The 142,099-nt window shown below is 46.3% G+C and overlaps 6 protein-coding genes across 7 annotated transcripts in view; 5 read left to right on the top strand and 1 right to left on the bottom strand.

Moving 5' to 3' along the window:
* Positions 1–44,849: 44,849 nt before the first annotated feature.
* LOC130119239 (microtubule-associated serine/threonine-protein kinase 1-like) lies at positions 44,850–71,080 on the top strand. Its single transcript, XM_056287685.1, has 26 exons — positions 44,850–44,895; positions 45,136–45,303; positions 46,458–46,533; positions 48,594–48,666; positions 50,272–50,432; positions 50,876–50,951; positions 52,214–52,423; positions 53,591–53,692; positions 55,526–55,658; positions 55,926–55,993; positions 56,634–56,710; positions 58,289–58,497; positions 59,111–59,249; positions 60,186–60,318; positions 61,291–61,456; positions 61,717–61,818; positions 62,186–62,308; positions 62,804–62,913; positions 64,366–64,526; positions 65,693–65,931; positions 66,076–66,300; positions 66,471–66,700; positions 67,356–67,478; positions 68,053–68,186; positions 68,875–69,062; positions 69,435–71,080. Exons 1-26 carry the CDS (start codon positions 44,850–44,852, stop codon positions 71,078–71,080), a joined length of 5,118 nt encoding a protein of 1,705 aa, XP_056143660.1.
* A 2,441-nt stretch (positions 71,081–73,521) lies between these two features.
* Positions 73,522–78,891, top strand: LOC130119481 (cysteine protease atg4da-like). Its single transcript, XM_056287997.1, has 11 exons — positions 73,522–73,614; positions 74,326–74,582; positions 74,676–74,759; positions 74,949–75,122; positions 75,591–75,894; positions 75,995–76,059; positions 76,404–76,552; positions 76,713–76,791; positions 76,900–76,976; positions 77,194–77,313; positions 77,590–78,891. Exons 2-11 carry the CDS (start codon positions 74,384–74,386, stop codon positions 77,761–77,763), a joined length of 1,425 nt encoding a protein of 474 aa, XP_056143972.1. The 5' UTR covers positions 73,522–73,614; positions 74,326–74,383; the 3' UTR covers positions 77,764–78,891.
* A 4-nt stretch (positions 78,892–78,895) lies between these two features.
* Positions 78,896–82,398, bottom strand: LOC130119238 (galactosylceramide sulfotransferase). The gene is made up of 3 exons (XM_056287684.1): positions 82,280–82,398; positions 81,076–81,405; positions 78,896–79,883 (listed from the first exon to the last, which is right to left on the bottom strand). The coding sequence occupies exons 1-3, from the start codon at positions 82,396–82,398 to the stop codon at positions 78,965–78,967; spliced, it is 1,368 nt and encodes a 455-aa protein (XP_056143659.1). The 3' UTR covers positions 78,896–78,964.
* Positions 82,399–86,398: 4,000 nt separating this feature from the next.
* smarca4a (SWI/SNF related, matrix associated, actin dependent regulator of chromatin, subfamily a, member 4a) lies at positions 86,399–111,105 on the top strand. Of its 2 annotated transcripts, none has more exons than XM_056287980.1 (34): positions 86,399–86,535; positions 87,762–88,027; positions 89,096–89,228; positions 90,926–91,384; positions 91,624–91,722; positions 91,821–92,076; positions 92,584–92,710; positions 93,865–94,038; positions 94,395–94,568; positions 94,938–95,108; positions 95,199–95,246; positions 95,387–95,517; positions 95,838–95,898; positions 95,987–96,096; positions 97,070–97,217; positions 97,416–97,579; positions 99,945–100,011; positions 100,203–100,313; positions 100,766–101,008; positions 101,387–101,500; positions 101,652–101,759; positions 104,222–104,308; positions 104,458–104,504; positions 104,626–104,792; positions 105,114–105,277; positions 105,972–106,199; positions 106,800–106,877; positions 107,015–107,233; positions 107,854–108,116; positions 108,391–108,496; positions 108,848–108,949; positions 109,604–109,736; positions 109,875–110,014; positions 110,405–111,105. In XM_056287980.1, exons 2-34 carry the CDS (start codon positions 87,806–87,808, stop codon positions 110,435–110,437), a joined length of 4,887 nt encoding a protein of 1,628 aa, XP_056143955.1. In that variant the 5' UTR covers positions 86,399–86,535; positions 87,762–87,805; the 3' UTR covers positions 110,438–111,105. The 2 variants fall into 2 exon arrangements, with proteins under 2 accessions (XP_056143955.1, XP_056143954.1); XM_056287979.1 differs by having other exon boundaries at positions 95,196–95,246.
* Positions 111,106–117,709: 6,604 nt separating this feature from the next.
* ldlra (low density lipoprotein receptor a) lies at positions 117,710–133,030 on the top strand. The gene is made up of 20 exons (XM_056287681.1): positions 117,710–117,754; positions 119,494–119,601; positions 119,964–119,988; positions 120,340–120,465; positions 120,734–120,856; positions 121,250–121,630; positions 122,559–122,681; positions 123,272–123,394; positions 123,547–123,666; positions 124,260–124,385; positions 125,046–125,217; positions 127,425–127,652; positions 127,824–127,942; positions 128,109–128,248; positions 128,523–128,664; positions 129,339–129,482; positions 129,644–129,904; positions 131,102–131,200; positions 131,348–131,511; positions 132,655–133,030. The coding sequence occupies exons 1-20, from the start codon at positions 117,710–117,712 to the stop codon at positions 132,709–132,711; spliced, it is 2,826 nt and encodes a 941-aa protein (XP_056143656.1). The 3' UTR covers positions 132,712–133,030.
* A 7,894-nt stretch (positions 133,031–140,924) lies between these two features.
* kri1 (KRI1 homolog) overlaps positions 140,925–142,099 on the top strand; it is a 10,718-nt gene continuing 9,543 nt past the window's right edge. Inside the window, exons 1-6 of the mRNA XM_056287986.1 lie at positions 140,925–141,073; positions 141,341–141,417; positions 141,577–141,682; positions 141,765–141,864; positions 141,945–142,002; positions 142,085–142,099. The exon at positions 142,085–142,099 is cut by the window's right edge and continues 35 nt beyond it. Coding sequence (XP_056143961.1) covers positions 140,989–141,073; positions 141,341–141,417; positions 141,577–141,682; positions 141,765–141,864; positions 141,945–142,002; positions 142,085–142,099 — 441 coding nt within the window. The 5' untranslated portion in view covers positions 140,925–140,988. The remainder of the gene's footprint in view (positions 141,074–141,340; positions 141,418–141,576; positions 141,683–141,764; positions 141,865–141,944; positions 142,003–142,084) is intronic.

Genomic DNA, 142,099 nt, shown 5'->3' with positions numbered 1-142,099 from the left:
GCTGTCTAATTTATCCCACCCCTTGGCAGGTGCCATTGTAACGAGATCATTAATGTTATTCACCGACCTGTCAGTGGTTTTAATGTTTTGGCTGATGGGTGTAATGCCCATTTGGACTAAGTTGTAATTTAGAGCTATACAAATAAATTTGACTCGACCGTACTTGGCTTGACTTTATATCAAAATGTAATTTCTCACTTTTTTTTTTTTGCATTTTGTCATCCAAATACTCAACATGGCTTTCATAATAGTTATAACATCTTATTTTGCACAATCAATCAACTCTGACTGTATTCAAACAGTGGTTGTGTCATTTTGGCCCGTCTTTTAAATGGATAGCTTATCGCTAATCTAAGATGAAGGCTAATGTTCTACATTTTCACAGCTTTCTCGCTTCTGTGCCTTTCGAATTGTACCGGACAGCTTTGAAAGACAGGGATTAATTGGATTTCAGCACATGGACGCCGCCTTTGCACAAGCTTTCTGATCAGCACCCCTATGAATTCCAGTCTATTATTTTAAGGTGAAAATCCATTTCTGGGGTGGGGGGACTTCACAGCAGTTTCCGCCATGCGAGTTGTTCTCTTCATTATCTTTCTCATATTCCCATCATTGCTCTCCAGGGATGCAACTGCTGTTTATGTGTGCCTTTTTTCATCTTTTTGTGAAGGAACGGTTTCAGAGGCAAGAAGACAGAATGATGAGCACAATGGAGGAGTTAGGATGAGATCTATTGTGATTTAGTAGGGTACACACACAACCTGCACATATATGTGTGTGCGTGCATATATGTGTGTGTGTGTTTGTATGTGTATATATATATATATATGTGTGTGTGTGTGTGTGTTTGTATGTGTATATATATATGTATGTATATATATATGTGTGTGTGTGTTTGTATGTATATATATATATATATGTGTGTGTGTGTGTGTGTGTGTGTGTGTGTGTGTGTGTGTGTGTGTGTGTGCACACGCTCTTGAGATATATACTCCATGGCATGAGAGGCCTGGAAAGATTCATGTTCATATTACAACCACAGCAGCTCCCATGGTAAATGGATGGCGGGGGAACATTTGCTCGTAACGTCGTGCTGGTCCCATAACTCCACCTTCACAATGACATTCTCGGCAGGGGCAGATCAATAGACACCGCTGACCTCCCTGGTCCCATCCTCTCTGCTGCAGCGCAGTGTACTCAGAGCAGCCCTCTGTGCAGCATCCGCCTCGGGTTTTGCCCGAACAAGCGTCACTGTTTCCTGAAAGTAGCAGATCGCCACAGTGTACAGCCAGCTCGGAGGCCTAGTGGTTAGGTGAATTGGAGCAACGTCGGTAGGTCAGAAGGGTAGGTGAGTATGTGAGCTCTGTGACAGACTGTGGACCTGTGCAGGGTGTCAATCTGTCTTCAGCACAATATGTGCTCGGCTTTGGCACAACCTGTCTGTGACCCCACATTGGATTAAGTGGGAGAGGAGGAGAATGAATGAATGAATGAATGGGTATTGCTATGTGTGGCAGGGAACTGTATCGGCTACACCTACACCCAATACACACTTGTTTGGCTAGCGGGGTTTCAGTAGATTTGAAAAACTAGAATGTGGTGCCGCAAGCTTAGTTTTTGCTTCATATCTAAAAGGTCAGTGTGGGTTTATCAGTGCAAGCACAAAGCCACAGCTGTGTGCTAGTTTGCAGATGCTGTCGCATTCCCTCATGGGACCAGTACACTGACCTTTGCCTCTATAATAAGCTAAGCTGCTTAGGAATTCTTGCTCTTGTTTGTGTGTGTGTGTGTGTGTGTGTGTGTGTGTGTGTGTGTGTGTGTGTGTGTGTGTGTGTGTGTGTGTGTGTGTGTGTGTGTGTGTGTGTGTGTGTGTGTGTGTGTGTGTGTGTGTGTGTTTACTGCCCAAAATTATAAAAGCCCTGCTGCCTCTGTTGTCCTTTCATCAGCAAAGGAGCTAAAGGCCTTGATTGAGGGTAGCCACTAATGCACACACACACACACACACACACACACACACACACACACACACACACACACACACACACACACACACACACACACACACACACACACACACACACACACACACACACACCCACACACACACACATACAAAAGCTTTAGCATTTCTGTCATCCAGTCGTTAAACTTCCCCCTGATAATGACATCTTCTTCTACTGACTGTTATTGCTTCCCCTGTGCTGATTACCTTGTTGTGGCAGGGAAGCTTGTGTGTCTCCGAGACCCTTGAGAGCTATACCGATGGGTTTCAAGGTAGAGACCTGACAAAAATCAACGCTTGGTCCTCCAGGTTGGGTGTTGGGCATGGTGCCAACAACTCCACCCTGTAAAAAATCCATCATGTTACGGAAACGATGATGAATACTGCTACCACAGACCTTGCATTGGACTTGAGCCAACCTAATGGCAGTATGGCCCCTCCTGATGAAAGCCTCCAGCAGGAAGTCAGGAGAGCGAGAGATAGTCTACTTGGGCCCAATGCTAAGATCTGCCAAGGAGCATGGAATGTCCACACCATGTTCGAGACATCAAAAACAGTGCAGGTCACCGGTGAAATGGGAAGATACAGGCTGGACATTCTGGGCATTAGTGAATGCCAATGAACCGGCTCTGGACCCATTGATGAGCAATGGTGTGGTTATCCTGCACTCTGGGTACAACGATCAGCACACATTCGGCCTGGCCCTCATAATCTCAAAGGAGAAGGTCAACACTTTGTTAGAGTGGGAACCGCTCAGTGACAGGCTGATCAGAGCCTGCTTCAACTCCAAGCACTGCAAGCTCACCATCATTCAATGTTATGCACCAACAAATAAACTGAAGGAGAAGGAAAAAGATGACTGGTATGATGAATTACAGCAGGCAGTCTCTAAAGTTCCCCAGCACGATATGCTTCTGATCATGGGTGACGTCAATGCCAAGGTTGGAGCTGATAACACTGACTGCGAGAGAGCTATGGGAAGGCATGGATGCTGTGTGATGAATGAGAATGGTGAACGTCTTGTTGATGTTTCTTGGACAACAACTGTGTCATTGGTGGTGCTATTTTCCCACACAGAATAATCCACAAGCTCACATGGAAGTCACCTGATGGTTCCATTATCAATCAGAATGACCACATCTTGATCAATGGAAAGTGGCGCAGGTCTGTTCAAGATGTTCAAGTTTGCTGTGGAGCCGATGTCAACAGTGACCACTACCTTCTAACAGCCATCATCATGCTGAAAGTGGCAACGCTGAGTCATCACAGAAAACACCTCGATGTGGCCAAGGCAAAATGCCTAAAGACAAAGAGCTTGGCTTGGAGCTAAGGAACTGCTTCAGTGCTTTGGCTGACCCTATGGATGAAGACTCAGATATTAACTGCAAGTGTGAGACCATCAAAACATTTTATGTAGAGCTAGACACTAAATTCTTGGGCTAAAGAAAGAGGAAGAACAAGGAATGGCTAACATCAGGCACTTGGCATACATTAGAAGAACAGAAAGAACTTAGGCCAAGCTGTTGAGCACCAAATCACCCAGGCTCTAAGAGAGGGCTCAAGAAGCACGAACAGACTGTGGGATGGGTACAGCATTTTTGTGAAGTAGTCAACTGCTGAGAGTCAGATGATCCTGATAACCCTCCACCAGCAGAGAATGTCCTTGACATTGAAACTAGTCCCCATACTCAGGAAGAGGTCAAGCATGCTATCAAAGCTATGAAGGGTAGGAAAGCTGTTGGCATAGACTCTATCCATGCTGAGATGTTGAAAGCTGACCTTAATACCCCAACCAAGGTGCTCACAGACCTCTTTACGAACACCTGGGAGAAGAAAACAATACCCTCCAAACTGTGACAACTGGCGGGGGGGGGGGGGGGGGTCACACTGCTGCCGATACCATCCGAAGTCTTCTGCAGGATTGTACTTGGCAGAATTGATTCTTCTGTTGACCAGGAGCTGAGACAGCAACAGGCGGGATTCAGGAGGGCTGCATAGTTCAGCTCTTTGCTCTGAAAAACATCATCAAACAGTGTATAACCTAGAACACCCCACTGTACATCAATTTCATCGACTTTCGGAACGCCTTTGACAGCCTGCTTCGTGACACCTTATGGAAGATCGTGAGAGCGTGTGCAATCTCTCCACAAACGGTCACACTGATGGGGTTATTATATCGTCACTTTGAATGCAGTGTCATTGTTAATTGAGAACCATCTGAACGGTTCACCATAGAGTATGGTGTGCAGCAGGGGTGTACCATGTCTCCCATCTGCTTTCTGATTGCCATCGACAGGATTATGAGGAAGACAACCGACAGACCCAAGGGGCATCCAGTGGACTCTGTACTCCCAACTTGAAGATCCAGACTTTGCTGATGACTTTGCTGTTCTCTCCTCAACGCATATCCATCTGTAGGAGAAAACTGACAGACTAAACAAGTTCGCCGAACAGACGGGCCTCAACATCAATGCCTCCAAAACCCAAGTGATGTGAATTAATGCCACTCTAGGTGCCCCAGTCACAGTGAATGGGGACAATCTTGACAATGTTCAGGAGTTTACCTACCTTGAAAGTCTTGTCAGTAAAGACAATGCAGCACAAATATACGGCTCAGAGTGCTGGCGAGTGACAACACAAAAAAGATCGATGCCTTCCATAATGGATGCCTCAGGAAAATCTGGCATATCTTTTTGGCCTGAAAAGATCTCAAATGAACAGCTGACTAAGTGCAACAGCTTGGTTCTGGAGATCAAATGCCGCCGAATTCGATCGCTAGGGCATATTTTCAGAATGGCCCAGGATCGAATCCCTAAGGCTGCTCTAAAATGGACTCCATCAGGGAAAAGGAAGCAAGGCCGGCCCAAAACATCTTGGCAGTGAACTGTGACAGCTGAGTTAAAGGAATGGGCCTAACATGGGGCGAGGCACGGCATGCAGCATGAGACAGGTCTTGATGGAGGCAGATCGTCGAAGCCTTATGCGATGTCCCACCATGGACGAAGAGTATTAAGTAAGTAAGCATTGACTGTTATTCTCGCTGATTTAACTGAGTAATAATAGATTTTATTATAAAGGGGTCTTCACTCTACCTTTGACGATTGCTCCATCCCTCTTTTTTCTCTTTTATATATGAAATAATAAAAGAATGACAGTAAGAGCTTTCTTAGCATCAGTGTTATTCATTGTTGTTGACCAAGATCTCAGTCGGAGATATCCAACAAGGAAGACCCGAGATGACTCCGTTACAAAACACTCATACTATATTTACACGAATGAGATTATAGAAGAATATTGCACAACCAGTTTTTGTTCTGCAGTCATTCTAGAATAAAGGAACAGACATGTTTTAACCATAACATAGTTATCTGTCATAGACCAGGACCTTTTGGAGCTGAATGTAATCCCTGGAAAAAAAAATCAACTGGCACGGATCTACAAATTTATTTTACCGACTTCTTTCTAAATGGTCAAATGGTCAATAATATTATTCAATCCATTTGACTGTTCTGACCCCGTGTCCCTGGATTTGTCATTGGTGTGTGTGTTTGTGTGTGTGTGTGTGTGCTAGTACTTCTGTGTATTCTGGACAGAGTGAATGGACCAATCCTCTTATGGTGTCCATCAACCCACAGTATCAGTTGGCGAGGCAGTGCTGATGAAAGCTTAACGATGTCCTGCTGGGCCAATCCATTGGCCTTCTGACTCGGGCTCAGACGTGGTTACCACCAGGATTACCCACAATGCCTTCTGTCACAGACTAGCATTGCCAGTGATGATGCCACCTTTGAGTGTGTGTGTGTGTGTGTGTGTGTGTGTGTGTGTGTGTGTGTGTGTGTGTGTGTGTGTGTGTGTGTGTTAGGGAGGCAGCATGGAGAAAAACAATTTTGCTTATATTCTGTGATATTTTATTCATATTCTAGTCTATTCAGGTATGATCTAGTCTAGGCCGGTGGAGTAGTTTAAACTAGTATAAGATAGCCCGTTCTATCGAGAAAGAATAGAAAATGTAGACACCTCGGTCTGAGATGACAAAAGCCATGACACACGATGACATCAAATCTGTCATTAGTGGCTCTGTGCTTATCAAATCAAGGACCTGGGATGACTCCGTGATCATGTCACTGGTCACAATGAGCTCACCGCGCTCCCTCTAATTTGTTCAGTAAGGGCAGCCAGGGTTAAAGTGGGCCTGAACACAGCTTCAGCATCATCTCAGTGCTGAGAGCATCTCCGCCCTATTGACAAACAGTGCTTACCGTAAGGATGACTGCAGCGTCTAGCTGGAAGCTATGACTGGCATCGAACTCACGCCCCCATGGGGATATACAGGTGACCAAAGATATAATACCGGAAGACAGTGTAATCTTTTCCCTGACAACTAAATCAATGTTATATTCTATTCCTATGAAATGGGTGTAGAAACTTGAATTTTAGCAGTATTTTAGCAGTGAACGGGGGATTTAGCATCCTTCTGAATCTACACACACACACACACACACACACACACACACACACACACACACACACACACACACACATATATATGACGATGATGATGACCACAGCTCTTTGTCTATGAGAAGTAGATTTAAAATTTGACTGTATGACAGGTCAGTACAGTGTCGTCGTCTCGTGGCAGGTGAAAACCAGATGGACTCTGGGTATGTGGTGCGCCATTTCAACATGAAGTGAGTCCAAGTCCAAGAGAGAACGGCACAACACTCTGCAGTGACTGGTCTCTTTTGCTATGTCAGCTGTCACCACACGGTGGCACACTTGTTATTGCGGCCACACCACACATAAAATTAAGGGAAGCAAAACGTAAGAGGAGGGGTGGGTTGGCATTATGATGAGTAACCCCCCCCCCTCTCTTTAATTGAAGGATTTGGGTTGAAGCCTGTGTGTTGGCAAACCCTGCCGAAGTGCTCTTGAGCAAGAGCAATTAACTTCCTATCAGCTCCAGCACCGCTGCTCTATTGCTGACCCCCCCCCCCCCATGTGGCGGTAAGATGTGCAAAAGAACATTTTCTCTCCAGGGATTGGTAAAGTATGGCATAGTCACTATTCGATATGCGATTGAACACTGGTACGCCGTGAGATCGATGCCATGATGTCTGTATATAAGGCAGAGGACGTGTATTTGCCGTGGCACCAACACACAGCACGAGAGAGAGAGGGGGGTGTAGGGGGGGGTGGAGAGAAATAACTGCCAACATCTGTTACATTTGCTCTCTTCTGCTCCATCCTCCTCCTGCTCATTTAGGTCTTTACACTTGCGAGGCCTCGGGAAGACAACAAGGCCTCTGCTCGCTCGCTAAAGCCCAGAGCTGCATCTGTTTCCTAGCGATGCCAGTCCTCTGGGGCTCGCTCCCCACACAGCCATTCTGCATGCGTGTGTGTGTGTGTGTGTGTGTGTGTGTGTGTGTGTGTGTGTGTGTGTGTGTGTGTGTGTGTGTGTGTGTGTGTGTGTGTGTGTGTTGGGAATGGGATGCATGTGTACATGCACAAGAGTATTTTATATGACCCAGTTTTTGATGAGAGAGGTTGTTGTTGTTAAAATTCGAAAGTATTCTAAACATTCACTGACAATTCTTTCTTTCTTTCTTTCTTTCTTTCTTTCTTTCTTTCTTTCTTTCTTTCTTTCTTTCTTTCTTTCTTTCTTTCTTTCTTTCTTTCCCTCGCTCCCACCAACTATCCTCAAATCACCCTCCATTAACTGAGAACGGCTGTGTTTTAACTTCCAGCGCCCACGATTTGAGATCTATATTTTCACTGAATGGTTTACAGCAGCCTCCTTCTATTCTATTCTATTCTATTCTATGCTATGCTATTCTATTCTATTCTACTCTATTCTATGCTATGCTATTCTATTCTATTCTATTCTATTCTACTCTATTCTATTCTATGCTATTCTATTCTATGCTATTCTATTCTATGCTATTCTATTCTATTCCAGAGGGTTAAAACGTATTATACGTGTCGTGTTGCTTTCCACCATCAGTAGAGCATGCCTTCGCTTGTTATAGTCCTGATTTGTATGGCTACTGATGTTGGTTTGCAGGGAACAGATGGATGCAAGTGCCAAATTCAAGGATTGTTGTGTTTTCTGACACGGGGAGAAAGTTTTGTTGAAGAATAGAACACTAATTCGTTATTGGTAAAATCGGTAATTAGTTAAAAGAGTGATAAAGTCCATGCCTCCCATATCCCCCACTGGGCTTTGCATGGGTTAAGTGCGTTGTTCTAGTCGTTTGGATATTATATCCATTACTAGAACACCACAAGAGCACTACGCAATGCTGCGTCCTCGGGGTTTTCCATCTGTTAGACAGGCGTTGGCTGTTTTGTTTCTTCTTCTGATGGTCGGCAGGGAACTTAATACACTCTGATCTGCCAGCTGCACAGTTTGTTTTTTAGTAATGCTGTGGTTGGATGAGAGGAGAAGCCGTGAACCGGAAAGAGGCGTCTCTCTGCTCCCATCTGCGCTTCCTTCCTCAGCTCCGATTATGTGTACAGCATTTGTGTGTGTGTGTGTGTGTGTGTGTGTGTGTGTGTGTGTGTGTGTGTGTGTGTGTGTGTGTGTGTGTGTGTGTGTGTAAAGGTATGATGGGATTGCACGGTGTATCTGATATTGCCGTGTTGATGTTGTTCCTGTGACGTCATGGTAAATGTTTCCCCAGGACCGTCATTGCAACTGACCAATCACGTTGTTGCGATGTCGTGCATTTGCGACCCGGGGGGGTGACGGTGGTGGGTTTACGTTGTGGGTCAAGTTAAGGTTAGCTATCGGTTAAGGTTAGGGTATAAGGTAAGTGTTAGGGTCGGACCCTTTAGGCGACTGGTTAGAGCAGTCGCCCGTGGTGCGGGAGACCTGGGTTCGCGTCCCGGCTGCGGCGGATTCCCGGCTACTCCCCCTGAATTCGCTACATTGGTGTCAAGTGGGATGGTGGCGCCCAGAGGCGTGAGGGAGCTGGTATGCTTCCCGAAGGAGGGTGGTAGTCAAGGCTGGATTACAGACCGGGCATGCCGGCGAATGCCCTGGGGCCCCGGACCACGAGGGGCCCCAAAAGGTCAGGGGTATTGTGTTCGCGTGTAGTAGGAATCCCCAATCATACCCTACAAGGGACGTTTGTTCCAACCCTGTGTCGCGATGCAGAGCCCAAACTAGTCTCTACTCATGCAGGACCCCAAGCTACAGTCTGTACTGATGCAGGGCCCCAAGCTACAAAGTCTCTATTGATGCAGGGCCCCAAGCTACAGTCTCTATTGATGCAGGGCCCCAAGTTACAAAGTCTCTATTGATGCTGTGAGCCGCTATTCTCATCGGTTTGTTTTGTGATTCAAAATTGTGTTGTACTTTGTAGTCGTCATCCAAATCCCAAGAAGGTTGGCATAGCGTCGACTACCATGTTGGGTATTTGCATTAGTTTTACATTTGACAATGTTTAGTATTGTTTGTGTAGCTTATCTGACGGGGCGGGGGGGGGGGGGGGCAATGGACGTGCGTGTGCCCTGGGGCCCCCTGGTGGGTTAATCCGGCCATGGTGGTAGTGTAACGATCACGGATGAATAGACTCGCCAGCCCTATCGGGTCGGACCCTTTAGTCGACCGGTTAGCGCAGTCGCCCGTTGGTGGTTGAGGTTGCGTTTATGTTAAATTAACTTCGGTAGTTTTCTGGTCTGTCCCGTGTCGCAAAGGCATGACATCACCACATCGTGACTGGTTCCGTTGCAATGATGGTCCTGCAGCAACATTTACTTTGGCGTCACAGGAACAACATCAACACGGCGATATCAGATCCTGCACGCTCGCGCGCATACACCCACGCCCTAATTAGTAGCACTTCCTTGAGACATGAAAATAAATACTCATGGCCTCACATGACCCCACATACTAACTCACATACCCGACACAGTTCACCCTGCATTACAGTAATGTGCTTTTACCGACCCGGGCTGTTTTCTGTCCAGTCTTTTTGTCCTCACTGACACATGTGGCACACTTCAGGATGCCCCCCCCCCGGTTGTTGTAATTATTTCATCAATGGAGTTTATTTTCATGCTCTGCACGACTAATCCTTACTTTTTGTGAGGGATCGCCTTTATTTAAAACCAGCATTTTACACCCTACCTTGATAGTATTCTGACCACTTTCGCAGAGGTTCAGTTCAAATGGGCGGACCTGAAACTCAGAGAGGAGCCTTTGTTTTTGTGTCTGACGGCAGTGACATAATCAGGGGTAATCAGGATGTTTGCTACTTGAGTCTTTTTTTTTTTTTACCAAGACAAACAAGACGGGCCCACTCTCGTGTGACAAAAAGAAAAAAACGAACAGCTGTTCTCCTCTAAACACAAAGGGATTACGGAACCATTACGTAATGGGATGAAGAAAACAGCGGTTCATATCTTCACAAACAGCAGGGCGTTTTGGAGCCTCCGCAGCAATAGGCGCTTTCAGACCGGAGGACCTTTTTCTTAAACCTCAGAACTGTTGGTCCTCTTTTTATTGGGTCCGCACTGTAGGAGCGGTGGAGGCTAGTTCCCGTCGATGCAGAGAACGGTCAACTGAGCATGCGCAAGTACTCATCGCCTCCGTTGTTTGGGTAGGTTAAGGTTAGGGGTTAGACGCAGCGTAGGGGCGGGTCTTCCTAGAACCCTTGCGCCTGGATGCTACGCGGGGCGTGTGGAGGCGTGGTAGAGGCATTTCGCGCATGCTCAGTTGACCGTTCTCTACTCCATTTCCGTTCTCTGCATCGATGGGAACTAGCCTCTACCCTGTAGGAACTGGGGGGGGGGGTGAGGTACCTCTTTAGCTCCTACTTCAGGGTAGGTACTCTCCCAGCGTTGTTTAACAACCCCACGGTGATTGGTCCATACGAAAGTGTACGTTGATTGATCCAACACGTGAGCCAATCAGGCACCGGCAACCGCCATTTTGAAAAACCCGTGTAAAACGTTAGCCGTGTAGCAACAGCTCTTAACGTTAGCCGCTAAAAAAAAACGGAGCAAAACACGGATCTGCAACCGTCTTTATGCCTGCTCAGTAATCCAGGTAGGAAAAACCAGATAACGTTGAAATCAGTTCACCTGGACTCAACGTTTATTGACAGATACGCTTCATCACTCACCTAAGTGACCTCGTCAACCCCGGCTGACTGCAGGTGTCCCCACCCTTATAAACAACACAGTTGCATAACGACCGAAACCAACGACCAGTAACTAGAGTTTCGATGGCCATGTGTACTATTCACAGTCGATGTATTTTCTAAGCACGCTGTCTCTGTTGCTTTCACCCCAAAACATGCTGCACCACACGTTGGTCCACCCCAAGGATCGGGTCCCCCGGCACGACCAGAGCGATATAGTGTACGCAGTTAAGTGCCAGGAGGATTGTCGTGACTTGTACATCGGGGAAACTAAACAGACGCTGGCCAAGAGGATGGCACAACACGAGAGCTAACACGCCAGGCCAGGACTCCACAGTCTACACCCATCTACAAGCCAGGACTCCACAGTCTACAGCCATCTACAAGCCAGGACTCCACAGTCTACACCATCTACAGGCCAGGACTCCACAGTCTACACCCATCTACAGGCCAGGACTCCACAGTCTACACCCATCTACAGGCCAGCACTCCACACCATCTACAGGCCAGGACTCCACAGTCTACACCCATCTACAGGCCAGGACTCCACAGTCTACAGCCATCTACAAGCCAGGACTCCACAGTCTACACCATCTACAGGCCAGGACTCCACAGTCTACACCCATCTACAGGCCAGGACTCCACAGTCTACACCCATCTACAGGCCAGCACTCCACACCATCTACAGGCCAGGACTCCACAGTCTACACCCATCTACAGGCCAGGACTCCACAGTCTACAACCATCTACAAGCCAGGACTCCACAGTCTACACCCATCTACAGGCCAGGACTCCACAGTCTACAACCATCTACAAGCCAGGACTCCACAGTCTACTCCCATCTACAGGCCAGGACTCCACAGTCTACACCATCTACAGGCCAGCACTCCACAGTCTACACCCATCTACAAGCCAGGACTCCACAGTCTACAACCATCTACAAGCCAGGACTCCACAGTCTACACCATCTACAGGCCAGGACTATGCAGTCTACACCCATCTACAGACCAGGACTCCACAGTCTACACCCATTTACAGGCCAGGAGTCTGCAGTCTACATGCATCTACAGGCCAGGACTCTGCACTCTACAGCCATCTACAGGCCAGTGGCCACTCTTTCAAGGATGAGGATGTGCACATCATTGATAGGCAGGAACGATGGTTTGAACGGGGAGTCAAAGAGGCCATCTATATGAAGAGGTAACGACCATCCCTGAACCGGGGGGAGCTAAGAGTACACCTGTCGCCATCTTACAGTGCTGTAATTGCAACCCTTCCCAAATCCTCTGAATAATACACATGGCCATTGTAACTCCAGTTAATGGTCACACCCATATTTGCATATGAAACTGGTCGTTGGTTTTGGTCGTTATGCCACTGTATTGTTTATAAGGGTGGGGACACCTGCAGTCAGTTTAGATGGACGAGGTCACTTAGATGAGTGTTTATCTGTCAATAAATGTTGTATCCAGATGAACTGATTCAACTTCCTTTGGGTCCTCACAACTGTTTGGTCCGAAAGCACCTAATAAATTAGTGAAAGGCCCAAGAAGCTCGGCGTACGTACTAGCCCCATGTCAGACTTCCACCTGTGCCCGGCAGTTCGCTCAGTTCAGACTGTGACAACGTAGAAATCTATACGTCGCTCTGCTGCCTGCAGAACCTGTCATCCAACTCCACTGCAGCACAAGCAGTGCTCGGGGGCTCTCGCTGCGAGTGAGGAAGACGGGGGTTTAAAAGAAATGGCAGCGGGGCTATGCAAGTGTCTGAAAGGGAGGTGAGAGCGTTTTGTTTGCGTGTCGAGGCGCTCGCAGCGATGAAACGTGGGGGACAGAGAGTCTTACCATCAGCGGTGAGACTTGCTGACCAGACAGCCGTGACAGCTTTATTTAATCAACCAAATCACAGACTGCTTACTGGGGCTTTTTCCACACTAGATTTATACATCTGGGACTGCAGGGGGTCATGGTAGTTGAAAGTGTTCAGAGTGCAGTGTTGACATGGCCGAACTGTGTGTGTGTGTGTGTGTGTGTGTGTGTGTGTGTGTGTGTGTGTGTGTGTGTTGACAGCATGCATTGGTGCAGTAATTGCTGAACTGAATGCGTGACTGCTGAAGGCGCCTCTCTCTTGTTTTGTGAGATACACATCCTGATGCCGGGGCTAGTTCCCTGCATAAGCCCCAAGTCTCTTTCCTACCAGTAAACCGCCATAGTCTGTTCACATTAAGCATATTTATATTCATCATTTCTATTTATGGTCACAATTTTAGGTGGGTCTCTCAACCTCCGCTCAACCAAAATGTATATCGCCCTACTCTCCAATTGTACTCCTCTGCCAAGACTTCTACCTTGCAAGCTGAATCTGAGCATGCATTTACCCGTGTAACTTTATTTTTTTTAATCTGTTTTGATGGTGCATTCTTGGCTTGATGCAGAGTCCGTTATTTAAAATGAATAAAAAAGACTGTTACCTCTGCAGAAACACAAACCGTGTTGCTGCACATTTCTTCACGGTGGGATTGTGTGGGCCATGCTCGGAGGCTGTGCTGCTGATCCCTCGCTGTGTCCCAACACTGATGAGGTCATGGCTGTGTGGGTAGCCTGGGCCATATGTTACATAAAAACAGTGTGAAAGTCCTAATCCTCAACGAGGCATTATGCAACCACTTTGCCAAAAGGGCCACTCTGCCAATCAAAAGGGGGAGAAAAATAAAGTGGAGCTGTAAAAACCTGTCCTGTACAGCATGACCCAGCAAAAGCATGCTCTGGAAAAGTCATGTCGTGTTTCTGGCTTTCCTTCCTGCCGCGGGTGGCGTTTTGTCTGACAGTCTTGTCTGCCTCCGTTGTAATAGTTGTTAAGGGGCAAACAAAGCGAGAAAATTGAAACCCCAATATCTATCTATCTATCTATCTATCTATCTATCTATCTATCTATCTATCTATCTATCTATCTATCTATCTATCTATCTATCTATCTATCTATCTATCTATCTATCTGTCTGTCTGTCTGTCTGTCTGTCTGTCTATTGATCTATCTATCTATCTATCTATCTATCTATCTATCTATCTATCTATCTATCTATCTATCTATCTATCTATCTATCTATCTATCTATCTATCTATCTATCTATATCTATCTATCTATCTATCTATCTATCTATCTATCTATCTATCTATCTATCTATCTATCTATCTATCTATCTATCTATCTATCTATCTATCTATCTATCTATCTATCTATCTATCTATCTATCTATCTATCTATCTATCTATCTATCTATCTATCTATCTATCTATCTATCTGTCTGTCTGTCTGTCTGTCTGTCTGTCTGTCTGTCTATTGATCTATCTATCTATCTATCTATCTATCTATCTATCTATCTATCTATCTATCTATCTATCTATCTATCTATCTATCTATCTATCTATCTATCTATCTATCTATCTATCTATCTATCTATCTATCTATCTATCTAGTAAATTTCATATTAATGTACGTTTATATAAAGTATATCTATATCTCTATATAAATGTCTATCTATATATGTGCACATATATGTATGGCCCATATAGATTGATATAGGCATGCATATTGAGTATACACAGCTATGTGTGTCTTCACCTCGTGACAAAGTCCTGGTGCAGAAGCTTATGAGAGAAACCTGCGTATGAGCTCCTTAGCACCAGATGTCCCAATGCCACGGGCTGCAGAGTCTGGCAGGGTATTGGCTGCAGCATGCCACCAGCGGCCTGGCGCCGAATAAACCAGCAGGTGTTGAGACCGACAGGAGTACCTGAGTCTGGCTGGCTGCTCACGTGCTCACGTGCAGTGCAGTTGCAGTCGTTGGGACAGCACGAAAGAATACGACAAGAGCAAGGATGCACGCTGATATCCGTGCGTCTGAATATGTGTGTGTGTGTGTGTGTGTGAGAGAGAGAGACAGACATTATCATTTGGCAGTAAGCTTTGCCTTTAAAGGACTTAGTTTTTGTACCCTGGGTTTCTTCCCAACCACGGCAGCAAAACCCTGTTTTCGGCCATGGTGCATATGTACTAGGCTAAGATACAAGTTCACTCGCCGGCTTCGTGGCTGAGACTTTGGGTAGGGGACCTCCGTAGACACAGACTTACAGTGGCCTTGGGACATGAGCTTCTGGCACGTTTTCAACAAGTCCAATTCAGCCCAGTCATCCAAGCCACATACATTTGGAAGTGAGAACGAACAGTTGCTACCCGGAACCCCAGTCATTGCTCGATTGCACGAGTTACCCCCTGGTCAGCTAGTAGTGCTCATCACCAACTGAGATGTCAGATGATGAGAAGTCACGAGGCACTGGGTGTTTGTTGTTGTTGTTGCTGTAAGGGCAGGTTTAAGGCTTGTGTTTAGTTGCCCCGTAAGACACCGTTGTCAACCTGTGTCCACTGTAACTGGGGTCCCATGTCCACGGTCTGAAAACGGAAGCCAGCGAGTGAGACGATGCCAGAGCCGCTACGCGCCGATGACGCCAACCGCGACCGCCAGACCCGCCGCGTCGCTGTCCGCGGTGCTGAACGGGTCTAACGTCACTCGCCACTTGATCCCGGTACTTGCGGTGCTTTCGACCCTCCGCTCTTATAAACCGAACATCTTCAACGCCGGTTGGCTGCAGGAGGAGGGGCGAGAGGGAATCCCCGGCGCGGGAGGGGTTAACAAGTATCGCGTTGCGAAGGCGCGGGGGGAGGAGGAGGAGGAGGAGGGGGGGGGCATGAATGAAATGACGGACTCCGCTCCGTAGGAGCAGAAAAGCAACCCCTGTTTGCCTGGCGAAAGAAGGACGACGTGCCCTTCCGCGTGTTCGCGGACAGGGTGATGTTAGCTACATGACCGGACGGTCTCCTCCTCCTCCTCCTCCTCCTCCGCAGCGGCACCGCTCACCGAGTAGCTCCACTACGACAGGATCGTGTTTGCATTTTTTTCCCTTCTTCTTTTCATTGCTGATACTTTACAGCCAACCCGTTTGCGTCCAGTGGTGAGAAGAAGAAGAAGAAGAAGAAGCAGAAGAAGAAGAAGCAGAAGCAGAAGAAGCAGAAGCAGAAGAAGAAGAAGAAGAAGCAGAAGAAGAATCAACGTTTCCCCGGAGATCCTCGTTACACATCGCAGGAACTTCCCGTCCGGCAGTTGACGCTAAGCGCCCTGCATGGGCCGGATCGGCTCCCGGTGCAACATTGCCCGATAGTAAAAAGCCCGTATAGCGGCGTATCCAGCTCCCACCGGTTCCGGGCCGGCAGAAGAGGTCGCCGAACTGCGAACCGACTTGACGCGAGCCGACTTGTCAACCAGTTGTCAGGGATGCTTCAAAACGAGCGGAGGAGGACAACAAACCAGTTTGAGTGAGCCTTCGGAGGCACACGCACGTGCGCGAGAGCCCGGACTTCGGAGTTTGTGCAAAGCAGACAGACAGAATGAGGCAGCCCACCTATCGCATGTTTTCAGGCGGCTCTTCAACTTGACGTCTATAACGACCCGTGACCGCGGACACACGCCGGGTCCGGACCGGACCGGACCGTAGCCGGACCGGACCGGACCGCCGGTAGATGCGCAACGCTTTACATTACTGAAGGGGTTGCTAGTTGATCCTCGAGGGAGGGGGGGATCTGCGTCCGGAGCTCCCCTGCGCTCCATTTTTTGCCATGGATGACTCCGGGATAATACGACGCCGGAGGCTGCAGGTGAGGTGGCTTGGGTTTATTGTACCATTGATGTGTAGCCAGCGTACTGTGATGCGTACCGATGTGTCATGTGGGGGGGGGGGGACTCCTTGCTCAGAAGTTGCTTCCCACTGTCCAGTGATAAAACCACATCATCACCATCATCGTCATCACCACCCATGTCATGTCACCAAACTCCTGCACAACTCTTGCTCATTAACCAACCATGAGACAAACAATATTAAACTATTCTCAGCAAAAGAGGCCATGGCCCGTATTAAGATTAGGATGACTTCATCTTACGGGTTAAACATCACAGGGCAGACTTTGCAGGCCTCCCTGTGCTGTGTTAGGCAGACGAATGATGGTGCCGAATGGTCGGTCATGCATCTTGATATGACGTGCACACAGCACCGTGGGCGTGTTAGGCCATAGGTGTTCATGCATTATGAAACAGCCTGCCTAACCAGGGGTCACACCTTGCCCCCCCTCCCTCTGCATGTGTGCTTTAGCCAAGTGAGCAGAGAGGAGCTGAGCAGCACACAGGCCAGGCGCACTACCTCCAAGGCCTATATATATATTTTATAAGGACAAGGCTGGATGGTAAGGAGGAGAGAGTGTGCGTGTGGTATAGGTGGATATGTGGTAGGGTTGTTAAAGAGAACCTCTTATACCTGGGGAGGGTTTACAACCACCCTTTCCTGTGCTTCTGCAAGGTATATATATATATATATATATATATATATATATATATATATATAAACTGACCTTGCACTGGGAAGAGCGAGACAGGAGAAGAAAGAAAGAGAGTGGTTGATGACTAAAGGGGGTATAAGAATAGAGATGTGCAGATGGTAACAGGTCTCATCATTTCCAGTGCTTACCTCACTGTCACTATGATGTATGAAGGAGAGTCTAAAGAGGATTAACCATGTCAGAGTCACACTCACAAAGTCACCCATGTTTTATGGGCTGGCCAGCAAATGGTTTGTGTGTGTGTGTGTGTGTGTGTGTGTGTGTGTGTATGTGTGTGTGTGTGTGTGTCTCTCATTGGCACCAATCCTAACTGACTCCTCTCTCTCAAGGGTCTTTTCATCCCAACCGCCCCCCCCCCCTCTCTCCCTCTCTCGCTCTCTCTCTCACACACACCACAACCATTAGGGTTTTTAAAACTCCCTCCTTCTCCCATCTTTCTCACTGCACCATATGGTGACACACCCCGCTCCCCTGCAGTTAAGGTCAGGGGTCACATCTATGATGCATTGCTTCAACATGACTAACATGAAATGAACATCTTTGTGTCTGCTGCTCTCTGCTCGACCACAGACGTACAACATGCCCAGTGACGCAGACGCTGTATATTTACCATCATAAGCAATGGATTTTAATAGGGCAGTAAAATCAAACGGTGACACCTTCAAACCGCCATGTGCAACTGTGTGAGTCACATATATGCATGCATACATACATACATATAAAAGGTTGTGCTTCCTCTCCAGCCTCTGAGCCCTCGGCCCTCTGCATCTGTCAAAATCAGAGTAGTAAGTCCATCACTGCAGTGGCTGATGGGTGACCTGGCCTCTGTCTTTTGGCAGCATGACACCCCTTGATTAATTTTCACTGTCTGCCCCCAGACCCACTGTTCTCGCTATTGTGCGGTGGTGTCCAGGACAGGATGTGGCTGGCCGGCCAGGCAGCTGGGTGGGTGCAGCGGTGTCGTGCTTTAGGCAGGCAGCCCAGCCAGTGCTGTTCTGCTGCAAGGGGCGCAGTACTTCCTCCGGCCCGGACGAGAGGGCTTGAAGGACGCGGTGTCAAGTGGCCATTTATGGCGAAAACTGTTTCTCCTGTCATGAAGAAGACGTGTGGCCGGAGATGTCAGCAGTCCATCTGAGGCACAGCCGCTGTTTCACGCCTCCCCTTGTCTGTTTGGGTCCCCCCGGCTGTCCGGATGGGATGGTAGAACGGACAGATGGAGGAAGGGAGGAATGAACGGCTAGGTGGACGGGTGGAAAAAATGGAAAAGCGGTTGATTGACTGACCGTCTGGCTTGCTGGTAGAATTAATGGATGACTTGCTGGCCGGCTGGAGATGCCGGGCAGAGTTCCAGTCAGTTATTATCTGAGGCTTAGTTACAGGAAGTGCAGCAGTCTGCAGAGAGACGACTCGACTAGCATTGGCCCACAGCTCACCTATATTAACCTTTTTGAAGAAACGCTTTCCCCGACAGGGCTTTTATACGCTGAGGCTGGGGCTTTTGTGTATTTGCCAGGGGAAGCAAGAGCACAACAGCGTCCTCTGCAAAACCACCGAGCACCCGAAGGTTTTAAAAGAACACGGGTTCTGTTTCCTCCCAATAGGCGAAGGCCCAACAAACCCATACACGGACGCTAAACTGCGTTCAAATACTTTTCTTCTCTGCACGTTTGCCTGATTGCGCCGATGATTCATTAAGGATGATGGTGAGTCATAATAGGAAGCAAGCTCAAACACATCCCGGGGGGGGGGTCCATGTGCAGCCCCTCCCCAACCAACACACACACAGAGTTCAAATGTGAACTAGGTTTGTGGTGACATCGTCACGGTGAACATGCTTTGACAGAATTAGGTCATCTGTTTGACGCAACCAAAATCATCATTCATCCCTCATTACAAGGAGCAAATCACTGCAGGTAATCACAGAGAGAGAGAGAGAGAGAGAGAGAGAGAGAGAGAGAGAGAGAGAGAGAGAGAGAGAGAGAGAGAGAGAGAGAGAGAGAGAGAGAGAGAGAGAGAGAGAGAGAGAGAGAGAGAGAGAGAGAGAGAGAGAGAGAGAGCGCCTCCAAACGACACCCGGGCAATTACAATAAAGAGGCACAAACACCCTCTGGGGGTGAGGAGCTGAGTATGCACAGGCGTGTTGTGTTTGTACAGGAGTCTAAGCACCCCTCATCTTTCTCACACATGCACCCGAATGCAAACATGCACGCAAACACACCTCCTCTCACACCTCCCTCAGCGCTGCTGCAAAGGGAGCGAAGGGGATCGGACGCGCGCGTAAGCTCGTTCTTCGGCCCGCTCCCTGGCAGCACGCAGCCAGGCCCCCCGCTGGGAGGAGAGTGGCCCTTACTGTCAGCGGAGAGAGTTAATATGCCATGTAATTGTGTTGCTTTGTGGTCGTCGACGGGTGGGCACGCCGCGTCTGAGACGAGGGTCTCCTCCCAGCTGTTGTCAGTCAACCGTCACCGCCGTCAGACCTCATTAGAGCACGCGTAGCTCTGCAGTCAGCCACGCGTCAGCCTCACGCCGTCTTCTCTTTGTTCTTCAGATTTACGTTTCTCTCCCCCTTCTCGCCTTTTGGGGCAGCGTCCGAGTGACGTCACGGCATCGCCGTCGCTATGGACGCGTCGCGGGAAGTCAGACATGCGGAGCACGTTAGACAGTGCAGCTGTGTTTACAGCACCAGCCCACTTATATGCTGCCATATATCCGATAATATTAAATTAAGAAAAAAAAAGAAGAAAATTACAACAAACTGCTTACTTCTGATGTAGTCAAGTGCATCCGATGTCTGACTTGCGTTTGCTGCGAAGCTTCCGCTTCCGCTCGGGAAGGGCTAAAAATAGCTCATGGATGCTGCCGGAGTTAACAGGAATTACAAACAAACTAACAAAGTTAGCTTGCTGGCGAGTTAATATTAACTTGGGCAACAGCTCAGAGCTAATTTAGGTAAATGGCTAAAATGGCTATGGATTAAAATGGCTGCAAAGGCCTGAAAGGCAAGTCTCTGAGGGCGGACTGTGCTTGTCGTTAGCTAGCAAGCTAGCAGTCCTTATCTGTATTTTTGCTTTGTTTATAGATCAACGTTGTTGTAAACTGTTACAATATATATTTTTAATATGTATGATTGAAGTTAGTCGGAATGTGTAAATACTTCACACAATTTTAGCTCGGTAGCTAGCATGGTCAAAATTAGCATTATAAAAACAATTTTTAGCTATCCTTAGCTAACGTAAAATTGCCCCGAAGTGTGAATGTGTGCGCATGTGTGTGTGTGTGTGTGTGTGTGTGTGTGTGTGTGTGTGATGGCCTTGTGGCTCGTCCAGGGTGTCTCCCCACCTGACGCCCACTGACTGCTGGGATAGGCTCCAGCATCCCCGCGCGACCCTGAGAGCAGGATAAGCAGTTCAGATAATGGATGGATGGAAGGAATTACAAACCCGACCATCTCTTAGCATTACAGACAACCTGGTCTGTAGAGGGAGCTGGCCATTCTTCTCGCTCATCTGATGCATCCATCTGTGGCTGATTCGATTCACATATGATGATTGGAAGCAACATCCATCCATCCATTATCCAAGCCGCATCCTTACTCAGGGTCGCGGGGATGCTGGAGCCTATCAAGGGGGAATTTCTGCCCTGCCGCACCTCGGGAATCACAAAGACGGATGTAGAAATAGACGGATATATTAGGTATGTAACCGGTTATTTCCTTGCCCGGTGCGGGATTCGATACGAGGTGTACTGCACCACAAGGCGACATCACTAACCGCTTGACTAAAGGGTCAGACCCGTTAGCTAGGGGCTAACGTGTCTTATTAGTAGTTTACAGTCGTCATCCTCTCCCGGAAGCGCGCCCTCGCGCTTTGTTATTCCCGCGCTCCGAAGAGACTTCTGAGGATCTGCACACTTCCGGATCCCACCGCTGCCACCAATGTAACCGGTTATTTTCTTGCCCGGTGCGGGATTCGATACGGGGTGTACTGCACCACAAGGCGACATCACTAACCGCTCGGCTAAAGGGTCAGACCCGTTAGCTAGGGGCTAACGTGTCTTATTAGTAGTTTACAGGTACATCTTGTGCTCCACTGCGACGGCCACCGACGAAGCTCTGGTCAGATTGGGAAATGAGGGGTTGTTTTTTTTTTGGTCGTCACTTCATTTTACAAAGGCCTTGCAAACAGCCACGAAACCGGGAGTAGCATATGAAATGTAGGCCGGTGGCAGGGAAGCGTGTTGGTTAAGGGACAATGACAGAGAAGACTTTTTCCTCTTGATGAATCCCCATCCTGCATGTAGGTTAATAAATGCCACGCCACTCGAGAGTCTAATAATAGTGTAGAACAGGGAAGTAATCTAGGGCATATAGCGTTAACGGTCGCTGTCCCGCAATCGCGGCTGCGCAGTTGGCCTAGCGAAACGCTACTTCCGGCTTCCGTTGAATCGAGATCGTTGCTTTTTGCTTGTCCCCCGTCCGGGTTGCCGTGCAGGGGAACGACGGTTAGGAGGGGAAAGCACAGACAGCAGCGTCGTCCGTTATCTGTCGGTAGTACATCCTCCATGATTTGCGGTGCTTATTTCTCTCCCGTGCACAAACAAGCGGCTGGGCTTCATTTGATGTGCCTGCTGGCTGCATTTCCTGTCTAGACCTGCCCGGACATAAAAGAGCCCCGGAGAGGGACGTCACACACAGACAGTGAACAGATGTTCACAGGCCCCGATTCAAACGTAGCCGAGGTGTGTTCTGCTTTGTTTCCGGGATTAGACGAACCCACACACACACACACACACACACACACACACAAACGCTTCATGCTATGCACACACTCTTTTTGGCTCTTTTGAACAAATGGATGATGCTAAAATAAATAAATAAAAATAAAGTGGCATCGTACTTATATTTCTGTAACATAAAGCATTGCTTTATGTTACAGAAATAAACAAATAAATAATTAATAAAAAAATAAAAAAACAGCAGGAAAACACACAATACAAAAGCTGCAACATGCATGCTCACTGTTAAACGCTGTGCAGTTTGCCATTGAGTTTATTACGTCACAGGTTTTGGCTATGGTTAGGTGAGGGATGAGTGTGGCTCAGTGGTATTTCTGCCCTTAATGGACTAGGTGGAGATTTCAATTTGAGTCAGGGTTTTGTTTTAAAATAGCAAAATCGTTTTTTTTGTTAAAGATCAACTCGTTTTGTAGTCAGCATTTCCAGTACATGTGCTGAGTTTCAGGAGCAGATTTCTTGCACAGTCCCCCGACCGACCAGAGGAGGCGCTGGTGCAGCGATCAGGACACATACCCACATCCGGCTTCCCACCCGCAGACACGGCCAATTGTGTCTGTAGGGACTCCCGACCAAGCCGGAGGTAACATGGGGATTCGAACCGGCGATCCCCGTGTTGGTAGGCAACGAAATAGACCGCTACGCTACCCGGACGCCTGTCATTTGGGAAGTTGACCCTCCTCGTTATCATGCCTTCCCTTGAAGGCCTCCTTGACAACCGCTGGAGCTGTAAGTCATCTTCTCCTGGGCTCTGTCAGCTCGGGGTCAATTAGCCTGATCGATGAAGGACAAAGTGAAGAGGGATCAGTGGGTTGAATATTCAGTTGTCCTTGTAAAGAGGGATTTGTCTCAAAATCTATAAACCCATGTGTGAGGGCACAGGTTAGTCAGATAACTGTTTAATCTGCGGTTAGCCAGTAATCCTCGCCAAGATTACGCGAGGCAGAGGCAACAAAATGACGACAATAATAACCATAATGTTGTTATTATTGTCATCATTTTGTTGCTACATTGAACTCTTTTTGAACCACCTCTAGCAGACTCACTCACATCAACCCAGGTTTGCTGCATTTCTACTCGGCTCTCTTCTCGGGAGATAATTTCCACCCTGGTCTCACACCTGACCTTGTCCAGCCAGAGAGGCTAACAATACCGTATGTGTGCGGCTTTGCCTTGCAACACAAAACAGTCAAAGCAGCTACAGCACAATACATATTCAGGTCCTTAATGGGGCAATGTGTTAGAGAGCAGCTTAGTAGCAGCAGGAACCCACACACAGACACACACACACATGCAAGTGCATACATTCCTTATCTGAAGGTCAACATGATTATTATATTAAAGGTTGCCAGGATGTCGATGCTAACAGCGTTATAACTTGGTCGTGCTTGACAGGAGTGGGTGTGAAGCAGCTAATGCATTAATTGCATTTGCTATGCTACAGCACACACCTCGACCTAGCATGATTTACTGCCCGTCCGTGTAAACCCCCCCCCCCCCCACTGTGCCGAGCCTTTGCACTGTGTCTCTGCAGCCGCTAACCTCCGACTTGACTGTGCTAGTGAAAGCACACAGTCACTGTTCTCTCTCTTCTCTCTCTCTCTCTTCCTCCCCTTCTCCCTGATCCACACGCGTTTCTCTGAGAATTCAACACTTGCATTTGACAACTCGTTGCTGCAGAGAGAATTTCAGGATATACACGTATGACTTTCTCCATGCTTTCCAAGAACGTCATATTTACAAACTTTACACTCTCAGTGTTGTTTCTGAAAGGGAACACACACTCACGCACGCACGCACGCACGCACGCACTCTCGCTCTCTCTCACACACACACACACTTGCTTGCTGGTTGTCCGTCATATCCGATGATGACCATCTTCTCCTATTTGTGAGTCCTTTGCACAGTTGTGGTTGCAGACTCGGCATGTAAAAGTGGTGCTGGGGGGGGCAGGGGTAGCTTTGCGAGCATGGCCTCTTCGCACGCACGCACGCACGCACACACACACACACAATTGACCCTTTTCCTCATGGGGACCCATAAAATGTCCCCACGAGGAAGGTGGCTTCTGGGTTTTTTGTTTTTTTTTATCCTAATGGGGACATTTGGTCCCCATTGGGATAGAAAATCAAGGGCATACACACACACACACACACACACACACGCATGCATGCATGCACGCACGCACACAAGCTACTCTCTCTCGCTCGCTCGCTCTCTCTCTCTCTCTCTCTCTCTCTCTCTCTCTCTCTCTCTCTCTCTGTCCTCTTCGCTTGTCCTCTGTGCCCCCTCTATCTCTATCTCAGTGTGCAGGTTTTTCTAAAGAGCCAGGCTCTGTGTGAGTTCTGGCCCTGCCAACACCGCTTTCATTCAGTGCAGCGAGTGTTTGCCGCTGTTCCAGCTAAGTGTTCCCTACCCATCTGGTCCCGGGAGATAGATGGATGGAAGGATGTACAGAGCATGTTGCTCAGCTGGGAAGAGAGAGAGAGGAAGAGAGAGGAGAGATGCCATGTTCCAAACATTGCCAGAAACCACACCAATAGGCAAAACAAATACATAACGTACACGTGATGCTCGAACACGTGCTACGGCTGAAGCGGAAGTCCGCCAGGAAAACCTCTGTCCCCTCTCCCGCCACCTAGCAGCTCATCCGCTTATCTTAGGGTCATTTCGTGCGATGCGGTCAGATGTCTTCCATTTACTGCTGAATGTGAGTCTCTCGGTGCCTGATCTCTTTCCTTTCTCTTCTCTTTGTGTTTCTTCCAGAAGGACTTGCCACTGCCCCGCAAGAGCAGCAGGTGAGTCTTGTCTCCCTTCCCTGCACTCTCGCCCACTGCCCTCCGCTCTTCTCCCCCCTCCCTCCCTCCCTCCCCTCTTTCTTTCTTTCTCTCTCTCGCTCTTCCCCTTTCCCCTCCCTCCCCTCCCCCCGGATACGACTGTAACCGCCCGTGCAGGGAAAACGGATCACGGACGGAGGAGCCGTGTGCCTGTTTATCTATGGGCGAGGCGTCCGTCGCGGAGGTCATATCAGATCAGAGCCCTGTCTGTGCCGAGCCGGATTCGCCTCTCGACGCCCTGTTGAGGCACTCGAGGCTCCTCCAGTGGTACTTGTGGTGCAAAGTGGCATCTGTGTTCGACTGAGGAGGAAACACGAGAGGAAGCTGCAGCGGTCTCGTCTCGGCGTCTGGTTAAAGGGAAACGGTCACCATTTTCCGTCAGTGACGTCACCAGCGGGAAGTCGGCCAATCGCCGTTTTGATATGGCGTTTGGGTGGTGTTCGCTACCACAGCTGGGTGGAGCGTTGTTGTTTGTAGCCTATTTGGATGTAACCCACCGAAGGTAATGGTGACCCAGGTAGTAGAGATTTTAGTTTTCCCACTCAGTGACGTCACTGTCGGACACACTGTTCCCCTCAATGTCGCCGGAGACTGCTCGGTATTATGGCCAAGGAGAATTATCCTTATCTCGCCACACGCGCGCACACACACACACACGTGTGGAGCGAGATAATGTATAGAATTGAGATCGTTTCCCTTTAAGGCTGACTGGGACTCTGTCCATGGTGCTGAAAGGCATGTCCTCTTTTGCACTTGCACCTTTTCACGCTTCCTTCCCTCTTCCCCTCTCTCTCCCCCCCCCCCCTCTCTCTGGTGCTTTGCTCTTAAGCTGTCACCCCCCCCCCCCAAAAAAACCTTCACCCCCCTCTTTTTCTATATCGGTCTTTTCTCGATCCTCCTCTCAACATTTCTCTTTTTCTCGTTCCCCCTTTCTTGGAGTGCCTCAGAGACAACAAAAGATGAAGCATGAGCGTGAGGACAGTGTTAATTAAAACGGAAAATATGTAAATAAGGTGCTTAAGGCGCTTGATCGTGACCCCCGTGCCCTCCTGAGTAATAGTGGATCAAGATTGGGTTTGCACGTGTGACGGTGTGCGATTTAGTGTGTGTGTGCACGCGCGTGTGTGTGTGTACGTGTGTGGTTACAGCTCACTACCTCATCCAATACACCCACCCCCACCCATTTCCTACTCATGCGATTCTACTCTCCCTATCCAATCCATCTTCTTTATCTCCTTATCCCCAGTCATCACGGATAATCGAACACGAAATGAAGCCTTTTGCCACCCTGCGAGGGTCGTACGGTCTGTGTTTTGCTATCCATCTCGGTGTTGTTTTTCATTTTCCACCCCCTATTCCCCGTTTTGCCATCATCCCAGTATTCCTCTCCTGAGACAACGCGCTACCATCTGGATTCGCTCTGTCTCACTGTCCTTCGTATTGCATCCCATCATTCTCCATAGGACGCAATCAGCCCCGCCATCCATTATAGATGAGCACACTGGAATTGGCTTCACATTTAATCTACTGACTTTGCCCATTCATCTGAATGAGGCGCGCGCGCGCGCGTGTGTGTGTGTGTGTGTGTCACGTATTTAACGTGGAGTGCCGACATCTTTATTTGTGTAATTCAACTCCTTTCACTATCTGCTTTAGTATAATCTAATACACATCCAGTCCCTCATAAATCCACATGACCCGATCATAACCTGCTCTGTGTTTTAATGAATCCGTTGTCGTTTCACCCTCCGCTTCGTCCTGGCCGGCAGTACAGAGCTTTTCCACTTATCAGCGCACGCACCCATACATGGCATAATAGCTATAAACAGCAAGACTTTTCTAAACTTTGCACCACGGCGCCTTATCCTTTGGCTATACGACCGGTACATTTCTTATCACCATTTTTGTTCCTTTTTACCCAACCCACTCCTCCTCAACCCCCGCCCCCCCCACCCCCACCCCATCCCTCTGTCCTTTGCTGCTGGCTCAGACACGCAGACACCAGTGGCGGAAGCCTCGTGTTGCTTTGCGACAGCCAATCTGCTGCTGCTCCTATTCCCTGGGAGTTTTGCCCAGCACGCCCTGACGTAATAAAATAAACAACGGAGAGAGGAGAGCGGAGCACTGTTTAGTTAGCCTGCGAGGATTGGGTGTGGCCGAGCTGTTGCTTCCCTTCCTACGCATGCCTCCGTCGTCTTTCTCCCTTCCTTCCTTCCTTCCTTCCTTCCCTCCCTCCTCTTGGGCTCTGTCTGACGCCCTGTCTGTTCCCCCGTCTGTCTGTGTAAATGCTACGGAGATGTGTACGTTAAGAGGAGGGGCTGGACAATGGCGGTGACACTGGTTTGCAAAGTGTTGACTTGACGTAATGTTTAGCCAAAGTTTATCCAATACAGCAAATCCCTAGCATTCATAGCGACAGATGGGCAACCTGTTTGAAGGTCAGTTTCTGAAGATCTGACCATAGATGTAATAAGTAAATTTGCCATTTATTTATTGCATTGACTTGCAAGACCTGGCAAATTTAAGGCAGGACTTTTACATATAGATGAATGTCTGTGGCATCCAAGCCCTCTCCAAAAGAGTTCATACAATGGTTATTAAGCCTACCGCCGCCAGGTAAACCTCTCTGTATTTCGCAGGATACCGGAGTTTTTAGTCTGGGACAATATTCCTGCGCGCGAATATTTTTTTCCTAGGATGAATCCGGGGAATGTCCCGTCCTCAAGCGCTAGGATTGGCCAGGTCAGCCTGTCAGTCAGCCTGCCAGTAGCCCCGCCCTCAAGCGCAAGGATTGGCCAGGTTGCCAGTCGAACGCGCGAAAAGGAAGCGAGATGAAGACGAAGAAAATGTGTGATGTTGTCCACTCCGGGAAAACATCGCTGACTAGCCACTGTTGAAGGTCAGATTCACTCGCAATAAACATTACTGATAAATAGATTAAGTAAGGGATAATGCCCGACGAGGTTCCATTATCAGGAATTAATTCCTGATTTTGGACACCTCGAAGGGCATTATTCCGCTTATACGATGGTCACTTGCCAAAGTAATAAAGATTAAGACAATTCATATTTTCATGTGTTTTGGAATTAAAACCTTCAAAATTTTCACAAGCCATTACACTGTTTCCCTGGGAACACCCGAGGGTTTGACTAATACCTGGAACAATCATTACAATTCCATTAAATTCTAATGCAACGGAAACCATATCCACTACTCCGGTAAATAGTAAGAACCTTAGATATAACTTGGCAACGGGAGATATGAAATAGTCCGCTCAGTTCACTCAGCTATGAGCCAGAAAGCTAACGTTATGCTAGCGAGATTCAATGTCACTAACGTTGCGTGCGGTTGACGCAGAAATACAAGTAAATATAATTTGACAATATGTTTAACAACAAGACCAGCAAGCTATCCAGCAATGTCATTGTCCCCAAATCAATATCAAGATTTTCACGAAGTAACGATAGGCCACGTGTACTGTCGGCCGCAGCCTGAAGTAGCGCTAGCGAGTTGAATAATAAATGGGACGTGAAATTGAGGCTGACTTGACAGGCTGACCTGACCAATCCTAGCGCTTGGGGGCGGGGACTTCACCCAGATTCATCCTAGGAAAAAAAATATTTTGATTCTGATTTTTGATTTTGATTATCAGCCATAATCTCGTAACCATCCAAGGTAGATTTACCATGAGCTATATTGTGAAACGATGTTGTGTGCTCTTGTAAAAGCCACAAATCCGTATGATATTGTAAACTACTAATAAGACACGTTAGCCCCTAGCTAACGGGTCTGACCCTTTAGCCGAGCGGTTAGTGATGTCGCCTTGTGGTGCAGTACACCACGTATCGAATCCCGCACCGGGCAAGCAAATAACCGGTTACATTGGTGGCAGCGGTGGGATCCGGAAGTGTGCAGATTCTCAGAAGTCTCTTCGGAGCGCGGGAATAACAAAGCGCGGGGGCGCACTTCCGGGAGAGGGTGACGACTGTAAACTACTAACAAGACACGTTAGCCCCTAGCTAACTGGTTTGACCCTTTAGTCGAGCGGTTAGTGATGTCGCCTTGTGGTGCAGTACACCCCGTATCGAATCCCGCACCGGGCAAGAAAATAACCGGTTGCAATACCAACCTTGTTTTTAGGAAAAACAAATTTTATTCATTATGTAATAGAGAAGTACTACTCTACCCACAATCCTCAAGTGTAACAGCGGCGTCTGATTGGTGGAGCTCGCTGTTACCATGGAAATGTTTACCGTACCCGCTAACGTCATGTCGGCTAGTGAGTTGAGTAACGTACCTAGCTAGCTGTTTATCCTAAGCAGCCACGACTAACTCGCGTAGTATTAGCATAACTTTAGACAAGTGGTTATTACCTTTATATATCCGATCCATCGGTTTTTTTGCCGATATATTGGATGGACGCCCCAGCGGTGATTGCAGTCAGGAACGAAGCGCTACCATGTCGGTGACAGCACTGTACACTATATTATACTACACTAGATATACACACACAAAAGAAACTACGATATATTATAACACTATTAGTGTAACCGGTTGTTATCTCGCCCGGTGCGGGATTCGATACGGGGTATATTGCGCCACAAGGCGACATCACTAACCGCTCGGCTAAAGGGTCAGACCCATTAGCTAGCGACTAACGTGCTTTATTAGTATATTAAAGACAAAGGTTAAATTCAAAAAGAAGCGCGGAAGTCGTTGGAAAGGTATTCGCAATGGTTTATGGGGTTAGTAGTTCCTCCACTCTTAAAATAATTTGTACACGGTCTTGTACCTTTACCCATTTTTCCATTTTAACTTTTTTTGTTGTTGCTCAGAATCAAATGTTTTATGGTCACGACTCATCTCGTAGTTCGTAGGCGTAATTCCAGGCTTGAAACTATATATAAGGATTATCTGAGTTGAGATCTCAAAGTGACTGTGCATCCATTTCATATTGAATAACCTTACACCACACCATGGGCGCATTTGTTTAAAAAGTGATTAATGTCCTCTTTTAAAGGGTTATGGGGCAAAGTACGCATATCTTGGACTAATGAATCAGTAAATCAAGGCAGTGTTAGAAATTTGGTTCGGGTCAACCACTTTGACATTTTCTAAATCAAGCATAGTATCCGTATTTCATAAGCGTGTTTGCCCATCCTTTTCATTCAATTGTGAAAGTGACTTTTCTTTAATGCAAAGTAAGAATTTTCAAAACTCAATTCAAAAAGGGCTCTTTAGGCTTGACGGGGCAAAGCAGCAGGGGCTGGAGCCCTGCTGGGAATGTGTGCATGTGTATAGTGAATGAGGTATGACCAGTATAACTGAACTGAAGCAATAACCAATACTCACTGTTTATTGCACTTATTTTTGTTTTTGCTTGTCTCACAACCAAGCATAGACCTATGTGATGAAATTCCTTTAATGGTATCATCACTCCTCAATATCAGCTGTGCTGCTCCCCTCTCCACTTTGAAAAATGTTCACTTAGGAGAATCTGCACTACTGGCACAGACAACAACAACAACAATAATAATTATAATAATAATAATGATGGTGATGATGATAGGTGGCACAGTGGTTAATGCAGTTGCCTCACAGTAAGAAGGTCCTAGGTTCGAACCCCAGGGTTGTCCAACCATGGGGGTCATCCTGGGTCGTCCTCTGTGTGGAGTTTGCATGTTCTCCCCGTGTCTGCGTGGGTTTCCTCCGGGGGCTCCGGTTTCCTCCCACAGTCCAAAGACATGTAGATCAGGTGAATTGGCTGTACTAAATAGTCCCTGTGTGTGTGTGTGTGTGTGTGTGTGTGTGTGTGTGTGTGTGTGTGTGTGTGTGTGTGTGCGTGCCCTGTGATGGACTGGCAGCCTGTCCAGGGTGTCTCCACGCCTGCCACCCAATGACTATTGGGATAGGCTCCAGCATCCTCCGACCCCAATTGGGATAAGCGGCTTGGATAATGGATGGGTGAAACGTCAATGGAGTGAATGAATGGGAAATTCATTTCCGGAAGTGGGTGGTCACTATTGAGCAATATTGTTCTTACTGCCAGAGGCGGGAGGGGAAAAAAACCCTCCGCACTGCAGGTTTAAATCACATGACGAAGAAAATATACATAAACGCTGTTCTGAATATTACATATTTTTAGGGCGTGTCTGTTGGCATAATGTTTGCTTTATGGGGCTCACTGACCACAGGGCTCTCATTCAAGTCTGGCAAGATATGGAAAACAAATTTGATTATGTTATGTCACGAAAATTTCAGAAATTACACAATACTCAGGAAATGTATTAAAAACATTGTTTTGTCCACACACATCTAATCCCTATTCATGTTACATGTTAAGGAAAAATTTACCTAGTATTTGACCTAGTAATTTATACTTCGATCCATTACTGACATGTATATTAAATCGAACACAGATTAATTTGTTCTAATCCCAGTGATTATAATCTGGAATCAGTATGAAATTACAATTTGAAAGATGTGCAGAAAATCCTGATGGGGCTCGCCATCGTAATATCCATAGTATTTCACAGTAGCGCGGTCCAGGTCTCTATAAAACCACAGAGATGCGTTTCGCCCAAAGAGAGAACAAATTAGGTCACGGCTGAGAGATTTCCCTCGTCTGTACCATTTTCTCACCATTTGCAGGACTTGAGAAAACTATTTCCTGCTCATTCGTTCTGTTCTTTACTTGGCAGCATCTTAGAGCGATAAGAGGAAGTAAACGTCCCCTTTTTTTCTCCTTTCATAGAAAATTCAATTTTAATCAGGAACCGTCACACCTTTGCTGAGAGTTTTCACGCCATCACCACCATCTCCTTTCTGCATTCGTAAGGAGCTGTGTTTTTATCAGCAGGAATGCCCCATGGGACTCCATGCTTGTTATTTACCACAACCCCATTACCGGCCTTGACTATAATGGTGTTGTCGACCCTGATCCTGAATCTGAAAACCAACATGTCGATAAATAACGAGGGTTGGTTTTTTTTCTCCCCCTTCCAGGGATTTATACCTAGCGGATGGTGACTTGGTAATGTTGTTCTAAGACCTGCTGGTAGTCTGATTCACTTGTCAGAAGTGGAGGTCATCGATGAATGAAATCACGCTGACCACGTCAATGTGAGTCAGACAGACAGACAGAAGCCGAGCTCCTTGGGCACTAGCAGGATTTGCCGATGCTTTCGAAGGAGAGAAACGGGGCAGCAGGCCTGCCGTTCGAAGTAGATGGGGCTCGCTTTGTCCTCCGTAAGCGTCCTGTCGATCGCTGCCCTTATTGTCTGTCTGCCCTCTGAAAGGACATAACCTATAAAATGAATTTCCCTACTGGGATCAATACATTTCCCATATTATCACATTTCATTTATCAACTATCCCATTTAGTATAGTTATAGCGTTGTAATCTGGATGTGTTGGACTAATCTTATAATTCATGCCGTATTTAAATCCACCTACTCGGTCCATATTCCTGTTAATATGTTAATATTATGTTAATTTGATTGTCAGTGGTACAACACTCAGTACATGTAAATGGTGCATAGTAGATACCCACTATCTGCAGATTGTTTAGTTGTTCTGTTCATTTTTTCCCCCAAAATTCCAATACTCCCTTGCATGTTCAACTTATATCTCTTAAATATGCATCCTTACATATGCAATATCCCTTATGCAAACTGACTTGGTTAAAAAGAAAAAAAAATTCTAGATTAAAACATTTTTTCAACTAAACTCTATCATGCTCTCGTGTATAACCACTGATATGTTGAGCCGGTTTGATGTCAGCAGTCTGAATATTCAAACTGACTTTCAAACAACAGGGGTTCCCTCTCCATCAGCGGCGGCAGGATGTCATGATGAGCTTATCTGTGGGACTTAATTCTCCCCTGCCGGCCTGGAATAAAAACCGGTGACACAAGGCCCCTATTAAAGCAGCATGTCTCGCTACAACACACCTGAGCCCTTAACACCCAGCTCTGCCCCCCAAGGGGAATCGTGCTGAAAGTGCTGCCGTGTTAACGTAACGCAGAAAAGCTTCTTCTTGCACTGGAAGAGGACTGCATGCGTGCAGTGCTTCAACATGACGTCATCACCTGTCTCATTCCTCCGTCTCTGGCTTAAGGGAAAATATTTTCCATGATGCATGGTGCATTCTTGGATAGTTTGTTTTTCTTTCTTCTCTTTTTTTGAGCAGTCGCCGCCTCTCCTCCGTAACCAGTCGCTGCAGCCTGAACAAACCGGTTTCACCGGCGAGAGCTTATCTGTCAATCACATGCTCAGGCTTAAGTAGCTTTACCGTGGGGAACAGGACGGGGCGGGGCCGGGGGGGAAGGGAAAAGAGACAGACGAAGAGTTGGACGGGGTGGCCGTTAAAGGAGGAGAGGAAAACGAGAACGTGGGAGTAAAGGAAGAAGGGAAACGGAGGGAGGTGGTGGAATAGACTGAGTGAGAGTGCAGCGCCCCGGGGTAATATTTCTGTCTTGCTCGTCCATTAGGAACCCGCGCGCAAGGGTTACGTGAGCAGGCAAGACAAGCACACCAGCACTGATTGTCCCCCCACCCTCCCCCCCTCTCTCTCTCTTTCCTTTTTTCTTCCTCTCTATGGTTTGCCTCTGTCCAGTCTCCCTCTCTATGTTTTTACTTCCTGTTCTTTACAGTTTGATCCAGGGGGGGGGGGGGAAGCATTCAGGGATGGCTGTCTATTCATTTAATCATCAGGCACAACCACACACATACACACATCAACGTGTGTGTGTGTGTGTGTGTTTCCCTCAGGTGCTTAGGTGCTGCAGCTCAGGTGCACGGTACCACTGGGTAAACAGCAGATAAGAGGATAAACAACATCTAAGCATAAGCACACACACAAACACACACACACATGCGCACATGCACACACACACACATTTATCCAACCTCTATACACATCAACCCTCCTCCCATGCAGCTAAAAAGGGGAATCAGACCACCATAACACTTCACCTAGCCAATTAAGTGCCCAGCGAAGGAGGTTAGTGGGAGGCCAAAGCACCTGGGGCTGGACTGCGGAGCGTGTCCCTCGCAGTAATTCAGCAGTTCCCAGGGGGACCTGCAGTTCAATGTGTACTGCAGAAGAAGCTTAGGTACTCTAACTGCCATTAGCTCCACACAACAGTCAGGCCCTCCATCTCCCCCACCTAGGGCGGGGGTCGGCAACCTGCGGCTCTTAAGCCCCTCTCCGGTGGCTCCCTGTGGCTATGACTAAAAATTCCGTGGAAATAAATAACGGTTATTTTTTAAACGTTTTCATTTTCATCTATCATTGCTGTAGGCCTACATTCTCCAGCTGTAGAAATGTGTAGCCTATACACAGAATGATAAAAAAAAAAGTTTTAGCATTTTGTCAACTAAAATGTGCGCCATAGCCTACGTCTACGGCCCGGCACCTTTTTCCTCTAAATTTTGCCAAACCTCAATAGTGGTGGCCTGTCTTTGAGTCTGCCTCAAGCATGATGCAAATAAATATGGCTGCCGCCTCACAGATGAGAGGCTGCAGTGCAGCCCTGACACGGAGAAGCTCTGCAGTGGCGTTCAGAAACACAAATCCCATTAAATGGGTGAGAACGCTGTCCTGTAATAATCTATTAGTTTTGCTACAAAGTATCTCTTTTAGCAAGTTGTGATTTTGTCAATGGATTGAATAGCTGTTGTGTTTTCTGCTCAGGCCCGAGGGTTGGTTGCTGTATGTGGCTGAGGAAGAAAGAGGATTAACCTCGCGCTGAACTGGACTTCTGTTCAGTTTTGTGTTTGTTGCTAGTAGCATCCCCCAATAAAATTAACAACACATGTAAACGGTTTTCTTTATTGTAGTTCTACAATTTCATAAATGCAACAAAACATGGTATTATTGTAAAGGAACTGCAAAGTACCAAATGATCATAAGCAGCCCAGTGAAGAGTAGCCACATGTGGTAAAACATATTAACGAATGCTCATTCAGTCCTATTAGTAATGTTGATAGGCTAATTTGGATTTAATAGGCTGTGTTACCTTCATTATCCAAACCGCTTATCCTACTCAGGGTCACGGGGATGCTGGAACCTATCCCAGCAGTCACTGGGCAGCAGGCGGGGAGACACCCTGGACAGGCCGCCAGTCCATCACAGGGCCTACCTTCATTATGAAGCTTAAATATCTTTTGTGACTCTGGGCAGAATTCTTTTTGATCCCCCCCCCTTTTCTCCCCAATTGTACTTTGCCAATTACCCCACTCTTCCGAGCCGTCCCGGTCGCTGCTCCACCCCGTCTGCCAATCCGGGGAGGGCTGCAGACTACCACATGTCTCCTCCGATTACATGTGGAGTCGCCAGCCGCTTCTTTTCACCTGACAGTGAGGCGTTTCGCCAGGGGGACGTAGTGTGTTGGAGGATCACGCTATTCCCCCCAGTTCCCCTCCTTGAACAGGCGCCCCGACCGACCAGAGGAGGCGCTAGTGCAGCGACCAGGATGCATACCCACATCTGGCTTCCCCCCCGCAGACACGGCCAATTGTTCATACGGACGCCCGACCAAGCCGGAGGCAACACAAGGATTTGAACCAGCGATCCCTGTGTTGGTAGGCAACACAATAGACCACTACGCTACCTGGACACCTGTTTTTAGTTTTTTGACCGAAAATGGCTCTTTTGATAGTAAATGTTGCTGACCCCCGACTTACAGTAATGGGTCTCTTATTCTCTTTGATCCTGTCTTTGCCCCCCCCCCCCTTCTTCTTCAGGGCTTCACTTACAGGAAAATGCTTTTGAGGATCTGGGCTCTCAGATTCGCTGAATTAACTGATGCTTGAGTGATATTGCTGCTGTCAGCTGCTGTGTGTGTGCATCTCCAGACTAAGACTTTGTTGATCTCACAGAATACAAGAAAACCGTGCTTTTCATCACAGCGGAAGAGCTTTGAAATCCTTGTGTAGGAAAATATCACGTGAGAGACACCCAGGAGATGAGGGGGGGAAAAAGTCACAAAAGGGGTCACTGTGTCGATTTGACTTTTCCTCTGGCCATTGTGGTATTAGGGGAAGGGATGATTTTGACATTTAACACAATGCTTTGCACGGCCAAGTGGCGATCTGATGCCAAGTCAGGGCAAGGCTTTGCCTCGGGCCTTGGCCATGACCATTTTAGCATCTGTCTGTGCCATTTACAGTTGGTTTGCATGGGGCCCACTGAACAATACCCTTGGTATTCATTTTGCACAAGTACAATACAGCAGAATTATTCACCCTCACGGTCACATTAATGCCACATCGATGCATCGGTCCTTGTTGCACGGCAGCCTTTGCCATGTTCCCGTTTTATTATATCATAATATCGCTCAATGTTTTGTTACCCTTTGTCTGTATTGACTGACAAATTTTAGTTCAACTTCAGTTGAACTAGAATGGTAAAAAAAGAAAAGAAAGAAGCATCGCTTGAAATGGCTGTACCTATACAGCTAGTGTTTGTCCTCGCATCGTTATTCAGCAGGAGTCTTTCTGCATGTGGGTCAGTTCCTCAGAGCTTTGGCCTCGGGTATTTGTCAAGATTGGGTCGCTTTAATGTGCTGGCGCCGCCGCTTCTTCCATATACCGGTTCTGTCTGAAAGGGCCGGAGGAAAGAATGGAGAGAAAAATAAGTTTAGGGGAAGTCAAGATAATTTAGGGGAAGGTTGGTGTGACTTTGAAAGGGGAGATGGATTTTTGCATTTAATTTTTTTTTGGCATTTGTTGAAGCCCTCATCCAGAGGGACTTGTAAAGAGTTGGCAGGGCAATGCTGCAGCATCTTGTTAAAGGACACTTTGGAGGAAACTTGGCTATCTGGTGGCCTTATTCACCATGGGAGATATAGTCTGGAAAGCATCCATTGAGAATCGATTGAGCTCGGCAGCTGGAAGCCAGACCGATCAGTGAGCTATGGGGGATGGTTTAGATGATGAAGACTACGAGCAGCGGCAGTGATAGGAGAGGTTAGTGTTGATGCTGCAACAGAATTAGTTTCATCAAAGATGTTTAAAAGGAGCTCAGCAGTCATCTACGAACATAATGACTACTTACCTGCTAGCGGTAGCAGCGCTTACCACTAGCATACCAACATGTGTGGAGGTGTGATACCCCGGTTCTGCATCGTGGGGTTTGTGGCTCTGGTTGATTAAAGGCTGATTCAAGAAATTTTGGTCTACATAAACTGATGATGCCCCTAACACAAGGAAATCCCTATTGATCGCTGCCAGGCCACAACGTGCAAAGAGACATTTGTGGGCTAGCTTTACTCAGGCTAGCTGTTTTCAGTCACAGGGATCAAACCTGTGACATCTGGGTTATGTGACTATCTCCATAACCATGCCGCCAGCACATCCACTGGTTATTCGGTTGGTTTCGAGGCGAACACAACCGACAATGGAGATGTTCGATGCCGTGACATTTCGTGTCACTTCATCGATTGAAACAGTGAACCGGCGCAGCTTATTCATTGAATCAGCCACTCAGCTCAGTTCGATTCTGGGACGAACCGAATCGTATGTCTTCTCTCTCTCTCTCTCTCTCTCTCTCTCTCTCTCCCTCTCTGATGGAGTCGGATTTGCCTCTCTAAGTGAAGGGAGCCACTAAGCTTACTAGCACACATACAACACAGAAAGAGGAGGCGAGCTACAGTCTACAGAAGACAGGACGTGAAGGGAACTCAAAGAGATTTTTCTTAATGCTTTGTGTAACATTAATTCCATCTGATGACTTTATGAGGATAGACTGTGAAAGATCATTATGGGAATTTCCTTAGAATTCTTCAACATGCAACATGGAAGTTAACATTCGATGATACGTGGATACTGAAAAGTTCGATTTGGTTGGACAGGTGAATTGGTTCATCCAGTTCAATTGGGAAAGAGCTGGCTCAAAACGATTTGGTTCATTCAAGAGTCAGACAAGCCTAGCTCGATGCCGGATGCAGCAACGGTGACTTTAAAGACGTGTCGTCAATATTCTTGTGGTCCGCCATCAGTTCCCTATATATCTAAAATGTTCACACAACGTATCACTCCTGCTGTGTTGTTACCCTTGAAACAACTTGTGTAGTGAGTAGTAGTCCTCTCTCTCTCCCCCTCTCTCCGGTCCCTAGTCTTTTCAGTCAGAGCATCCCTGCCGCACACTGCGTAGCAACAAGACGTCATGTGACCACAGCACAGACTCCCTCTCGCCTTGCCAGTTCTCTCCGTCCTATTCCCGACTCACCCCCCCCCTCCCTCCCCTTCTTTCAGGACTGTAGCTCAGTGTGGAAGAATTTTTCCTACAAACAAATAAATTCTCAAAAGTTGACACTAGTAGTGTGAAAAGTTCAGTTCACTTTAATCTTGCAGTTATGGACGAGGGAGACCAGTGGCGTAGCTACGGTGGGTTCTGATGAACCCCCCCCCCCGAATGTAAAGAAGTGATTCTTTTAGCAATATACACAGGGTGTAGTTTAAATTCACAGGATTGTATCAGTTCCATTCACAATAGCATGATAGACTCCCTGGCTCCAACAGCAAGGTGAAAACAATGAAAGTGAATTAGCATTGGATACCATTGGGTTTGGCCTGGCACGTGGACCAGTGTTCTTTGTATAAACAGGAGTAGCTAGCATACCAACCCGGTATCACGAGATTTCGTAGCATGATCATGAAATTTAATCTACGAAATCGTGCTGGGGGACACGATGTCACAGAAACCACGAAATTGTATCCAATGCATTCCTATGGGCCAAGTTTTTCTTGCCCGAGTCATGTTATCAAGATGCTGGCTCTGGCTGGTCTGGCCTAACCTGAACCCGAACCCGAACCCGAACCCGAACCCTAACCCTAACTAGGGTTAGGGTTAGGATTAGGGTTAGAAAAAGAAAAACTTGGCCCATAGGAATGCATTGGCTACAACTTCGTGGTGCCGGACAAGAAAATGTCGGTGACATCATGTCCCCCAGGCACGATTTCGTAGATTCAATTTCGTGACTATGAAATCTCGTGATACCGGGTCGAGCTTACAGAAAGGGTGATGTGTCTCGCAGGGTGAGAGAGGAAGAATCCTGCGGGGAGTAATTATCAAGTGACGGATAACTCAGTAAGCCTCAAATTAAGTAAGAGGCTATGTAAAGTGGACCTTCAGAAACTCGGTGCCTTCTTGTCCGGAGCAAAGCCCTTGATTTCAATGGAAAAGGGGGGAAAAATACGCTTCCACATCAGTTTCCTCGGGTCTGTATGTCTGATATAAAGCGTACCCGTCTTTTTTATGCCGTGATAGGTACACCGCGGCAGCTGGTGGTAGTCAAACCCCCTTTATATCACTGTGCACCGTCCTCACCCTCCTCGGCCTCCCTCCGTTTATAGCCATGCCTTTTTTTCCTACCCTGTCTTCAAATCATGCCTCTCACCTTTACCGCCGACGTATCACTTTGCATTTCCCGCGCGTCCTTTTATGCGGCTCAGCCCTCTTCATCTTCTCCGTTCGGTTCTCCGAGTTGCGTCCGTCCGTCCGTCTTCCAGGTGTGTCCTCTCATGATTATGCAACGTCGTGTCATGGTTGTGTTTGTACGGTCGCCATCGTAGCGCGGGTGGTACTGTTTGATCGAAATTAATAGGCCTTGATCTCTGTGGTTAAGTGAGTGTGTGTGTGTATGGGGTGGGGGGGGGTGATGAAGGGGGGGAGAGAGACAGAAAGAACGACAGAAAGAGAGAGAGAGAGAGATGAAAAGATAGTTAGGTCGATGGGCACAAATAAACAGAGGATAGTCTGTGGTTTTGAGACAGGGCATCTCCCCCATTTCACTGTATAACATCTACTCATGCGTTTAGGCACTCAGCGGAAAGCATTAGTGTGTAAGCTCTGTTTATGTGTACTCTGTGTGTGCACACGGTGTGTGTGTGTGTGTGTGTGTGTGTGTATTTGTATTTGTGACAGTAAAAAAACAAAAAAAAAACTAGGTCATGTTTACGTTTTCAGCCGTGTGGACGAGTGGGTGATGAGCCCTGCTGGGAGAGCTGTCAATGGTCAGGCCCACTTTTGTTTTTGTTTTTTTTTTTGCTCATTTTCTCCTGTTCTCACCCCGCCCCCCATCTCTCACCCCCCTCCCCCCGGTCTCTCATTTCACACAGTGCAATTTCTCTTGTTTTTTTCCCCAGGTTGTGCTCTCTTTCCGCAATCCTGCTCTCCAATCACGTCTACTGCGACTACCGTTCTTTACTCTACCCCTCTTTCACCTCATCTTCCACCACCCCCCACCCCCACCCAGTATCGACCCAACTCCACCCCACACCCTCCAGGGCAGCAGGCAGCGTGTGAGAGGGCGGGTTGTGCGGAGTCAGCCAGTTCAGTCCCAGGATTTACGGAGAGTGGATAACATCTCTGCCTCATCCCCCTCTCGAACCCTCTCACTTCCCCCCGTGTTTGTCAGCCTCTCGCCCCCGACCTCGGATGACCATTAAATGAGCGCTCGGCCTTGAGGCGCTGGTCCTCAAACGTAGCCTCTCTCTCCCTGCATGGGCAAAAAGAGTGGCTATGTGCTCCGCAGATTTGCTGGCTGTGTAAAGTAAATACACACAGTGTCTTGTACTGTCTGTGTGTACACCTAATACCAGTAACTGACACTGTGTCGTCCCACAGGATGTGGGAAAATCCAAGGCCAAGAACTTATGTTGAGTGTGTGTGTGTGTGTGTGTGTGTGTGTGTGTGTGTGTGTGTGTGTGTGTGTGTGTGTGTGTGTGTGTGTTTATTCATGGATCTGGGTGTGTATTTTTCCACTGTTTTTCCTGCGGCATTGAAAATGCATTAACCAAGGTCTGCATGAGCCTCAGATAATATCAGCATCATAAGATGTTTGTGCTCTTTCTTTCTTTCTTCCTTTCTTTCTTTCTCTCTGTCACCGATTCCCTCTCATCTTTGTTTCTCTCTCTCTCTCTCACTTGCTTTCTTGCTCGCTCTCTCTCTTTCTCTGTCTCGCTCTGTCTCGCTGTCTCTCTTTCCCTCTCACTCCCCCTCTCTTTCTCTGGCTCCCTTGTTCTCTCTCTCCATCTCTCTATCTCTGTTTTGCTGATATCCCAGATTGTTTAGTTCTCCTCCGGATCTCCGCCTGCCACTCTGAGTAATGCTTTTACAAATTAAAAGTATGACGAAAGTCCGTGAAACACTGTTGGGACACACAAACACGGACGAAAGCAAGTGTACGAAGCCTCCTCCTCCCCTGCCAGGTTTCTGCGGTGTAGCAAACTCGCGCACATCTCGTCCGCTAGGCCTCTCTCTCATGTTGAATTAAGGATGATTCAGACGACAGGTAGCACAGGGTAATTTCTACAGGGCCCGGGACATGAATTAACGCTGCCGCAGCACTAGCACCGGTAACTCAAGGACAAACAGAAGAGTTTACTGCTCTTTACACCCGACAGCGTCTCAACGGAATTGATCCTGGCTCGAGGGTGGGGGGTGACATGGCACAATAGCAAGTATTGAACTTGTGAATTAAGTCCAGTCCGTTGGCATATGTGATCAATATGCATGAAGCCAGCTATAGATCTGATTGATTGGCACATCTTGTGCAATTTAAATACTGAAAACAAACTGGAAGATCACACAGAGTTCACTCTGTTGTTGGCTTATTGCACTATTCCTTGGTGGCTGATAGTTGATAATCAAGAATGGTGTACAATTATGAATGATATAACTAAATCCCCTCCCCGCTTTTTCTCCCCAATTGTACCCGGCCAATTATCCCGCTCTTCCGAGCCGTCCCGGTCGCTGCTCCACCCCCTCTGCCAGTCCGGGGGAGGGCTGCAGACTACCACATGCCTCCTCCGATACATGTGGAGGCGGTAGGGCAGCGAACCAAGACACATACCCACACCCGGCTCCCCACCCACAGACACGGCCAGGTGTGTCTGTAGGGACCAAGCCGGAGGCAACACGGGGATTCGAACAGGCGATCCCCGTGTTGGTAGGCAATGGAATAGACCGCTACGCTACCTGGACGCCCCTCATAACTAAATTCAATATGTCGGCTGACCGTGGCTTGTAACATTATTGGAAAGCTTAAAAGCAAAGTTGTGATTTCAGCTGGTGGTATTGGTTGTGGATGGGATGAAGTGGAGCTTGCTGACAAGGCTATGTGGGATGGCAATGTCCCGTCACTGGTGCTCCATCCCTCAACTCCCAATAGGATATAGGGAACTCTCTGTCCTGGTGCTGTTGGTTTTTTTGTGTGTGTGTGGCCATCTGTAGAGTGGACGTCCTGTCGTAAAAATGTAAGCCTGGCAGCCATAAAGCTTGGATTTACTGTGGTGTTTTTTATTCTGTTGGTTTAGTCCACACGTTACTTAGATCCCTGTTTCAACACCTTCCCTGCCTGCCGAGGCACAGTTGGAGGTATCGTCCTGTGATTAAGATGTCACAGGATTGATCGCTGCAGCAGTCCATGTGTTGTCCACAGCCAGCCATGTGTATAGGCTGCTGTCCAAGTGTCCTTGCGCAAGAGACCTAAATCCTGTCTGCATCACTGTGAGCCATCCAGGGAAAGAGCCGCAGCTAAATGACCACACAGAAAATGGAAACGTATACCAGACGCTGCTCAGCAAAGCCTTGCATGCATTGCTTAAGTTGAGCTATGGCAATCAAAACAGATTTTTGTATGCTATGTTATGATAGAGTATTATATGTATATATGTGTGTGCATGTGTGTGTGCATGTGTGTGCATGTGTGTGTATAATAGAGGTGGCACAGTGGTTAGCGCGGTCGCCTCACAGGAAGAAGGTCTGGGGTTCGAGCCCCGGGGTTGTCCAACCTTGGGGGTCGTCCCGGGTCGTCCTCTGTGTGGAGTTTGCATGTTCTCCCCGTGTCTGCGCAGGTTTCCTCCGGGTACTCCGGTTTCCTCCTCTCAAGACATGTAGGTCAGGTGAATCGGCCGTACTAAATTGTCCCCAGGTGTGAATGTGTGTGTGTGGGCCCTGTGATGGTCTGGCAGTCTGTCCAGGTGTCTCCCAGCCTGCCCCCCAGTGACTGGTGAGATAGGATAAGCGGTTTGGATAGTGAATGAATGAATGAATGAATGAATGTTCTCATAGAGAAAACAGACCATTGCTGAGTTCCGTCTCTGCTTGCCTCCTCACGACACTGTGTGAACTGACTGCTTCTGTCAAATTTCATTTGTGGAAGCTTAAATTCAACACGGGCGTTATGACGGCCAAAAGGGCAGTTGTTAATGTTGACCCTTTTTTATTCGCACATAAATATGTATGCACTTGCTTTTAAATGGTTTCCTAGCCTAAACTGTGATTTTTCATACATCTTGGCGTTCGTGTTGCACGGCTGTAAAGAGCTGGTCGTGGTTGAGGGTTGCATATGTTTGCAATAGAAGTTGTAAACTTTCCCACATGCCCTCAGCGCAGCACGGGTGTTTCGTAATGTTCAAGATAGGCCCATATCACGACAATAAAACACTACCGTACATCTAACCCGGTTCTGCATGGGTGCAGTGATACCTACTGGGACATCTCCTGTCACGGTCGACTCGTCGGATCGCCACCCTCTTGTCGTTGCCTCGTGATTTACAAATGGTGCACTGCTTACATGCCCCATGTAAAGGTGCCCGCTGCCTAGTCCTTTAAGCTGGCATCTCTCCCCCTTTTCTCCACCTCTCCCCCTTTCTCCACATCATTGATTTTTATCCCTGACTCTGTTTTCGCCGCCGCCGCCGTCTCCAGCTCTGCCCGTATCTGTTTCTCTCCCTCTCACTGCAACAGTACCGTCTCAGTCGACTCACGTCCCCGGTCTGCAAGCATCAATGAAGGTTTGTGTGCGCGTGCGTGCACGCACGTGGCTTTGTGTGGTAGTGGTAAGTCGTGCTCACGTGCTTAACCCATGTGACAGCGGTGGGTGGGGGGGGTGGATGGGGGGGGGGCATTCTTTGCCCCCGACAATGAAGGGAAGCTGTTGCTGTGCTGCACAGCGTGTTGGAGTGATGGGTGCCGGCTGTCATTTTTGATGCAGTTGTGGCTTTTTTGTTTGGCCCGGCCGGTCTGGGTTTGTGTTCATTTGTGTTTCCTGCTGCTCTGTAGTGCAAACACTGTTAAGAGGGCTTGAACCGCGGTACAGAAACAAGCAGATCTCCACAAAAGCACAACAAGACTCGCCATTAGGGTAATGGCATGTGACTCAGACGCAGTCGTACTGTGTAATAAGGGTTGTGTGTGGAGTCTATGGGCGGATTTGAAGTGACTTGTGTGTGGTAATGACTGCTCGGGCAAGGCTCCTATTGAGATAATTGAGGTCATGGAACTGTAGAGGGTGTTTTAGGGGGAGAAAATAGATGATGATGATGATGATAATGATGATTGTGGTGGTGGGTTTTTCACTGGAAATACTTTCCCTTTTTTGGAACATTTCGCTCTCTCTCTCTCTCTCTCTCTCTCTCTCTCTCTCTCTCTCTCTCTCTCTCTCTCTCTCTCTCTCTCTCTCTCTCTCTCTCTAGTTTAGTTCCCTTTTTTTGTTCCTCTCTCTCTACCTTGGACCTCCTCACGCTCTGACACTCTCATTTTCTCCCACCCTCACTCCCCCCCCTCAGCCTTATCTTGGCTGAGGGGGGGGGGGGAGAGACGGACGGGGATGGATGGCTGAGGAAATTGAGTTCTCTTTTATCGCCGTGGTCCTCCGCAGTGAACCCTGCATTTGCATGTCTTCAATCTCCTCTCCGCATTCACTGTCCTGTATAGGTGCTGTATACACACACTGCAAGCTTGTACATGTAGAGGCCGGCGCCCCCCCCCCCACACACACACACTTGCACACCCACGGAAAATACACACAAAGACGCACTCACACTCCTATATGGGTTCATTTACAGATGTTAAATAAAAGACGTAATAGATGAAGTATCCCTGCAATAAGGACTGCAGTTCAACTTCACATTGATTTCTCTCCCTCTCTCTCTCTCTCTCTCTCTCTCCCCCTCCCTTGTCTGCTCTCCAGCTGCCGCACCAGCAACAGGAAGAGTCTGATCCTGACCACCACCTCGCCAACTCTGCCTCGCCCACACTCCCCTCTGCCCCTCCCTGGACACCTTGGTATGTACACCGCACCACACCACCACCCTGCCCCTGCAGTATGATCTATGCACATCCACGTTTAATGAAAGGATTTGGGAGGCGGTTTAACTCTTATCCCCCCTTATATACTCTCCAAATGATGGGCTCAAACAGGGCTCTTGTGCTTAATGGTCTGTGTAAGGTGCCATCTACTGTCTTAAACCTATAAAGATGTAGGTGCAGTGCCTGTGATGTGCACCACGCCTTCAGAGATGGAAGGAAAGAATCATAGGGCTGAACGATATTGAAAATAATCAGCATTGTGATTGTGGGGTTTTTTTTTGGCGATGTGAATTGCAATTGATAAAAAGGGGCTACGTTACTTCACCAGATGTATGCATGTACTTTCAACTGTCAGAGCTCCATTTACAAAGAATTTATCCTTCTAGCACTGATCAGGGTGATTTTAGTAGAGGAAATAAGGAAGTTGGGTGGCACGGTGGTGCAGTGGTTAGTGCCTTTGCCTCACAGCAAGAAGGTCCTGGGTTCGAGCCCCGGGGTTGTCCAACCTTGGGGGTCGTCCTGGGTCGTCCTCTGTGTGGAGTTTGCATATTCTCGTGGGTTTCCTCCGGGGGCTCCACTTTCCTCCCACAGTCCAAAGACATGTAGGTCAGGTGAATCGGCCATACTAAATTGACCCTAGGTGTGTGTGTGTTGGCCCTATGATGGACTGGCAGCCTGTCCAGGGTGTCTCCCCACGTGCCGCCCAATGACTGCTGGGATAGGCTCCCACAACCCCAATTGGGATAAGCGGCTTGGATAATGGATGGCTAGATGGATGGAAATAAGGAAGTTGATCCGGAAGTCATTTTTACTTCAGGAAGTGCTTTTACTTTAAGCGTAGTCATAACAAAGACCTTGTTAGACTTCTGTCTCTATTAAGAAATGAGAGTTTTAGCCTAATGTGAATGATGGGGCCCAATTTGCATTGCATTGCATCCTTTAGGATGTGGACTACTGCATATGTTTACGTGGCGATGTCTCTTCTGAAACTATGTTGGCCGGCGCTAGCGGACGGGGGTTACTCTGTCCCTTGTGTAACGCCGGCTGTAGAAATAACCTCTTTCACACTCTTTCTCGGTCTCTCGTCTCTCAATTTCTCCTTCTCTGTGCCTGTTGTGTCACGCTCGCAGGGAGCAGCCCTCTGGACAGCCCACGAAACTTCTCGCCGAGCAACCCAGCACACTTCTCATTCGCCTCCTCCAGAAGGTAACAGCTTCCGGGCGCCGCGAATATTCAAGTGCGAGGCACTCGCGTGTGTCTGAGCGCGAGCCGTGTGTCGCCGGCGTGCTCCCGTACTCCTCCTTCAGAACACATGTGAGAGAGAGGTTCAGACAGCGAGGTGGAGAGTAAAGGGATGGGGGAAATTCGCAAGTCGGTGTGAGGAAGAGAGAAAGAACATGTGAAAATTAGACCCAGCTGTGAATCTTGTTTTGCAGAAGGGTCTGGCACCTCCTGCATCTCACGGGAGTCACAGGTTCATGTCTTTTTCAGCGGCTAAGTCATCAGTGAAGGGGTCAGGCCATTCACTGCCCTTGTGTTTAGTCATGCCTCCCTTGTCTTGAGTCGAGAAGTGTGTATGTGAGGACGAATGTGAGTGTTAGCCTTCAGAATGAGGACATTTTTGCAAGGTGAGGACATTTTGGCCGGTCCTCGCTTCTTTCAGGGTCTGTTTTAGGGTTAGGACTTGGGTTTAAGGTTAGGGTTCGAATTAGGATTAGGTTAAATTTAGGGTTAAGGGCTAGGGAATGAATGTAGTCAATGAGGGGTCCTCACAAAAATAGAAGAGAGTAGAATAAATAGAAGTACAATGGTGTGTGTGTGTGTGTGTGAGTGTGTGTGTGTGTGTGTTTGGGTTTATTCTAGGTTATGTGCTGCACTGTGTACCAATTCATGAACATCTTGATGTGATGGCACAGTGACAGAATCCTAGCTATGCATGCGGCACTTTACACTGTAAAAAGTGTGTAGTCACCTGAGGTCCTGACCATTAACATCAACAACATTCTAGATGGGAACTATTTCCTTGTATTTTGGTGGTATTGTTTCCCAGGAGCATTTGTGAGTCAATTTCCATAGCAGACATGGGGACATCCGGGCAGCGTAGCAGTGTATTCCATTGCCTACCAACACGGGGATCGCTGGTTCGAACTCCAAATCCTTCGCAGAAAGACATTTTAACTGAGGCGTTATAACACTCATGCATCCTACGTTTATGGGCTAGAATAAATTCAGCACAATGGTTTGATCCCAGTATGGCTGTATTTACATGGCCGAGACCTTTCCTCACTCCTCGTCCAACACGTGCCATAGGCAGGGGCTGTGCGAGGAGTCCCAATTAGGCGGCTGTCCAGCCCACACTTGCATCACCTCTCCTCAGTGAGACACGGTGTGGCGGATGGAGGCATCGGTGGCATTGCATCCCTGTAAACTCCCTGTCCTCATTTATCAGATCCGTCTGGCTGTCCGTCACTGTGCCGGGCATGCACGGGCACGGTTCATGAACTCTTATATGCCCTGGCTGAGCTATAGGGGCGTTAGCTATCTCAAAATTATGCTGCAAAACACTGGAATGTCGTTTCAGGTGGATTCGGGGAAGTCCCTGTGTAGAGGTGGTTTTGTGTTAGTTTGCAGGTTTTTAAATATTCTTTATGGTTTTAACACAAAATAAACGTTGGGGGGATAAAACATGCATCACTTCATGAATACTTCCTTTAGTCTCAGTAGATGATGGACAGGAAGGTCTCTAAATACTTTGTAGCACGTGTCTAAATTGTGCTTTGAGGGCGTCCGGGTAGCCTGGCGGTCTATTTTGTTGCTTACCGACACGGGGATCGCCAGTTTGAATCCCTGTATTACTCCCGGCTTGGTCGGGCATCCCTACAGACACAAATGACCATGTCTGCGGGTGGGAAGCCGGATGTGGGTATGTGTCCTGGTCGCTGCACTAGCGCCTCCTCTGGTTGGTTGGGGCGCCTGTTCAGGGAGGGGGGGGGGGACTGGGTGGGAATATCGTGATCCTCCCAAGCACTAACGTCTCACTGTCAGAAAAGAAGCAGCTGGCGACTCCACATGTGTCTGAGGAGGCATGTGGTAGTGTGCAGGCAGAGGGGGTGGGCGCAGAGACTGGAACAGCTCAGAAGAGTGGGGTAATTGGCCGGGTACAACTGGAGAGAGAAATGGGGAAAAATCCAAAAAAATTTTTAAAAAAATGAAAAAGAAATTGTGCCTCGAAGCAATGTAAGTTTTTTTGTTTTGTTTTGTTTCAGAGCCGATGGTCGTCGATGGTCATTAGCCTCTCTGCCCTCGTCTGGATATGGCACTAACACCCCCAGCTCCACGGTACATACATACTGCCCCCCCCCCACCCATCCACCTGAAATTAGCACCTCCTCTTCCAGTCTTGGCCTTTCTCAGTTTCAGTCTTTTGCAACTGGTGTGCACAGTACACCCAAGCTCCAGGGTTCAGCCATAAACCCCTCTGAATTACTCACGGAGAGATGTGCACACACACACACACACACACATATACACACACTGTACTCTTATTACAAACGCACTCATAATTGTAGCATATACATACAAAGGCACACTGCAGACTTGCAACGCACACTCATACAGCTCCTTGCACACACACACACACACACACACACAAATACACAAATTTTGTCCATCCTGAGTACTCTTGTGATCTTTTCCCTTAGGTCTTTTTGTGTCTGTCTCAGTGTGTGTGTGTGTGTGTGTGTGTGTGTGTGTGTGTGTGTGTGTGTGTGTCTTGTTGCCTAGCAACACATCACAGGCCTGTTTATCTCTCCCCATCTGGTAATGGATGGAGGGATGAAGAGGGAGGAGAGGGGAGTTTTTGCTAAGTGCCAAGCTGCAGGGATAAGAGAGAAAGGAGAAAAGTTGGATGGGGGGGTGGGGTGAAAAGGCACGAGAAAGAGTACACACTGTCCCACCATGTTTCACCAAAGGCTATATTATACAAAATACAAAATTGAAATAGCTCAGACGGAGAAAGATGTGGCCCGCTCCTTACTCCAGGGTCCCCCGTACCGTGAAAAGGAAAATGTCAGCTCTTGAACTCTGGCTAATGGAGGAAGGACCATTTAAAGTGGTTTCAGAAATAAAGCGTTGACACGCGGTGCGTCAGTACAACAAACAGATAGTAACTCGGGAATATAATCGTCGACGCAATCTGCACACGAGTTCCACAAACACAAAGCAGTCAAAGGGGAAATGGAGAGGCGGCAAGGCATCCGCCCCACGAGTCTGACTTTTTCCCAATTTGTCTGTCACCTGTGATTGATCAGATATTGATCTTGCGGTCAGGGAAATGAATGGAGGCGGCTGCTGCTTTGACTCAGGCAAACAAGGCTGTGAGATGGGGTGTGTCTATAAGATGAATTCACTGGGTCCGACCCCAGGCCTCTCTAGACCACGGTGTTACCCTCTCTGTCTGTATTTGGCCTGATAGAGTAGTGTCAACTGTTTTGTACTCGATGCCCATGTCCTCTACACAACTTCCAAAAGGAGAAAAATGAGGTGGATGATGCTGGAAAGAAATCACCGCATCATTAGTGTTGTTCTATAATAACACTCTATGTCTCTGTTGGAGAGAGAGATGGATGGATGGATGAAGCGGATGGTGGTGTTAAAAAGCAGGTGGACATGATTTCATTGGCTGTGTAGGAGAGAGAGGGAGCCAGTCTGCTCTACTGAAATTTCTATCCTTCCCCCCTTGTGTTGTTTCTAACTTTAACACCACCCGCTCCGCCCTCTCCATCAACCATTTATTTTTTCCTCCTCGTCCGTTCCCTCCAACCCCTCCAATCACCACATGCTCCTAATCTTCTCTATCCACCTGCACACCCTCCTCTGCTTCCTCGTTCTCACTCCCCTCCACCCTTTCCCGTCGCTCCTCCTCCTCCTCCTTCCTCCCACCAGTCCTCCAGCTCTTCTCAGGAGCGTTTGCACCAGCTGCCCTTCCAGCCCACCATGGACGAACTACACTTCTTGTCCAAGCACTTCGGCAGCACCGAGAGCATCACGGATGACGACGGCGGCCGAAGCTCCCCCCAAATGCGCCCACGCTCCCGCAGCCTCAGGTCAGAAGCAGCGCCCCGCCCGAGGTTAAAAAAACAAATACCCGCCTTCACACTCCCAAAACAGGCTTTAATGGGGGCGTCATTTTGGCAGCATCTTGCTGCCAAAATGACAAAATGGTGCCGTTATTAGTGTGATTCGGATAATCTCGTGTGTGTTGTGTTATCTTAAAGGTAAAGTTAAAGGTTATTATACTTAATGATTATGTTTCCGGAAGTGCTAAAACAACTTAAAAGCCTGTCACTGACTCACATGACATGTTTACACGTGCAATATGTGTACCTAATAATTTCAGATTTTATGTTTTGTTGAACTGGGGAAAATGTCACGAGAGGTTCGCAGCATCTTTAACCACAACGTGCAAGAAAACAACACCGTATTTTGAATAGAAAATGCCACATGTGCTCAATTTTTCTCTCTTTTTTTTTCCCAATTCTCATTCTAGCCCGGGTCGTTCCCCCTCCTGCTACGACAATGAGATAGTCATGATGAACCATGTCTACAAGGAGCGTTTCCCCAAGGTCAGACACGCACCCTCCTATAGGTTCGCACACACATTAATATTCTGATCACTGAGTCCGTCAAAGCTGTCTCAGGGTCTTCTCCTTCTTCTTCTTCTTCTTCTTCTTGTTTCAGGATAAAAACATTAATTTCCGTAGAAGCACATATAAATATCTAGCATATTGCGTGTCTTTCTAGTCGAAAGACACATAATCCGTTTATGTTGGATTTCAGTTTTCAGTGGGCTGAAATGAAATTGGATTGATTTAAGGGGTTCAGGGATTTTTGTGTGCGTGATGGTTTGACAGGAGACAAAAAGGTCGTCGAGATCTACTAAAGCTGCGGCAAACTAGATTATGTGTTTGTGCCAAGTCTGAGAGCTTTACCCTGTCACGGGGAGACTCAAGTTTGCTCACCACCTCGGTAAAATGTGTAAGAGCAAGGCGGTGTCAAGTTAAAGAGATTTCTTACTCTGCCTCCCTTTGCTTTGCTCCCCCGTAACTCTCCTCCAAGAGCAAAACAGAGACAAACGTGGTCTGGCCTGGGCTGCCGTCAAAAGGAAATGAGTGAAAGTTTCCTCCGTGATAAAAATCTGCCTTTAGGAAATCGGGCGTTGTAGTCGATTAGAGTTCATTTGAGGTAAAGGCCTGCCTCTTTGAGCTTGCTCTGGCACAAAATAAAGAGAAATATGGAAAAAAAATATAATAGAAGTCAATGTTAAGTTGCAGATTAATGATGTCTGGGCCATGAATGAAAGCACAGCCTCAACTCTCTCCCACATGGCATCTGTACGGAGCCGTGTTAGGGACATGGTGAGGGAAGAAAATGAGGGGGTAGTTTTGTGTTCCCTCGCAAAACTATTGCGTTCCCTCGCAAAAGATAAATAAATAAACCGTTAAAATGAACACCGCCTACCTAACACTGAATGATCTAATGATGATGATAATGATGATGATGATGAATGCAGAAACCAGCCGGAAGTTAGCTTCTTCTTCTTCACTGGTGAAAAAGGTATTGCAAGGGAATGCAAAGTTTTGTGCGGGAACACAAAACTGACCCCTAATTTTTTTTTTCTCACCATGCCCCTGATACGGCTCCGTACATCTGGTCTGCAGGAGAAATATCTTTTTTCTTTTTAAACCGTCTGTCTTGTGGTGTCTCCTAATCTCCTCTTAACACCCCCACACCACTATATCACACTTTGTTTTCCACTCGCCGACTTGGTTCATCACTCCTGTCTGTTTCTACCCGACCCCTTTCCATGGCCCTGCTCTTTTACCAGGCCACCACGCAGATGGAGGGGCGGTTGGCAGAGTTCATCCAGACCTACTCTCCAGAAAACGTCCTGCCCCTGGCTGACGGGGTCCTCAGCTTCATCCACCACCAGATAGTCGAGCTGGCCCGAGACTGCCTGGCCAAGGCGCGTGAAGGCCTCATCACCACCATCTACTTCTTCGAGTTGCAGGAGAACCTGGAGAAGCTGCTCAACGATGTGCGTTAATGAGACACCGTCCATCACGTGCAGATTTTAACAATAAGAGTGATGAGAGATGAACTGATGTCAACACAATGAGTAATTATGGAAGGAACAGTGTGTCTTAATAGTGCCGGACCAGTGTTATAGAGTTAAGACCTTATTTAGTGCCAGTTATAAGTTTAGTTTGGAGTAATTTTTTTTTGTGATAATTTCTTTTTATTTGGGATTGACCTTTATGGCTTCAATACTTCCTTCACACAGTATGTGCAGTACTTCTCTATTATCCAACTTATTTTCCAAATAATCTCATTAGTAAATTCAGTCTGAGCTTCCACTTCCTAAAGAATAAAGGAAAGAGAAAACACAAAAGGAAATTGCAAAAAGGTAAAACAAATAGTGAAAACATCTTTCGTAGTAGTTGGTAGCTGTTAATTTAGGGGTATCGGTATCCAATAGGAGTAAAATGCATGTTCTTGTATCACACAAAGTCCAGTCTGAATGGTGTTACGTACTCAATTTAGTCCCTCCAAACTGTTTTGAATTAGTCTTGTTGGAGTCTCATGGGAAAAGTCATCGTTTCCATCATGCCCTACATTAATCCAATCTACAACTTGAAGGTACTCCATTTTTCAGCTACCGCCAAGTTAGAGCTTTCTTATGAGCAACCAATATTCCATCCAAATATTTCCCTGTAGACCCCCTACTATCAAAGGATAGCTTACCTTAAAGGGTAATACCGCATAATTAAACCCAGTTTATATGTTCAATGCTGTTCCAGGCAAACCCTATCATAGGTAACAGTTCGCCTTATCTTTTCCCACATATTCTCCAGCAGTCTATATTTGTCCCTGGGTAGTTTTTCAGAGCTCGGCGTAAATTCAAAAAGCAAACAGCTTTCATGAGGCGAGAACGTGACAGCAGCAGCAAATTGAGACCGGTTGATTATGTGGTCAATCATGTGTCTGATCACGTGACTCGGCAGAGCGGATAGCGGGAATATCGTCAGCATCCTCAATTCGACAGCCTGATTCACTCACTCTGCTTATTTCAAATAGCCGGGATTCACTTTGTGTGGCTTTGTTTTGTTGCTGTGCTGCGATCCAGTTGCAGTGTGGTTACTACTGTGTGTCATACGGACTGGTTTTTGTGGCTTTTGGCTCTGACCGTGTCCTTTTCTCTCAGGCGTACGAGCGGTCAGAGAGCTCTGAGGTTGCCTTCGTCACGGAGCTGGTGAAAAAGCTCCTCATCATAATATCGCGGCCTGCCAGGCTTCTGGAGTGTCTGGTGAGATGTCACACCCTCACTTCATTCTTCACCCACATGCCCACGTGCTATCACAAGTATAACAAACCAAGAGAGACAACACGCAGAAAACAGAATGACCTTCTTCAAAAATCACCTCATTGTCGAACATCCTGATTAAGTTGCACAAGTACGAGTTATACCCCACATGCCCACTAAAATGGCCCACTCTTGAAATCCCAAACATTAAGACAGATTTAAGAAAGGAAGCCTTTAGCACTGAAGCTCCGAGAGGTCTCTGTCAGCGGTCCTGTACGTGCATGGTTGTCATTTTCACCGTCCCAGTCCATCCCTGTTCTTCGCTGCAGTGAAGTTTTCCCAGTCCATTTTCCTGGCTGATCCCCGTGACATGAAACATATTCAGCTTTTTAAATAAACATGAGCATGGATCCTCATTTGCCAGCCAATTATAAAAATTTAAACACACTGATTTATTACACAGCGGGGTAATAAATAAATAAATGGGCGAGCACATAAAGCTTCCGAAGAAGGCTCGGTCTGTCTGGCTAGTGAATACATTTGCATTTAGATTAGTAAAAAATCCATTTGCTTCGCCAAAGTATTGCTAATACCACAGAGCACGCCCCACCCCACCACCACCACCACTGTCGGGCGGCCTTGAGGCCTGACTCACACGGACCGTGACCATGCTGTCATTTAAAGTTGGAGTGTGCGTGCGTGCATGTGTGTGTGTGTGTATGTGTGTGTGTTTGCATGTGTGTATATGAGCTTGTCTAACCCGCAGTGACTCTGCATCCTCAGTCGCGTCCCCGCTGATGAGTCATCGTACACTGACTCGGTGAATGATAGTGACTGACAGCTGAAATATTGATGAGGAGAACCGATTCCCTCATGTATTTCCACCCTCACCTTACCTGTGTGTTATGGTTAAATCCATTTTTGGCCGCTGTCAGCACCGGCGCCAGAGAAGCCAAGCAATGATGATGCTATAATAATGCAAGCTATGGCAAATATAACAATGCAAGCTGTAACAATAACAACAACAACAACAACAACAATAATAATAACAGTAATATTAAAAGGAAAGGAAGAAGAAGACCAGGAAGATAAACAAGTGCAAGAAGGAGAAAACGAAGAAACGGAGGAAGGATGGCTGTTAAGCACTTTTCTCCAACAAGTGTTTACAGAGCACTTCATGATCAAGACAGACCGAAGCCGAGACAAGATTGCCAGGGAAAGATAGCTAAAAAAAGACAGAAAAAGGCAACCTGAAAGGTAAAGTTGAGAATACAGACCCCGTTTTGGACGAAGGGGAAGTGCTCATCTCTCTTGAAGGAGCAGGTATGAGTCACGGTTTACCCCATCTTTGATAGAAAACCCTGGTTTAGGTACAGGTTGAAAGAAACTTTGTGCTTGCAAAGGGATATTTACACTAGGTTTGCTAGGTTATGATATAACCCCCCCCCCCCCGCTGCCAGCCTAAGTGTGGGGTGATTCTGAAGAGTAGATGCCCTGAAGGTTGAAGTCCTCTCTGTCTGCTTTTAGTCTGAGCCTATATCTGGATTAAGGAGTGACCAGGAGGGCCCTGCCCAGTAAGCTAAGGTTAAGCTCAGGGTCATAATAAGGTATTATGTCATCGTCCTTCAGATGAGAAGTTAAACCAAGGTCCTGACTCACTGTGGTCATTAAAGATCCTATGGCACTTAACACAAAGAGTAGGTGGTGGGGGGGTGTCCTGGGACCCTCTTGCTAGGAGACGACAGCACTAACCACTAAACCACTGTACTACCCCGTAATTAGATGTCAGCATTGCAAATGCGTCACCTTGGATGTTGTCCCCGATCTCATTTACAGGAGTTCAATCCGGAGGAATTTTACCATCTGCTGGAGGCAGCAGAGGATCACGCCAAGGAGGGACACCTGATGAAGACGGACATCCCCCGTTACATCATCAGCCAGCTGGGACTGACCAGGGACCCTATTGAGGGTGAGGCAGAAATTAAGAGAGAAATGAGAAAGTGAAAATTCACCAATTTTAAACCTCATCTATAACACTTTTACGTATTTCTCTATCAGTATAGTACACAGTGAGGACTTTATTGCTTCAGTCCACTACATTACTCATCAGTACTGATTGCACATACACAAAGCCATCGGGGAAATTTCCCATTCGTACCACCACACAGTCAGAATCAACTTAATGGACTCAACATAGCCTGATCACTGACTCCAGTTGATGTGTGTGCGCCTTCAGAAATGGTGAACCTGGATAGTTACGACAGCGAAGGACCGCTCACTCCCGAAACTGATGACTCAACAGAGGTGAGATCCAACCCTACCCCCAACCTCTCTCATCCTTCCTCTGGCCACCACTTCCATATCACAGCCGTCCACCCTTTCCCTCTATTTCCCAAGATAAAGTGTAATGGTCGAGACTGCCAACGGCGCTATTACTGAAAATGAGTGCTTCATCTGCTAATGAGTTGGCACACACGCATCCATCCAAACGATTGAGCTGATTTGCTTTGCTTAGCATCTGCGGGGGAAGATGCAAAAGGATATCCCCATCTTTGAAAACGCTTAGGTTTTTCTAAAGGCCTCAAAATGGGCATTCTGTTAGGCCTGTCTCCAGCTGCCTAAATTTAGCTAACTAGACAAGAGAGGCGAGAGCAGAACTGAAGATTATGTACCCTCATCTGTCGGGATCGTTTAAATCTTAATAGAGATGAAATAGAAGTCTCAAACCAGCAGAGCGGGAGGGGTGATGCCAGCCCTTTTAAAGGGAGATTAGAAATAGCTGAATGGTAGCAATTTGCGGAACAGACTGAACTGTTGTGCTAAACGGTTTTGCTGTCAGTTGTGTTGTGATGGAAGCATCACATTGTATCACGTTGAAAGCATGTGTTGTATCACGTTGAAAGCATATGTTTCTCACCAAAGCACTCTGATCTTTGTCCTTCAGGGGAAGATCAGGACCATGAAGCCGCCAGGCGAGGCTGACTTCCAGACTATCAAGCTGATCAGTAATGGGGCTTATGGGTGAGTGGAGGGCATAGAGACCGTTTATCAGCCTTGTGTTCAAGACCGCCCAAGGGGAGACAAAGTCCAGACCAAGTCTTTAGGGAGGCGAGTCCGAGCGAAGTCTAAGACTTTAAGGTGGCAAGTCCAATTCAACACCAATATGCAGCCAAAACCATGTAAAGACTGATACCAGAGCCCTGCAAGTCCAGTTAAACACCGTGACTGTAACTGTAGCAGTTTGCTACTGTTGTAAAAGTCAAAATTTCACGACACTGTAAAATTTATCTCAGCTTTTTCCCCCCTGTACTAAGAAAGGAATGCTTGAGCTTCCAGGTAGCATAGCGGTCTATTCCATTGCCTACCAACACAGGGATCTCCAATTCGAATCCCCGTGTTACCTCCAGCTGGGTCGGGCGTCCCTACAGACACAATTGGTCGTGTCTGTGGGAGGGAAGCCGGATGTGGGTATGTATCCTCGTCACTGCACTAGTGCCTCCTCTGGTCAGTCGGGGCACCTGTTCGGGGGGGGGGACTGGGGGGAATAGCGTGATCCTCCCATGTGCTATGTCCCCCTGGTGAAACTCCTCACTGTCAGGTGAAAAGAAGTGGCTGGCGACTCCACATGTATCGGAGGAGGCATGTGATAGACTGCAGCCCTCCCCAGATCAGCAGAGGGGGTGGGGCAGTGACTGGGATGGCTTGGCAGAGTGGGGTAATTGACCGAGTATAATTGGGGAGAAAAAAAAAAGGACTGCTTCAAATTCCAATTTTCCAATGATTCAGAGATATAGATTAATAATAGTTAAAATAATAAATGTTGATCTCATCAAGAAAAATTTGGCATTCATTTCAAAAATAACAAAGAAGAGTGAATTAAAGTTTAGTTCTCGAGGTGTCTGGGTAGCATGGCAGTCTAATCCATTGCCTACCAGCACGGGAGTCGCCGGATCGAATCCCCGTGTAACCTCCGGCTTGGTCGGGCGTCCCTACAGACACAATTGGCCGTGTCTGTGGGTGGGAAGCCGGATGTGAGTATGTGTCCTGGTTGCTGCACTAGCGCCTCCTCTGGTCTGTTCAGGGGGAGGGGGATCTTCCCATGCGCTATGTCCCCCCTGGAGAAACTCCTCACCGTCATTTGAAAAGAAGCGGGTGGCGACTCCACATGTATCGGAGGAAGCATGTGGTAGTGTGCAGCCTTCCCCGGCTCGGCAGAGAGGGTGGAGCAGCAACCGTGACGGCTCGGAAGAGTGGGTTAATTGGCCAGATACAAATGGGGAGAAAAAGGGGGGGAAATCCCCCCCCCCCAAAAAAAAGTTTTGTTCTCAAGTGGAGTTGAAAATTGCATTTGACCAAGTGAAATCCAAACCATTATGCTGTTAAGTCTGAGATAAGTCTGAGACTTTCAGAAGGTGGACTAGAGACCAAGTAGGATGTTGATCATGACAGTCAAACAGGCCGTGCTCACCTCCGTCAGTCAGGCATGGTCATGGGTATGGGGTGCTTCTCACCAACACTACTGCATTTGCTGTTGTGTTAAACTGGAGGATCATTGTGTGTGTGTCTGTGTGTGTGTCTGTGTGTCTGCCTGTGTCCCAGCGCTGTGTACCTGGTGCGTCACCTGGAGACTCGCCAGCGTTTTGCCATGAAGAAGATCAACAAGCAGAACCTGATTCTGAGGAACCAGATCCAGCAGGCCTTTGTGGAGCGAGACATCCTCACGTTTGCGGAGAATCCGTTCGTCGTCTCCATGTTCTGCTCCTTTGAAACCCGTCGGCACCTTTGCATGGTTATGGAGTACGTAGAAGGTGAGACCATCTTCTGTGTCGGCCTGTGCTTGGTTTTAATTCTGTATGTGGTGATATTTTATTGTTAGTGTGCCTGGAGTAAACCCCGCTAGGCATTCATCTGTGTGTGGACATTGCTCTTGTGGAGTACACACTCCTCCCATGCTTCTCCACCTCCATTCACACTCACATTATCATTGGTCAACTAGATCTAGATGCCATTTTGTGTTTATAAGTTAATATATCGGGTGATTAACTATGTCATTTTTAGATGTATTGTTCAGTATTTGTGCGTGTTTTCATTCTGACTCCACCATCCTTTATATTTTAACAGTCATTTAGCTGGTAGGTGTGTGTGTACCTATACTAAAATTAATAAAAAAATGGGCAATCTGTGTACAGATTTCCTACATATAGCCTCATTTACATAAACTCACCGAAAGAATAAAATTGTCACCATCCACATGATTGAATAAACACTGCATCCGAGCACACCGTCCTGTTGTATATGTTCTCGTCAAACTAAATGGGAAATGAAATGGCCTGGGGCTGAATGCACCATGGGTTTTATTTTATCGATGGTAATTCCCAACGTCAGGGGCAAGACCAAGCAAATAATTGATCTTCTTGACAGGAGGAGACTGTGCCACGTTGCTGAAGAATATTGGGGCCCTTCCTGTAGAAATGGCCCGCATGTACTTTGCTGAGACGGTCCTGGCACTGGAGTACATACACAACTATGGCATCGTCCACCGCGACCTCAAACCGGACAAGTAAGGCCCAGTTTGCGTTCAGATTTCCAATGTTGCAAGGTGCATACTTGTAAGGTATATGAACGAAGGCGCCTGGGTAGCGTATGAGTCTATTCCGTTGCCTACCCACATGGGCGTCGCCGGTTCGAATCCCAGTGTTACCTCTGGTTTGGTGGGCGTCTCTACAGACACAATTGGCCGTGTCTGCGGGTGGAAAGCCAGATGTGAAGAGTAGAGTAATTGGCCAAGTACAATTTGGGAGGGGAGGGGGTGAATGAATGAATGAATGGCTTTATTTGTCTTATTATTGTTTTGTCATTTTAGTTTTATTTCTTTTATTATTTGTTGTATTTACTATTATTATTATTATTATATTTGTTTTATTCATTTTATAAAATGAGCCATTAGTTATTCATTATTATTTTATTATTATTATATTTTTTATTTATTTTATAAGATGAGCCATTAGTTATTTATTATTATTTTATTATCTTCGTTTATTTTATTATTATTATTATTGTTATTATTATTATTAGTTTTGTTTATTTTATAAGATGAGCCATTAGTTATTTATTATTATTTTATTATTGTAGTTTATTTTATTATTATTGTTATTGTTATTATTAGTTTTATTTATTTTATAAGATGAGCCATTAGTTATTTTTCAACAAAGTGTAATGGAATCAAGCACACGTGCAACTCTGCAGAGTGAAGTACTTTAAACATACAGCGAGCCCTGAGTACGCTAATGACCGACAATAACTGACTTCAGATTTTATTGCACCTCATTACAGACACTGCCGTTGCTGTTTGTTGATTACAGTGATTATCTATTTGTTGTTTTGTTTTGTTCTGTTTCATATATCCTGAAGCCAAAGGAGAAAAAAAATTCAATTTAAATTGCAAAAGCAGACAACAAAGATTGTGGAAGCTGACCGTTGCCGTCTCTGTCCCCAGTCTCCTGATTACCTCCATGGGCCACATCAAGCTGACAGATTTTGGCCTGTCTAAAATAGGACTGATGAGTCTGACCACCAATTTATATGAGGGACACATAGAGAAGGACACCCGGGAGTTCTTGGATAAACAGGTATGATTGAAATAACGCACACACGTGACAGAACAACCGTTACACATTTGCGCTCCACAGTGCACAATTCATTGGAGGCAGTTCTACCAAATAACTGCAGCCAACCTTTTGGTTTTGCTGTCATGGATAATTCAGAGCAGCGGTTCGAGTCTGATCTGTGTTTTCTTATGAAATAGAACAGACTGTCGTCCCTGGAAGACTTGATCAAAGGAGCATGGTGTAATTAAAATAATCAAATATGCAAACAGCCACATTCTTTATTAATATGTCTTTCGGCAGTATTACAGTACTTTTTCTACGGTCATGCAGAGAAGATGCAGATGTGAAAATCCTCTGATGCCTTTTATTCTCATGCAAACAAATTCTCTGTCGTTTTGTGCCAGGCGTGTTCAAAGCTCAACCACATGAAACAACCGTCACCTGACGGAACAATAAGCCAGAGTTTCCTTTGATGTTTTAATCGTTGTTTTTTTTTAAATTTTGGGTAAGGTTTGTTTTCTCAAGCCTTTTAGCAGCGATGTTTTAAATTGAACCCCTGTTATTTCCTGGCTGTCCGTGACCACGGGCAAAAACCGTTTGCGCCGGCTTCATTACCCATCTGCACTAAAAACAAACAAAAACAGGGCCTTGAGCATGTCTCGGCATCCGTGGCGTGATCTCAGCTGGTTAAAACACACATGTGCATTCTGATCATGTGCCCCCCCCGCTTAGGAAATCAAACCCAGTTAGCAGCTAAACCGAGTTTATTTCCCCCGAAGCGATCTAGACTTACATCAGTGTGACCCGGTGTGTGATGATGCAATTCTTCCTGAGATGGAACCGCTTCAGAGGTGTTGTTTTAGCGTCGCTTGAAAACAGGTCTAGTTAAGAAACACTTGGGAGTCAGGCTAGCAGAAATGCCCAAAGCTAGAATCGTTTGTGTGCAGTGTGGGAAAAAAAAATTGCACAACTGATGCACTGCCACATTTACAGGTTTGCGGTACTCCGGAGTACATTGCCCCAGAGGTGATCCTGCGTCAGGGCTATGGGAAACCTGTGGACTGGTGGGCCATGGGCATCATCCTCTACGAGTTTCTGGTGGGTTGTGTACCTTTCTTTGGAGACACACCGGAGGAACTGTTTGGACAGGTCATCACAGGTGAGGGAGTTCGGGGCCAGGGCTGAGTCGGTCTTTTTAGGCTAATAAATGATATACACACCACTAACGTGCAAGCAAACTTACATGTTTCACATCCTATCTCTGTGTAGCGTCCCCTCCTTTCTATCATTAGGTCTTCCGACCTTCTCTTTGCAGACCTGATCACTATCCCTCCACTCCCCACTTTCTCACATCTCAGTTTAACCCTTCGTTTGTTATGTTTCCTAATGCCCTGTTTCTCCTTCTGCTGTGCTTTGTAGACGACATAGTGTGGCCAGAAGGGGATGAAGCGCTCCCTGCAGACGCCCAGAACCTGATCTCAACACTACTGCAGACCAACCCGCTGGTCCGGCTGGGCACCGGTCAGTGAGCTGGGCACTTACTCAGTATGGGGCAGCGGGTGGTCATGGTGTTTAAACCCTGATAGGTTTAAATGCCTATTGTGTCTATGGGGGTCAACGTCTAAAGGTCAAAGTGCACTTGGAACTGAAACTATTTGCACAAGAAATTGTTTGATACTGATACTGACTGACCCCTTAGTGGCATAGCATAAGCTTGTGAGAGTTGCATGTGTGTGTGTGTGCGCTCCAAGGCAAGACCATGCTTCCATGGTATAATACTACAGTAAAAGGTAAACGTAATTGTTGTTCTCAACTTGATGTTTTCTCTCTTCCACCCATCCTTCTCTCTCCCTCCTCTTCTCTCTTCTTTTCTGCCGTTGGCCTCCAGGTGGTCCTTTTGAAGTGAAGCAGCACTCATTCTTCTCAGAGGTGGACTGGAACAGCCTCTTGCGACAGAAGGCAGAGTTCATCCCTCACCTAGAGTCAGAGGAGGACACCAGTTATTTTGACAGTAAGTCAGCAAAAAAACCAAGAAGAATTCTGGGGCCTCTTATGGGATTCTGGACATTCAGTACTATATGAGTATGGTAAAAGTCCTACTGATAAAGACTTTTGGACGCTTCGACAATCCCTCAACCACCCACTCCCATTAGGTCTGTTGTTGCCATGATGCCCTCTAATGTTGCATTTTTAGACCTAAATATACATCATCAGCATGTACAGGGCTTGCCTGAAAAGAAGCTTTGAAAGAACACCAGCCTTTCAGTGCAAATTAGCTGCTCTTTTGTCAGTAAATCTGGGCTAATGTTGGTCATAACATGTCTGTGTGTGTTATTGTATGTGTGTGTGTGAGAGAGAGAGAATAGAGAAAAACAGAATAGAATAGACAAAAAGAGATAGGAGGGAGCTAGTGCCACTGATTTTGGTCTGAGTCTTTCAGCTCCTATTGCCGCCCTCCCCACTTTAAATCTCTGTCATCTTTTCGTCGCCTTTTCTCTGTCAACAGCTCGATCTGAGCGCTACCATCACGTCCATTCCTATGACGAGGATGACACCAATGATGATGAACCTGTGGAGATCCGCCGCTTTTCATCCTGCTCTCCTCGCTTCAGCAAGGTCAGTCCCCGCGGCAAGACGTGTTGCTGGTCGACCCTACTCGATTCGTACAGTTCACTCTGTTTTTTGCTTGAGTAATGTGGGAAAGATCTTATGGCAAGATTGACTGTCCCAATGCCTTTGAAAAGCAGAAGAAAACCCATCCAAACACAGACTTGGGACCGTGTTGTTGCAAGACAACAACACTGCGAACCACTAAGAAGAAGATATAATATATTTGAACTAGAAGAGTGCATTCAGTAGAGCCAGGCATATCTCCCCTTCTCTGGTGGTCACACTTGGACGAAAAACCAGCTGAGAAATTAGCACTCAGCTGTGGTATAAAACAGGTTTTTCAAAGGTTTTGAATCACCGCAACGTGAGGTCCTTGATCATACAGTCATAACTGTGCACAAAAATTATTAGGCTGACAGGCCCAGTAGTAGTATGTGAGATTAGCAGCAGACATGGACAGAAAAACCAGTGTTTTTCCTGCCATTATGATAAATTTGTGCAGCGCCCAAGTTGATTGAACGGGAAATACGGGAAAAAAAGTTTTAATATGCAACGCTCAAGCTAAAAAAAAATTACCTAATAAAAACGTTTTGCCTGTCGGTCTGTGGATGTGCAGCCTCCTAGGCGGACCCTCGCATGAATGTGACCAAGTCTAATATGAACTTGCTCTTTCCAAAAAGGAAAGGCTTGCTATGCGACCATTTTGGTTTGACCCTAACCCTGTCTTTATTTTCATAATATAATAAATCTGGGTAAACCGTTTACACTCGCACACATGCAACTCACATCTATGGTTGACTCAGATCGGTAGCAACAAGAATATGCAACACTTCCTGTTTTGACTGCAACCTATAGGAAGTTGTTCCTTTATAACTTTTGCATTTTTTTGGATTATCAAAATTCTTTTAATAAATTTTGATCATGTCAGTGCCTGATCCGAGTCAACTGTACATGTGAGTCACGCATGCGCATGGTTGACTCACATCGGGCTGCGACAGAGCAACGTTGGTCGAGCGAGCTAGAGAGTGAATGAAGAGAGGGAGCAGTGGTAGCGAGAACAAACATTTTTCAAAGGTTCTGAGTCACCACAACCATGAGAGGATCTTCATCATACAGTCATAACTGCACAAAACATTATAGGCTGATAGGCCCAGTAGTTTGCAAGATTAGCTGCAGACAGACAGACAGACACACACACACATGCACGTGCACATGACCAAATACATAATCCCCTCCAGGCTATCCGCCTGACGGGGATAATTAACAAGGACACACTGTGATTGATGTGAAGCACCACTCTTACATAGCACCCCTGGTGCTGTGCATGTGGTCAGCTCCCCCTTATGGGGAATCTTCAGTCTACTTAAATGAGTGAGTGTGTGAGTGAGTTAAAAGCTGGGTGCATGAGGTGCTTTGCAACTAAAAAGTGAATGCCATCCTCTTATGTGAAACCTGCAGGTGTACAGCAGTATGGAGCATCTGTCCCAGCTGGAGTACAAACCTCCCTCCGTCACCCGACGAGAGCACAAAGTTCCCAGGGAGGAGCGGATGGCCAAAAGAGAGAGCCTGGGCAGCCTCACCCTCCGGGACAAGAGCTGGAGAACCGGGTCTCCTGAGATGTGAGGGTGGCCTTTGTTTGTTAAACTGGCACTCTTAAGGAAACATGACTTTTATGAATTCATCAGTCAAATATAAGTTCAACAGTGGAATTTATTAAGTGATTTTGGAGCAAGCCTATGTAGTATAGTGTAAGTCTAAAGTATAAGTAAGATTTAAATCAAAGCATCCAAATTAGTTGCGGCTGGGCACAGTTTTTCAATGGAGTTATAGGGGGAAACTGAACAGGAGCATCAGACATGTTTAAACAAGTATAACTGAACCCACTTATCTAAACCATGTGTTTGGAGCTAAAAGGTGCAAGTTAAAAATTATTACCAAAAATGTCCATTACAATGGTCCATCATTTGAGCTACTTCCTGGTTCAACCTGCATGAATAACTCTCCTACTTAACATAGGTACCCATGCATCCATGCAGTTTTGTTTAGAATATATGTGGCTCACTTTTATATAAACTATCATCCTGGCGTCCGGGTAGCATAGCGGTCTATTCCGTTGCCTACCAACACAGGGATCGTCGGTTCGAATCCCCGTGTTACCTCCGGCTTGGTCAGGCGTCCCTACAGACACAATTGGCCGTGTCTGCGGGTGGGAAGCCGGATGTGGGTATGTGTCCTGGTCGCTGCACTAGCGCCTCCTCTGGTCGGTCGGGGCGCCTTTTCAGGGGGGAGGGGGAACTGGGGGAATAGCGTGATCCTCCCACGTACTACGTCCCCCTGGCGAAACTCCTCATTGTCAGCTGAAAAGAAGCGGCTGGCGACTCCACATGTATCGGAGGAGGCATGTGGTAGTCTGCAGCCCTCCCCGGATCGGCAGAGGGGGTGGACCAGCGACTGGGGCGGCTCAGAAGAGTGGGGTAATTGGCCAAGTACAATCGAGGAGAAAAAGGGGGGTTGGACTATCATCGAATATCCACATCTTAGTAAAGCTGCAGTAACAGCTGCATTATCTCTATTATGAAGATAATTGGGTTAAAGTGGACTTGTTGAAACATGTCTGACACTCATGTTCAGTTGCCCCATAAGATGCAGTTGTAGAGCTGTGTCCAGTGGCGATTCCTGTGGTAGAGTGGGATGGGGTCGCACCTGCAAAAACTATGACAACAAGACCCAGGTTGAAAAAAATGGATGGGTGTAAATGTTATCGCACTTCTGTCTTGCTATCCAGGAAGCGTCTGTCCTGCTCAGAGTCCTCCTTCACCGAGAGTGACTCCAGTCCTCCCACTGGAGTCCGCCGACGCTTCTCTGCCCTCATGGACACGCATCGTTTCACCTCTCCTTTGGAGGTCGACTCAGAGCTGTCCATCCCCACCAGGCAGCCACAGGTTAAGGCCAGGGGTGCATCACTGGAAGGAGCTATGGGCACCACCTCCAGTCAGGGGGATTTGAGGCCCATTCCTAAGGAGGGCAGTGGGCTCACAGTTGGAGGTAAGAGGGGATTGTGGCAGAACTAAAGGCTAAGCGATCATGTCTTGATGTGGCTATGGTGTGAAAAAAGGGCAAGACATATCTAATGTATGCATGCTGTTCACTGTCTCCTCCATACCACAGACAAGCTTTTGAGGCCTGCTGATACTCTAATGCCTCTACCAGGCACTACTGCTGTATTAGGGGCCCCAGATCCTCTGGGGCCACGGGGGGCCACCACTGACCTTGTCCTGCGGCGGGTCCGCCATCAGCAGCTGTCAGCAGAAGGCGAGAAATGCAGCCCACGACCAGGAACAAAAGTCATTAAATCTGCCTCAGCCACCGCCCTCTCCGTCATCATTCCTGCAGGTGAAGACACGCTCTTGGACAACTTACAAATGCAACTAGCTGTTTGCTATTTCTTTTGTCGCGGGTTGTCACATTGTAGCAGTTACAAACAATGGTCATACTTGGTCAGACTCAATTGCTTTAATGTATCCTCATTTAATGCCTCCTCATTTTCACCCTTCACTTCACAGTGGAGCAGCATGGCACCTCCCCTCTGGCCAGCCCTATGTCTCCTCGCTCCATCTCCTCCAATCCTTCTTCCCGTGACTCCTCTCCCAGCAGGGATTACTCCCCCTCGGTCAGCGTGCTGCGCTCCCCCATCACCATCCACCGCTCTGGGAAGAAGTACGGCTTCACCCTCCGAGCCATCAGGGTCTACATGGGGGACAGTGATGTCTACAGCGTGCACCACATGGTTTGGGTGAGAGAGCAGTGCTAATGCCATGGTTGTTGTTGTTTGCAAAGACTCTATAAAAGGTAAACAATCATGATTTTTCAACATTATCTCTATCGGTATGTTGTAAGGATAACACTCCATTAGGAGCCATAATCTGAAACACCACTGAAATGATGTCATTGGCGAACTATCCGTGAACGGGAAATCTTTCTTCCTGGTTTTCCGATTGGTTGCATTGTATAAGAAAATGCAAATAACAACGCTACATTATACAGTGGTATGAAGCATTGTAATTTGCATTTTCTTATACAATGAAGCCTATCGGCAAGTTCAGAAGTAAGGTTCCACATTCACGGATTGTCCACCCGTGACGACACCTGTGGACAAAATTTCAGCAGCGTTTCAGACACACACAGAAGACTGCTCAGTATTATGGCCACCAGTGGAGTGTTATCTGTATCCTATGAAGATGATGTTGGAAAGCATGATTGTTTCCTTTTAAGAAAGGTAAAGAGGGGGATGATGAAGTGTATGATGCGGTTTTCTAGCTATTATGTTATTTTAATTGAGAAGGGTTTAATTGATGGTTTGTGATACTTAATTGAATCAGAAAGATGAACACAGCTGTTACCTGAATGGCCTAAGCTGTTTGTTTGACAGCAATTTGTTCTAATCACAGCATGTGGAAGATGGCGGCCCTGCCCAGGACGCTGGACTTAATGCCGGTGACCTGATTACTCATGTGAATGGAGAGTCGGTCCATGGTCTGGTTCACACAGAGGTGGTGGAGCTCATCCTCAAGGTAAGAGAGGAAGGAGGGAAAAAAAGGAAGAAAAGATTGACAAAGTGGGCGTCTGGGTAGCGTAGTAGTCTAATCCGTTGCCTACCAACACTGGTTCGAATCCCTGTGTTACCTCCGGCTTGGTCGGGCACCCCTACAGACACAATTGGCCGTGTCTGCGGGTTTGAAGCTGGATGTGGGTATATGCCCTGGTCGCTGCACTAGCGCCTCCTCTGGTCAGTCGGGGCACTTGTTCAGGGGGGAGGGGGAACCGGGGGGAATAGCGTGATCCTCCTACGCGCTACGTCCCCCTGGTGAAACTTCTCACTGTCAGGTGAAAAGAAGCAGCTGGTGACTCCACATGTATCGGAGGAGGCATGTGGTAGTCTGCAGCTCTCCCCGGATCGGCAGAGGGGGTGGAGCAGTGACCGGGATGGCTCAGAAGAGTGGGGTAATTGGCCGAATACATTTGGGGAGAAAAAGGAGGATTGACAAAGTTGTTTGTCTGTTTGTTTGTTGAATAAAGGAATGAGATAACATGTACTAATATGAAAACATAGCCTAGAGGATTTATCGTTCCTATTTTACTCTGTAGAGTGGAAACAAGGTGACGGTTACTACAACTCCCTTTGAGAATACCTCCATAAAAGTGGGTCCTGCCCGAAAGTCGAGCTACAAATCAAAAATGGCACGACGCAACAAAAGGACGGCAGCCAAGGAGGGACAAGAGTAAGAGACAGAAAACTATTTATGCCTTAAAGCTACACTATGCGACTCTGGCACAGTAGAGGAGCCCTTTGTGAGAGTTGCCTCCTAGGTGGCTTTCAACATGTATGCCGTAGGCTGCAGTGGCGTACAGTAACAAAGACTTGACACCGAAATGACTGTTTAATTTGCCCCCCTCCATATATTAACCGATTCAAAACTGCTACTGAAGATTCGTTAGAGCTTGTCTGTCCTGGGTGTGCAAGACCCCTTTGTGTTGTTGCTGGCAATGTCACAAGAGCAGACATAGTATATATGATATGCAAGAAGACTGGTCACACCAGACCACGAGATTCTAGCAGTGAAAACTACTTGCTGTAATGCAACCCCAGTAGGTGCAATTTGTTCTGCATAAACTCAGGTATTACCTCAAGTCAATACATGGCGGTAGACAAAGAATAAATGTTTCGGAGTCAGGCCTTTATTGCTGTCTGCCTCTGCAGAAGTACTGCTCTCAGCCAATGCATGCAGCTACTACACCAAATCTGCAAAGTGTAGCTTTAAAACATGAGACTACATATGTACTTCATTCAACGTGTTTTTGTTGGAGGCCCTCCTCTCTTACTGTTCCTACACCTCGTCATTGTAATTATCATTAAATTTCTCTGTGTATTTATTTATTTATTTATTTATTTATTTAAATTTCTTTCAGAAAGAAACGTGGTTCGTTGTTCAGGAAGATCACCAAGCAGTCCAACCTGCTCCACACCAGCCGGAGCCTCTCCTCTCTGAACCGGTCCCTGTCGTCTGGAGACAGTCTGCCTGGCTCTCCCACCCACAGCCTCTCCGCCCGCTCCCCCACTCAAAGTTACCGCTCCACTCCTGACTCCCCTTACCTGGGTGAGTGTGGACTGACATTTAAAACAAACTCTTTACCAAACACGTCATTATTTTTTCGTGATTTATGAGAACCAAGACGATTGATGATTGACGGCACACAGACGGGATGCATAGCCACAGTTAGAGATAGATTACCTCATTGCTGTATAGCTTGCAAACAGCTGTTTTTCCAAAACGCCACTATGTCTCTCACCTTTTTCTTCAAAACAAATGCACAAGCCACCTGAGGATGAATGTAGAAAAACTACCGCTTTTGTCCACAGGCGCACGCACACAAATTCAGCACAAAAAAAAAACCAAACTCCTTGTAGCAGCTTTAATAAATGGTTTGAATAATGAATAGCTTAATGTTTATTTCCTCTTTTTTCTCAGGTACCTCCTCACAGAGCAGCTCTCCAGCCTCCAGCACCCCCAACTCCCCCGCTGCCTCCCAGCACATGAGACCCAGCTCCCTGCATGGCCTCTCTCCTAAACTCCACCGACAGTACCGCTCTGCCCGCTGCAAGTCCGCTGGCAACATCCCCCTGTCCCCACTGGCCCATACCCCTTCCCCCACCACTTCCTCTCCCCCGCCTCTCATTGGCCACACGGTGGGCAGCTCCAACACGACCCAGACATTCCCCGCCAAGCTACACTCCTCACCCCCTGTGGCTCGCCCACGCCCCAAGAGTGCCGAGCCACCCAGGTCTCCTCTGCTTCAGCGAGTACAGTCGGCAGAGAAACTGGGAACTCCACTCATGACTTCCTCGTCTTCATCATCGTCATCACCCTCTCCCTTGACAGGAGGGGTATCCATGCGTAAGCATAGCCTGGAGGTGACACATGGGGACTACCGGAGAGAGTCCTTCCACTGTGAGCACAGTCTGCAAAGCCTGTTGGAGATGGAGGGAGAGAACGGACCGGCTCCCCCCTCTCCCTCGTCCTCGTCCTCCCCCTCGCCCCCTACGGGAGGAGAGATTGGAAGTTTGAAGCCTGTGAGGAGGCTGGGAAGGCAAGAATCACCTCTTAGCCGTGACACACTGCTGACAGAGAGAGAGAAAGACACCCACGCCACAAAGTCTGAGACCCAAACTCCAAGCATTGCAGCTAAAGTTGAGTCCAAGACCAGTGCTGTCAGCACAGCTGAGACATTATCATCTGCCGAGGCTCCCAAGATTAAAACAGGTCCAGCTTCAGTGGAGACGTACTCTAGTCCAGCGTTGACTCCTGCTACAACACAGGTCAAGCCGAGCCCGGGGGACAAATTTCCATGTGCAAGCACGCCGAGCTCTGAGATAACAGTGACCAAAAGTAAGCCCAGTGACAAAACCCCAACCACAGCAAAGAGCTTGCAGTCACAGGACAGTAAGCAAAAGAGCGCACAGACAGACAGTAGCCCAGCAGCTACTGGCAAAGGGGCCTTGCAGAAGATAGCAGTCGTAGAAAAGTCCAAGCAAACGAAAGCGACAGAGGCTGAAGATAGCCTTGTGAAAGGAGGGGTAAGTGGCAGTGGTAAAGCAACGGAGACCACCAGGGTGAAAGGTCCTGCACCTTCGGTTCCAACTGAAGCTCAAGTCCAGGCTGCATCCCCACCCACATCCACAGTCCCAGCTGTCACCCGACCCAGAGCAGAGAAGCTATCAGGCCCGTCAAGTAGCTACCGAGGCGCCAAAGAGGAGAGGTCCCACCTGGAAGTCCTGGAGGAGAACCCTATGTCTCCCACCTCCACCGCAGCCTCCCCATGCTCCAGCAAGTCACGTCCTGTGTCCCCGGGTGAGAAGGCCAGCTTTGTTACCCAGCTCACGAGTGTGGCCAAAACTGTCCTCGGGCCTATGAAGGTGGGGTCTCAGGATAGTACCAAGGGAAAGGACACCCCCAAGGCAAATGAAGAGAAGCGGTCAAGCACAACGGGAAAATCGGAGGCTTCTTGTGGGGGTGGTCCTCATATGAAACGGGGGGCCCAGGCAGCATCTGCGGTGATTGCTAGCACAGCCCAATCTGACAAGGCAAACACTCGGAGCTCAAAGCATCATTCATGATCCGAAGGCATAGGAGAGGGATGGGCTCTCCTACACAATGCCTTTTATGTTTGAGAGAAGTCTGTAGCATTGGAATGCCACATATCAGCAATTTAAAAGACTGCCAACCCTTGAACAAAGGGAAAACATTCACGCCTAAAAAAAAAACAACTACCAAATAGATTAACATATCGATGAGACACGTTTTGAAGAAAGGTGCATCAACTGCTGTTCACAGATGTGTGTGAATGATGTTATATGTGTGTACTCTTCACCACAATGTGTTGTATATAGTGAAAAAAGCATACTGTATGTCTTAATGCATGTTGGACATTGTACATGAAAAAAGGAAGAGACTATATAGAGAAGATAGAAGTGAATATAAAACAGACCTTATGGTAGTTAACACTGTGAACATCATTTCAGCAGTCCACAAAATAACATGCTGTTACTGCACGTGATAAGGGCATTAGTCAATCAGTTCACTCACTACTAATACCAAGTCTAGTGCCATCTTTTAGCTACACTGAAATAGTGAAAGTGCACCATGTTTCTGCTCTGCATTTAGTAACTAAAAGGGTTCAGACACAGAAAGAGTTGTCATATTATGTATAAATGACGACCTGAAAGGATTTAGTTACATACTGCAAGTCACAGTTTGCAAACCTGTCTAAATATAGTCCTATGGAAACCAAACTACTTGCAGTAGACAAAGGATAGATAATTGGTTTGTTTGGGTTTTTTTTTGTTGATCTGTTTAAGGGCTGAATTCAAGTTGTTTTGGGGTGGACTAATGGAACTTGCACAGGGACACAATGCAATGTGCTTTTGATGCCATTTTTGATGTGTCCCCATTTAATAAGTTTACATTGTGCTGAAGAAAAGTTACTAAGAGTGAAAGGGTTGCAATAAGCCAAGCAAGCAGACGTTGTTTTACAAGTTCTTTTTTTTATCTTTGTGAATTGTGCAATTGTAGTCTAGACTGAATTAAATTAGTGTGTTGAGATTTAGTGCAGGCTCTGTACGCTAAGCCTGATCAGGTGATTAAGTGCGCAAACAACCATACTGAGGCAAGCACTATGGAAAAGTAGGCAAGAAACTCTCTTTTTCCTGCTCATTTCTATGTATGCAAAAGTAGCATTGTGTCATGTGATGTGTGAAGAAAGTGCCAGTGTTTTCATCTTGGGGTACGGTGTTGTTTACAGTGATGTTATATAATATGCAATCCTCAGTGCCCAGTTAGAGTAGATCTGAATGTTCTTGTCAGTGATACAGTAGTTGGCTATCCGTATAACCAGGACTAGGTTTTATGAGCACTTGAGCGGTGAGATCAGCTTGATCATGTGGACCAAAGCGGTCGCGATGCTGTCAAACGAGGGTCAGACTTGTGTTAGACTGCCATCTTGTGGACAGTAGCACGTTGCGCCAGAAGAGAAGCGTTCTGGTCCACTCAAATAACAGTTACCATACATCTTAAGACCGGATATATATTACTCCAGATCTTTCAGATCGTAAAAGGAAATGATAATGCGGCACTCTTTATCAAGAATATATCTACATTAATTTTATATTGGTTAGATTTAGGATACTTTTTTTTTTGGAGTCTTAGCTGAAATGACTAAGCTCCATGCTCATTCTATCCATGTTACTAGGTGCATTTTAACGGAGACGATACCCATGCTTAGATGTTAAATGGCTGTGTTTTATATGTGGAACGACATGAGAAAATCGCACTTTGTGAAAAATATTATTTATTCTATTTTATTTATCTATTTATTACACTTTTTATTTATTCAACTGTTTTTTTTTGTATGTCACCACAGTCAATTTCTGCTTTGCGGCTGATTTTTTTTTTTTTATTCTCAAGTTTTTGTGGTTGTCCAATTTTGTGCAGTTTTGCTTCCACAAGACTGAGAGTTGCAATATTCCTGTTAAGTCCATCTGTGTAACTTTCAGATCATAATCTTACCCGCTCATTGTTAAGTTCGCTGCTCCATGACAATGTTACATGTCCCCTACCCGCTGTTGTGAAAAGAAATGAATGCAAAAAATAAAAAAAAAATCCCATAGCGCTGAAAATATAATAAAATGGAGGGAGAATCCTTTGGCTTTTTGACCGTTTTTCAAAAGGTGGAAAATATGGATGATTACTGTTGGCTTTTCTCGATGTCCTGATCACAAGTGTAACCGGTTAATTTCTTGCCGGGTGCGGGATTCGATATGAGGTGTAGTATTGCACCACAAGGCGACGTCACTAACCGCTCGGCTAAAGGGTCAAATTCGTTAACTAGAAGCTAACGTGTCTTATTACTAGTTTACACAAGTTACATTCCACCCTTGAAACTGGTTGAGCAGAAAATAAACGCGGAAAAAAACCCCTAAAACTCTAATTGGTCTGCTGTTAACCAATCACATTGCGGATAGAGCGTTGTCAGGGGGATAAACCGGAAGTGAAGTTACTCAAGCGAGTTGTGTACAAAAGGGTTAAGTAACGCTGGAAACGTGACATAGGTGTCACGGTGAAAGGACCCGGGATGGCGAATGAGTGAGCGAAGGTAAGAGAAGTACGTGAAGCGGCGACTTAGTCGAGCCCCCGGGCTAGCCGGAGAGGCGACAGGATGGGCGCAATAAGCGCCAACGTTCAGAGAATTTGCTCATAGGTTGAAACGCAGTAAATCTGATAACGAGCGAGGGCAGGTTCGGTGTTAGCTAGCTGAAAGCGCCGGGGCCCGCGGCAGACGTGTCTGTCCTCTTTTTGTGTTTACGTAGCTTCGGAGTAGACCTAAAGTCGTGCGCGATTCTTCTTGATAGACAACTTGGCCATGGAATCGACAAACATCATACTTCCGAAAATACAGCGAACAGCTGACGGTTTCGTTACTGTAAACTCGTTTTTTTTTCTCACAACTTCAATAAGACCGCAACTTGTCACTGCCATTGCGGTAAGGTGTCGTTTCGTTGGAGGCAGGCCAAGCGAATAGGACGTCACCGCTATGGTTTCTCCTCTACCGCTTATTTGTACCAGTATCTGAAATCCTTGGGTTACAGGTTGCTAGTCACGTGGTTTTCAGTCGACTTTGCCATAGTTTGTATTAAATACACATTTTCAGGAACAAACTTGGTATATATATATATATATATATAACATTTTCAGCAACAAAAGAATACACTTGGTTTGACCACACTATCCATCAGATAACTAGCGCCTTATATAAATGATAAGACACGGTAGAGTTGCATTATGTTTTTTGTGTGCTTCTAAACAGGTTGTGATGGGGAAAAAAAAAACTTCTCCACTTCTAATGTTGGTCAGCCCCAGTTGCTATGAATCCTAGCTCTTCTTGCCCCTCACACTGCGAGGATCAGTCATCCTCCGAGGATGACCATATGGATGACTGGCTCCACCTGTCCTCTGACTCTTTACGGCTCCAGGGTTTGGAAGAGAGCAGGGCACACCAAGAGACAGAGGACAAAGGCAAACTCAAATCCAAGCTGGTCTCAGCATGGAATAGTGTTAAATATGGTCTGTATATGGTTCATACAGCAGGTTTGTCTTCTTCTGTTTGTTGGATTGTTCTTTTTGTCTTCTGAGATTTCTTTCTTTTTCCCATGTTAGGTTGGTCCTTAAAGCAAAAATCCCACTTTAGCAAGAGTTCTCCTGTTATCATGCTTGGACATTCCTACCTACTCAGTCAACAAGGTGCGAGCTGCTCTTATTGTTGCATGCTTGATTTCTTAATAATTTGAGTTACTCCTGAATGCTTTGCTTTAACAACCAGGCCTTTAATTTTGACAGCTGATACTTCTGAAAAATTAGACACCAGAAACTTATTGGTAAAATGAGAAATTCTAACTCAGGGTTTGTGTCTTATTTGTGCATTTTTGTCAGTGGAGAGAGAGCGTTTCCGTCGCTCCTTTGTATCTCTCTTCTGGCTGACGTACAGACGGGGTTTCCCACAGCTGGGGGGCTGCAGTTTGACCACAGACAGTGGCTGGGGATGTGTTCTTCGCACAGGGCAAATGTTGCTGGCTCAAGGCTTGGTGCGACACTTGCTGCCACCAGGTGAGAACAGCCCACAATATTATTATATGTCTAATTTGAGGTCACAAGTCTCTTCTACATCTAGCTGAAGGCCACTTTGACCAGTAAGTATTTGTGAGATGAACAACTTTTCCCCCAAAGTAGGCTTCATAAGAACCAAGTCAATAATCCATCCCTAGTTTTGGACTTTACTCTCTAGGGAGCTGTAGGTTAGTGGAGTATTACACATTCTGGGATGTGACAAGCTTGTCTCTCATTTCAGGCAGTAATGGACAACGGGGATCAAATGTTCACTCAAGCAGATTATTAGTGGCATAAACCTATTTGAAAGTAGAAAACTGAGCACTCTTCTCAGTTAAAATCGACTCCCTTTTCTGTCCCAGGTCTCTGTCAAAGTGATCACAACTTACATTATGGAACAAATACTTATTTGTCATGGAGTGTGAGCTTCAACTGTTAAAAATTAATTTATTACTTCATCATTACCAGGCTGGACTTGGTCCTTTAGTCACCATGGAGTCAAAGATGACATGGATCTCCTAAAATCACGCCTAGCAGGCCGTTCGAGCGGTGGATGGAATGTTGTGGAGGGACTTAAACGGAGGAGTCGAAAAATGAGCCTTGGTTCCCTCCTGGATAGACCAATGGATGCTACACACAGACGAGTAGTGTCTTGGTTTGGGGACCATCCCACAGCTCCCTTTGGGGTACACCAGCTTGTGGAGCTTGGTAAAAGCTCAGGGAAGAAAGCTGGGGACTGGTATGGCCCCTCCATTGTAGCACACATTCTCCGGTGAGGCTTGTGATGATCTAACACCTGCCCTCTGATCCCAACTACTTAGCTTCAAGGTATGGCATCCCTCTACATGATATGGAATGCTTTTTTGTTTCAGCAAAGCTATGGTAGCGTCAATGGACGTCCCCAATCTGGCAGTGTATGTTGCACAGGATTGCACCAGTGAGTACCTCGCTTACTCATTACATTTCTCTCTGTCCTGGAAGTGATATTAAATGCTGTCGTCTTCAAACAAAATCAAGACATTTCCCCTTTCCCACATGATTTGCTTCAATGTTTTATAAATATTTTGTATTATTTTTATGGAGGGTAACACCTTCTATTTACCTTTTTTAGCACGATAATTGTTTTTTAGACAGTAGGGGAGACACAACAATTAAATTATTGGTAGGACTCGACCCTTGGCCAATGAGAACACCCATAAGCAGGGGAGCAACCAGGGTGTTTGGTCACTTTTTTCCATTGCTGCAAGTCTCTCTGTGTCCCCTTATTTCCTACGTACGTAGTCTACAAAGAGGATGTAAGGAGTTTGTGTGGGTGTCCTGTTTCTGGGGACTCCACTGGATCAAATCAGTCCTGGAAGTCTGTTATCATCCTGGTCCCTGTAAGACTAGGAGGACAAGTCCTGAATCCCAACTATATCACATGTGTCAAGGTATCTCCATCTCATGCATACAGGCAGATACAGTATTACTTTAAGTAACCTGTATAACATGCAACTTCTGTATGTACCGGTAGATTATGGAACAAAGACACAGTGAACGCACTGAGTACACAAAAAAATAATTCTAATATGTCCTCAATCCTCTCAATAGAAACTTCTGACATTGGAGTACTGCATAGGAATCATTGGGGGCAAACCGAAGCACTCTTTGTTTTTCGTTGGGTACCAAGGTATGCATGGTTTACTGTTAAGGCGGTCCCGTTACTCATCTTCATTCTGCTCAACTGTTTGTTGTCCTTTCTTTTAATTTGGTCCCGTTCTGTCCTCTTTTGCTTTAGATGACCACCTGTTGTACTTGGACCCTCACTACTGTCAGCCCACAGTTGACATCACGCATGAGAACTTTCCTCTGGAGGTATGAGGAAGTAATATTTTATTCCTCTTTCGACCGTTTCTGTTGTTTCCTCTTTCATGATATGTATTACATCTGTGATGAATTATGTTAACTGTACACTGAGGCAGCTAGATTGATTGAATGATGAATTATTGCTTGAGTAGGCTATTTTCTCAGGAATTAATGTTTTTTTTTTTGTTTTTTTTTTTTTACATTGTTCTAACCCCACCCCTTCTAGTCATTTCACTGTAAATATCCAAGAAAAATGGCTTTCACTCGCATGGACCCCAGCTGCACGATAGGCTTCTATGCCAAAGGCCTGAAAGACTTTGAATCACTGTGCTCTGCTGTCACCGTGGTATGTGCATCAGTTATGTTGGTTTCCGTTCCCCAGTTTTGACTGGTTATGAATAGATTCTGTACTTTCAAGCATATTACTGAGTAGGTTTTCGAGACGATGTGGAACAAAGTAAGATTCACATCTCTATGTGCAGTTTTAATTCTATGGTTTTATAATTATGTTATCCAACGCATGAAAAATAAATGACCGAATACTTGGGGGGGGGGGGGGCAGGAAGTATTTGGAAGGATTTTTCCCTGAAGGTTTTGATTTATTGGTCATGTTTCTCCTTAGGCTCTCTCCACATCTGCAGAACATTATCCCATGTTCACGTTTGTTGAAGGACAGAGCCAGGAGGAAGAGGAGAGAAGCAGCGCACCCATGAACAACGTCACCTACGTCATGAGGAAGGACAGGCGGAGAGGGGCTGATAGGAGCAATAGCATTGATGAATTTGTTCTTTTGTGATTATGGGGGGGCGGGCAGGATCTGCCCCAAATAGCACAAAGTGACCATGAGGCACAAAGGAAATTTGAGGCAACTACTGAACAGGACAAGTACAGACAATACTCTCCCCCACCAATAAAAAGGTCCCAGCTACCAAATGAAGTTGATAGATTATCACAAGGCCAGCGATGCTACTTGTATATTACTGTTTCGAGATCACTGTTTAGTATTTATTTATTTCCAAGTATTTTGGGGGAACATAATTCAATGAATGTAAATGAAAAGATGAAGGGTTTAAAATTAGGCCTGTTTACTTTTGTTTCTTCGTCACTTCTATCTGGTTCATTGTTTGTTATACCACAACTTGTCTAAGCTAGTTAATTAGAGCATCACGTCACGTGGGTTTTTCACCCCGGTGTATACATTATTATACGTACGTTTTCCGTAGAGACAGCCGGTCAGACACGTGTTGTGCTGCGAGGTGACCAGGCTGCTGGAACATCATGTGACAGTATTTTGAGTTTTTAATGGGGCTAGAAAATTGGATTCCTTTGGCCATGTGATGTGAACAAGGAACAATATTCAGTGAAAGTGGCCGGGCTTGAAGGACTAAGTTTGTAAATACGGTGAAATGGTGGGCGCATGTCATTTCTGGAAAATTCCGTTTCGGGGAAGTTTAGTCAGAAAGCCCTCTCTGTTGTGAGCTTTTTAATTTTTTTGTACGTTCGTCTGAGTAAATATTTTATTAGAGTATTTTATCACTGCAAAAGGAATGACTTGTTTTCTATTCTTTCAACACTCTCTACCGATGCTAATGTCTTGTCCTTTAGTAATTGGAAAGTGTTATGAATATCGACAACACAATGTCGGACGTGAACCACATACCCGCAATGGTGCTAACTTGACAGGGAGTGACATTAAAATCATGACTTTTTCACCGTGTTGTGGCCAAACATTACATTTTCACAAGCTTTATAAAAACACTGGCATTCACAAGCCTTAAAGAGGTAAATATACATTTGGGTTATGTAGTAAAAAAAAAAATTTTTTTTTAAATCACCAAATCTGCTCATAACTGGTTTCTGTCCAACAGCGATAACATTTCTATCTACATTTCTTTCTGCACACACACACACACACACACACACACACACACACACACACACACACACACACATACACACACAGGATGGAAAAGCTGCATACCGACTTCACTCGTAAATCAGTTTGCAGGCATTGCCCTCACATCTTGACCATACTGCAGGAAATACAGATGAGCATGGTACTGAGGTTCGGGCAGCATCATTCGCACACAGAATCCCTGCTCGTGCTGCGTCAGGTTTCCCCGTACCTGGTAACCCAAGATAGAAACCGTATCGCTCTGCCAGGGCCTTAGCAAGTCCTCCAGGTCGCCAGGAGGCACCCCTGCCCTAGCCACGCAGCGCTGTCTGATCCTCTCAGTGGAGGCTCTCAGCAAGGCCACCTCCACGTTGAGCCTCTCCAGGCCATACTGCTCTGCCTTCTCCCAGAACAACTGCAGGAAGAAGTCGTAGAGCAGAACGTCCAGACTGTTCCAGGCCCGCATCCTGGCCTTGGCGACGTCGTCCAGTGGAGTGACATCTTGGGCGGCGCGTACATTGAGGCGCACGTAGGCCAGTTCCTCCGGCTCCAGCTTCAGGAGAGCCCCCAGGAGTACCAAGGACTCGTCAAAATGCTCTGCGATCATAATGAGCTGGAAGGTTTCCTCCAGCAGAGACAAGTCAGCCGGCCAGGAGGCGTTCCACTGTTGGCTGTTCAGGCCCAGGTCAAAGCTCAAGGGGTTCTTTCCCAGGCCGTCGCCCGGCTCCTTGGGGTCCCAAAACGACTCTGGGGACTCCAGGAAAAGAGAGAGGGCTGACTTACGCTCTCCCGCCTCAGTAGCCTCACTCGCCTTTTTGGCAAAGGTAAAAGCGGGAACCGAGGAAGTGTAATAAGAGAAGATGGATTCAAAGGTCCGTAGAGGCTCACGGAGGATTGTGATGTAGATGGTGTTCGGCGGCATCACCTTTCTCAGCTCTCCCAAGTCCAGGCGCATGTGACTACACAGTATGTCGAACTGAGACGAGCCAGGGGGTAGATCATCCACAAACTCGGCCCTGAATCTGGAAAGAAGACCTCTTTATTTAAGCACTGACGATATTTTTCAGAGTACAATTTTTTTCTTCCATATCCAACATACTGAAAGACCAAGATGACACGCAGCAATGACACAAGCTTACTGTTTGTAATACCGCTGCATACATAGTGCTATGTCGCCTTATTATGGCAGACCTTCTCTACTGTAGAACAAAGTGCATCCAAAGTCTGCGCTGACTGTTTTTGCGCACGCACCTTGTTCTTGCACTTTGATTTCTCAGAGTGCTTCTCTACTTTTATCCCCCACTTGTGTGTTGAGCCAGCAAAACCAGCGTTTCGTTACGAGAATCGGTGTAAACCTGCGTTCCTATACGACAAACCGGAGCCTTGAAACTAAGACGTGTGAATCTCAAGCTTGAGACTCGGATTTGTTTCAATCGGTTAATAGTTTGTTGATTGATAAGGCTTGATCCATTTATTTATTTATTTATTTATCTTGTGGTGACCCACATCTATATAACTAGAGACATTCACCTAAGAGGACAGTGTACCTTTAAGGGAAAAGGTGAGGGGTCAGATAATGCACTTCCGCTTCCGGTACACAGTTCAGTGTCGTTGTCGAACGTATGACATGCAAAGTTGGAGCTAGTAAACTACCTCGACTACGTCTACTCTCACGTCTCCTGTCTCGTTGTTTTCTAACTCCACGATCTACTTATTTTTGGGACCCCCCCCCCTTTCCTCCCCAGTTGTACTTGGTCAATCACCCCGCTCTCCGAGCCGCTGCTCCACCCCCTCTGCCGAGCCGGGGAGGGCTGCAGACTACCACGTGTCTCCTCCGATACATGTGGAGTCGCCAGCCGCTTCTTTTCACCTGACAGTGAGGAGTTTCGCCAGGGGTACGTAGCGCTTGGGATGATCACGCTACCCCCCCCCCCTCCCCCGAACAGGAGCCCCGGCTTCCCACCAGCAGACACGGCCAGTTGCGTCTGTAGGGACACCCGACCAAGCTGAAGGTAACAGCACGGGGGATTCGAACCGACGATCCCCGTGCTGGTAGGCAACAGAATAGACCGCCATGCTACCAGGACGCCGGATCCATCTTTATCGTTACTCTTGAGAATGCATATCACCACATCGGTTAATCATACTGGGAAAAACGCATTTCTATGTTTCCAGGTCCTCTTATGGGTCGAGAGCTCAGTAAAGCCGGCATACTTATCTGGGTAGCTGAACTGGTAGGCTTGACGGGGGAACGCAAACGTGGCCGTCTCCCTCTCGCCCATGCGGAACAACAGATTCTGGACCGTGCTGCTTCCGGTCTTGTGGGTTTTGAGAAAAACAACAGGCGGAGTACTGATCCCTCTCCCCTGTGCGGTGTAGCTCCCCTTTGAGTCATTCTCGGCAGTTGCGCGAAAGGGCTGGTTTTCGCGTCTTCCTCCCTGCCCTTGGGATGAACTGTTATTTCGTCTCTCCTTGGCGTGATCATGCTGTTCTTTCCTTTCCCCTCCTGTGGTTTCGCTCCACCCTTTGTACCAAACATAACGACTTTGAAAAGAGAGAACATAGCTTTCAATGCAAAGCGACGTGACACGTTGTTATCAGCGGTGGAATGTAACGAAGCGCATTTACTCAAGTACTGTACTTGAGTACAATTTTGAGTTACATGTACTTTACTTGAGTATTTCTATTTTATGCTTCTTTACACTTCTACTCCACTACATTTCGGAGGGAAATATGCACTTTTTACTCCACTACATTTATTTAACAGCTTTTGTCAGTAGTTACTTTGCAGATTTAGATTATTACTACAAATTGTAAATCAGCTAATAAATTAGGATACATTTTATAGGCTAAGCTACCCAGCAGTATATAAAGTACTTAAAATTAGCTCCACGTTTACCAGCTGCAACATTAAAGTGCTGAACACATTAATGCATCAATTATTATCGTCCAATAATATGATATATATGATTCTGAAATGGGCCATTCTGCATAATGAGTACTTTTACTTTTGCTACTTTAAGTATATTCTGATGCTAATACTTTTGTACTTTTACTTAAGTAAGATTTTGAATGCAGGACTTTTGTAAAAAAAGTATTTTTAAACTGCTGTATTGCTTCTTTTACTTAAGTAAAAGATCTGAATACCTCTTCCACCACTGGTGGTTATCTGTGTGAGATTTTGCATCACTTGGTGCTGCAAAGATCAAATGTACTAGTCGGTCTGTTAACTCGGAGAATAAACAAACATGTGATTTAGCTTTTCTCTGAATGATAATACATGTGCTTGGTAGTCATCAGATAGCTGTTGTACATTATTTCATATCAGTGTTGACTGAATCTGTAGTAATAGATGGCAGATTGAAAGGGACAGACTTGCGGACACGTCACACAAGAGAGCTCACACTCTGTTCCTCACCTTGAATGCTGGAGAGAATTAGTACCAAGGAGTATGAGCAGAAGAGTAATCCCAAAGGTCAGGAGGAGGACCGTACCACGGTATCTCCAAAGCTGGGTGGCCAACCAGTGGAGGGGCATCTTCAAACAGAAGTCCAAGTCATGCCCTCCGGAGAGTTTTTATCTGCTCGTATAGAGAGGAGCTCAGCCAAGGACTTTCAAGGTGAGACTGCTTCGCTAAGGTTTAAAGACTCTGACACAGACCAGACTTCACTCAACTTAAGCTGGATCAGTCAGATGTCAAGTGGCCACCCACCAATAGTGAAGAACTGATTAAAGTGAAGCAAACAGAGTGGGAATTAAGATGGGGTAAGCGATACAGTACTTGTGTTGTGTCAGGTTGTATTCTGTAAAAGAGAGGGAGCACGACGGGGGGGGGGCAGTCAATGGAGCTGGGTGCTCAGCCATGAATGATACTTAAGAAAAAGGTACCACAAAAAGTGGCAAAGGCTGCACACCAGAGTGAAATAAAGTAAAGTTTCAAAGAGACATCACCTCCAGTTCACCGTAGTTCATTTTGGGCCAGAGGAGGACAGTGTCCATGTGATTGTGTCTGTTGTGTGTGTGTGTGTGTGTGTGTGTGTGTGTGTGTGTGTGTGTGTGTGTGTGTATGTGTGTGTGTGATGGTCTGGCAGCCTGTCCAGGGTGTCTCCCTGCCTGCCGGCCAATGACTGCTGGGATGGGCTCCAGCATCCCGGCGACCCTGAGAGCAGGATAACCACTACTACTACTTTCGGCTGCTCCTGTTAGGGGTCGCCACAGCGGATCATCCGTTTCCATCTCTTCCTGTCCTCTGCATCTTCCTTTGTCACACCAGCCACCTGCGTGTCCTCCCTCACCACATCCATAAACCTCCTCTTTGGCCTTCCTCTTTTCCTCTTCCCTGGCAGCTCCATATTCAGCATCCTTCTCCCAATATACCCAGCATCTCTCCTCCACACATGTCCAAACCATCTCAATCTTGCCTCTCTTGCTTTGTCTCCAAACCGTCCAACCTGAGCGGCCCCTCTCATATACTCGTTCCTAATCCTGTCCTTCTTCGTCACTCCCAATGAAAATCTTAGCATCTTCAGCTCTGCCACCTCCAGCTCCGCCTCCTGTCTTTTCGTCAGTGCCACTGTCTCCAAACCATATAGCATAGCTGGTCTCACAACCATCTTGTAAACCTTCCCTTTAACTCTTGCTGGTACCCGTCTGTCTTCTCCACCCACTCCACCCTGCCTGGACTCTCTTCTTCACCTCTCTTCTGCACTCCCCGTTACTTTGGACAGTTGACCCCAAGTATTTAAACTCGTACGCCTTTGTCACCTCCACTCCTTGCATCCTGACCATTCCACTGTCCTCCCTCTCATTCACACATAGGGATTCCATCTTGCGCCTACTGGCTTTCATTCCTCTTCTCTCCAGTGCATACCTCCACCTCTCCAGGCTCTCCTCAACCTGCCCCGTACTCTTGCTACAGATCACAATGTCATCCGCAAACATCATCGTCCACGGAGTCTCCTGCCGGATCTCATTCGTCAACGTGTGCATCACCATTGCAAACAAAAAAAGGACTGAGAGCCGATCCTTGATGTAATCCCACCTCCACCTTGAACCCATCTGTCATTCCAACCGCACACCTCACCATTGTCACACTTCCCTCATACATATCCTGTATATATAGCACCACTGTATATACAGTTAAGGTCAATATTATTAGTCCCCAAGGAACTATGGAACATCTCCCTAAAATTCTGCCCAATGTTTGCATCATTCATAAAACTTTACATAGGAAAACATTCATCAATGTTAAGTCCCCTATTTGGTACATTTTGGAATTAAAATAAATCTTCAGGTTTGCTTTATACGAAATATAGTGAAAATTGAGGTGGTCTAAATTATTCGCCCCCATGTGACTTTTTGCTTTCAAAACACACCTGAGCAATCAATCAGCATTGAACTTTACTTAAGGGACTCCAATGATCAGGGCTAGTAGCACTTGAACACTTGACTGAGAGGGACTACTCTTAAATTCTTGGTAAGAAGTAATTCCATCATGCCAAAAAGTAAAGAAATCAGTCTGGAACTCAGAAAGATAGTGGATGCTCATCTTAAGGGGGAAGGCTATACTGCCATTTCCAAGCGTTTCACAGTGTCTAGAACAGCTGTACGTTACATCATTGCAAAGCAGCACAAATTGTGTTAGAAACAAACCTGGGTGTGGTTGAAAGTGCAAGATTTCAAAAACTTTGGCGAGGAAAATAGTCAGAGATGTCAACAACAATCCCCGGATCTCCGTCAAGATGATTGTTGCTGAACTGGCCTCTTCTGGACTTGATGTTCCAAGGAAGACTGTTGTGAGGGCTCTTCATCGTGGTGGGCTTCGAGGTCATTGTCCAAGAAAAACTCCATTGCTCACACAGCGGCACATCAGAGCCAGACTGAAGTTTGCCCGTGAACATTTGAAATGTGGGCATGAGTTTTGGAAGTCTGTCCTTTGGTCTGATGAGACTAAAGTTGAGCTGTTTGGGCACATGGATGTTGCTTTTGTTTGGCGAAGGAAGAGAGAGGCCTTCAACCCTAAAAACACAGTTGCCACAGTTAAACATGGTGTTGGGAGCATGATGCTGTGGGGCTATTTTGCTGCTTCAGGCACAGGGAACCTTGCTCGGGTGCATGGGATCATGAAGAAAGAGGATTAAGTTGACATTTTGAAGGATAATGTAAAGAAATCTGCTGCCAGTCTAGCTTTAGGTCGCTGCTGGGTCTTCCAGCAAGACAATGACCCAAAGCATACATCCAAGTTGGTCCAAAACTTTTTGAAAGACACCAAAATCAAGGTCCTGAAGTGGCCCTCTCAGAGCCCAGATCTCAACACTATTGAGAATCTGTGGCGGGAGCTCAAGGTTAATGTCCATGCTCGAAAACCATGCAGTTTGGATGAGCTGGAACAATTTGCCATGTAAGAATGGGCTAAGCTCCCTCAAGAGACATGTGCCAACCTAGTTAGGAGCTACCATAAGAGGTTGTTGTCAGTTGCGAGTCAGAACAGTTGCGCTATTGACTATTAATTGCCAGAGGGCTAATCATTTTGGCCTTGTCATTTTTGTTTTTTCTTGTTTCAGTTCAGCACATCAGTAAAATATCTTAATCAAGCTTAGTGGAGAGTTTGTCTTTGTTCTTTTGGAAGCAATTAAACTATAAACACTTTTGGTTATGGTCATTTCCATGGAAAAGTTAAGTGGTTTGTTTGATTTTATAAAGGGGGCTAATAATTTTGACCTTAGCTCTGTGTGTGTGTGTGTGTGTGTGTGTGTGTGTGTGTGTGTATATATATATATATATAAATATAAACTTTGTTAAAAGAAACACTCAACGGTAGGGAAAGTGCTCAACAAATGAGCAAAATAATCCAGTGATTCAAGTAAATTCTTTATGAGACAGTACAAGCCTGTTTCATGCCATAAGCAATCATCGTGCTTATGGCATGAAACAGGCTTGTACTGTCTCATAAAGAATTTACTTACACACACACACACATGATAGAGAGAGTGCTCAAGAAATAAGGAGCAAAATAATCCAGTGATTCAAGTAAATTCTTTATGAGACAGTACAAGCCTGTTTTATGTCATAAGCAATCATATATATATATATATATATATATATATATATTTCCCCCTCCCTCTCACCCTTTTTTTTTTCGGGTGGTGCGAGTCTCCCTCAAACTCAGGTCTTCTACTAGAGGCGTGGGAGTTTGAGGGTCCTGCGCAGTATCTTAGCTGCTCCCTGGGACAGAGCCCTCAAGACGTTGTTCCTCGAGGGCTGAGATGATATTCCCCTCTCCAAAACATCAATATTTTCAACGCAAAGCAAGGCAAAGTGAGACGCACGTAAAAAAAACAAAAAAGAAAAGGATACGAACACAAACGATAATGTATTCCCGTACGCCATACCGTGTGCTTTTCCCCCCACTTTGTGTACACCCATCCCCCCACGCCGGTCACAGCGCCCTGCACAGCATTCCTCCCTGCAACGCAGCCGCCAACGGCGCATGCGTGAAGCGCAGCGAGCCTGCGGAGGGGAGGGGAGGGGAGGGGGGGGGGGGGCGGCTGTGATAGAGTCAACCCGGGAGGGGGAACTGGGGCAGGTCGCTCTTTGTTTCTGGCTAGAAGGGGGAAAAAAAACCGAGAGACGTTGCTGCCGGTGGGGTTTAATACCTGGGAATACACCGCTTCTGTAAGTCACGCCGTTGCCGGACGGTCGAACTCGTCGAGCGTTTCTCGTGAATACCGCGGCTCGCGTTGTCGGGCGTCTCGGGGGCTTTAACGCCGGCGAGAGAGGCGAACGCCCGACATCGCGCGCGGCAGGCGGCGCAATGAATGAAACGTGTTTTTTGGAAATGTTTTTGGAGCGGAGGACTGAGCCAGGGGTACGGGAGGCGCGTTGGATCAATCGGGCGTCCCGGCGAAGGATGCTGTAAAAAACAAAAAAAACCCTTTCCCTTTTATCGCCGCTCCGAAACCAAAAAAAAAAAACCCCGTCGCAGAAGAAGAAGCCGTTTTTCTTCTTCTTCTTTCCCCCCCCCCCCCCCGCTCCCGGTCGGCCCTGAAAGAGCATGGCCGGCTAGGCTAACCGAACTAGCTTGCTAGCGGTAGGCTAGCCAACCGTATTCGCTGGCTAACCGTACCCCCCCCCGGGGGGAGGGGGGTTGCGCTCTCTAAATTCACTTGTCTTTTCGTAGATATTTACTCTGCTCGGTTAACTCAATTAGGATACGTTCGCGTGAGAACGAGGCGATATGTAACGTTCGGGGAGGAAGTGACCCGCTTTAGTTCAATGCCGCCTGGGCCTGACTAACGTTAATAGGGCTCGTGGCTTGTAAATATAAACACTGCGCGAGCCGAGCCGGAAGTCCATAAAGCGTTAACCCCTTTTTCGACCCGTTAGACTGCTTAACAAAATAGCCGGTTTGAAGCGCATCGTGATAGTTTGACGAGCCATGTCTTCAAACGTTGTGATCCCCCGCCGCCGCCGCCGCCGTGCATGGAAGGGGTTTGTTGATCTCTTGGTGACCTGTGTTGTTCAAAAGAACGTTACTTGTGTCGAAATGTAGCAACAGGTGCCCTGGGGACACAAAGGTTCTAATTCAGTCTACCTGTTATGTAATTAATTGGCTGCACTTAAACCTTTAAATGGGGGGTCAGTTGACATTGTAGCGACGAGATGGATGGTTTTGTTTCTTTATTATCTATATCTATCAATCTATCTTTGTGCAGTTATATTGAAATAATCCTGCTTTTCTTTCATTTTAGAAGTAGATTGAATGAAATGGAAGTCTTACCTTCACCCATATTTGAATTATTAGCGAATGATTAACTGACTGGATACATCGTGATGTTGCCTGGTCAAGTTGTAGCTTAAATTTATGCCAGTGTCTGAACCATCTAACTTTCTATCTACAGTGGGGTACTTACTGCTGTTGCACACTTCGGGTCCCCATTGAGAGATGTCCACCCCGGACCCCCCAATGGGAGGGACACCTCGACCAGGTCCCTCCCCAGGTCCTGGACCCTCGCCAGGATCCATGATGGGGCCAAGCCCCGGTCCCTCTCCAGGTTCTGCCCATAGCATGATGGGCCCCAGCCCAGGACCTCCTGGATCTGGACACCCCCACCCCCCACAAGGACCCTCAGGATATCCCCAGGATAACATGCATCAAATGCACAAAGTAAAAAAAACTTTTTACAGTATCATCAAGACAGATACTCATTTGTGTCAGCAAACCTCCGATAAGATTTTTCTAAACTGTTACTTTTCATTGCTTTGCTCTGCCTCTTTCCTCCGAACCAGCCAGCACCACAAACAGATCATTGTGATTGTGTAAAAATACTAGGGTAGTTATGTAAACTTGACTGGCTGACTGTAGTTTATAATATTTTGATGCCATAAAAATGAGTTTAAAGCAGCAAAAAACAAAAACAAAACTTGTCTTTATGCATGCTCAATAATCCAAGAAAGGAAATCATGGACTGCGGAGTCCTGGCCTGACGTGTTAGTTAGCTCTTCTGTGTTCTGCTAACCTTGTCCTTGTGAAGAGGATGGCACGACACAGAAGAGCTAATGCGTCAGGCCAAGATTCCATGGTTTACAGCCACTTACAGGCCAATGGCCGCTCTTTCAAGGATGGGGATGATTACATCCTTAATAGGGAGGAATGCTGGTTTGAACGGGGAGTCAGAGGCCATCTATGTGAAGAGGGAACGATCATCCCTGAACTGAAGGGGGGGGGGGTTAAGTGTACATCTATCGCCATCTTACAATGCTGTGATTGCAATTATTCCCCAGTCCTCTATGACTAGTACCCGTGGCCATTGTAACTCCAGTTAATGGTCACACCAATTTGCAAATGAAACCTATCGTTGGTTTCGGTCGTTATACAACGGTATTGTTTATAAGGGTGGGGATACCTGCAGTCAGTTGAGACTAAAGAAGTCACTTAGATAAATGATGAAACATTTCTCCCAATAAACATTGTGTCCAGATGAACTGATTTAACTATGGCGGGGAAAAAAACATTATTTTCCAGTATTCCTGTCATTGTCAATGTTTGACTGCTAACAACATGTTTTACTAGTTCTAATATTAACATTATCTTTTGATATAATACTTGGGAAAAATAAACTTAGAATTTATATTTTATGATATATAAAATATCTTGATGCAAACTTTAACAACTTCTCTCACCTGTAGAGCTAAAATAATTGTTTATTATGAATATTGTGTTTTTGTTCTGCAGCCCATGGAAGGCATGCATGAGAAGGGAATGCCTGATGACCCACGCTATGGCCAGATGAAGGGAATGGGCATGAGACCGGGAGGACATAGTGGAATGGGACCCCCTCCTAGCCCTATGGACCAACATTCCCAAGGTAACACTTCACAGATTATTCTTCTGCTATAAATAACTTACAAGATGTAACATTAATGCTGTGTCCATCAAGCTGCTTTTATGCAACAATTGTAAAGTGAAAATAAGAAAAGCTGAATACAAGGAAACGCCTAGATGTTGCTAATGCGCGTCATGCAAGCTTGAAGTGGAAAGTTGACATCATTAGTTAAAAAAATTAATGGAAAATCAAAGATACAAATGGGTTTTAGGAATTTCACCAGTCGCAGATAATGTTTGTCTACCCATCTGCGTTTTATCATCAGTGTTTTTGGTTGAGTATTGCAAACAGGGAAAATGTTTAATTGCATAGAAACAGCTCAGAGCCATGCAAATAATTCATGTTACCCTTTAATTTACAGACCATTAATTACATAGTAATGGAAAAACTTGCTAAGAAATTACATAGTAATATGAAGAAATTGCTAAGAAATAACTAAAGTAAAATCAATGTAATGACAAGTTGTAGTAATAGAATTACCGAGAATTATTGGGTAATTATAGAGTAAAATAAAAGCAGAATAAAGAGATTTGGTCAGTAATATATGGGAATAAATTGTTACAGTGAGTGGCATACTACATAATTTCTTCACAATTACTACGTAATTAATGGCATGTAAATTATAGGGTTACCAATAATTTTTGTTTTGTTTTGTTTTTTTGCTGATTAAAAAATTTGTCTTAAAAATAACATCCATCTGAATATTAGCTTCAGTATTTGAATGGAAACATGACTTATGAGACACCAGGTGTTGTATGTTCATCTACTTGGAGTTACTGTGTCCTGCGTCAGACATGATGTTTGCTGGGTTTAATGCCTAGGCCTGCAGCAAAATTCAGGATGTGGAATTTGAACACGCTTAGTGAAGCTAGGCAGTGGCTGTGCTAATTAAAAGATGGGACATACTAGGTATCCTACTGGTGAGTATATTTATTTGAGTACAAAGCAGGGAGTTGCTGAAACAAAGCAGGTGTTGGCAGTACAAGTAGGTATTGGATGGAAAAGGTCTAGAAAAGAGGTGGATTTGTATGAGCTTACATTTTTTAACTAAATCCCTTCTTGCTTTCTGAAATAGTCCAAGCAGGAAGAACAGATAATGCAATCATTGCAGATGTATGAACAGATTGTGCATGTAAACCCATCTAGCCAGTTTCTCCTCTTTCATGACTGTCAGTTTGCTCGCTTGGCAGCTTGAGCAGACAGCAAGGGGAGGGGCGAGAGATGAAGGGGGGGGGTTCTCCTTTCAGACAATAACAGAAGCAGCTGCAACTACAAAACCACACAGCCACCAAGGGAGAAGGAATGGGAAGAGGGGGAGATCTATATAGAAAGAGCACTGAGATAACATTTTCTGTTGACTCTTCTTCCATGTAATTACAGGGGGCTGACAGTATGCAATTGTGTTGTTGTTTGGTGTTTGTGTGTAACAGAAATTGTATTAAGGCAGCTAAAGCTAAAGCTATAACTAAAATTTAGTTTTGATCCACCCTCGTTATGGTGCCAGTATTTGGAGACTTGAACTAAATTTATTTTCCCCAAGCAAATTAAGAGCCAAGCTACTACTTTAGCCAAACTACTCTTTTTTGTTGTTGTTTTTTGTTTTTTTATGAATCACTGTATTGCTATAGTACAGTTCCTATGTTAATCTTTCTCGCCTCACCCTGTCTGTTCTCCCCCAGGTTACCCTTCACCATTAGGAGGCTCAGAGCATGCCCCAAGCCCTGTCCCAGCCAATGGCCCTCCCTCTGGACCTATGATGTCTGGGGGTCCCTCTGGACCTGGGGCTGGGCCCATGGAGGGCAGTGGAGACCCTAGTCAGGGAATGGGCCAGCAAAATCGTGGCGGTCCTCAGGGTCCCAGTGGGCCTGGTGGTGCGGGAGGAGGGCCAGGTGGGTCAGGTGGACCAACTCCTTTCAACCAGAACCAGCTACACCAGCTCAGGGCGCAAATCATGGCATACAAAATGCTGGCGCGGAGTCAGCCCCTACCAGAACACCTGCAGATGGCTGTGCAAGGCAAGAGGCCCATGCCAGGGATGCAGCAACAACCAATGTCAAGCATGCCAGCTTCTAGTGGGCCTGGAGCCGTCCCTGGGGCTGGTCCAGGACCAGCACAAGCCAACTACAATAGACCTCATGGTGAGATACGATCCAGACAGAAGACACTCTGAGGCATATATTTACATTTGATATTTCGAATGCTCCTTGTCACAGAATTATAGCCAACAGTTTGAAACAAAGAAACTACAACATTTGAATGTTGAACAGAGACCCCTGGTGGTTGGATGATAATCTATTATTTGGCTGGGTCACCATTTTGAAATGATGCGAGACATGGTTTTGTTCTTATTTCTTTTGTTTTATGTTTATATTTTCAGGCATGGTAGGTCCAAATATGCCTCCTCCTGGACCTTCTGGTGTTCCTCCAGGCATGCAAGGCCAGCCTACTAACGGGCCCCCAAAGTCCTGGCCTGAAGGTAAGCAAAGGAAAAAGGGCTAAATTAGCATGTGGTGTGTTTTGCACTCAGACGGCAAGCAAGTAATACATATATCTCCTCTGAATCATCTGCTTTAGGACCAATGGTGAATGCTGCTGCCCCATCCAGTGCTCCCCAGAAGCTGATACCACCTCAACCAACAGGTAGACCCTCACCGGCTCCCCCCTCTGTGCCCCCTGCTGCCTCCCCAGTCATGCCCCCTCAGACTCAGTCCCCGGGACAACCTGCCCAGCCTCCTCCCATGATGCTACACCAGAAACAGAATCGATTAACCCCCATCCAAAAGCCGCGCGGGCTGGACCCAGTGGAAATCCTGCAGGAGAGAGAGTATAGGTGAGAAAGGATAGACAGAATGGGATAACCTGCCAGAATAATGTTGAACTGTGGACCATTTATGACTACTTGAATGCTAAAGCTCATCGATGTGGTTGTGACAGCTGACTGAACCATGTTCAAAGCCATTTTAAAATATCTGGCTCTTGTGTCCACATAACTGCTAGCTGAAAATCACAACTCATACTGATGCTAAAACTATGCTGCATGACAAGTGAATAATGATTACTATTGTAGCTAAAATGAAAAGATTTATTGAACATATTTGCCAAGTGGCTCATGCACGAACCCCCCCCCCCCCAAACCAAACTCATTTGATGTAAAATCAGCAGAAAAAGCACAACTGACCTCAACTCATCACAAAAATATTGGATTTACTGTCAGCTAATGTACACGTTACCTTTTTTTCTGGTTGAGTTGATGCGCCATATCCTAAGATGAAATACATAAAGGGGAAAATTATGTTCATATGTATTGTCAGTCATTTTACTATTTTATCTTCTTCAGGCTACAGGCTCGCATTGCCCATCGTATCCAAGAGCTGGAAAACCTGCCGGGCTCTCTAGCTGGAGACCTGCGCACAAAGGCCAACATTGAGCTCAAAGCCCTTAGGCTGCTGAACTTCCAGAGACAGGTAAGAATGCATTTACATGACCTACAGGAAAGGTGGAACAGAACATTTTAGAATCTTCATGTTATCTACCGGGCGGCACGGTGGTGCAGTGGTCAGTGTGGTCACCTCACATCAAGAAGGTCCTGGGTTCGAGCCCCGGGGTAGTCCAACCTTGGGGGTCGTCCTGTGTGGAGTTTGCATGTTCTCCCCGTGTCTGCGTGGGTTTCCTCCGGGGGCTCCGGTTTCCTCCCACAGTCCAAAGACATGTAGGTCAGGTGAATCGGCCGTACTACATTGTCCCTAGGTATGAATGAATGTGTGTGGGGGTGTGTGTATGTATGAATGAATGAATGAGTGTGTGTGTGTGTGTGTGTGTGTGTGTGTGTGTGTGTGTGTGTGTGTGTGTGTGTGTGTGTGTGTGTGTGTGGGGTATACTTTTATATATAAGGCAATCCTTGGTCTACTGCTTTCCTACATCTGTGACTTAACTGAACTGAGAAGTGCTGGCCCTTACTCCTTTCGTTGTCTTGACTATGTGTTGCTTTCTGTTCCATATGCCCGCACTGAATAGGGTAAAAAGGCTTTTGTTCATTCTGCACCTTTAACCTGGAATTTGTTGCAGAATGACTGGAAACTTACGGAGTTAATCTCACTGAGCCGTTTTAAATCCAAATTGAGAGTACGTGAAGCTGATTTCATAACATGTACTTGTTTTTTATAATCTGCTTGTATCTTACTTTTTTTTCAAAAAAAAATTTTTTTTTTTGTCTTTTGTTTGTGTTTTCAAATGTGTAATTTTGCAGCTGTGTGATTTTGTAACTGTGCTGCCTATCTTGGCCAGGTCTCCCTTGAAAAAGAGGTTTGCAATCTCAATGGGATCCTCCTGGTTAAATAAAGGTTGAATAAATAAATAAAAAATGTCGGCCCCATGTGATAGTCTGGCGGCCTGTCCAGGGTGTCTCCCCACCTGCCACCCAATGATTGCTGGGATAGGCTCCAGCATCCCCGCGACCGTGAGAGCAGGATAAGCGGTTCGGAAAATGGATGGAGTGGATGTTATCTACCAAGTCTGAAACTTTAAACCATCACCATTCCAGTATTGTGTCTTTCTGAATTATGCAGATAATATCCTCAATGGAAAAACAACTTTGAGCTATTGTCCCTGTTTCTTGCAGCTGCGTCAGGAGGTGGTGGTGTGTATGCGTCGTGACACTGCTCTGGAAACAGCCCTTAATGCCAAAGCCTACAAGCGCAGCAAGCGCCAGTCACTACGTGAGGCCCGCATCACTGAGAAACTGGAGAAGCAGCAGAAGATTGAACAGGAGCGCAAACGTCGTCAGAAGCACCAGGTACCCATTGGGACAAAAGTATTGGTAGTTAGGTGGATAGCGGGAGTTCCTGATTCTGTATAATTGTTGATCGTACTTAATCAAAGCCATGACTGGCCAAATCCTTCATGACAATTACGCGCCTTTATTTATTTTAAGTTACTATTTGTCCTGTTGAGATCAAGGGTCTGTCTTATTGGATAAACCTGATCAAGAGAGCTGCTGCATGTTACATCATAGACAAAGCAATAATAAAGATAGTAACAGGTCTATAGAAAACAGTAGCATGGTCCTGAAATAATATATTTAAATATCAATCCAATTTGTTTAATAAAAGCTCCTGACATTGATGGATTTGTATGGTCTTGTATTGGTAGGAATATCTCAACAGCATCTTGCAACATGCCAAGGACTTCAAGGAGTATCACCGCTCCATCACAGGCAAGATCCAGAAGGCCACCAAAGCTGTCGCCACCTACCATGCCAACACAGAGAGAGAGCAGAAGAAAGAGAATGAGCGCATTGAGAAGGAGAGAATGCGGAGGCTGATGGTAAGAGTTGTCCAGACATAGACATACATCAAACATTATCAGATTTAACCAGCAGCTGTTTTTTTATCCACCATATGGTAATTTTCTTTCTTGCTAGTGATGCTACCAGTCCCCATTGCATGTTGGCATTAAAAAGTAAAGAATTCCCTCCAGTTAGGAGTCTGCTGATGAGCAGCAGCAGCAGACATGTGTAAAAGTCAACATTTTCCACCATATCAAGACAGGCTTGTAAAAAATAAAACGGATGATTGTTTGGTTTACTAAGGATCTTCAAATATAGGGTATAATGGGAATATGGGCTCTAGTACAGCATCATTTTTTGCATATTGTCCAGCACACAGCATTGTAAAATTGTGCGTCTTCTCTAAGGCCGAAGATGAGGAAGGTTACCGTAAACTGATTGATCAGAAGAAAGACAAGCGGCTGGCCTACTTGCTACAGCAGACAGATGAGTATGTGGCTAACCTCACTGAGTTGGTGCGGGCCCACAAAGCTGCACAAGCCCTCAAGGAGAAGAAGAAGAAGAAGAAAAAGAAGAAGGTGAATGATGTTTATGACAGGAAATTTATAATGTCTGTGTTCTATGAGTCACTGTGCATTTTTTGAACTTTTGAATGTTCTGCCCAGAAGCCAGAGTCTACAGAGGCCGGTGCTCCTGCCCTGGGACCAGATGGAGAGGTAAGCATGGAGGGGGTATATTAGAGACTTTTATGGCTTTCTATGCCTTTTTATTTCCCTCATTTTTTTCTTCCCATTTCGTTTCATGTTTCTTTGCTCCATTTTCTCAATGCCCATGTCTCTTCCCTCACTTCTCACAGCCATTGGATGAAACTAGTCAGATGAGTGACCTGCCAGTGAAGGTCATCCATGTGGATAGTGGGAAGATCTTGACAGGGGTTGACGCACCCAAAGCCGGCCAGCTGGACGCCTGGCTCGAAATGAACCCTGGGTTAGTCAAATGTCTACTTTTTAACTTCTGAAAATGAGATAATTTGGCTGTTTTCTGGTATGAAATGACAGCTACAGTTATCCTGTCTTGGATGGTAATATTGTAGTTGGTGTCTGTGAATGTTCTCATTCATCCAGGTCATAATTAACTAATAATAATAATATAATAATAATATTGTAGTTGTATCTAAGGAGTATATTATTGTTAAGTAGTAAAAAAAGGAGTTAGAAAGCTCCTTTGTACATCATGTAAGGACAACATTTTACTGACATAGGTGGCCTTTCGTCATAGACGCTGATTAACATGTTACTTTTCTGCAGGTATGAAGTGGCTCCACGCTCTGACAGTGAAGATAGTGATTCAGAAGAAGAGGAAGAGGAGGTATATTACTCTTAAATCCCAAAGCTAAACTTTGAGGAGTATCTTCAAGTTTTTTTTTTTTTAAACCTCCCATTTGTTTTCCTCTCAGGAGGAAGATGATGAACAGCCCCATCCCTCTGCCCTGGCAGAGGAGAAGAAGAAGATTCCTGACCCTGACAGTGAAGATGTATCTGAAGTGGATGTCCAGCACATCATTGAGTAAGGCAACACCTTGGAGATCTTATTGTTTTTTCTCCACAGTTTAACTGTATCCGTATCGTTGAAACTAGCCATGCCAACCCGGAATGTGACCAAGTCAAACACATTTCAAAACCTGGCCTGACCTTGCCAGGATAGTGGTGGTGAAAGCATGGATTGGCTTTAAGATACAGTTGACGAGGACACAATGAACCCTGTCTATGATAGAACTATGGAAATTAAGGGTAGCATGATAGCTCGGTGAGGAGACTGGCCTTCGGTTGAAGGACTTTGGTTCAGTCCACCATGGCCAAATTCTCTGTCTCATTTAAGTGTCCTTGAGCAAGAGGTGAAGTAGTACTAGCACCAGAAGTGTTACTCTGGATCTGACCCTTAGTTCTAACTGCTTTTTAGATGGAGATAATAAACAATGACAACAATAAGTAAAAAACTTATAGTGTAACGACCATGAATGACTAGACTCGCTGGCCGGTTGGCTAACGGGTCGGACCCTTTAGTTGACTGGTTAACGCAGTCGCCTGTGGTGCGGGCGACCCGGGTTCACATCCCGGCTGTGATGGTTCCCGGCTGCCCCCTGAATTCGCTACTTTGGTGTCAGAAGTGGGATGGTGAAACCGTGAGGCCATCGGAAGCGCGTGCGCCCAGAGGCGTGAGGGAGCTGGTATGCTGAAGCACGGAGATGCGCTTCCCAAAGGAGGGGGGTAGTGTAACAACCACGAATGACTAGACTCGCTGCCGGTTGGCTAACAGGTCGGACCCTTTAGTCAACTGGTTAATGTAGTCGACAGTGGTGCGGGAGACCCAAGTTCGCTTCTCGACTGCGGCGGATTCCCGGATAGTTAGAGGAATATTGAATATTACATCTCTCATTGGATGTCAGATGACTTCACATTTCCTGTTGGATGATTACTTCAGTTGTTCATTGTTGTTTTCTCTCCTTGCCTCACTTTATTTCCCCCACCTCTCCCACTAGACATGCAAAGCAGGATGTAGATGATGAGTACGGTAATGCAGCCTTTGCCAGAGGCCTGCAGTCCTACTACGCTGTGGCCCATGCAGTTACTGAGAAAGTGGACAAGCAGTCCTCACTTCTAGTAAATGGCCAGCTTAAACAATACCAGGTACACTTTTTGTCAACCATACAACAGAATGACTGTTGTTGTTTTTTTTCCTGAAAAAATTAATGTTCATATGGTGTTATCGGAAGTGATATTTCTTGAATTATCACAAAAAAAGTTGCTTAAATTTTCACCTTGTCACTTGAATTTTTACCATGTGAGCAGAGCAGGCTCTTGCTAACCCCCCTCCCGCCTGTTCAGATCAAAGGTCTGGAGTGGCTGGTGTCACTATACAACAACAACCTGAATGGCATCCTGGCTGATGAGATGGGCCTGGGAAAAACAATCCAGACCATTGCCCTCATCACCTACCTCATGGAGTACAAACGCATCAATGGGCCCTTCCTTATCATTGTGCCGCTCTCGTAAGTACAGACAACACCTCTTCATTCATGTCTGACTTAGATTCAGAAAACGTGGTTGTCTATGACAGTGGTTCCCAACCTTTTTTCCTTGGAACCCCCCCCGGCCCGCACACAAACGCCAAGAGAAAGGTGATTCATTCCAAATATTTATTTGCAAAAATTAACATCGATTCTAATGTTTTCCAACTTTATCTTCAATAAATGTCTCATTTCCATCCTCAGAACACATGTTCAAATGTCTCTTGTCTTGTATAAGCTTAACTTTTTTTAAATTTTCTTTTAACAACCCAACAGAGTAGGCCTGTTATCTGACTTGGGCTCACTGAAAAGCAACATAGTACTAGTTATCATCTTGACCCAGGCTCATTGAAACAACAACATATTAGTACTGTTATAATCTGACATCTCACATCCACATGCACATCATGTAAAGTTGTGAACACTGTTTTTTGACAGACGTTAGGCCTATGTGTTATCTTGGCTCTAACAGTAACATTTTTACTGAGTCTGAGTCATTCATAAACCAATAACGCTGTTTGTTTGTTTGTTTGTTTGTTTGTTTGTTTGTTTGACAGGCAGTGTGTGTTATTTTGGCACACACAGTAACAACTTCTTCCTGATATTTTTTTACTGAGTCTGTGCCATCCTGTTCATTCAGAAACTAATGGCCACCTTGGGCTCGCATGCCTTTGACCAGGGATGGATTGTCAGGTGCGATGCTTGTGACAGCCAGCCTAAACTCCTGGTGTACATCAAGTCTGGTGCGGGCTTTTACAAGGGCACTGAAGGCTGTCTCAGACACATATGTAGTGCTGAATGGCAGAATAACCCTTGTAACTGCATGTTTGGCCAGTCTGGGTGCCACAGCGTGTCCTTTGACTATCTAAAACTTTGTATCCGTTCTCTTGGAAATATTTCTTTGACCCCGAGTCAGCTTGAAGGTCAGCAAGCTCATCATAGCTGCAGCCCCACCCGTGCTGCATGCAACAAGGTTCTCGTAGGGCAGATTGTTGGATGAGAGACAGGAGTCCACAGCCATAAAAATATCCTGGCCTGCTATTGTTGCGGTTCGATCGGTAGACATAAGAATGTCTTGTTTCAAGTCATCACCATCAAGGTATTGGACATAAATGATGAGCACGGACTCGTCTGACACTGCTGTCGTCTCATCCAGCTGAATGGCAAAGGGACCGTTCCTAAGCTTCTCGTGCAGCTGGTTCTGATCCATTTATCAATTCTGTCTTTGACGGTGTTGGCAGAGAGTGGGACGGTTTTCACTTTATCAACCGCATGTGGGCCACACAGCCACTCTACAGTGTTCAAACAGGTGGGTTTGATAAGCTGCTCTCCAACAGTGTGTGGCTTTTTAGCCTTGGCAATTAATAGCCAACACTCACATGATGCCTCCGTGGCTCTGCAAATCACTGCCTGCTGGTTCAAATGCTTTTCTGATGTCGGCGGAGCTTCTTGATAGCGCCACCTGCTTTTTCCTCTCAAACAATTCCTGACTTTCCCCAATAGTCTCTTGGTGTTTTGTCTCTTGGTGTGGTTTAATTTTGCTTGGCTTCATGCTGTCATGAGCTGGTTTCTCTGAACACATGACACATTCTGGCCCAGACTTGTCCTGTCCTTCTATAAAACCAAAGTTAGGGTAGCTCTCGAAATAAAGCCTTACTTTCTTTCTTGACGCCGAGTCAGCTGCATTTTTATGTTTCTCAGCCATGTTGTTTCATTCATAAAGTGCTGCTGCTGCCTGCAGCAACAAACCAAGACGACTGACATTAGCTGCTAGCTGAGGAGCTACCTGACAACACTACCCGCTCACAGTTTGATAGCGCAGATTGACGGGTCACAGAGGTGTGGTTACTAGGTGTAGCCCAACTACATTTTAGAAGGGGAGGTTGACCAGAAATGTATCTTTTTAAATGCTTTTATGTACAGACTTTTGTATAAAATAGATTATCCAGTAAGTGAGTTATTATGCTTTTATTTAACGTGTGCACTTTGACAATCTCAGAGCAGAAATGCCCCGTGCACCCCCTGTAATCCCCCCCCCCCAAAGCAGACAAAGCCTCACGCACCCCCTGGGCTCTCACCCCCCCCCCCCCAAGGAGTGCGCGGACCCCAGGTTGGGAACCGCTGGTCTATAAGATTGTTGGGGAAAACACAAACTTGAAAAATAACTAATATACATAAATAGTGGACTGTGACATTAGTCCTTTGATATGAGTTTGAACTGACAGGTTCAACCGGATGCAAATATTCCTTAGTATTAATTCTACTCTACAAGGTGTTTTTGATTTATGCCCACAGATGGCAGCAGAAAGCATATTCTAAATCAATTTTCTGTCCCGACTGTTTTTAGAACACTATCTAACTGGGTCTATGAGTTTGATAAGTGGGCACCGTCTGTTGTGAAGGTCTCCTACAAGGTCAGTGACTTTTTGATCTCCTTTTTGAAATGTAGTCTGTTTGCTCAAGCATGAGTCACACCGTGTTCTATTCATTATCTCATGGTGCCCTTTTTAAAGTTGGTCAACTTTAAATTTGCATCGTTAGATGAAATAACATGTTTGTGTTCATGAATTGACAGTGGCGTTCAATGGAATTTGGTTATTTTTAGGGTTCCCCAGCTGCACGTCGTGCTTTTATTCCCATTCTGCGAAGTGGCAAATTCAACGTGCTCCTCACCACGTATGAATACATCATCAAGGACAAGCAAGTGTTGGCTAAGGTATGGCGCCATCTTCATCCTCCATCAAATGCATCATAGCAGCTCACACCCAGTTGTGGATAAATTCATGAAGGGCAGCAACACCATTTACAGAACAAGGTTTCAGGATTCCCATGCATCCTGGAAAACCTGGAAATTTATAGACCTGTATTTTTAAGCACATTAGTGCTTGAAATTTGGGCAGTGGTATGATCATTGTCCAGCCGAAAAGCCCACTGAGGTCTCCACTTATATATATCACTGAATAATATTTTAATATTCTTCAGTTCATGCTGAATAACATGACCTTCTATGAGCAACTACTGGAGAATGTCCTTGAAAAGTCCTGGAAAATGAATTCCTGAAAGGAGTGTGAACCCTGAATTTGTGGTATCTCTTTGCCCTCACTCATAAATGAACTTTTATGGAAAAACCTACCTTCTTACCCTGCTGCACTGTGTTTCTTATTGAAGCTTCGCTGGAAATATATGATTGTTGATGAGGGCCATCGTATGAAGAACCACCACTGTAAGCTGACTCAGGTTTTGAACACACACTACTTGGCACCTCGTCGTGTTCTGCTGACAGGCACTCCGCTGCAGAACAAGCTGCCTGAGCTGTGGGCGCTGCTAAACTTCCTCCTTCCCACCATCTTCAAGAGCTGCAGCACTTTTGAACAATGGTTCAATGCCCCCTTCGCCATGACTGGTGAGAAGGTGCGTTTCAGTCTCCAGATTTTTCTCAGGTGGATGATGCGCCATGTCTTCACTTGTTCTTGGCCAGAGAAATTAATAAGTTCCAAAATGAGATGGTCGCTGTTTGTTTGAAAAATTACACTTTCTCTCATAAAATGATGAGAAAATAATCAGCAAAAATGATAACTAATTTTAAAGGAAAGCAGATATTTGACATCCTATGAGATCAATTGATTAGATGTTTAGGTTTTGATTTATTTAGAGAAGTTGATGAATGAAACTGAAGCCATGATTCCAATTTCCCCACAATAAATGTTTGTGTTGGGGTTTGTGTTCTTCAATTATTAATTGTTAGAGCACTGAACGTGTCAATTATCTTGCTTTCTCTTTTCCTTCTAGGTGGACCTGAATGAAGAAGAGACCATTCTGATCATCCGCCGTCTTCACAAGGTGCTTCGACCCTTCCTGCTTCGCCGACTCAAGAAGGAAGTGGAGGCTCAGCTGCCTGAGAAGGTTCTTTTACAACTATTTAATGTTCACTTTCATAGTTATTGAATGTCATGTATGTTGAAATAATGTTTTGTGTTGCAGACATAGTTCTCATATTTTATCAACTGATATTACATGGTTTGTTTTCCTTAATTTCTCCTTTGTTGTCTTTCAGGTGGAGTATGTGATTAAGTGCGACATGTCGGCTTTGCAGAGGGTTCTCTACAGACACATGCAAGCCAAAGGCGTCCTGCTCACCGATGGATCAGAAAAAGACAAGAAGGTAAGAGGAGGAAGCGTCTCTCCAAGTCTCTCGTTAAATGCAGTGTCAAATCTGCGCCCGAACCAGGGCGCAGGACTCAGATGGTCTGTGAGGACACATCCATTTATCAAAACTTAAAAACACCAGAGGAGGGCTTTGTGATATGACCGAAATCTCATATTCCGAATATAAGTCATTTCATATCCCGATAACGATACCACGATATATCACATTTTCTGTAAATGCAATGAATAAATAGTTTCTGGTCCGTGCCCCCAGGCCCTCCACACAAACTGTAGTAAGTAGGCCTCCACACGCCGTCGCTGAACCACAGAGGGCAGAGGAGAGTAGTGCGACCATGACAGCAAAACGCAGTAGAAACTCTCACACTTAGCAGAAATGAAACGAGTGCACATAAGTTCGGTAAAAACATAAATAAACAGACTCTACTGCTTTTTGCCATTTATGGTCACGTTAGTTTCTTGTCTCCTTGCCTCCGCTTTCTGTTTTACTGCGAGCAGGGCTCAGCCCTTCCACGCAGAGCTCAGTGAAGCGGAGGAGAGACGGACAGCGGTGGAGAGTTGACGACAACTACACTAGTTATGTTCATACATAAGTGCAATAAACACTTTGTGAATAAAAAGCCAATAAGAATAATTAATTAATGTAATCCTTGCAAAAGGATGAAAAATATTGCCATAAAAAAAGTGTGACTTGTGACACAATGAAATAAATGATAGAGCAGAATATGAAATGATGGATGTTTTTCCATCGTCACATGATATACACCGATGAGCCAAAAAATTATGACCACCTGCCTAATAAGCTGTGGATTCTCCGTGTGCCACCAAAACAGCACCGACCTGCCGAGGCATGGACTCTACAAGACCCCTGAAGGTGTCCTGCTGTATCTGGCACCAAAACATTAACATTAGTTGCAAGGTGGAGCTGCTGTGGATCGGACTCATTGGTCCAGCACATCTCACAGATGCTCAATCAGATTGAGCTGTGGAGAATTTGTTGGCTGGGGCAAAACCCTGAACACTTCGTGTTCCTCAAACCATTCCTGAGCAATGTGTGCAGTGTGGCGGTGTGCATTATCCTGCAGAAAGAGGACACTGCCATCAAGGGAATACCATTCCTATGAAGGGATGTATCTGGTCTGTAACTATGTTTAGGTAGGTGGCATGTGTCATATTGACGGCCAGACCAAGGGTTTCCCAGCAGAACATTGCCCAGCGCATCACACTCCCTCCACCTGCTTGTCGTCTTCCCACAGTGCGTTCTGGTGCCATCCCTTCCCCAGGTAAACGGCGCACACGTACATGGCCATCCATGTGATCTGGAAGAAATCAGGATTCATTGGACCAGATGACCTTCCACTGCTCCAATTTCTAATGCTCATGTGCCCATTGTAGGCACTTTTCGACAGTGGATGGGTCATCATGGGCACTCTGATGGGTCTGTGGCTATGCAGCCCCATACGCAGTAGGGTGCGATGCACTTTGTGTTGTGACCCATCCCTCCTATAATTAAAATGTTCTGTGACTTATGCCACAGTAGATCTTCTGTTGGTTCGGAGCAGACGGGATAGCCTTCATTGCTCTCAAGCATGAATGAGCCTGGGGTACCCGACACCCTGTCGCCGGTTTGTGGTTTGTCCCTCCTTGGATCACTGTTTGTAGGTATTCACAACTGCTGACCGGGAGCACCCCACAAGCCTTGACGTTTCAAGAGATGCTCTGACCCAGTCGTCTGACCATAACAATTTGGCCCTTGTCAAAATCGCTCAGGTCTTTACTCCTGCCAATTTCTCCTGCATCCAACACATTGACTACAGGAACTGATTGTTCGCTTACCATCGAATCTACCCAGACCTTGACAAGTGCCCTTGTTTGGAGATGATCAATGTTATTCGGTTCACCTATGAGTGGTCATAAATGTTTTGGCTCATCAGTGTATATTGTCATATCGCACAGCCCAACACCAGAGTTTGAAAAACATGTTAAAAGACTAAATATACACATCTATTCAAAAGTGTGTCCGTGGGGAGAGAGCTATGCAGGTCCATGTCCTGTAGTCTTCAGCTCTCTCCTGGCTGTGCCTTTGTCGGGGTAAAGCTATGTTATAACCTGTCTTGAGCCAATTAGGCTAACCCGAGACATGTTCAAGCACACCCCACTCCCCACTTACAGCAAGACCTTATTTTGTTGGTATGTAAAATATTGATTAGGATACAGGAATCTCATTTGATAAATAGTGATCTTAATCAGCATTCCCTCAAAAATAATCATTAGCCAAAGTAAGTCCTAAATTTGTATTCTATAACTTACATTTACTCTGATGGACTGGTGGCCTGTCCAGGGTGTCTCCTAGCCTGTAATTGCTGGGATAAGCTCCAGCATCCTGCAACCCTACCTAGGATAAGCAGCTTGGATAATGGATGGATAGAACTTACATTTACAATTACTTTCCTCTTCCAGGGTAAAGGTGGTACAAAGACCCTAATGAACACTATCATGCAGCTCAGGAAGATCTGCAACCACCCCTACATGTTCCAGCACATTGAGGTACAGATTCATTCAAACTATTAATGAACTATGAATAAGGCTGCAATGTTGCAAAGGATTACACAGGGATGTGCAGTGCAGGAATCAAATTCTGGTGAGAATGTGGCTGAAAATGAGTGAGTTTTAATAGTTGACTTATCATCTGACAGGAATCTTTCTCTGAACACCTTGGTTATTCTGGTGGAATAGTAAGTGGGTAAGTGAACCTTGGTTTCAATTTTTTGTATTGTATTTTCTGTGTGTATGCGTGTTTTTTGTTTGTGTTTTGGCCTCCTCATTCATCCTACCCACCCATCTCTCTCCCCCTGCCCTTCCAGCCCCGACCTATACCGTTCCTCTGGGAAGTTCGAGCTGCTGGATCGTATCCTGCCCAAGCTTAGGGCCACCAACCACAAAGTGCTGCTTTTCTGTCAGATGACGTCACTCATGACCATCATGGAGGACTACTTTGCCTACCGCAACTTCAAGTACCTGCGTCTGGATGGTAAGAAAAGGGGAGGTGGAGAATTAATGGCACAAATGTCTAACTAAAGCTTTTTTTCTCTGAGCCAAATCATAAAATTGACTCTTTCTGTACTGTTTATACAGAGCTGTGTTGGTGGCCATGTTTTGTATATTATGCTAATAGCTTTCTTTTTGGGTTTAAATAAGCTGTTACGGCTTGAATATAAGTGTCAGGGGCCATTCCTCTACATACCACACCATCTCCTTCACAGTTGAAGTCTGTGTAAGGCTTTTCTAGTCACCTGACCACCACTATCTTTTGGGGATTTAATTTTTAACGCATTGGTCTGTTCATACAAAGGAACCACCAAGGCAGAGGACCGTGGCATGCTGTTGAAAACGTTCAATGACCCCGCCTCAGAGTACTTTGTGTTCCTGCTCAGCACCAGGGCTGGAGGCCTGGGCCTCAACCTGCAGTCTGCTGACACTGTCATCATCTTTGACAGTGACTGGAACCCACATCAGGTACTGCTTTGGAAAAAGTCATTCATTCCAGTATAGGAAGTTTAGTATCTACTTGTTTCTGGTTATTCCTCACTGTGCACGTCTCCAATATTGTGTTACAATACCATGATGTGCCATTTCACTAAAATTTCACTTAAATTTTTAAATCTTGGGTGTCCGGGTCGCGTAGTGGTCTATTCCGTTGCCTACTAACACAGGGATCGCGGTTCGAATCCCTGTGTTACCTCCGGCTTTGTCAGGCATCCCTACAGACACAATTGGCCGTGTCTGCAGGTGGGAAGCCGGATGTGGGTATGTGTCCTGGTCGCTGCACTAGCGCCTCCTCTGGTCTGTTGGGGTGCCTGTTCAGGGGGGAGGGGGAACTGGGGGGAATAGCGTGATCCTCCCACGCATTACGTCCCCCTGGCAAAACTCCTCACTGTCAGGTGAAAAGAAGTGGTTGGCGACTTCACATGTATCGGAGGAGGCATGTGGTAGTCTGCAGCCCTCCCCGGCTCGGAAGAGGCGGTGGGAGAGTGGTAATTGGCCAGGTATAATTGGGGAGAAAATTTAAATCTTGACAAGATAATAAAGACAGGACTCGGTCTGGTAGTTTGGTATATCTCATGTTGAAATTTCTTCGTATCTCTTCAACAAAGATAGCAAACACCACACCTGAATTGATAATTCAGATGCATTCTGTATGTTCTGATAGGACTTACAAGCCCAGGACAGAGCCCATCGTATTGGCCAGCAGAATGAGGTCCGCGTGCTGCGCCTCTGCACTGTCAACAGTGTGGAGGAGAAGATCCTGGCAGCGGCCAAGTACAAACTGAACGTGGACCAGAAGGTCATCCAAGCCGGCATGTTCGACCAGAAGTCTTCAGGCTTTGAACGTCGGGCCTTCTTGCAGGCCATTCTGGAACACGAGGAGCAGGATGAGGTCGGGTCTCGGGTGGGGCTGCTGCCGCTCTGGGGAGGCGTGGGTGGGTGTTATCTGAACCCGCTTCCACATCGCCCACCCATGCGCCAGCCCACCTGTTCATTCTTTTTTTTAATTCCTCCTCCTCTTCCCTTTTTACTCTCTCTTCCCTGTTTCCTGCCTCTTTCCTGCTTTTCCCAGGATTTAGGTGCCTTGGTCAGTTGCTTCCCTCCGTTTGCTTCCCTCCGTTTTCCTTAGTTTATTTTCCTCCTCCATAATTATCTTTTAACATTCAAAGTGATGCTCTATCCTCTCCACTAATATCAAAAGTACTACTGAAATTTTTACTGACTGTAGATGTTTCTTGTGACAACTTTTGTTGTAGTTGCTGTAATAACTTAAATCAATTTAATATGTAAAGCCTTAGTTGAGGCATACAAGCATAAAAACGTTATCTAAAAACTACATTAGCCAAATGTCGAAGAGCCCTTGATGATTTAATGTGTATTATTTTTATGTAGATTATACTGGTACTTATATTAGTTCAGAGACTTGGCTCTGAGGCACCAGATAAATCTGCTATTGGCTTCTTCTCACCCTCAACTTCTCGTTTTACCACAGGAGGAAGATGAAGTGCCTGATGATGAGACAGTCAACCAGATGATTGCCAGAAGTGAAGAGGAGTTTGAGCAGTTCATGGTCAGTCCCATTTCCCTTTACGCTTCACCAAAAAAAGTAGAACATTTCCTCAACCTGAGTCTTCACTCATCCAACACGATACCCCCCCCCCCCCACACACACACACACACACACACACACACACAATTTCTCTCCAGCGCATGGACCTGGACAGGCGTCGTGAGGAGGCCCGCAACCCCAAGAGAAAACCTCGTCTCATGGAGGAGGATGACATGCCTGCCTGGATCCTGAAGGATGACGCTGAGGTAGAGAGGCTAACTTGTGAAGAGGAGGAGGAGAAGATGTTTGGCAGGGGCTCCCGCCAGCGTAAAGAGGTGGACTACAGCGATTCACTGACTGAGAAACAATGGCTCAAGGTGAGATGAAAGCGCTAAACTGTAAAGCACTGGGAGGAATTGCCTTGGAAAAAATATATAGTATATGACTTGTTTTTGGAAGAAACAGTTTTTAGACTTGGACTTGGACTGCTTTTATCTGTCATTGTCTTATACATACAAGGGAACGAAGTTACGTTTCACAAGGACCTCAGTGCCACATAAAAACAAATAACACAATAAATGTTAAAAGCAAAAAGTGCATTAAAAACACGAATTACTTCACAGACCTAAACATCACAAGCACACCTGACACGAACAGTGAGTAGGAAGGTCAAAAAGCCATTTTATGGAGGTCTAAGTGTTCAGCTGTTGAGAAACCTCACAGCGGAGGCAGCACGGATGCTCCGGTACCTCCTGCCAGAGGGTAGGAGGGTGAAGTGGATGTGGGAAGGATGGGTGGGGTCTTTCACGATGCTAAGAGCCTTCCGGGTGCACCGTGTGTCAGAGATGGCCTGGATGGATGGGAGAGCTGTCTTCACTGGCTATATTGAACTGTTAAACTAACATCAGCTCAACTGACATTTAGCCTTATTTACTTAATAAAATTGTTTTTAGACTTATTGACATTGTTGTATTTGGCATCAATGACCTTCCACTAGGCCATAGAAGAGGGCAATCTGGAAGACATCGAGGAGGAAGTGCGTCACAAGAAGACAACGAGGAAGCGCAAGAGAGACCGCGACCATGATGCCGGTCCAGCTACGCCCAGCTCCAGTGGCGGTCGAGGACGGGAGAAGGATGAGGAAGTGAAGAAGGCAAAGAAACGTGGCCGTCCACCTGCCGAGAAGCTTTCCCCCAACCCTCCTTCCCTCACCAAGAAGATGAAGAAGATTGTTGATGCTGTCATTAAATACAAGGATGGGTGAGAAGGCTGCGTTTTATCTGAAAGAAACCCCTTTATCAAAGCAGAATCAAGATTTTCACAACATGCTGATTTAACTAATTGACAAGTCGGTGTTGTGTTTATGCAGTAAGACTGAAATTGAAATCTAGAGTCATCGATGAAAACTATTTTGCATGTCAGTTGAAGGGAAAACTATATCCTGTAGTGCAGGATGTGTCACTGAAACTATCACTGATCACTGTAATGTTATGTACTAAGAACCCAGCTTACCTGTGCTCCTGTTTCACAGCAGCAATGGACGGCAATTGAGCGAGGTCTTTATCCAGCTTCCCTCTCGTAAGGAGCTGCCAGAGTACTACGAGCTCATCCGCAAACCTGTGGATTTTAGGAAGATCAAGGTAAATGCCAATCCAAAAATATTGTTTAAAGTCATGCACGCAAATAATAAGTATAGAACATTATTTTATCGGGGGGAAGGTTTTTGCCAGTCAAATGTTTTATGTTTCAGTACTTCCCCCGTCTCACTTAAATACAGTCACACACATTCACGCTGAGGATCTACAGAGCCAAATAAGTGCTTTGCTTAAGAGTACTTTAATTGGAGTTAAGGGAATATGCTACTCATTAATCTACGCTTCTTACCTGGTGCTGGGATTTGAACCATGACCCATCTGGTCACTTGGCCCTCTCCCTTTATTCTAATTGTACTTTATTAAAACCCTGTAATGCTGTTTTCCTTACACCCACAGGAGAGGATCCGCAGCCATAAGTACCGAAGCCTGAACGACCTGGAGAAGGACGTGATGCTGCTGTGTCAGAACGCCCAGACCTTCAACCTGGAGGGGTCTCTGGTGAGCTGCTGCCTCTGGCCCAACTTGTAGGGGCTTAGACCTGAGGTCGCATGGTTTTCTCACTTTGGCTAGGTGGAAAAATAAATCATAAAAGAAATATCCCAGGCACTTAACAGGTGTTCCTACTAGTAGCGCTACATGAGCTGAAAACACCTGAGACATTTCTGAGGAAGGTCTTGACAGTCTTATAAGTATAACAAGACAGTAATGGAGTTTAAGTGCAAATTGTCCTCAGTGTCAACCAAATAAAAATATCAAAATTAGAATATAAAGATAGATCAAGTTTAATAGAAGCTTTTTTTTCCTCTGGGATATCCATATCTACTGATGATAGGGCCAAGTTAGCGTGATAAAGTATGAGAAGATGGCTTTTTAAAGACGGGCCATGAAACCCTTGAAGGTCCTTCCATTTTATGAGATTTAGAATTGCAAACTTTATTTTTAAAGAAAATAAATGTTGAAGGAATTGTATGACTGTTCTCAATATGGTGGAGAAACTAAACCCTGTAGTGTATTTTTTGCTTAATGTTGTAATTTCTCACAAATTACCAGCGGTAATAATTTCTCACAAATTACCAACAGTAAAACTACTGAGATCCACTTACATTAACCTCTCTCTGCCCTGTGCTGCATCTCATTTCTGTGAACCTCCAGATCTATGAGGACTCCATTGTGCTCCAGTCAGTCTTCACCAGCGTGAGGCAGAAGATTGAGAAGGAGGAAGACAGTGAGGGTGAGGAAAGTGAGGAAGAAGAGGAGGAGGTCGATGAAGGCTCTGAGTCTGAATGTGAGTATCTGAAACACACCATATACGCAGAGCGTACTTTTGACCTAAAACATTAACATGATCTCATGAACCAGTCCCCCCTGGGGGAGAGGTTCCAGTACAAACATCAAGCTGAACTTTTGGATCCCCTTCTCTCAGCTCGCTCAGTGAAGGTGAAGATCAAGCTGAGTCGGAAAGAGAAGGGAGAGCGAGGAGGGAAAGGGCAACGCCGAAGAGGCCGTGGCGCCAGGGCCAAACCTGTGGTGAGCGATGACGACAGTGAAGAGGAGCAGGAAGAGGTGAGAACACCAAAACACAGACATATTGGAGGGTTTATCTCGAACCTCTTTTTTTGTGTGGGGCATCTGCGTCATCCTCCATCAGTCCCTTGCTGGGTCACATAAACAAGTATGTTTGAAATTACCACTGAGCTAGTTCAGTTAATCAAATTAGTGCTTCTTGTTGAGTCAGATATTCCAGCCATCTAATCGGAGATTTGAGAAAACAGATGATTGTAATGAACTTCCTGGCAGAATAGAAAACCAGGAGTCGATTGAGAACCACTGAATTTAGTGACATCATGCCGGTGATATTGCCTATAACTTTATCAAAAGTTAAGTCTATTTTTCCTTTGTCCCGTCTATTTTTCCTTTGTCCCGTCTATTTTTCCTTTGTCCCATTTGTGCAAGGAGCGCTCGGCCAGCGGCAGCGAGGAGGACTGATGTTGAACCACTCCTAATGGGACCAACGGCCTACTGAGTCCCTCGACTGGTACCCGGATACCACAGCGAGGCGGCAGCTGGTGAAGGAGGCCTAGTTTTACCTAGATGAGATAATTTTTTAGTGAGATAATTGTAATCTCATTAAACCAAACCATTAATTGAAAAAAAATTTTAAAAGGAAAAACAAAGTTAAAAACCTTTCCACTTCAATATTTAAGCAGGCTTTCCTGATATGAATAGTAGAACTATGTATGTCTTTTTTTTTTTTTTGCCATTTTTGTTTTCTCCTATATGTGATGCGTATTGACAAGGCTTGGATATCAGACTGATTGAAGCATTTTTTTTTTAAAAAGTGGTATTAATTTTGTCCTCCTTTCCTTTCTTTGAGACAAAACTTTCGTGCGAACCAGAATTGCTGTCGTCCGCTTAAGTGAGTCCCATTTTGAATGCATGTCGTGCGCGTCTGTGGAAATGCACCTGGCTGTGTCGTATCTCTACTGTGTTTAATTTAAAGACTACAAGCGGGATCACGGTAGGTCCCACCCTGGGGCCCCTCACTCTCAGGCTGTGTATGGAAATTTGGGGGATGGAGGGATGGGATCATTTCTCATGTCAGTGTCACTGGATTCCAAAACTTACAATAAAGGCATCTCATAATTAAACTCTTATTACTGTTGTTTTGTGCCTATTTTGCACACTAGATGGCCCACTTCCCATGAGCAGATTGTATTTACATTGTAAATACTTCTCTTTCTTTTTTTTATTCCCCCCCCCCCCTTCTTTTTTTCCCCGATTGTACTTGGCCAATTACCCGACTCTTCTGAGCCGTCCCGGTCGCTGCTCCACCGCCTCTGCCGATCCGGGTAGGGCTGTAGACTACCACATGCCTCCTCCCATACATGTGGAGTCGCCAGCCGCTTCTTTTCACCTGACAGTGAGGAGTTTCACCAGAGGACGTAGCGCGTGGGAGGATCACGCTATCCCCCCCCCCCCCTGAACAGACGCCCCGACCGACCAGAGGAGGCGCTAGTGCAGCGACCAGGACACATACCCACATCCGGCTTCCCACCCACAGACACGGCCAACTGTGTCTGTAGGGACGCCTGACCAAGCCGGAGGTAACACGGGGATTTGAACTGGTGATCAGATGCATACATTGTTAGACTGCTTTTTGGTAGAACTGTGTTGTCAAATTTTAATTGTTGTTAGTATTTTTGGGAAGGGATTTTTTTTTTTTTTGCTTTTTAAATGGAAGCTACAGCAGCAAATGACAACAACACAACTTTGTTGCTCCTACTCTGCTGCTGTTTGTGTGTTGTTTGTGTCTGTTGGCAGAAACTGAATTCCCTCGCTAGCTGTTATATTCTCACCGGGATCCCGCGGCTCAGATCTGAGCTCTGCAGCACAGTGCCCTTCCCCTGAGGTGTGTCATTGACCCTGGCACCCCCATATATCCTCTCTCCCCTCACAGGGTTTTGTCAGCAGCTTGGGGCACATTCCTCGACACCTGTGCAAACACCGTAGCTTGTATCTGAAAGAATCCGCTGTGTGGGCGACTCCCGCTACATCTCAAATGGGTTTTAGGCTATTGGGAAAGTTTTTGGAAGGAGCCACCAGCGCAGCGGGCTCAAACTTATCCTTTCAGTATAGTTTCCTCTCTTGGCGTTGGAACAGTTGGCGATGTATGCATCATTTGGTTTTCACATCGTGGAAGTTTGAGTCTGGGAATTTTTTACTTTGTTTGGTTGAACTTGATAATCTGAACGACGAGGCAGGAACCTCGTGTCATGCGGGAGGCCCGATCCAAATCAGTGGGACTGTTGATGCTATTGTGCGTCTCTTGAACTCTTAAATCTGTAACGTCCCTCACACAGTAAAGGACGCTACAGAGTCTCGACGAGTAGACGTTCTCAAGACATTCAAGAAGTCAGCAGTTGTAACAGGCCGCTTTTGTTAGTTCACGCCCTTCGTTTTTTTCTTCACTGTTATTATCAGCCTTATCCCCCTCCCACGGCCAGATGTAAGTTGTCATTTGTACTTTATCAGACTGCTCTACTCCCCATCAAAATAGAAACGAATGTTTTGGAAAGTGCCACAGTCGCAGCCGTGCAATTCAGAAAGGTTTCCCAGAACTGGCAGGCATCATTTTCAGCAGTGATGAATTACCGTGTACACGGTCCCAAACTGAAGTCTTGCCAGTCGAAGGCCTGTGTATAAGAAATATCAAGCCAGGAATCTGTTTCTGTCCTCTGATTTTCTCTGCGTTCCTGCATCAGCAGCAAGACAGCAGACCACATGTCTCCCCAGTCAGGTCTGTCTGTTAGAGGAGCTGCAGCCAAACGCAGGCTTCATTGCAGCCAGGAAAACCTGACTTGACCTTCAGAAGAAGAAGGAGACTCCGTTTCGGCCAATCCGACTGTTTGTTTTGAGTGGCGGCAGGGAAAAAAAATGACTGGAAAGATGCCCTAGAAGTAAGCGGAGTGGACCAACCAGAAAACATCCTAAAATTTCACATGAGCTCAGGTCAAGGGGTGAAACTGAGCTGGAGGAATAGAAGTCCGTCAGTTGGAGGGGTTGGGGGGCGTTGTGGAGGGTGCAGGCAATACTTTCCAGTTCTGGTAAATGTGGTACAGACGGAAGTACTTGCCCTACCTGCACACCATATCAGCTGCAATTTTCTGCCTCAGGCTGGGTTGACTGCATATCGGCCATGCTATGCACATGGCTGAGGAATTTCTCTATCTGTGCAATCTGACCTATGTGCTCAATCTGCAGTTTATGACAGGGGGGCTGGGAGGCAGCTGGGTGGGTAATTATGGACCATCTTATTTGGCGATTGGAGGTTAACGCCGCCATAGTGGGTTTTTTTGTTTTGGCTTATTCCTGTGAGTGTCCTACATTCACTGCAAAAGAATGTCTTTTTGGGGGGGGGGGGCGGTGGAGGGGGGCACAAGGCTTGAGGTATTTTTCAACCGAGGGATTTTTTTCCCTCTTTTTCTTTTTCTCTCTTCGTGGAGTTTGCATGTTCTCTCCGTGTCTGCGTGGGTTTCCTCTGGGTGCTCCAGTTTCCACCCACAGTCCAAAGACATGTAGGTCAGGTGACTCGGCCATACTAAATTGTCCCTAGGTGTGTGTGTGTGTGTGTGTGTGTGTGTGTGTGTGTGTGTGTGTGTGTCGGCCCTGTGTGATGGCCTGGCGGCCTGTCCGGGTTGTCTCCCCGCCTGTTGCCCATTGACTGCTGGGATAGGCTCCAGCGTCCCCACGACCCTGAGAGCAGGATAAGTGGTTTGGATAATGGATGGATGTTTGTTTTGTTTTTTTTAAGACAGAATTAAATTTCTTGTTTGACTTGTTTCATTGCGGCAGACCTCCTCCTTTCCTTGACATTTCCACAAATACCAAAATACAGCCACCGCGTGGCGATAAATAAAGCAGCGTCCGTGTATCTGAAGGCAAAGCATTAGCTGTTGGGGTTATGGACTCTATAACCCGGTTAGAGATGGATGCCACGATTGCTGTGCTGTGTAATTCACTGTTGGCAGCAGCATGCGAGCCTCGGCCTCCTCCCCTCGTTCGGAGGTGCAGCTACTGTAGTGCAGCCATATAGTCTTGATGTGAAGCCAGGGGTGTCTGGAGCTTCTTGGCTGCCGTTCAGCTCTGAACGTGATGCTGGAGCCCGGCTGTGAGTTTCTCCTACTGGGTCGACGTGATATGCGTCCCCAGACTCCAGAAACCGAGCAGGAAAAGCTTGTTTTTCCTGCTACGGTTTCCCTCACGTGGTCGGGCTGACAGAGAGGGGGGATTTAAAAAAAAAAAACTAAAAAAAAAAAAAACACGAAAACGGCTTCCATTTCCGCCTCACACGTGCCTCCTAAGTTTCCGTTAAAACTCGTGCACGTGCATGAGGAAAAAGGTCGTGACGTCTAACGGTGGGGTCAGAAGGTCAAGCTGGTAAGTAACGACCGTGCCGGACTAGCGCCACAGAGCTGTGGGGTTTATGGGAATAAACTTTTTACGTACGTTTCACAAAACGAAAGTGTCTATTTAATTTACTTAATTTGACGATTCCTCAAATGTCAAATGGGTTTTAGGCTTCTTTTTTTTTTGGAGTCTTATCGGTTTCAAATTGTCTGTGAACGTTCTCATTCAGCCAGGTCGTGGTTCTCCAAAGCAGTGGTTCTCAACCTTTTTGGGGTCCTGGACCCCCTGCGTATTTTTGATCTACCCCGATGACCCCTCCACCTGATCTTGGGGGAGGGGGGTTGCAATTTGATAGAAACAGTAGAAACTGCATTTTAAATTGCATTATAGCATTTATTCACTCTTTGGGGCAAAAATAAGAGCTTTCAGTTGTAACTTAGATATAGTTAACAAAACCGAATTCTTATGCAGCAACTTTCAGATTTATGTAACAAAACAGAATTTTTATGCAGTAACTTTTAACAATGCAAACGGGAGCGAGGTCTCTTATTAAAATACAATAAATTACACTTGTGAAACAGATGTAATTAGAGAAAAAAGTCCTGTTACCCTTTATAGTTTAGGTAGATGAAGGTCTCAGTCACATTTGAGTAAAATAATCCTATTTCTATAAATGTCATAGGATCTTTTTTTAAAGATACTTTATTTTCACGGACCCCTTGCAATTACACCACGGACCACTAGGGGTCCGCGGACCCCCGGTTGAGAAACACTGCTCCAAAGGAATTGAATCGAGTGCAACTGGAATTCGATTCTATCGGTTTCAAAGCACTAAAGTCACGGAGTCGGTGCCCGCTGCGTTGTCAGACTCATGCTAACGGCGCAGACATGCCAGCGTATAACGCGTTATTTAAGGGAAAGGGTTTTGTAACGGGGGTAATGTTCGGCTGTTTTCCTGCGGGGCACTACATCTGCCCGGTTCAAGGCCACTGTCACCGTTTATCTCTCCAGCGACGCTTTATCTGTGCGTCATTTCCTGTTATGCGTTCGCTTCTGTACTGTATAAGCTATCTCGCGGCCCCGTTAAGAGTTCGAAACTTTGAACTTGGCGGTCACGTGCGGCTCGTAAATGTCCCGGGAGGCCTCCGTTTCAGAGGAGATCGGTGGGGGACGGCGTCGACTCTTGACGAGATAACCGACTCGCGTGTGGTTTTACAGTCTGTTGGCCTTTTATTTGCACATCTCGTTATAGTGTGTGTGTGTGTGTGTGTGTGTGTGTGTGTGTGTGTGTGTGTGTGTGTGTGTGTGTGTGTGTGTGTGTTAGTTTACATGTATGCGTGAGTAGGAGAGAGATCATGGGGGGGGGGGGGGGGCATTCACTGGACCTTTTCAGGGGCCCAGCCGTTTCTGTGGGCGGGTCCGGGTCATCTTGACGTGCAGCGTCAATCACATCATCAAACGTGTTATTTCAGATCGGTTTACATTTAGCCAGTGTTTAGGTTGTTCACGCTGCACTGAAAATGAATATAAAATTTGTGAAGACAAAAAAAAAGCAAAAACGAAAGAATAAAATTAACTGCCAAACATGCAACGTCATTTTAATTTCGATTACTGCAGGCTACATATAGTAACGCGTTACATTAAGTGCATGTAACGAGGACTAGTTATTAGGTTATAAGGCCCTTATAAGTCCTTGTAAAATGCTTAACATTATGTGCTAATAAGACTATAATAAGGGATGGGTAATAAGGCCCTTATAAGTCATAACTTGCGTTTTGTGGACTATCAAAATTATTTCAATAACTTTTAATCGTCAGGGTCCTTAAACGGTACATGCGAAGTTTTATGCAGATTTCGCAATCGCCACCTAGTGGCCGAAAACGCGTGTATGGCGCTCTCATTAACACTTACAGTCTTATTAACACAATGTTAATACTCGTTTTATAAGGACTTATAATGGCCTTATTACCTATTAAATCAATCAGTCAAGTTGCATGTTATACAGCGCTTTTCTAGCTGCAACAGCATGCAGTTAATGTAAAGCATCACCGATAATATTAGCAGTTGATGCTGCCAAGATGAGTTTAATCTTGTTTTGACCGGAGATATTTAATTTTCTACTGAAGCCAACTGGACCCCGTTCCCAGGCCATCACCCCCCCTCTCTCTCACCCACTATTTCTCCCTCTCTTACTCTTACTCTCTCACCCTCTCTCTCTACCCCCCCCCCCACTAACACCACCCTCTCTCTTTCTACCCCCCCCCCCACTAACACCACCCTCTCTCTCTCTGGCTGAAAGGGTTAAACCATAGTAAAACTCATCTCCAGAAGCCCCACCTCCCCAATTGTGAAGCTGCGTGTTTCAGAAATCACACCACTCCAAATCCCGCCTTTCTCCTTCTGGGGCCCCTCCTGCTCCCACCCACTCCTGGACCACATTGAAATTGGTCTGATGTTGTTGCCAAACACTACACACTCACCGTGAGCAGCATCCTCGCACCGCACTCACCCTTCAATCAGGAACCCAAGAGAACAACAGTTGGAAAAGCAACTACCTTGGGCCCACTGGTGCATCATAAATCAATAGCCGCAGTTAGGTTTTCAAACAACAGTCCCATCATTAGCATTGTTAATATTCGTTTGCAAATCTTAAAAAAAAAAAGGAGTCCAGTTTGGGTGCAAAGCAATGGGACGGTCTCTCTGCGCGTCCGCGGCGTTTCTCATCTGTGTCCTTGCCCAGACAAGTAAGTTCCCATTTTACTTTCCTCCGTGTTTGATTCCACGTTGAGCGCTTGGTCATCACCGCCATGCAGCTGTAGATTCGCCCCGTTTTGATCAGTGCACAGCAGTGAATGTTCGCGGTCTTATTCCCGCAGGCTAATGTGCGCCCATGTCATTTTACAACGCGAATGCCGGTTTTGTCCACACGGGGGTTTTCAATTGGACGCTCATCTGACAGCGCCGGATGCAAGGTGATGGGGGGAGGGGGCAATTATTTTCAGAAAAGTAGGTCAAATCCTTCCCCCCCCCTCCTTCACTGTGACCTCGTGTGTCCAGGAGGGAGGGAGGGGGGAGGAAAATGTTGGGTTTCCAGTCAAATGAATTAAAAATGACTTTTTCTCTGGATGTACGGCGGCCAAAACAGCGCCATGTAAAACGTTTGCCATATTTCCCCCCCCCTCCACCGCCCCCCCCACCCCCACCTCATTTTCCGTCCTTCTGTTCTCGTTTTATTCGCTTCCCCGGTGCTGAAGTTAGTCCGGGTCGAGCAGCCAAGTGGGAGGGGAGGGGGGGGTTTCTACAGCGCGAGCGACGTGTCACGCGCGCCTTGCGAGGGAGCCGCTTTGTTGGATGAAGGCCAGCGCGAGGCTGCGCTCCGTGCCCGTGACCCATAAGGTACGGAACGAAATGGCGCCGTTTACCTGGGGCTTCCTCTCGCGGCTCGGGGCTCGAGCCACAGAACCGAGCGCCGGACCCGGCCTGCGGTAATAACAGGTGCACACGTCAGCGTAACGGCGCCGTGCTCGTATGACGCAATAGCCAGTGCGCCTGCGGATGCTGGGTTAGGGTAGTATGCCCCCACGTTTAACACAATAATACCGCTATCTGACGGACTGTACTAAAAACTAAAACAAACAAAACAAACCACATACATGCATTTATACCGAGGCAGTATTGAGGACTGACTCAACATTTCATTGGTTATTCTGTCATGGGATTTACAGTTAGATGGGGGGGGGGAACCCTCAGAAATGATTCAGCAATGCGGATCAATGTTCCACAATACTGGTCCGTGTTTACAATCCTGATCCATAATATTGATCCATGTCCACAGCAGGATTGGCAGCACTGGTAGCGTTGGGCCACCCCTGAGTCACATGCGGCCCTGTGCACCCCCCCCACCTTGTTTATTGTTTTCAACAATAGTGTGGACATCCACTCACATTGAGCCATTCTCTGCATGTTATCTGAACCAAGGATTTTCTTTATAGATCCCCCTTCGGCAGTGGAATCACAAAGACGATAAAATCACAACCTGGCGAGGAGGTGGCTCTTTTTTTAAATCCTTTCCATTTTCTTCTATCCATTAATGTCTACCAGGATAATGTGTTGAGTATGCTGAATCCCATCTGCATGTATGTGCATGTGCATGGGATTGCATGGAGGGTGCAATCCCTCCTCCAGAATATTTTAGGAGTGATTCAAAAGGCCAAGGATTTACCACAGGGATTAAACCTACAGCTCCCTCGCGCCCTGCTTGACCACGATGGGGCACATTAAGCGGATCAATTAAACACACCAGACAGTAGACAGATAAACAGGAATGTCACATTCCCATTTGGCCCAGCATCAACCTGCGGTAAATCAATAACTGTGACATCCTCTGCTCAAACTTGCATCTGAAGTCCTGAACTTTGAGCTCATTAAGTAAATATGTGAATTTACGCGTTGCCGCCACACTCTCCATTTCTAGGAACCAAGGCTGATGTAAAAAAAAAAAGAGTTCAAAGTTTGAGAGGATGGTCCTTCCCTGTCTTTTCAGGGGAACAGCCAATGTTAAGCCTGGCTTTCTATCTGCTTTCAGCTGCGTAACCCAAGGCATGAATGTGAAATTATGGTATTGTCATTCATGTGTGTGCGCCCTCCCCACCCCATTTCTTGCAGCTTGTGTTGTTGGTCTACAAGAGATCCCCCACTGATAGCATCAGGTTAGACTCGATGAGGTTGTTTGTGGCTATCTTCATGAGAAGAAAGCCCCCCCTCCCCCCGCCATAAGAGCAGTAATGCTCCTGAATCACTTGCAGCGCTAAAGCGATGCTTGGTTTAGTAACAGTGTATATAGTATAGTATATCTACCTCGGTTTGGAGCAGCCTTGAATAAGTGCTTTTTTTGCAGTTAAAGAGTAACTTAACCCAGACCATTTTAGCGTGTTTGCCCGAGGTTAAAAAGATGGCAGGCTGCTCTTGGTGCTATAACCACTGCATTTATTCATTTTAAGTAATAAACGTGTATCAAAAAAAAAAAAGATTCTCCATCACCTAGAAAGAGATCATTAGCATGCAAAACCCCCATACCAGACCCAATTAGCTACTGGTGGTGTGACTCCCAAACTCCTCCCCCTGCCCGGGGTCAGAAACAGGTGTCCATGCAGGCTTTGGTGGCCCAAGGCCCCATAGAGGGAATTCCCAGAAGTCCCTGGTGCCTCGGGCGAAGCGCTCTCCGCTGGCGTGTGGGCCTTGATGTACAGTTTATTAATAGGTCCTTCCGGTTCAGTGGGTTAACATGCTGGCTCCATCAGGGGTGGGGGCTGGGGAGACAACTCGCTGCAGGGTGAAGAATGCATCTGTTCTTTGGGTCAGCTCCGTTCAGATGTGTTATTATATATGTTTACCGACACGGACTATACATTTTGCCCTACAAGATATCCGCTGCTGTCTCCTGACATCGAATCAACTTGTATCTACTGGTAACCCCCCCCCCCTTTGTTGATAGTTTAAGAACATGCAAGTATGTGTGTGTCTATGTGTCTATGCATGTTTGCATAGGAGGATTTAACAACGGTGTTTAACTCCCGTGCTCCTCTCATCCTTCTCCTTTTGGCAGCATGTTATCACCCATCTGTACTGCGGTGCGTTACCCAGCCCTCATTATCATCGCCTCGTTGTCGCAATACTGATACAAAATGCAGTGAGACCGAGACCACAACCACAAGCCCTTTAGTGGGGGCACCTGTGGTTCTGAACATGAGGCAGACCAAGTCACCGGCTGAAACACCTCCGCTCTGACAGCTGCTCTGAAGTGGGAGGCGCACAACGAGCTTTCATCAACAATTTATTCCCGAGGATGATTTATTCTGCGTGACCTCGCCGCCTCTGATCTGCGTTATATGCACCGAGTACCTCTTAAAGTCCCTGACAGGTGATCAAATAAAACAATGTCCCACTTAGCTCCACGGTGTGTTTATATTCCTCTCTGGCAGATGCGCTGACAACATGCGGAGTGAAGCAGTTCCAGTGTGGGAACGGGAGGTGCGTCACGGTCAGGTGGGTGTGCGATGGCACGGATGACTGTGGAGATGGCACCGACGAACTCCCCGGTACCTGCAGTGAGTATCACAACCTAATGTGTTAGCGGGTACATTAGCTTAGCACATGTAGATCACCGCTTGGATACAATGCAATACTTCATTCTCTTATTCTCTGAGGTATAACCAATCATAATATATATATATATATATATATGTAAAATCCAGTGATTCAAGTATTTTGCTCATTTGTTGAGCACTTCCCCTACCATTGAGTGTTTCATTTAACGCGGTTTTATATATTTGAATACACTCCGTTATGGATTGGATTCTTGTCATTTATCTGCAGTGGCCAAAACATGCAGACCTACAGAATTCAGCTGTGGTGACCGCCTTAACCAGTGTGTGCCTAACACTTGGCGCTGTGATGGGAAAGCCGACTGCGAAACTGGAACAGACGAGGAAAGCTGTGGTGAGTCGGTCTGCTGGAGCGGAGGCGCTGCTGTACTCGCAGTGCCTACACGCCCGCCGTGCCATTTCCTCAACCACGATCCCGATCTGACACCCGCGCTTCTGTCTTACCATTTCAACCCCTCTCTTTCAATCCGTTCTCTGATCTAACGTAACTTTTTTCTTTTCTCTTTTTCCATTCATTTTCTTTCTCCCTGCTGCTGCCGTCTCGGCCACATACTGACTAGTAGGGAAGAGACCCCATGTTCACATATTTTCTGTTGTGCAGCGCATAAATATCCCACCAAGTCAAACTCCTTGCGTGTGCAAAACTTACACGGTGAACAACAGAAAATGCTTGACTAGGTGGTCCCACCTTACTCTTGACTAAACTCGCCCTCTTCTCCTTTCTCAGCACCCAAGCGATGCACAGGCAACGAGTTCAGCTGCGGGAATGGCCAGTGTGTGTCGACCTCCTTTGTGTGCGACGATGAGGTGGACTGTGACGATGGCAGCGATGAGGTCTCCTGCCCGCCCATCACGTGCAGCCCCTCCTCCTTCCAGTGCAACAACACGGTGTGCATCCCCCGCCTTTGGGCCTGCGACGGGGACGCCGATTGTTCCGACGGCTCCGATGAGTGGCCCCAAAGCTGTGGTACGAGGAGGCCCCTCCCTGCTGCCTCGCACCCCTGCACAACCCTGGAGTTCCACTGTGGCAGCGGGGAGTGCATCCACAGCAGCTGGCGGTGTGATGGAGGGGCTGACTGCTTGGATCAGTCGGACGAGGCTGACTGCAGTGAGTGGATGCCTTTTGACAAACTTAGATACTATCAGTAAAATGTCAACTTTACCATAACAAAAAATGACCACCATGTATCGAGGGGGTTTGGAAAGATTTGCCGGTCCATGTCAACTGATATGCTTGCTTTCAAAACCTTTGTTCCGGCCTGACAGTGTTATTGTGGTAAACAAACCATCCGAGGGCTCCCTGCCCTCAAGTGCCCTTTCCAGTGGCCCTCAGATAGTCACCATGCATCACCACTTAATATAATATGGATTAGCCAGCTTTGCAGCACAACTCTTGAGAAGTCAAAGAGCCTCGTCATCTGGCAAATAAATTACACATAAATGCCTCTCCACAAGTAGAACATAGTCAACACTTTTGAATGGGGGTGAAAAGCTCACAACTATAAAGGGATAAAAAGTCTTGCCAAGTTGGCTGTGCTACTGTAGTACAGATAAGCAGCATTAAATACACAGCCATGGGTGATAAATTATGAACATTGTAGTTTTACAACAGGATGACCTCCTCACTTGAAAATACACAGCCATGGGTGATAAATTATGAACATTGTAGTTTTACAACAGGATGACCGCCTCACTTGACATTTCTGTGGGATCTTTGCATCAGGTAGCTTTCAAAATTGTGAGATGTTATCGGCCTTGGGTGTGTCAGTTTTTTCAGGCCTCCTTTGTTCAAGGGGACAGGGCATAAATTTACCAAGGTTGCTGCAGTTCTTATTGGTTGCTGTTAGTGATCACTAGAGAATTTTTTTTTTTTTACGGATTGTACCTTTAGCCTGCTCTCTGATGTCATCATCTCATGGTTTTGCGTTCTGGTTTCTTATATTAGCATACTTGCAAAAATAAGGTCTCAGGTATCCTTGGCTGATTTATCCCGTGGGCGCTCATACCTGATTTTTTGCCTTTCCCTCTCTGTGCAGCTCGTACCACCTGTCGTCCCGATGAGTTTGAGTGTGGGGATGGCTCCTGCATCCATGGCAGCCGCCAGTGCAACCATCAGCCCGACTGCAGGGACATGAGTGACGAGAGGGGCTGTGTCAATGGTACTGAGCTACCTCGTCCTTCTTCGCCTCCCCTGCTTAACTTCCATATCAACGCAGAGGCTGTTGTATCATTTATGGTCTCTTTACAAAACCCAACTGTGGCAAAGCTGCTGCCGCTACCTGGTTCCCTGGCACAGGGACACAGATAGTAAATGAGGGCACAACAGCCCATTTATTAAAATAATAATAACAAACTTTATAGAGCACCTCTCAAACAAGGTTACAAGGTGCTTTACAGAACGAGGTAAAACACAGCCAGGATAAAAATCACAGGAACATAACCAAGACATAGAACCCGATAAAACAAAGTGTATATGAAGTGTATATTATGCTGAATCCCATGTGCATGTATGTGCATGTGCATGGGATTGCATGGAGGGTGCGATCCCTCCTCCAGAATATCTTAGAGGTGATTCAAAATGCCAAGGATTTGAGTGTATATTAGGAAAGCTGGTCCACACTAACACATTAAAATGATGAGCATTTTTATTAAATATTTTACATTCACTGCCTGTGCTGCTGCTGCTGCTGCAGGCCACTGCTGTCAGTCCTGACCCACTGTTTTCTATAAACACGTCTCTCATGCACAGCGACCCACTGCGAAGGCCCCACCCGGTTCAAGTGCCGCAGCGGGGAGTGCATTAGCATGGAGAAGGTGTGTAACCAGCACCCTGATTGCAGGGATTGGTCGGACGAACCTCTTAGAGAATGTGGTGAGTATACATTCATGAAGCTGTTTAGGTTAGTTTGTTAAAGCATTACACGTAATGAGAGTGTGTGCAGCTTTAAAAAAAAAAAAATGCAAAAAAAAAGCCAAATAAAGCCCTGCTGTGTGTGATTAACCCTTCCTCTTTGCCTGCTGCAGGTTCCAATGAGTGCCTGTACAACAACGGTGGCTGCTCTCATATCTGCAATGACCTGAAGATTGGCTATGAATGCCTATGTCCTGCTGGATACTACCTAGCTAACAATAAACACTGTGAAGGTACACAGATATTAAAACATCTGCACACACACACACACACACACACACACACACACACATATATATATATATATATATATATATATATTTTTTTTTTTTTAGGTCATGGAAGAAAGAAAAGTCACACATTTGTAATCACAGCACTCAGTCACTTCTTTTAGTTCAGCCTGATGTGCCAGTTATGGCCATTTGGTAAATAAGCAACACATTATGCCATACCCGATGTCCTTGCCAACATAAGCTTAAGATCGATTGAGAAAAAATGTGCCCAGCAATCTGTTTACTCTGGTGCAAATAGTGTCTATCCCGCTGCCTTTAATGAGGCAAAAGCCGAAGCTTTCATTCCTGTGCAGCTGTGATGACTCAGCACTGTCCCCCTGTCCTGTTGCACGCTGTCCCTGTCCTGCTGCACACCTTTTGTGAGGTCAAAGCCGATGTCGATGTGTTTCCATTCCTGCGCAACTGGGATGACTTGGCACCGTCCCCGTCCTGTTGCACACAGACCCGTTCACTTGTGCACGCCGTCAAATAATTCAGTGTGCCTGAAAGAGAGACCACATGTTCTTTTCTGCCCCCTCGTTGATTCTTCTCAGATATCGACGAGTGTGCCAACCCAGATACCTGCAGCCAGATCTGCATCAACCAGATGGGGAGCTACAAATGCGAGTGTGAGGAGGGTTACCAAGTTGACCCAGCTACCAAAGCCTGCAAGGCCATCGGTGAATATCAACTTTTTGTGTGCTTTCAGCGGTGTTTGCTTTTCATCAATAATTAATTAGATAAGAATTAAGTTTACTCAAAGGGTTTTCATCTCGTCAATGCTGCTTTGGAAGTTTAATTGCATTTCACCTGTGGACCACTTTTGGGCCAGGCTTGGTGCTAAAAAAAAACCCATTCTGGGCGTCCGGGTGGCATGGCGGTCTATTCCATTGCCTACCAACACGGGGATCGCCGGTTCGAATCCCCGTGTTACCTCCAGCTGGGTCGGGCGTCTCTACAGCCACAATTGGCCGTGTCTGTGGGTGGGAAGCTGGATGTGCGTACGTGTCCTGGTCACTGCACTAACGCCTCCTCTGGTCAGTTGGGGCGCCTGTTCAGGGGGGAGGGGGAACTGGGGGGAATAGCGTGATCCTCCCACACGCTACGTCCCCTTGGCGAAACTCCTCACTGTCAGGTGAAAAGAAGTGCTGGCTGGCGACTCCACATGTATCGGAGGAGGCATGTGGTAGTCTGCAGCCCTCCCCGGATCGGCGGAGGGGGGTGGGGCAGCAACCGGGACGACTCGGAAGAGTGGGGCAATTGGCCAAGTACAATTGGGGGAAAAAGGGGGAAAAGAAGAAGAAAAAGAAAAACATTCCTAGTGTTGTCTGGTTCTGTAGGTACAATAGCCTACCTGTTCTTCACCAACCGTCATGAAGTCAGAAAGATGACTCTGGACAGAAGTGAGTACTCGCGAGTGATCCCCCGCCTGAAGAACGTTGTGGCTCTGGACATGAATATAGCCACCAAGGAGCTCTACTGGTCAGACATTTCCCAGAAGAAAATCTACAGGTAAGCCCGTGCCCTGCTTGGTTTCACAGGCTAAAATGAGCAGAAATACATTTTTGATCCACGTTGTAGGACAGACGCAGTATATCAGGGGGTCTTCATTTGAAATTACAGCATGTCCAATCACCGAGAGGTTCTTCCCATCGAAAGGGTCAAACATGTACAGTAACAATTACTCATAACATCAAAACACAAGCCTGGGGTTTTTGTATGATTATCTTAGAGTTAGTATGTAAAATTTTTCGTTTGAAATAAGACCCCTCACTTGAGTCCTCCTAAGAACAAGATCCCCGTGTGTGTGGTAAAATCTCACATCCACCAAAGACTGGGCATTGTCACATACCATATCAGCTGATTCATGGTGAACCTGGAATGGCAGCGTCTAGCTGTGATTGCACATCCTCTGCAAATCTTTCAGGACGTGCTCGATTTCCTCACCAAGACATCTAGAAGTGTTTCAGCAACAGCAGGCCTGCACGCCATGACTACTCCTCTGTCCTTAAATGGTTTTTTGGTTAAATGGTTACTTCTCCTGGATCGCCACCTTGCCGTGGTGGAGAAGCTTGCATGTACTAATGATCCCAAGAGCTATGCTGTCTGGAGCTTGGCTCCTGGTAGGGTCGCCCAAGGCGGATAGGTCAAGGGGTGGGTTCCAGACGAAGCGCGATCCGACAAAGACCTCAACGGTGGAACTGGTGGAAGATGTCTCCAGGTCACGACAGTGAAGGATGAAGGCTGCAACAGAGGGTGGTCCCCGATCGTCTTGGTTCTCTATGCCATTGGACTCTGGCCACCCCCCTGCCAAGGACCATGTGGTGGCTGCAGGCGCATCAGCCCCTCCACATAAAAAGCTGTCACGCGCAGGCGTCCTCCCATTGTGTGGCTCCAGGATCGGCCTCTGCACCCACCTGAGGACCCAGAGGGACCCAGAGGGAGGACGGTCATACTTGCCCCGAGTAACCACCAATGATGATGAAATGTTTTTTTTATATTGTCACAAAGGGAGTACTCATTTGCATGTTGTTCATAAATACTAGGCTCTGAGTTAATTTGGTAATTTTTAAAAAAATTTTGAATCCTTACCTCCTGACTTTTGTGGGTAAGTTTCATCGAAGTGTCCATATCTTGTTTCGTAGCAGCATTTTACATTGCCACTTTTTACAACCGCCACAGACCCTAAAGGTCCATCCAGCCATCCATTATCAGAACCACTTATCCCGCTCTCAGGGTCATGGGGATGCTGGAGCCTATCCCAGCAGTCATTGGGTGGCAGGCGGGGAGACACCCTGGACAGGCCGCCAGGCCATCACAGGGCCGACATACACACACACCCACACATTCATACCTAGGGACAATTAAGTACGGCCGATTTACCTGACCTACATGTCTTTGGACTGTGGGAGGAAACTGGAGCCCCCAGAGGAAACCCGCGCAGACATGGGGAGAACATGCAAACTCCACACAGAGGACGACCCGGGATGATCCCCTCAAGGTTGGGCTACTCTGGGGACTTGAACCCAGAACCTTCTTGCTGTGAGGCGACCGCGCTAACCACTGCGCCACCGTGCCGCCCGACCCTGAAGCTATCACACACAATGGCCTTGGACTTGTTGCTGGGAGAATAAAGGCTTAAAGTCTGCAAATTGACCACTATACTAGCACAGAACAATACTGAAAAAAATTAACATTGGTATTTTTTTTGGTGATATTTATTGCAATCTTCTACTACTTAGTGCTGAGTCTGTGCATCCTCAGTGGCTGGGTTGATACCTATTGCAATATAAAAGAATAAAAACGAGTTTCATTTCACCGGATAGCTTTTAACTTCCATAGCTCCCTCTGGAAAGAATTTAATCACTCTGGCAGGGATGAGGGGGGGGCTTTTAGAGGGGGAAGTAAGGCAGTTGTCCAAGAAGTCTGTAAATCAGACTAAGGTACCTGTCAGATGTGCTACAGTATTTTTCCAAAAGGTATATCATAAAAATAGAAGTCCTGGCTAGATTTCATTTTCTATCGAGCGATAAAAGATTTTACCGTACCGCGACTGATGGGCTCAGTTTGCCTTTTGCAGTGCGACTTGTGTATGTTGCATTGTCAGTTCTAAAACAGCACATTGTGCAGCCCTACACCGCACTATGTCATCTTACTCTTTTTTCAATTCCTGTATTCTTTCTTTTCACTTTTTTTCCAACCACTCACTGTCCATCCAGAGCCCCCATGGACACGGCTGCAGACTCCACCCAACATAATGTAGTGATCGACAGTGACATCGACGCCCCCGAGGGCATCGCCTTCGACTGGATCCATGAGAAGCTTTACTGGACTGACAGCGTCCGCAGCACCATCTCGGTAGTAACAGCTGACGGGAGCCGCCGGAAGACTGTGTTTTCTCATGGCTTGGCCAAGCCCCGTGCTATTGTCGTCGACCCTCAGAGCAAGTAAGCCCAACTAACACTGGTCCAAATAGTCAAGGGCTCGACAGCCACCTTTCTGTAAAGTCTCTCGTCTTTTCGTGCGCAGTTTCCATGGGAATCCATTTATTGCAGAATTTCTATTTACAGTTTGTAATTTATATATATATATATAATTCTTGTCCTCCGTCCTCGAAGCTTCATGTATTGGACTGACTGGGGCACTCCTGCCAAAATTGAGAAGGGAGGTCTCAATGGAGGGGACCGCATGGCTTTGGTCACTGACAATATTGTTTGGCCCAACGGAATTACTCTGGGTAAGGTTTCACACCTGAGCGTCCGCCCTACTGCTGGGGCTTTTTTTTTCTGTTCATGTTTCTATTCTTTTAAGTTACTCTACAGTTGTGTATGGGTTTGCATGCACATACCAGTAGTAGTGAGTAGTTACTCTAGTTTGACCTGTTTCCCCCTTTGCTCCCCCAGACCTGTTAAACCAGCGGCTGTACTGGGTCGACTCCAAGCTGCACGCCCTCTCCAGTATCGACGTGCAGGGTGGTGGTCGACGCACCCTCATCATAGACGAGCACAAGCTCGCCCACCCGCTGGGACTCACTGTGTTCGAGGTGAGACGTTTGCTCTCAGATAAACTCGGGTTATATGTAAAGTCAGGCCCGCCCTATTACAACATGCCATAAACGCTTCACTGCGGCTGTAAAAGGTTATATGGCTCGTAATCCCTTTGATGGTCTGTTAACACCCTAAGCCTCCCCCTTTTCTTCTCTTCTTTTCACTTTTTTCCCCCCCTTTTCACTGTTTTCGCTTCTTTTCGTTTCTCTTTTCTCTAGCGAGAAATGACCTTATAAAAAATCATTGTTGGTTCTGTTGTGTGATTTTTAGGAGAGAGTTTTCTGGACAGATGTCAGTAACAATGCCATCCTGAGTGCCAATAGGGTGACAGGAAGTGACATCAGACCTTTGGCAGAGCACCTGTCATCTCCAGAGGATATTATTCTCTATCACAACCTCAAACAGCCTGCTGGTAAGAAACTACTCTCTGTTTTTTGGTTTGTCCCCCCCCCCCCTTTTCTCCCCAATTGTATCCGGCCAATTACCCCACTCTTCCGAGCCGTCCCGGTCGCTGCTCCCCCCCCCCCTCTGCCGATCCGGAGAGGGCTGCAGACTACCACATGCCTCCTCCCATACATGTGGAGTCGCCAGCCGTTTCTTTTCACCTGACAGTGAGGAGTTTCACCAGGGGATCGTAGCATGAGGAGGATCACGCTATTCCCCCCAGTCACAACCCCCCCCCCGAACTGGCGCCCCAACTGACCAGAGGAGGCGCTAGTGCAGTGACCAGGACACATACCCACATCCGGCTTCCCACCCGCAGACACGGCCAATTGTGTCTGTAGGGGGACGCCCAACCAAGCCGGAGGTAACACGGGGATTCGAACCGACGATCCCTGTGTCGGTAGGCAACGGAATAGACGGCCACACCACCCGGACACCCTCTCTGTTGTTTTTAAACTTCTTTTTTCAATTTGACATCAAGTGCTTTGATCAAAATTTTTGCAGCGCCGGCACGATGGTTTCGGGCTCATGTTGCCATACCTGACCAGTCCTGTTCCAGTGTAGAAGAGCTGCACAGAAGTAAAGTGTGTTGACATCCATAAATAACAAGTTTACTAACGCTCATCCTCCCCTCCATTGTAGGAAGGGACTGGTGCAGAGTTGCTAATGGCGGCTGTGAGTTTTTGTGTCTGGCAGCGCCCCAAGTGGGCAGTCATCCTCCAAAATTCACATGTGCCTGCCCTGACGGCATGATGTTAGCCAGGGATATGAGGAGATGTGTGGCAGGTCAGTACACTGTTGAATAAAAAGGCTGGAAATGTAGTGTATCTTAGTCACCATAACAGTATCATTATGGAATTATCCTTTTTCCCTCTTTCTAACAGAATGTATAATAAGCACAGACACTTTCTTGGCTCCTTCTGACTAATATATTTGTATGCCAATAGCTGTGCCAACACATGCAACCCCTGTTCAGTCTCAAGTTCCTGCCACCGACCCACCACTAATACCAGCCGGGACCACACCCAAGCCCCAGGTCCACACCATCACCAAAGCACCCATCCTAATCACCAGCACCATCACGAAGGCTGTGCCGCGTACTGTCAAACCAGCAGGAGGGGCCACCACAGTCCAGCCAGCGAATCCCAAGTTCGCCCACACCACTAAAATGACCCTGACCACCACAAGGGCTCCAGTCACTTCTCAAGGTAGGATCAGCTACCCAGGAAATAAGTTTTCATAATCACAGATCGTCCGCCGGTCACACAATTCCCGTTGCATCTCAGAAAAACTCAGATGACAGATTAGTATTATGGCTGCTCATCGACTGTTATCCATCCATGCAACATATCTGGAGATGTAATGTTGAAAATTGTGATTGTTTCCTTTTAAGTGTTCTACCTGATTCACACAAACTAGTCTGAGCTACAACCATGGTCCGACCATGTTGGGCAGCGGAGTTATTGATGCCTTTTTCTGAATGACTAAAGTCGAAGACAAGAAGCTGTCTGTCACAGAGAGGGGTGGGCTCATAAACAGGAAGTCCGTAATCATAGCACCAAGAGGCTATCAAATGTGGATAAAGGCGAACACGCTCAGTGAGCTTTCCCTTGAAGCTGTTCATAGTGATCGGTGAACGGTCAACAGGGCGGTGGAAGTAGTCGTGTGAAGAATGAACAGATAGAATTTGCAGACAACTTGAAGTCCCACCCATTTTCACACCCAAGCACACCTGGCCAATCGCTGCAGAAAGTGGGCGTAGACTTCAGAATGTCAGTTTTGGGAAGTTGCAACACAGACCTTCCCAATCCAAACGCCCGAAAAGGAACTTCCCAGTGTTATCCTGGGCATCCGGGTAGTGTAGCGGTACCGCTATTCCGTTGCCTACCAACACGGGGATTGCCAGTTCGAATCCCTGTGTTACCTCTGGCTTTGTTGGGTGTCCCTACAGAAACAATTGGCCATGTCTGTGGGTGGGGAGCCGGATGTGGGTATGTGTCCTGGTCGCTGAAATAGCGCCTCCTCTGGTCGATCAGTCAGGGCAGCTGTTCAGGGTGGAGGGGGAACTTTGGAGGGGGGGGGGATAGCGTGATCCTCCCACATGCTACGTCCCCCTGGCGAAACTCCTCACTGTCAGGTGAAAAGAAGCGGCTGGCGACTCCACATGTATCGAAGGAGGCGTGTGGCAGTCTGTAGCCCTCCCTGGATTGGCAGAGGGGGTGGGGCAGAGACCAGGACGGCTCAGAAGAGTGGGGTAATTGGACAGGTACAATTGGGGAAAGAAAGAGGGAAATGTTATCCGACATTCCAAACCCTTTGACCAAGTGAGGGCAACTTTGGAGCAATACATGTGCTGGATTCCTGCAAATTTATGTAATCCATTACTGATGTATTTATTCTTGCAGGCATCCATCATGAATTTGCTGCTGCTATACCCAATACCCATACCTGCTGCTATACCCATACCTCCACCTCAACTGCTGTGTACATCGTCTTACCTCTGGGTGAGTTGCTTATAGTTGGTGACCAAGTTGGAATTCACCGTGGATGTGTGCAAATACAAATTAGGGCAATGTACCGGATGCTAAAACTGTTGACTTTCCTCCCTGATGTTGCCCTCTAATCTAGTCTCATTCCCGTCCTCCCTGTAGTGATTGTATGCATTGCGGCCTTTGTTGCCATGCTGCTATGGAGGAACTACAGGTTGAAGAACACCAACACTATTCATTTTGACAACCCCGTCTACCAGAAAACCACCGAGGACCAGGTGCACATATGCAGGAGCCACAGCCCTGATGGTTACTCCTACCCACCGGTGAGTCGGTGGAGGTTTCGCCAAGAAAATCTGATAGCTTTTGTTGGTTTGTCAACTTTTACTGGGATAAAACACAAACCAACAGTAGTCGGCAGGCGAGGCAGCACTCTGACCAACTGACTGGTGGTCAGCAACAACTCAGCTAAGCCTAATGTCAGATCTGTCAGGTCCTAGTTAATACAAACATGATAATAACCTCTTTGTGAGGAACATTTGTGTCTAAATATTGTCTCTAACCCCATATTTAATCTATTTACTCTGAGCACCTTCTTATTCTAACCTGATATAATTCGTCCCAGTATGATCATCTGCTGTAATGACTTGCTCTTCATAACTAAATACTAAACAAAGGCGCCCGGGTAGCGTAGCGGTCTATTCCATTGCCTGCCAACACGGGGCTCACCGGTTCAAATCCCCGTGTTACCTCCGGCTTGGTCAGGCGTCCCTACAGACACAATTGGCCGTGTCTGCAGTTGGGAAGCCGGATGTGGGTATGTGTCCCGGTCGCTGCACTAGTGCCTCCTCTGGTCGGTCGGGACACCTGTTCAGGGGGGAGGGGGGTAGTGTGATCCTCCCACGCGCTACTCCTCACTGTCAGATGAAAAGAAGCGGCTGGCGACTCCACATGTATGGGAGGAGGCGTGTGGTAGTCTGCAGCCCTCCCCGGATCGGCAGAGGGGGTGGGGCAGCGATCGGGACGGCTCGGAAGAGTGGGGTAATTGGCTGGATACAATTGGAGAGAAAAAGGGGGGAATCCCATATATAAATAAATAAACAAATAAATAAGTAGATACATAAACAAACAAACAAACAAACAAACAAATACTAAACAAAGACTTATTTACATTTACAGAAAAATCCATTTTGTCAACGTTTGTGTCTAAATATTGTCTACAACCCAGATTTAATCTATTTACTCTAAGCACCCTCTTATTCTAACCCAATGCAATTCTTCCCAATATAACTGCCCACTTTAATAACTTATTAATAACTTATTAGTAACTTATTAATAACTAAAAACAAAACATTTGCATATAAAGAGCCCCCTTTGCTTTCCCCCATTTCTGACCAGCTGCAGTAAGTTTTGTCTTTTGGCCTCAGTTTAGTACAGATAAATAACTTCTCGTTTTACCGTCTCATCAGAGACAAATGGTGAGCCTGGACGAGGAGGCGGACAACCCGACCTTCACAGAAAACTGACGAAGAGGTGGGCGGTGAGGAAGAGAGCCTTGACACTACGCTACCTTGGACACCCTTTTTACCTCGCAGCTGCAAACACTTGGAAGGAGGAGCCGGGAGCAGCCTCCTACGAATCCCCACCACTACATCATCGGACCGATAAGGTGTCAAAGGGAAAATCGGGGGTGTGAAGAAGAGGGGTTTTTTTTTTTCATCTTCGTTGCACAAATGGTTTTTCGTCTGATTCTGCAGCTGACCAGCATCAGATCACTAAACGATTAAGCTTTGTATTCCTTGTTTCCGATACAAAACACACACACACACATACACACCTCGGTATTGTCTCCCTTGCCTGTGATGCCTTAAAAACGGAGGACCGCGCTGTATTTTCACACCGCACCATGAAAGACCAGCAGCCCACCACCCGGTGTGTTTTATCCGTCGTTCGAGACGCCGTCGTTCAATGCTTTGCTCAGAAATGGACGCTCCGTCTCTCTCTTGCTATGTAGACTTCAGAAACCGTGTGTTGTAAATAGCGTTGTTGTTGTTAACGTTTGTCTGCTTGCAGAAAGCGACAAATTCTTGACAGGAAGCAATCATGTGTTGCACTATTTCCAAGATTTTCTGGTGTTTTTTGTTTTTTAGAATTATGAAAATGTATGCTTGAGATTGCCCCCCCCCACCAAGACAAACACCAGTGCTGTTTGTTAAGAGTTGAACACAGGTGAATGGATTCACTAAATGCCAAGTGGAAATCTACACGTGCCAATTTTGCCAGGGCAACCTCAGCATCTTGATCAACCCTTATTATCACGACTGTAACGATGCTGGGACAAAGCCCGGTCTCGCCTTTTCCACAGGACACCTCCGCCATAGAGCTAAAGGTACTGATCCGAAGTGACCCGCAGCACTTGTAGCTCTGAAATACATGAACACCTGTGCATCATGTATGTGTGCCTTGGTCAGACTGGGGTTGCTCTGTGATCACTTTTAGACTTCGTGCAGAGCATCTTTTAAACTTCGTCTACAGTGCCGTGGCTACCGGGTGAAAGATGTCCAAGTTTACGCCTTAAAATGGAGCGTGTGTGGGTGTCAGTTATTGTCGAGTGGAGTAGAGAATCGAGAGCATTTATTTCCACCTGGTTTTATCCCTTAATGTGCCCTTTGGGAGGGCTGTGTATGTATATATATATATATATATATATATATATATATATATATACATACATACACACACACACACACACGAAGCAGAAGTGTTCAAGTCACGGGATCCGATGTGCCTGTATGCAGACCAGCGCTTATGCATGCTCTGCCCTTGACCTTGGCCTTTCACTTGCATTCTTTTTTGCAGCCTTCCAGACCGAGGAGAGCCATTTCCCCTATAGAGGAGACCCTCAGATCATGTCCGGACTCGGTCTGAACTGATGACAAGCGCGTGCCTTTTTTTTTTTTAACCACATGTTTCATTCACATGTTGGTGTCGGTTGCTGCTGAGCTGCTAGGAGTTAGTGTGGAGTCAGTGGGCCTGTCTGTTTACAGCCAAGCGTGTGCAGGGGAAATGACAGTGTTTGCATGCAGGCAGGCGGGTGTGGACCAGGTTTAGCATAAACCAGGTGTTACCGTTGTGCCGTGCGGTTAAGAGTGTCGCAGGGTTTGTGTTGAGACTGGAAAAAGGAAACCTTTTTCCGTAAAGAAATGTATAGAAAGGCCAGGAACAATCACCCTCTCACGCTGGTCGACTCAACTGTGCAGGTGAAGCATCGAGTATGTAAATATAATATTCATATATGTAAATATCGAACATATACGTAAACACACATTTAATGTTCGTCACTTTTGTTTTTGTTTTTTTGGTCGTGATGTCATTGTTTAGGATTCGTTGTGTGCTATGGAACGTGTGTTGTACAGAAATAAATGCTTCTATTTATTCAAAAACCACCAACCGCAGTACTCGGTTCTGTTTCGGCCTTCAGTGACTCGACATTTTATTTGATCAGCAGCTGGATCAGCAGCAGATCATCAGCAGCTGGTCATGGACCAGGCCACGAAGGAGGTCAAATGCCAAGTTAGGAAAAAAACTTAGTCATTATTGTTCATTAATATAGCTACTAAGTCCTTTTAACGTAGTTGTGTTTGTTTCGCTGTCACTACTTCATAAAAAAATAAAAACAACGCAGCTACACAAAACTTGACACAGAAGCACGGGGAGATGAGCTTATTTTTGGATCTGTAAAGGCAAGAAGAAGATTTTGTGTGGCTCAGCAGGATCTTTTATTTTTTACTTCCTGACACGGTTTGAGTTTGTGCTCAAATGAGCATCCCGAGAGCCACGAAGACCGGAGGTGGTTTTCCTCCACACCGCACCTGCTTTTCCCCCAACATTTTTGACTCTAGGTCACTCACCATCCCACTTCTGACACCAATGTAGGGAATTCGGGGGGGGGGGTGGCTCGGGACGCCGCATCCGGGACGCGAACCCGTGGCTCCCACACCGCAAGTGTCTACGTTAACCAGTCGACTAAAGGGTCTGAACGGGCCTACTTATCCGTGCACGTTACAATAGGAAGAGTAACCTACATCAAACCTTTTTCTTGTGGGGTGCGGCGGTCTATTCCGTTGCCCACCAACACGGGGATCGCCGGTTCGAATCCCCGCGTTACCTCGGGCTTGGTCGGGCGCCCCTACAGATACAGCTGGCCGGTGGGAAGCCGGATGTGGGTATACATGTATGTCCAGGCCGACTAGCGCCTCCTCTGGTCGGTCAGGGCGCCTGTTTGGGGGGGGGCTGAGGGGAATAGCGTGATCCTCCCACGTGCTGCGTCCCCCTGATGACAATCCCCACTATCAGGTGAAAAGAAGCGGCTGGCGACTCCACATGTTTCGGAGGAGGCATGTGGCAGTCTGCCACCCTCCCCGGATCAGCAGAGGGGGCGGAGCGGTGACGGGGGCGGCTCGGAAGAGGGGGGGTAATTGGCCGGATAGTCTCGTCATTTGACCCAAATCGAGCCTGTTCCTTCCCTATATTTTATTTTTTTCTCTCTCCAAGTACATTACGCTCACTCTGAGTAGCGTATTTGTACAGCGGTTCGGACCGAGTTTCTGCTACACGTCCACATCGTGATGGGTAGCGTATGTGGTCGGTGAAAGGTGACCACAGCAGCATAGCCTACTGTCTCATCGGAGGCCTCCGCGACTCCGCCCCTGTGCAAAGGACCAGAGCCTGGTAAAACAAACACTACGAAATGTCAGCAGAGCCGGATCAGAGTGACCCAGAAACAGGCGCCACACACGGAGTCAACGACAGCACCGTGCAGCCTCGTGCAAGGTGACTCCTCAGCTGACGCACGTGTGTTTTGCAAGATTTTTCCTTCCGGTTCACAACTGAAAGTTTCTCAGAAGTTTCCCCAGACACCCCAGCTGGGGTTAATAACAACACACAACGATACAACAGCCGTCGGATGGACTTTCTAGTTGACACATGCTCCATAAACTAACAAGGCCGAGGTCTGAAGAGGCCGTTGAACCTCTCTCTCCCCACCTAAACGTGCAGGGGGGGGGGGGCAGGGGGGGGAGAGCTCGTGAGCTCGGGCCTCCGCTTATCGGCCCGTTTAGAAGCGGGTTTCTATGCGATTATTCATGCGCGGACATGGCGACGCTCTTGAATTTAACTCAGAAAGTAGCTAAAGGTGACTTGGCACGTGCTGCGATCTTTTCTGCATGCAACAATCTGCAATGACCAACTGCCCTAATTATGAAGCCCGTTCAAAAATAGAAAATATTGCAGCATTCTTGTGTGTGTTTTTTTTTGCAAGTAGTATTTCCGGTGGTTTTTCCTTTGTCACATGACTGTACAAACACTACTGTATCATAATGCCCAGTGTGTTCAGTGTGTATCAAGACTTTAATCCATTTTAGCATGGGAATAACACCGCTTCGTGTAGCTCCATGAGAGGCTACACAGGGTTTATATACGGTCCCAGTAATTCTAGGCATTAGAAGGCCACAACGTTGTGGTTAAGAAGCTGAATGTGGAAATTTTGTTTACTTCCAAGTAGCTTTTTGAAAGAAAAATCAGATTAGTCATGCTGCTCATTTACTATTTTTCTTCAAGATGTTTATTGGTGCAGAAAAGGGATCTTTTTTTTTGTCATCCATTTAACACAAATACAATTTCATGAGTTTTTTTTGTTGTCGTTTTTTTTATGAATGTAGAATTGCTCGTGACACAGTAGTCTAGAATAAAATGCACCATTTGGGGAAAACGCAGAAAGATCTATAGTTTCTCCCCCTGTAACAATATTAAACTGCTCATCAGTTCAAGTTTGCGGTAATTGCCTACCTTTTAAATGGGAGATTTAATTAGATATGGCCCAAATAGTTGAGTCAAGTCAATGACAGCTATCAGAGAAGAGAAGAAAAAAAAATAGCCCTCATGACCCTGTAGTCAAATCCGCCAACATCAAGTTGGCGCTCCTTCCCTGCAGGCAAAGTTCAAGGCTGCAGAGGGGCGGAAGTGATAAGTTGATAACATATGTCAAGAATACGCACAATAACACACACCTACAGTTATCTATGTCAGTAAACATGCAGACGAGAAACCGCAATTGCAGCAGATTTTGAGAGCCCCTGATAAATGCAACGTGATATCACCGTCAATAAGATAGCAGAGGGAAATCCAAGCACGCCAACATTTACGGCCCCCGTTAAACCTTCAGCACAACCAAAAAGCTCTGATCTTTCAGGCGGTTGTAGTGAATAATCCAGCGTCACAACATTGGCACGAGTTATGAGGTAGGCCCTGATTTTCAACGAGGACTCTTATTTGAATCCCTTTGCATCACCAATCACTGATACGTCAACAAAAGGTCACGCACAGCTGGACAAGCAGGTGACATGGACTGCTCTCCCATTCGCTGCACGTGTCGTCAGTCTGGTGGTATGACAGAACAGTCGCTGTGCTAAAGAGGTAGCATTTTGACTTTGCAGCACTTTTACTTGTGACGTATTTTCTTTTTATTTATGCGCTTGCGAATCGTCGCCGTCTTAAAATAATGGCCTAAGTCATATTTTCAAGTTTTTAAAAAAAAACAAACAGAATAAACTGACAAATTTTGTTTCAGTTTCAGTTTATTCTCATCGCCTTCTTAAAATAATGGCCTAAGTCATATTTTCAAGTTTTTTAAAAAAAAACAGAATAAACTGACAAATTTTGTTTCAGTTTCAGTTTATTCTCATCGCCTTCTTAAAATAATGGCCTAAGTCATATTTTCAAGTTTAAAAAACAAAAAAAAACAGAATAAACTGAAACTGAATCAAAATTTGTCAGTTTATTCTGTTTTTTGAAAAAACTTGAAAATATGACTTAGGCCATTATTTTAAGAAGGTGACGACATGCATTGTATCAGGGTGGATAATGGCATCTCTGTCTGCAGGGGTACACCTGAACCCACAGAAGTTCGCAAACTTAGCTGCTAAGGCTAATGCGGGCATCCATGATCCATGACTGGTCTTTGTGCGGAACAAAAATTATTTGTTGAGGATGTGCTCCTTCTCCATGTAGAGATGCAACCACACAGATGAACTCCAAGTTCAAATTCAAGTTCCCTGACAGCCAAGTAAGTTTGCACCCACCAAGAATTTGCCTTATTGGGAGGCTCAGTATAAATACTTGAGCTTTACACGTGTGTTTTCATGTGATACTGTTGACTGATGGTTGACCTGGGTTTGAAGAGGACATTGTCAAGCTTTTTCCGCCTCATAGTTATTTACATTCTACAAAATCCATTCATCCATTTCCCAGCAACAGTTCTGGGGCCGCACTTGTCAAGTGTTTCATAATTACTCCAACGGCTAGTGCTGAAAGAATGAGAGGGGCTCAGGATTTACCACACTGTGAATTCCTAACGGGTTAGGACACCTCTCTAGCTCTGGTGGATTTGGGAGCGCTTTCGACTGTTTGTAAAATAGGACCAAAATTGTGTCAATGAGAATTTCTAACCGTTAGGACCAACTTCCAACTCTGAACACCTGGTAACTACAGATCCGCAAGAATGACTTATTTCTTAAATTTACAGCTTTTCGATGAAGGTTCAAAATTATTCAGGAAAATTCGGGAATTATGAGCAGCCAGGAGAGCAGAAGGACAGATTGTTTACTTCAGTGTGGGGATATTGACAGTTACTATCTCATGTATCATGATTGCTGTCTGTGTTTTCTGTCTGGAGAATCTCGGCCTTGCTCCCTCAGCTCTTCTAGCGACAAGCACACATCTTCTTCATTGATGTGTAGAAGGCCCTGGTAAACGCAGGTTGGGACATATACGTTGCCCCTGTGCAAACAATCCACATCATCATTAATACTGTGGCGAATTCCATAGCCGGGACGTGAACTCGTAACTCCCACTCCGCAAGCGACAACGTTAACCAGTCGACTAAAGGGTCCCACCCGTTAGTGAAGGATCAACGTGTCTACTTATCCATGCACGTTACAATACTATTAGCTTTTGGTGGGATCTGTTGTTTATCCACTTCCAATAAGGCAGCTGACTGATAACCACTGACGCAGAGCTTGTCATCGTGTGTCAATGTTGGCCTTTGAGGTGAACAAAGTTCATCATATAGGCATCTACTCATATATTTTTGTAATGTGTGTGTGTGTGTGGTGTTAGTGTAGATAGCGGGACCGAAAACTAAAGCACTTATGATCCTAATTCTTTTTGGAGGTGGTAGGTATTGTTCCAGAGAGGACCAGAAAAATAGCAGAACATTAAAATATAATTATAATAATTATGCAAAATATGCATTTTCTAAAAATGGCTAAAAACCACTTTTCTCGGCATTTCAGATGATTCTGAGCCTTTGGGGGGAGGGAGTTGGAGTGGGGGGGGGTTAGGGGCAGGGGGAAGGCGGTTAGCTGGCAGGATGAAGAGGAGGGAGATTTAGACGGGTGGATAACCAAACCGCTACATTGTAGCAGGGTTCTTCTATATTATCGTAATGTGTGTGTGTGTGTGTGTGTGTGTGTGTGTGTGTGTGTGTGTGTGTGTGTGTGTGTGTGTGTGTGTGAAGGTTAGTGTAGATAGCGGGACCGAGAACTAAAGCACTTGTGATCCTAATTCTTTTTGGAGGTGGTAGGTATTGTCTCAGAGTACGGGAAAAATCCCAGAAAATAAAAATTATGCATAATTATGCATACATATGCAAAATATGAATTTTTCTAAAAATGGCTAAAAACCACTTTTCTCGGCATTTCAGATGATTCTGAGCATCTTTGAGTTTTTTCACCTATATAAAAAAATTTCTGCCACTTAGAATGTTCTGGCATTACGCAAAATAAATGCATTTTTGCAAAAATGCACTTATGATCCTAATTTTTTTTGGAGGTGGTAGGTATTGTTCCAGAGAGGACCGGAAAAATAGAAAATTAAAATAATTATAATAATTATGCATAATTATGCAAAATATGCTGTTTCTAAAAATGGCTAAAAACCACTTTTCTCGGCATTTCAGATGATTCTGAGCATTTGGGGGGGGAGGGAGTTGGAGTGGGGGGGGTTTAGGGGCAAGGGGAAGGCGGTTAGCTGGCAGGATGAAGAGGAGGGAGATTTAGACGGGTGGATAACCAAACCGCTACATTGTATCGTGGTTTTTCTAGTATAAGATACCAAACCGCTACATTGTAGCGGGGTTCTTCTAGTATAAGATACCAAACCGCTACATTGTAGCGGGGTTCTTCTAGTAGGCTTTATAAAGATAAACAACCTAACAAGAAGCCTCTAGCGTTAAGGACATGAGGAGCTCATGCATATTTAGCTCAAAATTGATTTAATGTCCACTCCTGTTTCTGCTGCAAGCAATATTGCTCACCAATATCGTCTTGGGAGAGCTGTCCATATTGTTTACTGAATGGAACATTTTACTGAGTTTCAGAGTTTGAAAACAACCAAGACGCCGTAAATCTGTAGAAACACCAGTGATTGATGATAAACACCGAGCGTCTTACTTCAACGGCAACTCGACTCGGGAGATTATGAGACATTTTAATTCCACCCTCAACATTATTACAAGCAAATATAAATTGGTAAATAATGTGAAGTATGTCCTCTACTACCCTCTCTGCATGTATCTCCATGTATTTACGCGCCCCCTTGACCCCCGACCCGCGGTCTGACCTTTCAACTCGCTAACCGGAAACCACGTGACACACATCGTTCACACGTTGGGAGCCGAAGGGACAGCTCTGCGTGAATTTAACTAACGTTTTAACCCAATAAAAGCCAACACGGCAAATGAAGTTATGTCGGGGAAATCGCAGCTGAAGATCAACTCCAAGTTTGCGGAGAGATATGGCAAATACAGACAAAAAGAAGAGTTACAAAGGCGTAAGTTTGTTACTGCTCGCTAGCCAAACCAGCTAGCCGGCTAGCTGGGGGGGGGGCATGCTAACGTGGAGACCGAGATTAGTTTGTTTTATACAGCGTTAACGACGAGGTTATAAACGTCAGGAAATCCAATCAATCACTTAATTCGGTGCGCTTTACATGGTGTGAAGTGCACAGAACAAAAGGCTAACGTTCAAAGAAAACAACAGACTGACTAACAGTTTAATACGTCAGATTGAAGATTTTTTTCTTCTTGTCATCGTACAGTAAAGGATCGTTACGGAGACCGAGCCGATGACGACGAGTCTGAGTCGTCTGAGTCGAGCTCTGACGAAGCTGAAGTGGTAAGCGTCAGTGTCTCGCTGTCTTTCCTTTCAGTAACCTCGTTAGAGTTAAACTTATCTGCATATCGGCGTTTCAGTGATGTGCAGCTAAAGAGGCATGCTCGGATGAGTCTGTATCGATCAGCTCTGCTTGTGGTTGTCGCTCTCATTGGTCTATAGGAACTTGACCCCAAAATTGAAAGGGACTTCTACAGAACGCTGTCGCTGCTTAAAAGGAAAGATCCTAAAATTTACCAGAAGGATGCCAAGTTCTACTCTGACGAAGGTAACAACAAGCACAAACCGCAGTGTTGCTCCTCTTCTTTTTTTTGTTGTTGTTCTGAAGTATTCTAATCCATTTTGTCTAGATGAGTCCTCCAGCGATGCCCAACCTTCTACCTCCAAGCAAGCAATTAAGCCCATGTATCTTAAGGACTATGAACGTAAAGTCATCTTGGAGAAGGGAGGGTGAGTGAGCTTATCCTGTGAAACGTGCTTTTCCAGATAATTGTTGAACTACAAATTGACTGATGATTACTTAATACCAGTAATTACGAAGATGATGACGACGAGAGTAATGACGAGGAGGCCATCAAGAGGAGAGAGGTATGCTGTGTTTTAAAATATGTTTTATTTATGAATTTGACAGTGGCAGTTTTACATTTTTTTTTATTCTTTACCTTTGAAGAGAGCTGCATCTCCT

This window comes from Lampris incognitus, chromosome 10, assembly GCF_029633865.1.
Source record: "Lampris incognitus isolate fLamInc1 chromosome 10, fLamInc1.hap2, whole genome shotgun sequence".
Classification (NCBI taxonomy): Eukaryota; Metazoa; Chordata; class Actinopteri; order Lampriformes; family Lampridae; genus Lampris; species Lampris incognitus.
The sequence above is the reverse complement of the archived record's forward strand: the minus strand, read 5'-3'. Positions and strand labels throughout refer to the sequence as shown.

What these genes read in the sequence shown, in the direction of transcription:
- smarca4a (XM_056287979.1), top strand. Translation starts at nt 87,806, where the DNA reads ATGTCCACCCCGGACCCCCCAATGGGAGGGACACCTCGACCAGGTCCC. An exon ending in CTTATCATTGTGCCGCTCTC is followed by an intron (nt 97,580 to 99,944) that starts GTAAGTACAGAC and finishes GACTGTTTTTAG; the next exon opens with AACACTATCTAACTGGGTCT. An exon ending in TTGTGAAGGTCTCCTACAAG is followed by an intron (nt 100,012 to 100,202) that starts GTCAGTGACTTT and finishes GGTTATTTTTAG; the next exon opens with GGTTCCCCAGCTGCACGTCG.
- LOC130119481 (XM_056287997.1), top strand. Translation starts at nt 74,384, where the DNA reads ATGAATCCTAGCTCTTCTTGCCCCTCACACTGCGAGGATCAGTCATCC. An exon ending in ATGAGAACTTTCCTCTGGAG is followed by an intron (nt 76,977 to 77,193) that starts GTATGAGGAAGT and finishes CACCCCTTCTAG; the next exon opens with TCATTTCACTGTAAATATCC. An exon ending in TGTGCTCTGCTGTCACCGTG is followed by an intron (nt 77,314 to 77,589) that starts GTATGTGCATCA and finishes GTTTCTCCTTAG; the next exon opens with GCTCTCTCCACATCTGCAGA.
- LOC130119238 (XM_056287684.1), bottom strand. Translation starts at nt 82,398, where the DNA reads ATGCCCCTCCACTGGTTGGCCACCCAGCTTTGGAGATACCGTGGTACG. An exon ending in AATTCTCTCCAGCATTCAAG is followed by an intron (nt 81,406 to 82,279) that starts GTGAGGAACAGA and finishes CTCTTTTCAAAG; the next exon opens with TCGTTATGTTTGGTACAAAG. An exon ending in CAGTTCAGCTACCCAGATAA is followed by an intron (nt 79,884 to 81,075) that starts GTATGCCGGCTT and finishes TCTTCTTTCCAG; the next exon opens with ATTCAGGGCCGAGTTTGTGG.
- ldlra (XM_056287681.1), top strand. Translation starts at nt 117,710, where the DNA reads ATGAAGGCCAGCGCGAGGCTGCGCTCCGTGCCCGTGACCCATAAG. An exon ending in TATCACCCATCTGTACTGCG is followed by an intron (nt 119,989 to 120,339) that starts GTGCGTTACCCA and finishes CCTCTCTGGCAG; the next exon opens with ATGCGCTGACAACATGCGGA. An exon ending in CGAACCTCTTAGAGAATGTG is followed by an intron (nt 123,395 to 123,546) that starts GTGAGTATACAT and finishes TGCCTGCTGCAG; the next exon opens with GTTCCAATGAGTGCCTGTAC.
- LOC130119239 (XM_056287685.1), top strand. Translation starts at nt 44,850, where the DNA reads ATGGCTGAGGAAATTGAGTTCTCTTTTATCGCCGTGGTCCTCCGCA. An exon ending in GCCCCTCCCTGGACACCTTG is followed by an intron (nt 45,304 to 46,457) that starts GTATGTACACCG and finishes TCACGCTCGCAG; the next exon opens with GGAGCAGCCCTCTGGACAGC. An exon ending in GTTTGGACAGGTCATCACAG is followed by an intron (nt 61,457 to 61,716) that starts GTGAGGGAGTTC and finishes TGTGCTTTGTAG; the next exon opens with ACGACATAGTGTGGCCAGAA.